The sequence below is a fragment of the Channa argus genome, chromosome 15 (assembly GCF_033026475.1).
Source record: "Channa argus isolate prfri chromosome 15, Channa argus male v1.0, whole genome shotgun sequence".
Classification (NCBI taxonomy): Eukaryota; Metazoa; Chordata; class Actinopteri; order Anabantiformes; family Channidae; genus Channa; species Channa argus.
Window position 1 is genome coordinate 9805235 of NC_090211.1, and position 108184 is coordinate 9913418.

At 38.0% G+C, this 108184-nt stretch overlaps 1 protein-coding gene across 1 annotated transcript; it reads right to left on the reverse strand.

Annotated features, from left to right (window-relative positions):
* Positions 1-13918: 13918 nt before the first annotated feature.
* Positions 13919-77196, reverse strand: elfn1a (extracellular leucine-rich repeat and fibronectin type III domain containing 1a). Its single transcript, XM_067478300.1, has 3 exons — positions 76457-77196; positions 34634-34724; positions 13919-19100 (listed from the first exon to the last, which is right to left on the reverse strand). The coding sequence occupies exon 3, from the start codon at positions 18720-18722 to the stop codon at positions 16350-16352; it is 2373 nt and encodes a 790-aa protein (XP_067334401.1). The 5' UTR covers positions 18723-19100; positions 34634-34724; positions 76457-77196; the 3' UTR covers positions 13919-16349.
* Between the last annotated feature and the right edge of the window lie 30988 nt (positions 77197-108184).

Here is a 108184-nt window from a genome sequence, read left to right on the forward strand (position 1 = left end):
TCACACCACGCTTCCATCACTATGGTGCATTTAAATGAGACAGGGATAAGAGCACTTCATCAAAGCTATATGCCATTATCCAAAATTAATCAACTCCCCTCAAGTCATTTAGAATCAAGTATTCATCACGGCTATGGTATGAAAGTGTAATGAAATTTATTAGATCTGAAATGGGTGTGACCCTATAAGAATAATATCACAGACATTGAGTTTTTGTTCATCTCAGGGGATGGAAATGACTTTCCATATACCACAGATATTTTCAATTCTATTCACTGTTGTGCTAGAGGCTTGGGGCGACTGTGGCGCAGGAGGTAGAGTGGTCATCCACCAATCCCACAGTTGTTGGTTCTATCCCCGGCTCCTCCGGTCACATGTCAAAGTGGCCTTGAGCAAAACACTAAACTGGTGAGTGTTGGCCAGCTGCATAGCAGCTCCTCCATTGGTGTGCTCATGAGTGCGAGTGGTTGAATAAGAAACAGCTTTGAGTACCAATAGGTGGAAAAGTGCTATACAGGTGCAGACCATTTATTCTGAGACATATTTATCTAATGTCTCTTAGTTTACACATGTTGCATTTGAACTTCTGAGAAAAGGTAGATTTCTCAGAAGTTGGCTGCTTTGTGCAAATATAACATCAATACAGGTTTGCCAAGGCAGTGTATACACTCGTATTGTGTTTAAATGGATCTGTCATTTTGCATTTAACCTTCTAAAGATGAACAAACAGTCGATGAGAGAGAGTGACAGTGTATTTTCTCTCTTAAAAGACAGTTGGACACATTGCAGGAGCATTTGCATTGTTACCGCATTTTGAACCTCCGTCCGGCTACACTCTTTTTTATCGAGTATTGCCAGGAGCCAAAATATGAAACTGTTATGTTGAGAGAGGTGACAGGGGGGACAAAGCTCCTTAGTCACTGACATGCCGACCTGAACAATTAATTAAAGGCAAATTAGTTTTCCATGGCTCTGTTTGGGGGACAGTTGACATTAATAAGGAGGATTTAGCTGATAGCTGCACGTCATATTAGCGCAAGTCTCAACTGTCAGTGTTGTTGTTAATTAGTGCTACCAGTGCATTGGCCAAGGCCGTGCTAGGTTATTTCAGTTGTCACAGTGTTTTTGGATTTTATTGCACATCAGAGTAAAAACTGGAATAATGATTAAGCTATTCCCCATGTTAATTAGTCCAAGTAATTACTGTGAACAGTTAAGACAGTGTTCAATTTGACTATGTTGAAGACAAATCAAAGTGTGGAGTCTATCTTTGTGCTGGTTTCCTTGCTGTTTAGAGACCTGGAAGATGAAGAATTTATCTTTGTTAGCTCTGGTACAGATTGACAATCTCTGAAAGTCTTTGCAGGCTTTTGCCCACTTTGTACCTGAGGTAGGGCCAAAATCCCTGTCATCCTGAGTTCAGTGGGTTTATGCGTACTTGTGGTAGGGTTTGTTATTCATTCTTGTGATATTTTTAATTTGGGTTTTACACTGAGATACACTATATTGCCAAAAGTTTTTGCTCACCCATCCAAATAAATGAATTCAGGTGCACAAAGCAAGGTCCATAAAGACGTGGATGAGTTTGGTGTGGAAGAACTTGACTGGCCCGCACAAAGTCCTGACCTCAACCCGATAGAAAACCTTTGGGATTAATTAGAGCGAAGACTGCGAGCACTGTGTATTATGTATTTCATAAACACACTCCTAAACCTTGTGGAAAGCCTTCCCAGAAAACTTGAAGCTGCTATAGCTGCAAAGGGTGGGCCCACGTCATACTAAACCCTATGGATTAAGAATGGGATGTCACTAAAGTTCATATGGGTCTAAAGGCAGATGAGCAAATACTTTTGGCAATATAGTGAATATTTAGACTACATTCACAATAAAAAGGATGTTATTCTTTAATTTTGACTTTCTGTATGGTTTCTTGTAGTTATAAATTATTGCTGATTAAGATGATGAAGATTAAAATTGCACAGCACTGATGGAAATACAGAGGTATTTAGAATAACACAAATGGTAGAGCAAGTATCTCTCATGATGTTTAAGCATTTAGCAATTTAACTTGTAGGCCTCTTACAGTAATAATTAGGCTACACACTGCTCTTTGCTGATTCAGCTTTTTGTTTATTGATGATGGGTAACAGATTGAGCCAAGTCAGTGTTCCTATGTACTCAATGAAAATTTTTGTATAAAACTGACCAAAAAATCTATATACATCTAACAATTTAATCAAATGTGTTTCTTTAATTCAAAACATTTAGTTGATACTTACTTTGAATGAGAAGTTAGACCTTCACTATACCTGGGTAATTATTTTTTAAAGTGGACTTTTTCACCTTTTCTATTATTTCTCTTGGGCATGAAGTCAAATAAGCCATAGACAGAGGGAAAGACGTCTTAGCAGGAGACACATAATGATCTCCGGGACCTATAGCCTGTTTTTAATACATTTAAAATGACTGTGGCATTCGTGGCATGTGGAGAACAAGTGACATGTTATTTAAAGCGCTGGATTATTTTAGGAAACAGTTTGAAACTTTAACAAACTCACGAAAACAACGGGACCTGCTGAGCTCCTGGTGGTAATGTAAACTCGCAGAAGATCAGACAGTAACTTGCCAATGTGAAAACTACCTACATTAATGTCAGTTAAGACTTTAAATATATTTATTGTACATTATGAACAAGAGTGTAAAACTTTATATTTTGTATTGCCAACATTTTGAACATTACATTTACCACTCCAATGTAAACAGACCTGACTGAACAAGATAAATTAGCAAGTGGAAAATATCTAAGTGCCTGTAGTCAAAGTCAGTCACTGAATATTTTGCAAACCTGAGACTGATGATCTGCAGTCCTGAGTGCAGATGCAGTGTAGGAGTCTGAAAGGGTTTTATTATGTACACAGACCAAATCTGTGCTCAAAATTGCACAGTCAGGGCAGTGGTGGGAGTAGAGTGGTGAGTGGAGGTACAGGTATAATAACGGACCCTCGTATTGTTTGCTTGAATGCTTTAAAATCTGGCTAACTTTTATATCTATTTTAATGTATCAATCGAAGCTGGATTTTAGGAAACTGTAAAATCACATGACATCCATGACCACTCAAAAGTGACAAGCGAGTGCAAAACAAAACGTTAGAGGCGGTGGGATTCATACACAGTCATTAAGAAGATGTGATTAGCCACAAAGCCACCCTAAGATGTTGCATTGTAACACTAGGCATCCGAGAATGTGAAATCGATGTCACGCCATGTTGATTGTTTTGTTTTCTTAAAAATTGGCATGTTGAGAAGATAACCCTGCCTTTCTCTCGGTGAGTTGCTATACAGGTAACCCACTGTAACTATTATAAAAGACGATGCGTCTCAAGATGGCATCCGTGTCCCCCATCAGTTTACACAGTCTGACATAACTTCGTATTCTCTTAAAAGGAGGTAAAACATAAACATGTAAAATTGCAGTAGAAGAAAAGCAATGGAGTTTTTAAAAAACAGACGCCTGTGCTACACATATGTTTTTTCCTTTTGTTAGTAAAATTATGTGTGCAAAGTAGATATTGTGACGAAAGGGCAATCTTAGAGGGAAAGCTTACGAAACGTCAAATCGTACTAAAGTAAAGATAGTATGATATAAATTGATTTTAAAATCCTTTTAGAATGTACTTTTTTAATTTTTTTGTTAAGTGAACATCATGGATCAATAAATAATAGGGGTCATCCTCTGTAGACCATGATGATGCTCAGCAATTAAATGTTAATCTGGCCATTTGTTTTCAGTAGCACCAGTGGAACAAACAATATGAACAGATTGCTCTTCCTTCTGTCCTGCTGCTATGTCCAGCTGTTTCGGAGCACTAGGCAAATCATTCAATCATACACTATGCTGTCTGTGCTACTTCACAGTAATGTAATACTGGCATGCACTCAGTGAATATATCCCAGTACGACTATATAAGTTAACTATTCACTCAGCCTGTTCACAGTACAGTGGCCCAAAGAACAAGGAGGGAAATATTGGAGGGATTATTTAGGAGCACTGTGTTCAATCACTCCAGGATGGACATACACAAAGAGTACATAAAGAACCTGATGAGGAAAAGCTTACTTTTTTCTGCTGATCACTAATTATTTTTAGGTCTGGAACAGTGGCCACACAACCACACATAGTCCAACTGTCTTGATCATATCCTGCATGATACTATAGCACAAAGAACATTGAATAGTTTCAGTGTTTCGACTGTAACTATATGTCAGAACTGCTTAAAGGATGGATTTTTCTTATTAATACAACTTGTTTAATACTTTTCTTACAGCTAACCTTTTCTCTGGGACTAAGTAATAAAAAGTCTGAAGTTTCTGTCACTTTAAGGAGTCTATGTATATCACCAGAACAGCACGCACAGTACCAGCAAGCTGAAAGTGGCAGAATCAAATGCCACATAGCCAGCTGTAATTTTATTAGTTACTGTCTAAAATATCTAATATTTTTATTTTGGACTGGGGGAGAAATAATACATTATAGGCATAGCAATACCAGTACAAATTTTCACTAAAATACACATAACTAAATCAATTGTATCCATTATTCTGAGGGCCCTATTAGAGTAACAGAATTTTGGACATTGAAAAGCACATACATTAGTAATAATACTGATAACTAATAATGTTAAGGATGTCCATTAAGCCATGACTCAGCGGCTGAATGTAAAATCACATCACTCTCAAATGAACCCTGTACCATTATATTTTAATTCTCATGGTGAAGATGTTAACTATCAAATTAACTCAACATCACTGTGGCTAAATCATACGTCGATATTTTAAAAGGCTCCCACTATTCATCCATCCACGATGGATTCTCTCACCCTGCTCAAGGTTCCAGGAGGCCAAAGCCAATCCCAGCATGACTGGGTAAGAGGCATGTGGCCAGTCTATCGCTGGGCTAACACATACCGACAGACAAACACATTTGCACTCACATTCTCACCCACAGGCAATTTCTTTTACCTGACCTGCATGTCTTTGGTCTGTGGGAGGAAGCCAGAGCACGCAGAGGAAACACATGCAGACACATTGAGAGCATACAGTACAAACAGCCAGGCCCACACCAAAACAAATTAAAACCAATTCTCATACTGTGAATCAACATCAGTTATTTATTTTTTACTCTTTTGTCAGATAGAAACCTGGAGGTCCTCTTCTCTACAAAAAAACATTAACAAACTGTTGGGATCTCTGTTAACACTTTTACTAGAAATAAAGAATTTATTCATGGCCACCTACAGGAGCTATTTCTGTAGAATTCAGATTTCTCTGCATGCAGAGGGTGTAAAATGTAGAACAAAGCTTAATTTCAGTCACAATGCATACTAACGCACCATTCCCTGGTCTGATGCATCTCATTCTCTATTCCGCAGGAGTGTTGTTTTTAAGTACGCTGCAGAGGAGGTTCAGTCCAAATTATCACTTGTTTTTTTTTCACACCTTATCCTTCAAGTCTAGTTTCTTTTGCAGTGACAAAGCACATTGTTGAGTCCCAAAATTCAGAAGTATAAAGTATGTATAAAGTGCATGCCATTAACAATTATTCTAGAGGACAATTAAAGTATTTATAAAGTACAAAACCTTCAAATCTAAAAGCCAAAAAGCCATTCACTTCTGACTGCGGCTTTCACATTCGCCCCTCAGTCGGTCAGTGTGAGCTGTGGCCAGGTGTGCCACAGCCCTCCCTGGAATCTCAGGGCTGTGACACATCACAAGGTGCCTGGCTTGTTAATAGCGTAACATCTGTTTGAAGTGATTGTGAACACTTTTCCTCAAAGTTAATTAAACAAGTACAAAAATATGCATATTACCACAAAGTGAAAAAAATTAACATGAGAAGACTATAAAGAGACTTCTATGAGTCTTAGCACATTTTTTTGTTTGTTTTTCATCTGTGCCCCTCTTCTTTGAATCTGTTTGTCTATGTTTTGTGTTTGACTGACTAGAAACCTGGGCCTTAAGCCCAGTATATTGTAAAATGCCTCTAACCACAGTTGGACATGTGGGCATGGAGACGTACAGTAATGAGCCAAAAAAATGTGTTAGTGTGAATTCATACCCCAAATGGTGCATCTTACAATATCTGATACAAGGAATAAGTCTCTTTCATTTTGACTCTGTGCAGATGTTCCATTCATGCTCATCAGCTTCTTCATTTCCTAATGTTGGATTTACTTGTTAAAAAAGAGAGTATCATAAACAGGAAGACTTAGTATGTAGCAGCATGCTGAGTGAGAATCCCTGCTAATGAAATAGAACTTCCTTCCTTTGCTTAGTGATAAGACGTTCAGTTGAATTGGGAAATACAGAATTGTTTTTACCAACAGGATCAAATAACGTATCAAGTATTCAGAGGATTTTGAAATGCTTGTATAACAAGAATTGAAATTTTGAATACTGTAAATTGCAGTCTAAACCATTTAAAATCATGAATCAGTCTAATTGCATTCTCTTCTGTACCACAAAATAATATCTGAATGTCAAAGTCTGCAAATTCAGTGAAAACATGAATGAGAGTGTAACTGTCAGAGATAGGGGTGAATTGTTCCAGGAGAAAATTGTTGTTTTTAGTTCTATATTCCTTGAATTTCTGTGAAAATAAATGGAATTGTAAAAACTTGTTTTACAAAAACACGGGATGCTTTTGAACATATGTTGATAGTGGTTATAGGGGCCATTCATTGACAGTGAGTGAATAAATTCATTTCGTACATGTCTTCTGAAATCATGTCACTATCCAGGCAAACGTGACAGCTTCCAGAGGCTTCATGATTGCTGGACAGATTAGAGGACTGCAGTATGCATCAAAGCCTCATCCAGGAAATAACAAGTACCCCAGCAATCAGAAGTGCGTCCTCCAGGAAAAAAAAACTAAAAGAAAAAAAACTGTGATTGCAGCGTTTTGAGATTAAAAGACATCACACTGTGCACATAGCTGTGGTGAATTCCCATTGGGAGCAAAGCACGTAAAAAGAAATCTCACTTTGTGTGACTTCATTGCTCAAGATCTTGCAGTGACACATACAAAACACAGCACAGCAGCAGGATGCAGAATGAAAATGCATTTGAAACCACTTCTGGGCACACTCTGCCCTCAGAGAAGCTGTTTAGTCTCTCAATGAAATTTGAAAAGTGCCGTTCTAGGGTTGCATCAAAGTCTAAGCAAAAATACAAAGCTTGTGTAAATCCCAATAAAAATTACCTTTACCCGTTCCAGGACTGTGGTTGCTTCTGTATCAGGTGCCTGGATGCTAAAAAGTGGCCTTGTTTTCAACCAAATATGCACACGTTGCCAAAATGCAATGTTTGTATTCTTGTATTTTCAAATGTGTTAAATGCATTTCCTTTCTAAGAAAACAAAAGCTAATCATATTCTAAAGTACTATAATTGCAGTTTTTTAGCTAGCAGCCTTTTTCTTCCCTCCCTCCTCTGGCACTTTGCAGCAGCTTTTTGGGGTATTAATTCCAATCGTGGGTCGAAATGTTCATTCTGTGCACTAAAGAACCTACGCACAAATCAAATGCTGCATAGTACAAATACTAAAAAAACTATACAGTATGTTTTTAATATATCAAGGGAGAGGAGAGTTGCTACAGGGAGGTTTATACAAGGGACCCCCACACAAACGTTATTATGGACGACTAAGAGTTTTGCTCAGATTGGGTGGATCTACGGTATGTTTGAATTTTACAAATTGTAAAGTCATCAAATAAGGAAGTAAGTAAAAGTAGTAAGTAAATGTTTTTTAATGTTTTTTTAGATTTCAGTGATGCAGACACACTTTACAGTAAAATAATATTGGAAATAATAATAATAATTTCAAAAGTTAAAGTCTGTATCCTTGATAAAACACACCTTTTTTTTTCAAAATCAGTCTTATTATGAAATACTTATTGGCCTGTGTCCCATCCAGAGTCAGTCAGTTGGTAACCACTGGTGTTTCATCTTTAAACCAAATACTGCCATATTTCTTTCATTCAAAGACAATTTAATGTTATGGTGAAATAAAAGTCTTTAGCTCCAGTGACCCATAATGGCCCAATATCTCTTTCCTTCAAAGACAATTTAAAGCCATGGTGAAAAATAAGTCTTTAGATTCAGTGACCCGTACGGTAATAAATTGCTTGTTTCCATGACTCACAAGCTAAGTCCTTTTGTGGTGGACAGGGTTGACTGGGTGCCCCAAAACACATTTGATTCAAGAAATGAATATTTGCCCCAAAGTAAAAGATGAGTCATAAGAGACATTTTCCATATTTTACAGGCAAAGAAAAGATTTTGACATAGGTATTTTGGATTCTTATTTGGCATTTAACTACATATAATTGAATAATAAAAGAGTAAAATATAGAGACACAATATATTATTTAGGAAATTATAGGAAATATAAGCTATTGCCTATACTATATGTTTTCACCTTTTATTATTTTTTTTTACATTGAGTCATGGTTAAGTGGGCTTTTTTAGAAACGCCAAAATATTTAGTCTATTTAGTTAATTATTGTATCAATATTCAATAGGGAGCCTTTTATGAAAATTAAAACATCTCCATCATCATTTTCGTACGTATTCACCCCCCATTAAAGTAACTCGTTGGTGCAGTGAGTTAAATGGAGATCACCTGAGATCACCATATGTCCCCCTCATCCAGTTCTGTCATGAGTGTAGAGACAGCTAATGACTGTCCAGTTTAAAGTGAAGACGAGGCAGTGTGGGTGTCACAACCATTTATCAACTTGAATCCATACAGTATCCTATAACAACATCTAATAAAACATGACAGAATGACAGTAAAAATATCCTTTGTGAAAAAGACATATCTCACTTAAGGTCTCATACATAAAAAAAATAATTAAAATAGAACAACGTTCAGTTTATTTAAGTAAATAATAATTATTGTAATTTAAAGCTAATATAATTTAGTTTATTTTGGATATCTCTTTATGAAATGATGTGTAAATTTTTTAATTATTAAGTTGCCATTTTAATTTCAGTGAAAGGAAATGAACAGATCCAGCCTTCTGTAAGTGGGTTCAAGGGAGTCCTCACCTCTCAATTGAGAGGTAAGCAAATTCATAAAGTTACAAGAGTAATATAATTAAAGCCTAAAAGCTTCTTATCTTCCAGAAGAATTGAACCATTGATATATTTTTTTACTTTTTGTGTGCTAAGCCTCTTCTTGTTTCTACCTCACTATGATCAGAGGATTCTTTGTTTGGCTTGGTTGGTGGGTTGGTTGGTTTTTTGAAGGGAAAAAAAAGAGACAAAAAAAAAAAAGATGTCGAAAGATGCAAGAAGAGACGGGCAAGCTCATTATCACCAGAAGCAAAATGTTCTGGAAACAAAAAGCATGTGACCTGTGTGGGCACATATGCTCTATATTTGTGTGAGGGCTCTTTGATTTGTCTCTTTGGTTTCATGCTGTAATGAGCTGTTTGGTGTCTCCAGCTCCAACATGTAGTGTGCTCAGCAATTCTTCTCTTCCCTGCCAGCATATGCTGACTGGTGGTCCATGTGACCTGCCTTTGCTCAGTGTTCATCTGATGGATCATTCACTTCTTCTGGTTGGTGCTCAATGGTGCTCTCAACTCGAGCTGCTGTGCAGGGTATTAATGAACAGGTTCTGGGTCTTTCTAGCTCCTCATAATCATCCATCAGCATAAATCTCCTTTAACAAGAGTGAAGAGTTTCAGCCCATCAATGTGAAGGAGCTCATAGATCACAGGCTTCAGCACCCTTTGCTAGAAAAACATGACAGACTCATTCATAATGGTCTTTCTTGCGGGTAAGTCACGGCAGCAACAGGACCACTTTTATAGGTACATGTGAAAATATTACTGCTGAACAATAGTGAATGAAGTACTGATACCATGATGAAATACTCTATTGAAAGAAAATCTGTATGTTATTATATTGTTATTTCCACATTGCTTTAGTTAAAGCCGTTAAATTAAAACATGGAGAACTGGCATATTAAAGTGTTTGTGCTTCCACCTTATGTTGCCTGCTTTTGACCCTGTGGCTTGTGAGCACATTTTAAAACCATCCAAAGCAGCTTTGTACGAGCTTGATCTGTTAATTATCCCAGAGATTTGAGCTTTGATCTTTGGGCAGATCTCATTGTAGAGCCCACTGTAGATCTTCTGTTCCTCAAAGTTGATCACCCACATCCAATTAGACACTGAATTTGACAAGAGCCGAGGAACTTTTGGGCTTTCCTCTCCTCAAATACTTAAAACTCGGAGCCTTAGTCATGCTCTGCTGACAGCTGGTTAATGCACTCTGTGCCATGTCCAGGGATAGTGGGTCTCCATCACTGAACTTTGCAGAGAGGATGACAGGGAGGGTGTCTTTCTGCAAAAAGCAATCTTTCTTACAGTGAATAGGGTTTGTTAAAAAATGACTTGAAATGAAAGTAATATTTGTGGCTTGTGTTCCACCACAACTACAGATATAATCTTTTGTCTTTTCACAATGTCGCTTATGCGGCAAAGAAAACCACAAACAACATAAACAAATGCGTCTGGGGATTAGATTGACCTTTTTTCTCATTATTGTCTAGGTGTTATGCTGTGTCCCCTAAAATATTTATTTGTTCAGGATAAACATAAACCCTTGGGCAAAGCCCTGCTGCTGTGATCAGTGTACTGCGCCCTGTTTTCTCAACCGTGACATGGTGGAGTCTACAGCTTGGAGTTTAGTCTGTGTTGTGTCTGAAATCACTCACCGTTTCTCCCATTATTCCCTACATAATAAACACTTGGTGGATTATTAAATAGTAAGCAGGCAAATTGCCTTTCAGCAGTTGAGATTTTGAGTCTTAGTGACATATAGAAATCCTCAAATTATGTTTTATCAATTAAAATTCTTCATTAGTGCTGGCTGTAATCAGTAGAGTTGAAAATTCATAAAATCTGGTGATTCATGTTTTTAACACACTGAGTTGTTGAATTTGAACAGCGAAAACTGTTCCAGGCACTAAAATTATAATAAATTTGTTGGAAAGGTTATATTAAGTTCATATAAGCCTTTACTGTAGGTGCAGACAGTTTTCAAATTGACAGATATACCCGTGGACCCTGTTCAAAAACAGACCATATAGGTTTTTAGCCATGCTAGCAGCTTGGTTCCAAAGGTGTCAGGGTTGCAGGATTCTATACTGTGTGCTGCAGAGGGTGGTGCAAAACACAGCATGTGCTACATTATTGCAGCCTTTGCTGGTTAGAGGGAACCCTGACGCAACAATTCCTCCTGCACCAGTACACACCCTGTGCAATGTTTACACACAGAAACGCTAAAGTTCTGACAAAAAAACTGTGTGCTGCATTAGACTCATCCACAGCTTTTTTTGAATGCTGCAGCCAGCGTGCACCCCCAACCCCCCCCCCCCCCTTGCTGAGGAGCTTGTACGCGGTCTTTAGCTGGTCACAGCACTGCAAAATGAAATGTCTACTATTAAATGGATTTCCCGAAAATTTGTGCAGCAAACACTTTTGACTAGGTTGTAAAATACCTAAACGGAATTTCTTTTACAGACTGTACATATCTGACGTCATGTCAAGCCCAAACTTTGTCCAGGTATTGGATTGGGTGTGTAAGTAAATACTTCCAAAACGAATCACAGTCAGCCTCAGCTGGCCTTTGGATTTATTGTTAATTAGTAAATGTTAGCAATATTGAATGATAAGCTAAGATGCAATTAGGGATGCTGCCGTTAGCATTTAGCTTAAACTCCTCAACTTGTATTGCGTAATTAAATCAAAGAATGTGACTGGATATAGTCACTGTCTCATATGTATTTGCTACTCCCAGTGTAATTAACACCATTGCTCATTTTTACATTATATTAAACAATATTAAACAATATGTGGAGTTTACATGTCTAGATTTTTTTAAAGACAAAACAAGATAAATTGTAACTGTATTAGCTAATAGAGACATGGTTGAGAAATGAAAATCAATTACCATCATTGTATGCATCATTTGAAAAATAACAGTCAACAATGAAAATTTGTCAGTCAATAAGAAAAAATTGTGCTCTGTTGGACCAGCACTGCATCTGCCTTACAAAGACTAAGTGAGGAGTTACAGGTTGAGTCTCTGTGTAATTTGTGCTTTAATGCTAGCGTCTGTTGTTCAGTGATGTGAGTAACAACAGCAAATCAAAGCCGACACTATCCACAGTCTCTCCCCTTCATTTCCCTCCAGGCAAGCAACATAAGCAAGTTGCAACAGAAAGGCAACCAAAGCCTCATTGTAAACAAGCTATCAATGACTCAGGTGTTTCAGGCAAAGCACGTGTATATGGTTATTCCTCTGTTGCAGAAGTTCATTGCATATTTATGAAAGTACTAATGGGCAGTAAAAAAACAAATAATATGCGCATAAAGTTTGCTTTTATGACCTACTATATAATACCTTGGCTTCACGTGCAGTTGCCGCAGCCTCTTGTGCAACAAATATATTAGTGCTTTTGTGTTATCACTTGTCTTCATTGTATAAATAAATAAATGCTACAGCTACAGATGCAAAGATAGAGATCTTTTGGAGATTGGTAAAGTGAGTAAGACTGACTACCAAAGTGCAAAATAAAGCACCAAACTCCAAACTCAGAATCTTAAATATGATGATTTTGACTCTATGGATGGACCTAAACTTTTGACATTTACATTATGTTAAAGTGGCAACTGTACAATCAAGAAAATGGCAGCGATCCTTCAGTCATGCTATGGTCTACTGAAGCTACTTTGGGTAGAGAAAAATGCATTTCTACTCATTTTACCCCGTATGATGGGTCACAAAAACTCAAGAAAAGACACCACTGATGTTGGATTCTGAAAGGATGATACAGTATTAAGACCTTACATTTGGAGTAACAGAGTAAGATTTTGGCTGAACATTAAAAGCTGAAAAACATACAGTTTAGTACTGGAAATACAGTATCACCACTAAAGTGTACCATATTGTCTGTTTGACCAGTTATCTGCAAGATGAGAAAAATACATAACTACATAGGTTTAGAAAATACAAGGTAGTTCTGCAAGCATAAGATCTTCATCTATGGCTCAGCGCTGACTGTCACTGTTTTAATTACATTAAAATGTGAATATACATTATATGCACACAGGAACATGTCTGTGACAATTAATATTAAAATTAGACAGGTGAGTGCAAAAACCATTAAAGAAGTGGATGTGATTTTTGGGAAGGCCTATGTCATGCAAGCTTACCTGATTTTTTATTAAAACTCTAAAACTAGTAGTAAAATTAATGAAAGAGGTAAGAATTGGAAGTTTAAAAAAGTTTTTTAGACACATTGTCATGTTTTACATAGACTGTCTACTAACAAGAAGCACTTAAGCACTAACAAGAACATTTTCCATTGTTATTATGCAGCTTATTATGAATATGTTTAAAAGTTTAAGGGTATCAATATTTCTGCTGGCTTTTTCCTTTTAGAAAATTAACCATAAATATTGGCAAAATTGTTTCCCCAAATATTGATTTCAGACTTGCTCAACTGCTCAGGTTATGATACACTGGAGACTGGCTGAGAGAGAAGGTCTAAAGTGATTCTGACATAAAATTCATAATAAAGATCCACCGTTTATACTATATGTGCACCCTTAACTTTATTTCACAGTACTTTTTCCGAAAGCAGTTAACATAGTATTAAGAAATAAAATTAAAAAAACACATTTTGTGCTCTTGTTTGTTTTGATGAACTTGAACAACAATGGTTGATCTTTCTAAAGGTTTTCTCAACACTTTAAACTCTTATTAGACACAGAAGTGCTACAATATGCAGTATAAAAACATGTTGCTAATTAGCTAAAGGAACTAGAAACCTGACAGCTCTCAGAAGATACTGAAATGGTTTTATAAAAATAACAATAAATGGAGACTTGTCAACAGTGCCAACACTGAAATATAAGAAAAGGAAATTTACACTTGTACACATATTCCAAAATCTTAAGGCGGTTGAAATTTTAAGTTAGACAACCAAGTTGACATGTTATAAGGTGCCTATATAACTCATTCACATTAGGCTCATGACTGCTTCATTACACATTAATGAATAACTACATTATGACACATGAAATGAACGCAGCATTATCACAGAGAAAAATACAGATGGGATAATTAATGTACATGCCCAAGAGTTGATGAAAATAAATTTCACAAGATAATTCCCTCAGGCCAGGTTTACTATTTCATATTAAAGTACATACATGGTAGTATATATCATGTCCGCTCTGCTTTCATGTGTTTTTGTAATCAGTCAATATTGAAGTGTTTAATATTCAGTGACATTGTTGTGCAAAATATGAACAGTCAAAGAAGTGACCTGACACATAGTATCATTCCAAAATGCAACAAGAATTAAAGTAGGAAATAATGATAGGTTGAGTGTTAACTGAGGATATTTGTGCTGCGCATCATTGTATGTCACTGGAGATAATGCATGTTTTGTTTTAAAGTATGCAATTTGCAAAAGGATCGTAGCTTTACCCAATTTAACAGTGAACTGATTGGGTTTGTTTCAGTGTAAAAAATGAGGATCAGAGTAAATGTATTACCATGTACCTGTGTTCCTCCATATTTGCTAAATGTGCAGAAACAACCTCAATGAAACAGAAAATTAAAAAGGAATAATTAAAATGTGTTCTTTGTGAGAAAAGTGAAATTGTTGTTTGTATCTGCAGACCTAGACATTGGTAATAAATAACAAATGAGTAAAAAAGTTGAGGGCATTTATTGCCCATTCATAAATATGCAAAGAATCATCATGAGCCTGTTTGGAATAAGTTACATAAACCACAAAGAGTTAACAAAAGCATTAGGTGTTAATTTTACTCAAAAAACATTGTGATATATAAATTCACAGCCAGTAAGTCAGAGGATTCAGTTTCACATTCTCAAATTTTACTCTAGCATGTTGATATTTGTCTGGTACGTAGATTTCATAATATACAAAAAGAACAACCTAGCAATTAAAAATCAATTGAAACCTCTCAGCAAGCAGCAAGGCCCAATTATGAACTACTTTCCTTTTTGATATATGCAATATATTACACTGGAAGAAATATCGAAGCAAAGGGAAAAAAAAACACATTTGCTAATAGCATTAAATAAATATTTTGTTGAAAATATACATAAAAGCTGCCATAGAGAGATCAGAATATGTATCTGTTACATTCATCAATCGGGCAAATCCTGCAGGGAAGAACAGCTATCATTGTACCCAAAACAGGTAACTAAGTACTGCTACCTTCCCTTAGAAGTGTTAGTGATTAATATTAGGCTTTCAAACCATGTGCTGTGTGTGGATATTGTTTCTTGGTGCGTTCACTTTTGAAGAGTAACTGATACAATAACATAAGAAAACAATTCAATGTGGACCTACTGCAGTATGTTTCACATCTCCTAGACAGGAATATTGTAAACAATTCAGCGTTTTCTACTTTGGTACTAAAGATAAAAATTAGGTTTCATGAAACTGATGGCTGAGCTCTATTACAGCATGAAAAATACTGCATCCATCCTGCACGAACTCTAGCAGAGTCTAGTCAGTGTATACGGTGTTTAATGATAAAGGGGCATTTAAAACTGAATCCATCTGTTTCTTATAAATGCATGTAAAAGCTTAGAAAACGAAGAGTAAAAAACAAACAGGCGATTATGGTTAACAAGACAAATGCTCTGACAGGTTTAAAGTGGGACGTGCCATTCTTTAGCAACAAGACGATCTAAACAAACAGCACTCCATTTGATAAACCTGATTCATTCACTAATACTTTTCCATTTACACAGCAAACATTGCAAAATATAGAAACCCACATCTGTACATAGTTTTGTTGAAGTAAATAGAAGCAGGGAGAGAAGAAAAGAAGTTATGTTTAAATGTAAGGTTCAACTAGTTCTTCAAAAAATATTGAGGTTTCAGTCAACATATCTTCATATAGTAGTTTCATATTACACAACAGCAAATCCACTTTCACAGGACTTGGCCATGCGATACCCAAAAACCTAAAATCCATTGTAACATATATATCATCAATTTGTAATATGTTTTCTCTTTAATAGATTAAAGTTTTCCTGATGATTGCTTTACATAATATGAGAAATTAGAAGAATCTTTACCCCATTTTCCTCACAGTCAAATAAGAATGTAATACACGCAAGTGAGTTATAGTGATTATAGTATGGAAGTTTCCATTTATTTATTGTCAGATGAGGTTCTTGTGTCATTTCTGCAATGTGTTGTCCATTTTAAAAACACCTAAAGAGGTTATGATTTATTTTGGGCTGATACACCTTTCCAGTAGTCTAAAATATCATGCAGGTCCTCATCCTTTGCAAACTGGACTTTCTTACGCAGTGCGTGGCCCGCAGCCATGTACTCCTCATCTTTGTGCCGTTTCCGGTGGAGTTTAAACCGCTCCCAGATGCTGTGGGATGGTTTACAGTAGTATTCAGGACTGGAGGTGTAGCTTAGATTGTGATACTGAGAGGACAACTGGGAATATGCTAAGTCTCTGGAGCGGGAGTGAGTAAGAGGTTCCAACATGGAGGACTTGTGGCTGTCTGGTCCCTCAAGCTCCTCTATCTGAGGATTGGGATAAGAATGCCGGTGGTCACTGTACTGGCGGATCTTCTCTGCCTCAGCCCTCAGGATGGCAGAAGCAGGTGTTACAGTGAGAATGGTCTCTCCTGTTGGGGAGGTTTTTTCTAAGTACTTGGATTCAGAACGATAAGGCCTGGGGCTTCGCATGGGCCCGCCTGTGGCAGTGCTGGGCCTCTTTGGCGAGACATCAGAGGTCCGGTGCCTCTGCAGAGAATGATGATAGCTGTCCTTGTAAACAGGAGAGAGAAGACCAGATTTGCTCTGCGGGTGTTCTGATATTAGCATCAGCTGGGGCTCTGCTGTGGACACTGCTCCAGATTTCACCCCTTGGAAAGAGGTGGATTCTGACTTTAGAGCATCTATACAGTTATTAATTATCTGATTGACTTTATCTACCTCTTTAGCAATAGTGGAAATCTCTGCCACTGACCCCTGGCTGTTCCCAGCCATTCCCATGTCACACTCCCTGCGTTCGTGGTGGTCCACACTTCGCACCTCCATGTAATTCCCCTTCATCATTTTAGGTGTGCCACTTATCTCTTGAAATTTATACTGCTCCATTTCACCAGCAGACGGTAAGTATGGCATACGCGCCATGCTCTCCCCAGCCAACAACTGCTTCTGTGACATTCGAGACATCGTCCCCCCTTCCAATTCTTGTCCATATTTGAGTTCCATTATATTTTTCTTCAGACTGCCAGATTTTTTGTGCTTTTCATCTTGCTGCCGCTTTCTTCGCAAGCAATAGTAAACCACTCCCAGAAAAATGACCATACTAAAGAGGCAGCCTAAAATAGTCATTATGTAGTGAGTAGCAGTTGCATTGTTTACAACTCTGTTTTTTCCACTCCGTGGGCCAGTAGGAATCGTCAGACAGGTGTGGTTGTGTCTAAGAGAGTTGCGTATTGAAGCGACACAGTATGTGTAGTTAGTGTGGGGTTTAAGGTTTCGCAGCTCAATATCTTCCTTAATATCTTTCAGGTTTTGAATATCAGTAAAAAAGCTGTTGTTGTACAAAACCAGGATGTACATCTTCTTGTAGGGATTTGGAATCTGAACTGTGATGATGGCACCTGTATTCGATACGTGCTTCAGTTTCATCATTGGGTTTACCTCCACATCACTGTCCGTTGTACTGAATGTAATGTTGTCGGGTTCGGTGCCCGAGGGACAGTCTTCCAGTCCACAAAGTATTGAGTCGGGTAGGGGTGTCATGGAGTCAGTGGGCACAGGAATAAATGGTGTCACATAGTCATCAGTACACACAGTGGTCAGCATGTGAAGTGCGTTTCGATATGTTGGATTGTTTGGATTCTGGCTCAGTAAACTGTAACCAGAGACCCCAGGTGGCGAGTCACAGACCATTCGCTCATTTGTTCTATTTGGGAAACTTGAGAGCCATCTGACAAAACCAAGTAATTCACATGAGCAGTTGAAAGGGTTGGTGTACAGCTCGCAGGTGGTCAGTTTATTCAAACTGGTAAACGTGTTCCCGTCTAACTGCTGGATTCGGTTCATGGAGAGGTCAATGTTCTCTATGTTTGGGCATTCCCAAAAGGCATTGTGTGTCACAGTCTCAATCAGGTTTGCCTGGAGGTAGAGATACTGCAGCTTTCCTAAACCCCTGAGGATCCCCTCTGTCAAGTTCCGCAACTTGTTGAAGCCCATTTGAAGGACTTGCAAGTTGAACTGTGCCGAAAAGGCCCCATCCTCTATATAAGAGATTTCATTCTTCGTCAGGTTCAGGTAGGTCAAGTTGGCAAAGCGACTGAGGGCAGAATAATGGATACTTTTGATTTTGTTTTCATTCAGACGAAGGTCCACAATAGTGCTGTTGATGTGCTGTGGGATGGCCTCATAAGGTGGTTGGTTTTGGCTACAAATTGCAAGCCATACAAAGCCCTTTTCACCTTCAATTAACCAGCAGTCTCCACTAACTTTGCCAATATGAGTCAAATATGCAATGGCGACAGACCAATACAAGGCTCTCATCACTAGATCCAAGCTGCAGGCCATTGGTGCTTCTCTGACAGTCATGTACAGGGCCAAAAATGATCGGAGGAGGGTGCTACCACTGTGGTTTCAATACAGCTGAGTCGACCCTGTTGTTAAATCAACTGGATGTCCAACCGTTCTCAGGCCCAAAAACAACCCTTTTATTTGTCTCCTCTTCATTGATGGATGGTATTCCCGCCTGTACCAATCTGAGAAATGTTGAGTGTCTTCTTCTATACACAGTTTCTTTCATCCAGGTTTGCCTGCAGTGAACTTGTGGCGATGCTTAAATGAGATTTCACCACCTCAGGTTGGCTTGTGCTTTTCCTCTTTGACGTTACCATTATTAAATTGTTTCATCTTATTGTTTCTGCCACTGTCTTCCTTGTTGTTTCTCTCTCATATGCAATGAGGAATAACCTGCAACATAAAGACAATGATACAAAATTGGCATTAATTACATTTTATCAGGGTAAAAAATTAACTTCTAATACATATTCAAACGTTGCCCTCAAAGCCCAGGATTCATGTTTATTGCAAGCTCTCCTTGTTCTTGCCCCGACAATTATTTGGTACACAGTTTAAGAGGTGTTTGCAGTCCCTGTGGCAGACTGCTATTAAGGGAAACTGTTGGCCAATTACCACTTGACAGGTTGGGAGACACAGGATCCCTGTTTTCACACCATTACCTTAATATTGTCAGATGCAGCTGAGAAAGGCCAATGTTAAGAAGCTGTATTAAATCAATTATATACCATGTAAAATGGCACTTAAGATCAGTGTATTTAGGGGATTCCTTTGAAAACATTCATGCATAAATAAAAATCTTTTTTGAGCTCTGGAATTAGAAGAGAAGAGAGGGGAATTTGTTGAAATGTTACAGGCTCTATTATGGGATTATTCTAAATTAAGTTAAATATTTTGCAGATTGCAAAAGAACACAGCACTTGACATCCTAGCAGACACTTCGCTGTTTGAGCAGTTTCATACAATGGGATAATAGCAGTTAATGAACCCTCTGATTACAGTAACAAGGTTAGTTTTTGGCCTGAGCTGAGACTCCTTTTATTTTTAAATTTGCGACAATTGCAGATTGATGGTAAATGGTATAAAATGTGGCATAGCTAAAGTAGAGAAGAATCATAAAGTGATCTAACAGTCAGCTGCACAGCAGTATTATAGGATGATGAAGGTAACATTGGCAGCTATAAGCTAGACCATATTACCACTGCGTGTATAGAATTTCGCAGGGGTGTGTTCACCTGCATTCAACTTTTTAATTTGTAAAACCATAAATGTGCAATTTCATATTGTTGCACCAAAGTGTAGACATTATAGTTCTTTCAGTAGTTGGGTTCAGACCACAGGCTTACACACACCAAGATGGTTTGACTTGTGTGGGCATCTCGGAGGTGAGAAGGGGCCTTCGTGCGTTAGCGGACATGTCTCAAAACAACAGGGATAATTACATCCTCAGAAGAGTATAAATGTGACAGCTTATGGCACAGAGAATATATTTCAACTAGAAACCCCACCTGCAATTGTGAACCTTAAGACCATTCCTGTTGTCATTTGACCTTTAGTTTACCACATTACAGTCACTCTAGTATTGTGGTTTTCCTGATCATACATCAAAGCTGGTGATGCAGTTGTCACTGCATTGAAAAATAAAATTCATTTAAGTCCATTTTATTTAATCTGTGGGTACAGACAGGGGGTCGAGACTATTACCTTGCTTGAAGGCAAAGCCAGGAGTGTGATGAGGAGGAGTGTGATATTGTACATGTAAATTCTCTGGACTCAACAACCCTGTTTCCCAGAAATGACAGTATAGTAAACAAATTAGTCATTTGTGTTTAGAGTTAAAGCTAGTGCATGCAAGAATTTTTACACCATTTTAAAATAAAATTATGCACCATAACTTTACTTAATATGGAGAGATGCTGTCAAAGCTAACATTGACACAGACTCACTGAACAGCACCGGCAGTGGTGCAGAGCTATTTACTGCAGCTCATCTGTTTTAATCTAATCAGAGAAGAGCAACAATTTCCACTCAGTTAGTAAGTTTACCTGAAGGACTGTGCAACGTGTGACGGTGTACAAATAAGAACAAAGCAAAACTGTATCAGAGCAGGGAGCGGGAGGACAGGACAGAGCAGAGAGGACTGATTTCAGTGTTTAAGATAACCCTGGCTCAAAGCTGCACACTTTAACTTTAACTGAGGAACGTTCTTTGGTTAAAGTTTGGTTATACTGTTCTTTAGATGATTGTGGTAAATGCTGATAAACCAAACATATGTTCACACTCAATGGCAATGAATCCTATGGCCAGTAGCAGCTGCCACTCATTGTCAGGAGAAACCTGAAATAGTCATTCAGTACACTACGCTGAGTGAGACAGAGACAAAAGGACTCCAGTGATACAACAGGGAAAAGATGAAGAAAGCTTAACTTTGTACAAACATGCTGTGATGGAGTATAGTGACAGCTGGCGAGAGCCTTTTGGGAGCATCCTTATATCAGCAGAAACAGAAGCAGGGAGTGAGTTCACGATCTGAATCAAACAAATTAAAAACAAAACACAGACTAATGCATCAGAAAATACCTTTGCAGTGTTCTAGAGCATAGGATGTAACATGTACTGTATGTGCTCAACACAACCCCCCGGCCCCCCACCCCCAAACTACAGCTTCGCTGCTCAATTTATTGCTGCTAGTGTGAGTGCACTGTGAGGTGTGAGGCAGACTGGCCATAAACAGCATTAATCATGATTTGAGTACTGTTGTAGGCAAACATATAAAACACACAGTCAATGAACATTTTGCAATCTGGATTGTGTAATGATTCACTATTCACTATTATGTTGGTTAAAAAACAGTATAGGGTCTTGATCTTGAGCTTGGGTCTTGAGCGCAAAATTAAACATTTCTAAATGACAAAAATCTGTAGTACTGTACATAAGACCTGACTTCATGAACAGCATATTGACTGTAGAGGTGATCTTACTCGAATCTGACGTTCCAGCAAATACAATACAAATACAATACAAATACCGGAGATCGTTAGACAAACATTGAACATTTCTTGTACTTGCTTCTCAACTTAGCCCATGACAGATCAATTGTAGATACAACTTTTAAGTACACTAATCTCACATGCACGTTCAATAGCAGTTTAATCAAACAAGTTTTTCAAAGTATGTCTGAACTTACAGAACTCGCAGAACTCGGTAAGAAACCGTGTGCCTCTACACACAGAACCTTTTTCTTCTACCTTGTTGCAGTCCACACCACCTTGTAGTCAATTCCTCACCAAAAGTTACTGTGTTACGTCTGCTCCCTTCAGTAGCAGTGAGCTGAACTGCATCTCTCTTTAACAAACCCTTAGCGTTGCATTGTTTCCTGACCACTGTTCAACTCATTTAAAAGGTAAACTACAAAGGCAACCATCAAACGCAAACTATCAAAGCTATATGATGTCACTAATGACATAATCAGGACCCAGTCACATCACAAACTCACATTACATGAAACAATAACATTGCACACTTTACATAAAACAAATTACTAAACTGTGGACCCCTTGGTTGGCTCATACATTGACCATATGCTGTTCATGAAGTAGTTATTATAAGTCAGCAATATTGACTTATAATAACTAATAAAAGAATGATTCTTCAGCATGTTGTTAAAAAAGAGTTGTGATTTATGTCCAACAGTAACCTTGGTATTATAATCTCAGGCTTTGTAGAAGATTAGCGATTTGACTTGGGTCGGAAAATGCATGTAAATCGACCGTACAGCAGATAAATGTGTCTATTTGTGTTTTAAATGTATTATTTGTCACAATTTACCTTGCCCATCCTAAATGATATTTTGTTTGGTGCCAATCAACATTAACATTTTATCGGCAGCAGGAGTCTAACAAAGGCAAACATGCATCTACAGCATGTTCTGGAAGATTTGCTTGTAAGCACTGACCTGAGTTAAATTTTTAAAACACAAATAAGGGCAATTTACCTTGTTTCATACAACACTATTATCTGCAATGGGGCTAAGATGAGCAAATAAAGGTAGTGCTTCCCTATCCAAGTCCAAATAAAGACCAGAAATAAATGATGGGATGGAGGACACTGCTACAGAATGCCAAAGGCTGCCATTACAGAAGCACCTTTATGATGACAAAAGAGCAGCAGCAGAGGAGCATTGAGAAAAAGAATGCTCTTAAAGCCCCTGGGAGGAAAGAGGTTCCAAATCAAATGTTCCATGAAATGAATATGAAAAATACAGCTCTGCAGAATATCTGCCAAACCAAAGGATCTCTTAAAGAAAAACTGTGTCTTGTTATTATTCCTTAGTCCCTGACCTTTATCACGAACACCGCATGGCATAGACGGAGCTTCCTCTGACCCAACCTCCACTCGCTTACAGAGCAGAACACGGTGCAAGATCCTTTAGCGGCTAAATGGCAGTTTAAGACCTCAGAAGTCTCCTCTCGTTTAGAATGCATTGGCTGTGTTTTGTTTGTCCACAGTGACTCACTCTAGTGAGCCTCTAAGTGATTCACTGCCTCACCACTGAAACACATGCATAAATTACAGGCAGGCTAGTTGCCTTTGTTAGGGTAAACACAAAAACACAAGTGTGCTCACAGTGACAGGTGATACTGTAGTTTTGCATGACAAAACACAGATTTGCATTCAAACACTGCATCCTAACTTAAGTGTTGCACTTGTGTCTTGGTGAATCCACAACATGTGCACAAACTATGTTTTGGGGGGATAAAGAAAGCAACTACATGAGAGTCAATATTTTGTGCTTCAGTTTCACTTAAATAATATCATAATTTGTATAAAGATCTTCAAATGAGCCTAAGGGAGACTGATGTGTATGCTGCCTTATTAGAGCTTAGGTCTATTTGCCACCACAGACCCACTTTCCATAATGGCAGCAATCTGTATGGTCCAGTGCTAGTCCAGAGTGCAGCAGGCCAGAACACCCAAGGCATCAGAGCCGAGTATATTCCCCTATCAGACACAGCCAGCCATTCCACAGTCTCTTTTCCATTTAGGCTTTATGCGCTGGGTAATGAAGGCTTTTCGTTTCTCTTCTGAGGATAACCTATTGAAACCCTAGTCTTGAAGAATGATTCAAACACAACCTAGTAAATTTCTGTTCCAGTTGCTCAGGGTTTCTTCATACTCTACTTCTTCTCAGTACATCATTGACTTATTTTTTCATTTTTAATTTTTTTTTTTTATGAAGAAGGCCCACAAAACATCACATAGCAGCTGTAAATGTGAAGAACTAGAGGTCTAACATTCATGGAGTGATACATTTTCCTTGGCAGCATGTAACTCAGCTAAATATAAGCCTGGAATTTGTTTTTTTTTCTGAATCATCCAGTAAAAGAAAAATCACATGAGAGGTCAAGAGATTTGAAGTAGCTGTTGCGATTGTGACAGTTAGGTAGTACTTTAAGGGAAATCTTTCTGCTGCAGTCGCTCTTTGTGCCTGGTTGGAAGTCTTCAGACGTGAAGCACGAGAGTTAGCCTCTCTCTCACTCAGAGCCTCAGGAGTTCTCCTCTGTCACAAGAGCCAGTGCTTCAAGGCAAGCTTTGACACAAGCTCCAGAAAGACACATCTCCCTTCCCATAAACAGTCATATAGTACTGTATGTGCACCTCAGCACGCTCTCTGGCTATCTCTGCCTCTCAGTACTCTTCTGTTTGTCTGTGTCTGCGCAAACAATTTTGCTGTGCATACTAAATTAATGTTTCTGTTTTATCTTCAAGTGTCTACCAAAGTGCATATCAAAGGATCTGTTTTTACCGTCGGAGGCCCTAATCTTTCTTGTTTTGCCCGATGCTTGCTATCTTGTTCCTTGTGATGGTGAAGATGGCTCAGTCCCTGAAGACTCCTCTCATCCATAAAAATGACTGCCCTTTATTTGATGTAATTGAAAATGCATGCGCCTCTTGCTGCGAAGAATGAAAAAAAGTAAAGATGGGAAACCAAAAGTGGAGAATCAATTAAGTTGAAATGTACTAGTTCTCTTGGGAAAGGCAAACATTGTGCTCATTGAGGTACTGAATTGTTTTGGAGAGAGAGGGAGAACATTATATCAGAGGATATTAAACTCATACATTAATTACTCAGGGAATATAGCCTGGAAAAGAATTGATGGCCCTGTCTACACGGAACGGTGTTCGCTAAAGGTTCAGGACTCTTTATGACCTCCGTGACATAGTCGTTGGACTTTGTATGCCTTTTTAGTAGACATGAGCTCAGCAAATGATTTTTTTTTTAGTTAGTACAACCTAACTTCTCTTACAAGTCGGAAGTATTGTACTCCACCTCAATGTACTAAATTCATTTGTTTTCCACACAAAGCCTTTTATACCCACATGACAATTGGAGTTGCTTCCTCTTATAAATTGGAGCCAGAAGTAGTTTTCAGCACAGTATTTGTCTCAATATGACCTCATGAGGCTGAAATAAAGTGATAAATGTAGTGATAAGGTGCTGCATTTAGACTTAAATAATATAGCTGAAGAGCAATAAATCATATATGAGGCAAAGCTCCATTTGAGAATACCAATTTCCCCAGAAATGAGTGATTTAACAAGGCTGTCTTGACTCTTCACAATAAAATGAGAACTTTAAGTTCCTTACCTGCATAAAAATATGCAATATCTGGCACTTTGAATAATTGAACAAAATATAATAATTGAAATAAAATTCAAACTGAATACAAATAATCCATTGTTTGTGTTGCTTTTGCATTTTAATTTAATGTGTTAGGTTTATTATTTTTTGCAGATATTAAGAAAGGACAAATAATCTTAATGCTGCCAATTAGTGCTGGTCCCAGCTAATTAGCTGCAAATTAGAATCAGAATAATAAGTATTGCTGAAGTGTTGGCTGATCTCGATTAATGCTGATGATACTTTAGTGCTAAATGTCAAATAACTGATCCCCTTTGGATAATTAAGGCCTTGGGTGCAAAGGTTGGGCTGATGCAGATATGCACAGGCATCATGAATTTGAAAATGCCTCTTCGTCTATTCGAAAGTTACACTCAGCCCGCTTACTACTTGGTATTCCACACAGGTGTCATACTTTGTAAAACTTTAAATGACTTACTGCCCTGCCATCTCTTGTAAATTCTCAATATCTCACTCTATTGTTCTTCAGTGTATCAAGAGTCCTTCAGCAGGCTCGTGACCTAGTACGATTCAAGCTTAGACGAGTGCAAAAAATCTCATTACAAACTAAAAGCTCTACTTTGGGTGACACCTCTTATAAAGATGATAAGCCACGGAGAATGGCACAGAATTACACTGCACTGAAGGAAATACTGTTGATGCATCAGTGCAGGAGAATTAAATCAGCCCTGTACAATAGTCAGAAAATACAACATTATCAGGGTATCCTACTCAACTGTAGACCCTCCACAGGTCTTTCATAGCATTAGTTCTGTGATCTTTGTGCTATACACATTAAAATGCTATTCTATAACAACATCATAACAGTTCAGCTCTACACACTGCATACTGAAGAGGAAAAAAGGCAACTGAGCTATAGAGAGCATTTATCAAAGGGACAGGAGCAGAGTAGAGTTTAATTTAATTCTGTACTTTTGAGAGTAAGATACAACTTGGAATAACACCTGAAGGTTTAAATGCAATTTTCCAGGCCATCAACTGACCATCAACTCGGTACGTTATTTCAGACCTCCAAGCCAAAATGCCTGCCAGCAGCATCTCTAGCTGCTGACTCATGACATGTCGAACTAAAGTGGTAGCTACTGTGCAGCCCCGAGTGTGACCGAATCTTATGAAAACTCGCCGTTCAGGTGGATTTAGCAGAGCTGCATGGTGTCATCTCCTTTATGTCTCCTTTCATCTCCTTTAAGTGTTTTATTAAGATCTTAAGTTTAGAAAATGATACATTTTTAATATTCTGTCAAAACTTAAGATAACACAGATATCTTTATCTTTGTCAATTGCCTCGCCATGCCTAGCAAAGGCTCCTCCACCAATTAACCTTTGGAGGGTGACTGGAGCTAATTCAATTATACTGGTCTACAGGACAACACTTCTGACTGACAGCTCAACCAGTCTCAGTGTCCTGATTGATAAGCTGTGAGCAAGGGCAGCCATTCCCCGTGCTGAATGTTTATATTAGTCTGACCTAATGGATTGACACATTGAGGAAGAGGAAGAGGACATTATCACTTTGAGATTAGCTCCACAAAGAGAGCTGCAAGACGAGTTTAACTGGAATAATTTACATCTTGATGAGTGAGTTTGGTTTGGAAACAAATCTGACAAATAGAATTTTACACACACAGACACACACACATGCATGCATGCACAAAAACGAACACACACACGCGCGCATACACATACACACACTACATGTTATGTAACAATAGGCAGAAATGTAGCAGAGAGCCACCATGCCTCCTAATTATGCTTCCACTAATTTCCAACAACAAATACAATTTGAAGAAAATATAATTAGTTTTCTAGATTAGTTTTCCTATAATGCAATGACTTTATATCAATAATGTATGTATTTCACATATCTCAAATATGTTGATTACATGCTCATTCTTCTGTACATTTTGAAATCTATGACACAGTGAGTACTGACAGAACACTTTACACTGGACTCATATGAGCTCCAACACGGGTGCAAACAATCGAGATGTTCACAAGATCCTGGGTATTTAAACTAAACTAACTTTAAACTTTGTTTTCATAAAAAAGTAGAATTTAAAGGTGTGCATCATCATTTACAGAAACAAATGTTGTATTTTGTTATCACATGCACATTTTGTGTTCATATATTTTCTATACAGCCTCAATGGTACAGTGCTAGTTAAGACAAATAATGGCCTATAGCTGTGGTTATTTTATTGTATGGGACCTCACATTAGCTACTTTGGTCTTTCCCAAACCAGAACCAGAGCACATTTGTTGCTTAAGCCTAACTACCTGCTGCTGTTAATAAAATGAGTGCTTCATTCATCATATAAAAAAGGTTGCCTTTTAAGATAATTCAGCCAGCAATTATGTTGCCACCACAACATAATTAGGAAAGCTGTTTAGTACTATATAAATGTTACTAAGAAACAGGGTTGCATTGAGGTTGCAGAGCTCAGCATAGTTGCCCACAGAGTGAGAACCATGTTTATATGAACTGCTAAGGTGAGCAAGTGGATGTGAACATACTGATTCTATTTGGTTGAAGGTTTAGCAAACACATCACTATAAATGTTTAAAGCGAATACGTTCAAGAGTATAATAATAAAGGATGAAACATGAGTCAATGCTCAATTTCACCCTTATGTCACAATTATGTAATCCCGATTTAAGTGACTTCAGCTGCATGCCTGGTGCATAATACAAATATTAGTGTTAAACATTGCTTCATGAGGCTGGACTGAGGAGATGAACAGCAGTTATCTGCAGCAAAAGCAATTTCCAGCAGAACAATCAGCTGTGGCATTAACAGCAATTGAATAACCTGTAGGTGAAAACACGGGTGGTGGCTGATGTGTCATTAGCTTCAATGCATGACACCCACTTTCCAGCTAATGACAGTTAGTAACACTAAGAGTTAAAACCAACAACATGCTTGACTGAAAGCATTACTGAAGGCGGTTATGACACAATCTGCCTCTGGTCAAGGATACGTTTAAGGTCCCTCTACCACTACTTAGGATCAAGACACCTAGACCACAGTCTTTTGTGTATTGATTGCTGATTGGTTTTTGAGGTGCTTTTACGTTATTGTTTACTGTTTTTTTGCTGTCAATTATTTTGTATTTTGCCTCTTTGTGGTTGTGTTTGACACTTGGTTGTAGTTGTGTCTTTTTGTCTCATTGTGTGCTAATTTTGTAACTCTTTGTAGTAAGTTTGCATTTTTCTGTGTTTTCTTTTATTGAAGCGGTCACAGAGGAGACAAGAAGTCACAGGGTGTGTCATGTTTGGAGGACTGCTTAAGATCACTGTAAGCACTTTGTTGTTATAAGGCCCAAAGTAGTATAGTAGATAGTGGTTCCTGGGGTCACAAGATCTACAAGAAGGTGAGATCAAAGGATTGTATTGCTTCACAATTGGCATGAACAGATAACCTAAAAAGGGACAAGAATGATGACTGTCAACTGAGTGCACCTGGTTTCTTTATTCATGTTTTGTGAGGGTGGTTCCTTTCTTGGGTTTGAGTATAAATAGAAGGGGTTTGAGAGACACAAGTCATGCCGACATGTTTTAAACATGGGTTTGTATGATTGTGTTTGCATGATTATAATCCTTTCATGATGCTTTAATTTGGAGGGAATGATGACTTTATGTTCCTAGCTGAACCTTCAGTATGAGTTCCTTTCATTTACCACACTTAAAGGGGTATAACAGTGAGACAAGGTGACAGGAAATAAAATCAATCTGTGCCAGCAAGGACATTAGCAAAGCCTGACTTTGTTGGTGCTGTGATTTAATCCTTCTATGCTAAGAATAAAGGCGAAATATAGGAGTGGGAAAAGAAAATTATTGTTTCTGACAGGGCAAATTTTCTCAGGCTAAACGAGGAGCAACAGATGCAGCAGAAAGCGTGTGCTTAACTATCAAAGGAAAAGTTTTGTGTTTTTGATTATTTGCACCATAGAAGCTGCACACTTCTAAAAGATCTCAACACCAGATGCCACAAGTACACCAGTGGGAAGACTATAATGCCAGTCAGGTTGGAGGACATAATAAATAAAGAATTTAAATGCAAATTGACATTAGTGAAGCTAAGTGGACATAAAATACTCTGATAGCATTGTGTTAAAATTTGCATTTTTATTGCTGTTGTCCTTTTGCATTTACTCCTGCAAACACACATGGGAGAGTGTTTGCTTTGCTGATTTAAAAAAAGGAAACATTTCTTTCCACAAAAGACAAATGGTAGATTTCAACAATATACAATGAGAAACAACCCATGTAGTGACTGAGCAGCTCTCACGTATGCTGCTATAGTTGTCAACCCCATAACAAGATCAGTCACATTTGTTTTATACCTCTTCTGTCTGACAGGTATTTTAAATGAAAATCATATACATTTTAATGAAAGAGGCTTTTAAGAGCAGGCTGTATCACACACATGGATAATACACATCTTTCATGTAGAAACTGCCTGTCTGTCACAAGCACTAGGCATCTACTGTAGATTGCCTTTTGCACACTTCATGTAAAATACTTGTACAAGCGTGTCGAGTCAATTTTATGTCCTCTGTGTCATAAGGAGAAGGAGTAAAGGCAAAAGGTTTTATGGAAAGATACACTGATCAGCCACAACATTAACCCGACACAACATTATGATAGCCATAACATTTATTTAGATGTCACCAGGAATTTAACCCTGCAATACTTTTTAAAAAGTGCAAGTCGTTAAATGTCCATTTCATCTAGAAACTCTGTGTGGAATTCATCCATCTTTATACATGAAACACACAGATGCAAGACTGCAGGTATGAGGGTAGTCAACAATTACAACTATTGATTGAATCATTTCATTCCATCTCACTTGCTGAATGCTAAGCTGAATGCTTTAAAAAATGAAACATAACTACTGTACAGTAAACTCAGACACACTTAAATCTTAGTAGGCCACACAAGGAGACAAATAAATTAAACTTAGCCAGTTAAGGCTCACTTACTTATAGCACCAATACACTGTTTTCTAGTAGAATAATTACAGCATCAGCTAGGTTGTCAAATTACACTGGATGATTCTTTGTCAGGATTGTGCCACTGTGACACATTACCTCCCAAGCTGCTCATTCAGACACTGATACTAATCTATAATCCATTTAAAATGCAATTGTCAACTTCAGAGCTTTACTCCTACAGAATATGGCAATAAAACACACGAATCCATCAGGAAATGGTAGCCATTTTCTGTTAAATAGAAAAATCAATTTTCCATTATAACAACGGTGTTGCCATCACTTGTTAGAGGGTGAAATAACATTGCAACAGAGGATGTGTCCCAGAGACATCAAACGTTTAGAAAGTGATACGCCTGTTCTCTCCTAAATCTGGTTATTCATACCATAGATAAATTATTAAGAAAACTTTGATTCAAGAATAAACAAGTCATAGAAAGCACATATACAAATAATATTTTTTAAGAAAAGTTGGGTGTGTGAAATAAAACAAATGCAATAATTTGCTAATCACTTGAAACCTATTTTAAATAGTACATGTATAACATGTCGTATAACATTTTGAAACTGAGAAACAAAGAGTGTATATGCTCATTCTGAACTTGATGTCAGCAACAAAAGAAATTGAACAAAGCACAAGTTTTGACAAGAGGACGCATCAATCCAGATGGCAAGAGATCCTTCTTTAAAGGTGATTGGCCTCGCTTTTAAATCCTACTCTAAAGCCAATGAAGCAACACGTCAATTATCTTCTCCTTTCACAGTCCAAATCATGCCGGAGTGTCAAAACAACATGTGGAATAAATATGCAGTTAATAATTGAGTTTTTGCAAAACTGACAAAGTGTTTTTGAGAGACTGGGGTTTGACTGCATGAATAAGAGGGAAGAATTGAGGTGTCATGAGTTGAGTAAGTCCCCTGTCATGCAGAGTAAGTTGAAGCATTGTTTTATCAACGATGTGGAAAAAATCATTAGTGAGTGTGTAATAAATGCTGACAGCTGTCTGTCAATCTGTGTAATCCTGTTTCAACTTTCATGCATTTTCTCCATGATTGACTTTTTCATTGCCAACTCACAGCCTGGTTACCTGTGCAAATCTTTATCAACAAAATATAGAATTTGATTAGAATTGTGCAGAATCCATTATAAAAACAAGTCCTGTGTTTATTTGCTTTAATATCTGGAGTGTAGGTTTGACTAATTATACAAATGTGTAGTTTAGACTCCCTCCCCAAAAAGTATGTGATATTTATTGATTTGGTCCTTCTGGTTTCTCATAAATAATATACAATTTGTAATTTTATTATCACTATAATATTTTTTGGCTCTTTAGCAACAAACAAAAAAAGCCAGAATGAAGCAGAAATACAATACGGGGAAATTATTATGCATTTACAAATATTATTTATAACTGCCGGTGTCAACAAAATACAGAAACATTTAATTAGATTTTATCCATATTTTTTAGTGTTTACGTTTTTTTATTTTACAAATAACACTGAAGTTGTCATACACTGACACTGAAGTATCATTTACAGGATGTTTTGTGAAGGTGTGTGTTGGTCAAACTTGGATCCTCTCAGAATAGCCTTCTGCTGCCATTTTTCTGATAGAGATGCCTTTCATAAGAAAATTAATGGACTGAGCATCAAATCTGACCATTTAAAATTTCTGTACATTAGGACTGATGACAGCCAGAGCAAGAAAAGTGGATGAGTTGTGTTCTAGGAAGTGCCTCAATTTAAAACCGCCAAAGAACCACCAGGGAGGCAGTTTTCTAGTTGAATTGTATTTTCTTTTACTCTGATTTAGCACTTATGCTCAGATAATGTAATTGCGTGAATCAAAGAGTGGAAACCAGCCATTCAGTCTTTTAAATATAGATTGTGTTGTCATGAAGAGGATGGTATGTTGCATAAATTTTGCCCAAAAAACATTTACAGTAGTGATAAAAAAAATAATAATCTGTTTTACATAAACACCATCGTGCAAACACACAAACCACTGCCTTTGTGTTTTTATCCCGATGTCATTACACAATCTGCTTTCGCCAAAGTGATATTGATGAACTGAGCAAGTGATGAGGAAGTGTTAAAATCCTTTGAAGAGGACAAAGCCCGATTATTGTCAGCTATTCAGATGTTTTGTAATGGCTACATGTGTCCAATTTAGGGATCCCTAAGGATCTGTGTCTCTCACAGGCTAATCCATGAGGCTCCTTACCGTAATCCATTCAAATATCTCTTCTCTAGTACCATCAATTAGGAATCCAGATTGACAGAGAATCTGGCACCATGCAGCTCGATACAACTAAAGTTTAAAACTGTCACAACATGGTTGGGAGAATGATCATTAGATATTCTTTGTAAAACCTTATATTAATTTTAGTGAAAAACAATGTCAAAGAAATAAAAATTACAAACCTACATTTGCTTCAGCCGTAACACAAAATCCTTTGACTTGAGAAACACGGTAATTTTAACTAAAAATGTTCATAAAATGTTCTTAAAAATAGCCAGTACTTTTTTAATAACACTTTTTCTTGTAGTGCACCTCATACCGATCAGTGAAGTAAAAGCATGTATCTCTGCAGGGAACCTAAGAAGTACAGGTCAGTTTAAAGGTTGTTCCTTTGGAGAATTAAAAAAAACTTTTTGGTCCCTCTCCAGTTTTGACCCACAATCTTCACCCTGATAGCATAGCTCTACATCTTCAGTGTTAATGACACTGGTTAAAAGCTAGGTGCACTATTCTTTAATAGCCTGCCAAACTTGTTTTAGGATTGCAAAAAATGCCATGTATCTAACTGCTTTATTGCTCTGCTTAAGCAGCAGAAATATTTCTGGACAGTTCAACACAAGAAAAATCCTTTTGGCGACACCTCAAAGGCAGCACGGATTAAATCAAAGCCATTCAATTGATCCAGCATTAAAACACATATTTGATGTGTCTGATCAGGATTCAACGTTTGAAGTCTGAACCTGACTTTCCTTATATTGTTGACAAGAAGGCTGCACACAAAAAATAGCTGTTTCTTCTAGATTCAATAAAAGAGGCTGCCCCCACCTGGAACAAAACACTGATACTATAAGTATTTAAACTTAAAAGCAAAGATGTAAAACACAATCCACCTTCCAAAAATACTTCAAAGATTATAACAAAGAGGCTTTCTAGAGTCATTGATGACACTGGGACAGAGGAGTCAGTTTCCATTTAAGTTAGTTTGATTACAAGTGGATTTAGATGATGATATACAAGCCAGTGAATACAATTACTGCAAAGTGAAACATTTTAAGCAAGCCTTTATTCTCATAATAGCTTGTTTTCTGCTCATGATATGACTATCATTATATCATTTTTCTGTTGGGCACTGGCAAGTATTGCATTCACTTTTAAAGTGCAAATTTTACCTGCTATGAAAAGGACACAGAGCTGTAGGGCTGAATGATTTTTTTTATTTAAAAGTAACTATACACACACATAGACTGTGCTCCCTTATACCGAGCTGTGCAGTTGTTACAGCAATGTTACTACTATTTGCAACTTTTCCATACTGGTATTTTATTGAGGAAAGCGTTAACCTCCAGGAAACTATACCTTAAGGAAGTCATCGGGCAGCCCCCATCTGTTCTACTTTACATAACAGATTAGCAGAGTATCTAATTGCTCAGTTCAGTAGAAAGCTTGGGCATTGATGATTCAGCCTGAAAGGACACATTTTTTTGTAAAGGGTCTCTTAATTAGCATTAATTGTGCTTTGTGCACATACACTTTCTGTCACTGAACACCCATCAGCCAAAGTAATGTTCCTAGCAATTCCAGTAAAATTGAAGGTACTTGTGTGTTGCCTAGTCACCGATAAAAAGACCAAAAAGGCCAGTAGATTTTATTATAATGTTTCAGATAATATCCTAAAATAGAAGAAGTGCTAGTTTTAGACTTTATGTTGCCTGGACTAAATCCCATAACTACTACATTTTAGTTTCCGCTGACAGGTGAGTGTGAAAGAGGGAACCTAAACCTAAATCCAGACTGGATATCCAGTCTGTCAACTTTCAGGATGACATGCCCTTTAAATGACTTGTCTTTGGCACTGTACTTGTCCATGTGTATTGACCAGTGGATTAGCGATGGATTCTCTGTGATCCTCTTAGGGGGCGTCTGCTCATGCAGAGCTGCAGTTGACTCAACCTATTGTACAAACTCGATTGCGCCAAATACCTGCACTTACCTCCGTAATCTAGGGTGAAATCCTCAGTGTGAGAGAGCATCCCTGGCGTCCTCCAACAGTACAGATGTTCACTGACTTGTCTTTTTAAAATCTGAAGGGGGAAATAGAAGAGATACATGTAAGAATATTTGTTTTTTGAGCTACTTATAGAACAGCACAATGGACTTAGTTGTCAGTATGTGAAGTACTTAACCTTTCTATGTAACATACAAGTTTTTAAGTCAACACATTAAATCTAACAAGAAGGCCAGTTTTACTGGAGCATGCAGTATAAAATTGCTTGTTCAGAGGATAACCTTCGTTTGGCAGTGCAGTCTCCAAAATGAATTCAGAAGCATGGATGTCTCTCTCTCTCTCTTTCTCTTTCTCTCTCTTTTTCTTTTTCAAAAATTGGAACCACCTCATTAACCTTATCTAACAAGCACATGCTAATGAAATCCTGTGTTTCAGTTTCCGGTCTTGCCAAAGTTAGTTTTACTAATTAATCAAACATCAGCACCCCCCCTCCCCCCAACTATCATCCTAATGACTCGCCATAAAGCGAATGAGGATGTGCTGCAGACACCACTCCGGGGGAAGGCTGCATGGGCACATCTTCATGCATTTTTATTGGAAGTTAAAGTAAGACAAAGAAAAGCTTTGCACTAAAGAGAGATTGATGTTTTGTATTCACTACAATATTCACTACAATAAGTGAAATGCAAAGGAAACATGATTTCTTCATCTTTTTTCCATGCTTCATCCTTGCTTTTATGATTCTCTATGAATTTTTCCATTACATAAATATTAATGTCTGTATAAAAAAGGCTCCACATTTCTGCACAATCAGTATTAACATGACTCCTTTTGCACCACTGAAACAGTTCTGTGTTCTTTTCCCCTTGTGATTCAGAGTGTTTGACATGCTGCATCAGATGAAAAGCACAGGCAGAATTTAATCTCCAACAATCAGGAATGGGAATCTGCAAAATGGCTAGATTTCCAGTAAATGAGAAGACAATAGATAATGTGATTCAATTAGTCGCTAAAGCTGCTATTTGCATTCCAGTCAAAGGGTGATAGTTTAAGTGGCCCAAGGCAGCTGTCTTTCAGCAAAGGCCTGTGAAAACACAAAAACCAACCGGAACCAAGAGAGAGGGGGACTCTGGGAGTCTTCAGCAGTATTCTTTTAATTACTCATCATAATGACTCCATTTAGCTGTTCAATGACCCATTTTACGGCATTGAACAGGCATGGAAAGCTCTCTGTCCTTGGCAGGGTCAGTCCTGCAGCTGCCCCTGCCACCATGTATCAACCAAGAGGGTTTTTTTTTTTCCTCCAATGGGCTTTGAAAGACAGGTTGCTCAAGAAGTTTCCCTCAAGACACATCAACACATGTCCAACCTGAAATCACTACCACAAATAAGGTATTGAATGAATCACTCCAGAAGGGAATTCAGAAGAGCTCATTATAGAGGAAAACAGTTGTTCCCGGTGGATGCTTTTGTGCACCATAAAGATTTGCCACTTTGGCAAACATCAGTAAGATGGCAAATAAAAGCTTCTAGTCAGGCTGATAAATTAATTCCGCAATCTTAACGGATTAACAAAGATAACAATATAAGATAACAATAATATACGATCTTTCCATTTTTATTGAATTGTGATGAAGCATTTACATTATATAAGACTGCGGATTTGCCTCTCATATTCAGAAATATGTCATTATTGTGTAATACTGTGTAACTCAAAATGTAGAACAGTAAATAACAAAAATATCTTGAATAAACTAACATTAAATAATGAAAAAGTCTGACAAACACGTATCATTGCTTTTTTCTTCAGTTTTTTATGAGCTCAATTAGCTCCCGTATCTTGTACCTGTAGGATCATTTGCCAGTTGTGTGTGACATAGGAAAATGTATTGTCCCCAAGAGAGGACAACAACAAAACTAGATTTACTGTGCCACAGAGGTCAAGTTCACTCACTTGCTTGCTTGTTTATCCTGTAACATTATTGATCCTGGATGCACTGGCTGCTTTTACATTCAGTGTTTATAGTGTAGATGAATATGGGGAAGTGTCCTTTGGTGACCATCTGGCCTGAGCTTTATGATCAAAGCCAGTAATACCTTAGTAATCTCACAAGTAGATGGAGGTAGCCTGTGAGCAGTATTAAGCATAGTTTTGATAAACAGTGATATTTGTAATACCATAATTGGTAATACCAGGTAATACAAAATTGTAACTCCTTATTTGATATTTTGAGCAGTGTCCATCCATCATGCTCCCTCTTTTACTGTGTATCAGAGACAAGACTGAGCTTTTGAGTTGCTTTTCATGAGACGTGACATGTTGTTGCCCTGGAGGAAGGGGGGCAGGGGGTGGAGTGTAGGTGGAGAAGAGAACAAGACCCCATAAGGTGTTAAGGAGCTGAAATTTCTGGCACATCTCAAGGATGCTGATCCACAGCATTAAAGTGCTGAAGCACTGGCATCAATCTGACTGATTCTGCTCCGCTGCTGACATGGAGAGGAGCAAGACAATCATAGCTTTACAAGTGAATGACAAAGGTTTGCATGCTCTCTGGTTGAAATTGCAAAACGTTTATAAAAGTCTATTTGCACCATCGTAATATTTAATGCACTTTCAGCCCCAACCAGCCACCAAGGGCCACCTTGGTGCCAGTCCAGAGCCCAGGAGGGGCATCCGGCGTAAAAACTCATGCCAAAACAAGGTGCGAAACACGTTCGGTGGGACAAGCGGCAGGCCTTTGATCTTTTCAGCTAGCATAAATGTATTTTCATCATCAGATGTAACAAAAATAGTCAAATAATGTTTGAAGTAAGTTATAGTAAGATAATAAAAATGATATCTATATAATTATATATATTATATTTGCATGCCATTTGGTAAACATTCCAGGTTAATTACTTTAAATATGTAAAGTCAGGTGTCTAATGTTAAAATAAAAGGCTGTCGACACTTATTGCTTGGTGGGTGGCACCGTGTGTTAAATTGGACTTTTTAATTTTACCGCTCTGTAGATTTTCAGGGGCAAACACAAGAAGTGTGCTAAAAGCAACAAAAATATTGTGATTGGGAAAAAAGATTTAGAAGACTTTAAATGACGAGGGTTATAGAAATGTGTGAAGAGTATAATACGGAAAAGGAAGAAGCATGTACACACAAGACTTATCCAAGAAGTGGAAGACCAAGAAAGGAAAGAAAAGGAAATTTAAGGAAAAGGAAAGTAGAAATGACAGATGGCAGAAACTGTAGTTATCCATGATAACATGTCTGACTTGGGGGACCAAATTTAATTTTTTGTTCCACTGCATCATTAACTCAATTAGTTTATCCTCTGTAGATTAACATGCTGTAGTTATCAAAGTTCATAAGAACATTGATAATACAAGTCTTTCTTCATAAATTCCCTGATGAACAGAGTTATTTTGAAGAACGTGGATTAAATACCATATAGTTAAGCCATCTGAAAATGAAAGACATATTTTTTTTCCTAACTGTAAGGCTGATGCAGTGTTTATATAAATACATTTATTCAGCTTCCCATTCTTTCTCTTGTAAGAGTTGTCTCAAGTGTTGCACTCCTGCATGAACCCAGTGGGCCTCAGGTCATTACCAACGACCATCAGCAACTGAGAAAGTGTCCTTAAAAATGCATTGACCTTGGCACCTTAGCACATGGGCTCTGTTGCTGCAGCTTCCTGGAGCATCCAGCTAGAAAATGAATTCAAAGTAATTTGTGTTTTTAATGTAAAAACTTGGCCTAGACTGCATTTGTTGGGGTAAAAATTAATCTTAATAATTAATCTTGTAGCTTGTGTTGTCAAACATATATTCAAGTAGATTTCTTATATCTGTTTTTCATGATTATAAAATCAAGTCAGGTTTATATTATGCATTATGTATATTATATATGTGTTAACCTTCATCCATCAAGACCTGTCAATCTAGGGGTGCCATTACTTATAAGCGTGGCAGCTGGGGTGGAGGAAGGTGTAGAAAAGCAAAGCAAATCTATGTAGCATGTTGCACAATGACAAGCAACAGACTGCTCTTTGTGAGCACTAGCAGATTGGCTAAAAGTATCGCTGGTATTTGAAAGGTCGACTCTGAAAGTCAAAAAAGCGTGCGTCATAAATGCTGCAGTTTAGTAGGTCAGTTTAGTTAAGCTTGGTACCTGAACTTGCTTTGGTATCATACGGTAATTTGATTGCAAACAAAACTAAGTAAAAGAAATGACATCCTGGGGTTTTATTGGGGTGTGACAGAAATGCCAATGAATAAATAAAACTGTGCTTTGGAGGTGAAGTTGTTGGGTTTACATATTGTCTGGTAATATTCAAGATGTAAAGTTACATCTGGGTGACTCAGCCTCTTTCAGCCCTGAAGGGATGGTAAGTACAAAACAGCACAGCTTGTTTCTCCTATGGAGAATAAGACAGTATGTGCTGCCTGTTGAACCCAGAAACAATAAGCCTTAAGGAAAGCCACACACATGCACTGCACAACACACACACACACACACACACGAGCATCCTTCCATTTACACACTTGCCAATGTGCATGCATGCACACAGTAAACTTTGAAATTGCCTTTCTAAAAATAGACATGCAGTAATACTTACTGTACTCTCAACCATAGCAAAGGCTGTCTACAGTAAATAACACATTTGGAGGCCGAATGGGTTTCCTGATAGCTTCATGAAAGCTAGATACTGGTGTGCTATTCCTTCACTCATTCAGTATTAAGGCAGCATGCTATGCTTTCCAGATAATATTATAACAAAATAATATTGTATTAGTGCAAGAAAAAATAAAACACAACTTATCGTAGATTTTACCATTAAAGTACAAAATGCAAAAACTTCAAAGACTTCAGTTTTTTATAAAAATTAAATATACTATATACATATAAAATTTTGGGGGAAACTTAATTTTTACTAAGTATGCCTCATTGTATATTACATTTACGTGGTGTTAAATCCACGAGTGTTCAGATTTTTTAAGATATGAAGTTTTCTAATTTTCTAATGTCAACTTGCTCATCAACTTTTCAAGGTCATGCGACAAGCAACCACTATATTCTTTTGATATTAAAATGATGTCACAACTGCTTCTTTGTCCTTGTAGAACAATACTTTAATACTTTTTTTCCGGTAATGTGTGTTGTTCATAATATACAGTAATTATTGTCAGTGTGTTATTGTACAGTATAATCTATGAAGGACTTACTTAAAATAATGCACCTCTTGTGTTGTTTTAACAACGGCTGTGCTTTACCTTTGCTATATTAAAAGAAATTCTTGACACTTCATTTCACTGGTGAATTCGTAACCTTTTGTTTGAGCCTTTTCTGGGCTCCATGAACAGATTGGACCCTGGGGTCCGAAATCAGGAAAGCTATTGAGTGGCACAAACACTGGATTCATTTTGTTTTGCCTGAAGAATAATTTGTTTTAATGTCTGATCTTTACTTCTTGGTTTCTTCTTTGCTTCCAGGCTGGCTTTGAACAGCGATGAATAGTAACTGAATGGCAGTCAAGAGTGGCCTTGCACACATGCATGCGAAAAAGAAATGCAGTAAGTGTACTGCCATGCCTGTTTTTGCTCTCTAGGATTATTCATCAAGGACATCTTGTAGAGCACCAGAATGACTTTTATTCTCGGTCAATGTCAGATCTCCTGAGTGACACGGGCAGTAATTTGTCATTATCTGGAAGAAGCGGGGTAGAATGATAAGGATGACAAGTATAACAGGAGCTCCACGTGGTTTTACTCCACTGCCTTTATTGCTTTTAGCAGATTCTCTTCAGGGCAGTGCCAATGAAAGAGGGCATTGTGTGCTGGTATCTAGAATTGCTTGAGTAGAATGTGAAGGAACATGCATATGACCAGAACAGAGTAATGTGCAGATACTCTTTTCAGGAAAAGAAAGGTTTCATGCTACATTGTGCCCTTTCAGTATGGAGTCGCATAAACTCATTTAAAGCGCATACTCTGCACTTTTCAGTACTAGATATTAGTTTTTATAAATATTTTATATTAGATCAATATGTTGAACTGCTGCTATCGAGACACACTATGGATTGCTGGTCCAAAACAAACAAACTAATAAACAAAAAAAAACAATTAACAAATATTTGTTCTTTGGGTCTCCTTCTCTTAGTGGGGTGACCACATATTGCACTGTAACCTGCATGTCAGAACGTTTAGACCACTCAGAAGTTGCTTTGCATAAGATACTTTTTTCATATTCCCACAGGAGAACACTGAAGGCATCTAGAAAGGCATAGGGTGTATTGACACTCCTGTGCAGAACTTTCCTCTTAGTTCCAAGTTGTCCATCATGAAAAACCTGCAGAATAATCTCTAGCATCGCTGCAAGGACTCAATTAAAAGCTACAGCTGAGCAAAATCTCACCAACTCATACAGCATTAATTTAAAATGAGTCCTGTCATCAGTACCATCATTAGCCCTGAATTCAAACTGTGATTCTGAGGCTCACAAAGAAACTCCATGAAGCATCCCACGGTTCGCACCGGGCACTTTACAGTCCATCTAATTAATATCATCTCTTTAAAATCTTTTTAAAAATGGTATTCTCCTCTTTAAAATGGTTTATTTCAGCATTTATTTGGTTTGTACTGTACTCTGTACTTTTAATTGAATTTCTCTTTCTATTCTTTGCTAGTGCCTGTGCATTATAGTCCGAATTATAAAATGTAAATACATATACTCATGTCAGTTTATGAGTGACTTAGTAAGTTCCAGTCAGGTTGGAGTGCTTTAAAGGCAGGCTTGAAAGGACAAAAGGTATAAGCCTCCATAAAAAGAAGCTCGTAGTTTAATTTATGGGATCAGAGGAGACTTAGAGGACTGTTAGATGTGAAAGCCTGGAATTGGTGCATCTCTGGTGAGCACCCTTAAGACCTCCAAGTTGTATGCAGAAGTTGTCAGAATGAGAGAGCACTGTAAAACCCTCATGTTTAAGTTTATTTTATGCCTAAACAAGTCCAGATTGAAACTTCTGTTGTGTAGAATTTAAGTACCCATAACGTGTCAAAATGTGCAGAGAACATACTCTGCATTTATTGGTTGATGATGTATATCTGGGACATGATCTGACATGAAAAATGGTACAAGTAACAGTATCTCGCCCTGTTCCACTCACAATGTGTACTCAGGGAGAGAAAGAGAGTTTCACGTCTGTGGGGCATTATTGTACGTGTGTGTGTGTCAGTGTTAACACAGAAACCTGCTAGGTGGCAGACTCAGAGAGGTACAGCATGCAGAATGTATTGTCACTAAGAGTGCATTGGAGCAGTTAACGCAGGCATGTCCCAGCCAACTGAACATGCAGGAGAGAGACTGTATGCTCTGAGTACATTATTTAGAGCAAGTGAACAGAACTAAAACCTTCTGCACACTTGCTTCTGCCCATTCATAATTTCAACACTGATAAATGATGAGAATCTTTGGTGCTCTTCATTAATCCGCTCATGAATATGGAATCATTCAGACCTCATTGGGTCTTTTTACAGTAATGTGAGTAGCGATGCCTCGAAAAATCATGCCTGACCACAGTGAGGCTCACTTTCCAGGTGAGAGCACTTTATTCTCCTCTGCTACCCTGTGTAGTAGACCCACTAAATAAATCACAGTGCATGGCTAAACCTTTACTCTGCAGCTGCTAAGACACCAATGTCAGTGGCTGTGAGAATAAATTGTCATGACTCAGCAAATTCTAGGTAAAAAGTTTCATATTTGCTTTTTATTTGAAGAATTTCATAAGAGATGTGTTAACATATTTAAATATGTAAAAAGTTACATTCAGTATAGAAAATGACGACAGAGGGACATTGGTGTGATACTGAGTAATGGTTAAAGTAATTCTCTCCTTCAAATGAATTGAATAATGTAAAAGGGAAAATGAACAGACATCATCTATAATACAAGGAGTAGAAAGTAAGTTGAGATACAGGCATACACAGGTATTGTTGTCTGTGAGAGACCTGTTCAAAAACCTGGTGTAGCATTTCATGGTTCAATTTACAGTGTTCTATAAAGGAATAAATTCCTAATATGTGTGTTGTTAAATCATTTTACAGTAACTGTAAATAATGGCCTCACAAGGTTTTCAAAATTTCTGTGTGAAATGAATCAACCGAATGACTTTAACTTTCAAAGCATTACACTGTACTTGTAGGATGAAATCATAAATAAGAACAATCTGTGGACTGCAGCTATTTCCTCCATTTCCACAATCAGCACTTACAGGATGGATAGGGTAACAAGTGTCTGCACTAAAGTCATTATTCATTGTCTTTATATAGATGAGCTTTGCTAAAGTTTCTTCATTAAAGGGTTTGAGTGGAGCTGGTAATGTGTCTGATGAAACTACAGAGTCTGAAGCCAAGTAGGTGGTTCAAGTCTTTGGATTGTGGATTTCTTTTCCACAGAGAACAGCCAATTACAGACCAACAACATATATGGAGTTTTATATTTTGTATATTGTATACTTGTCTTGTCTGCTGGAACATCAGTATTTAAATATATAGATTGTGTTTTTTTACTGGTTTCAGATGTGTGTTATGTGTGGACAGAAATGAATTCACGTAAAGACTCAATTGTCAGATACTTGTATTGGCTTAAATACTAATAAAAAGTCAGCAAAATATACAATAATGCTCTAAATCCTAACGATAATACCGTATGTTTACAGTAATAAAGGAAAAAGTCCTTGATTAAAATACCTACAGCATCTGAGGTTATTAAATTCAGAGCAGCAGCCAACTCATTGCCCAAAAATATTCACTCAGTTATTCAAGCAGAATTTATTTGGCTGCTAAAACTTTATTTCTTCTGAAGCACTTATTATTGCACTTTAAGTTCATATACTTTCTGTTCTTTCTCAGAAGTAGTCTTTAGGTTCTTGTCATACGTTTTCTGTATTAAGTTGATCATTTGGTTACCCCATAAGCAAAGTTTGATGCCTGTGGGATAGCAAGTCTGATTTGAACCTACTGCATAAAGTATGCACTTAGATTTATCCACAGTGAATTAAGTGATCAGACCGATTAATTGCTCAACCACAAATCTGCTTAATACAGTGCATCAGTGCAGTTTATCTGAAATTCAAAACACTCATGATTAATTATATTCATGTATTTGTCTTCTGAGGTAAATATATTCACTTTTATGTTGATGATGCTGTAATTTAATACTTTGCCTTAACTCCTTCAAAACTGCTCATGCACTATTTTAATATGAGTTTAATGAACTATAAGAAATGTAAAATCAGTAGAAACTTGTGCTGATGAAACTAAACATTTAAGTGTTTTCGAAGTCTGGGAATGGGTCACTATGTTTAACTGCAACCTCAGAGGCAACTTCAGCATAAAATTGAATTGAGTACCCCATATGAAAAGAGTTTGACACTGAAAGCATGCCTTCAGCTGTGAATTGTTTTCTTTTTCTCATTTTCTAGGTAAATGCACAATAGTGCGTTATTTATTACAAAAGTGAGGTTTATTCATAACTGCAGTTGCACAAGAATGTTTCAGAGACAGGGCATCTGAATAAGGTCAGCTTAAGTACAACATATTTAATTGTCTGGAAACTTAAATCATAGTAAAGTTTGCTCCACAATTTCGACTTTAACAAACTTACCTAGCTTAATCAAGGACAAACAACTGCAGTCAAATTTGAAAATTGTAGAACACATTCTGAAGTTTGCATTATGCAACTTTCTAGACTGGATGTTATGGTCATTTTTATAAGCTGTACTTCTTGTGTGTGTGTGTGTGTGTGTTTCCCAGGTGACTGCTGGAGTCTTGCAGAACTGTCAGGGCACGAACCAGGTGGCAGCTGAAAAGGCCAAGCTACAGGGAGTCAGCTTTATTAAAAACATTGACAAATATTGATAAAAGATTTGTTGAAATTATATATGCAAATCACTGATTATTTTTCCTTCAATCCAAAGAATACTTAAAATCCTTACATATATGTCAGTCTGTTGTGTATCTTGTCAGTCTGGTATGAAAAAAATGCTATTGGAAGAAAAATCAAGCAGCTTCCACTGAGGTTATCGGTGGTCACCTTTTCTGCAGCTAGGTTCTCTTGGAAATAAAAGGCAACATTATGATGCATGACCTATCTCAGGCCACATAGACAACATAATAAAGCTAAATGGCTCTTTGACAAAATATTTTGAAGTACACTTTAGGCTACAACAGCATAATCCCAGCCTCAGGACATCAAAGAGCATGTTTGCGCAAATATATAAAAACCATCCATTGTAGAAAATCTGTTTAATTAGATTCAAATATCCTACATTGCACATTGCATTGTTATGTGACTTTTTTCTTTAGGGAGAATTGTCATCATTTGCAAAGTCATCAGGTTTCACGAAAAACAAATTATTCATCAAAGCTGCACCTGATAGACACTATGCGAATACACGTTAGCACATTCTCTAATCTTTCATTTCTCAACAGCATGTAGAGAGTTTAACGTTTTGTATGATTGAGAGCAATGAACACAAGCGACGCATTTATATTTTTCCATCATCTCTTTACACTCCACGTACACTGAGGTTAATGTCTCATTAGAAATGCTGTGGCACAGAAGCAGACTTTTCTCCCCATTTGCCTCCTCCTCACTCTCATCTCTTTCTGATCTTGTTTCCCTCAAGAGGATTTACTATCTAATAGGACCTGAGTGCTAGTGAAAATAGATGGAGCAGAAGTGAGATTCACTGTGGCATACCTTGACCTTGGACACCCTACCAAATAATGTTCGAACCTCTAACACATAATCTCAGTCTGCAGTTTAAACAGTAAAGATGAATCTGAGAATGTCATGCGCTAACTTATCAATAAAATGAATTTTCATCTGTCAAACTAATTAAGTGAGCTGCCGATTTGGTTATCTACACAGAAACAACCAGAAGTGGTGGGAAGCTTTCTGTTTACTAGCATTTTGATTTGTTCTGTTCAATATCTACCCTTCGCAACGTTCTAATCGCACATGTCAGGCAGCATCAGTGAGCAGCTTGGACTCTAGGCTGCTTTAACGCAGTGGGATTTGCCAAAATACAGCTGCATCGAGGGATGAGATGCCTGCTGCAGATAACTGCACTAATATCTCAGTGGGAAACATTATGCGATCATTTTCCTGTTTGTTGCGTCTTTAGTTAAACACAGGTTCTTGCATCTCCTTTGATCACACAAACGTCTACACACAGGAGCTTCACAATGCTTCATTTTGTCTTATTCTCCATTTTATGTTTTGTAGTCATGTATGTTTTAATTCCAATCCCTGTTTCAGATGCACAGAACCTGCATTAGCATTTTTACGTTCTATTCTGATGTATGTTTCCTAAATTGCTCACTCTGAACCCTCTTGTTGGATGCATAAAACATACATTGTGTTGGTAAATGTTGCATGAGAGAAATTGTCCAAAACAATTGGACAATCTTTCTAAACATAGTTTAGTCTTTATCAAAGTCTAATCAAATGAGAAAGTTTTTGGGCTATATACACAAAGTAGGAGTTGCATTAAGTTTTTATTTTCTTTATTTTTTTGCCTGCATTGCCATAATTTCAGGTTTTACTTGACCTGAAGTGGCAGATTTCTTTCTCAGTGATGTTTTTTTCCACATTTCTTGCATTTTAAGTCTGCCAACCAGTACCTGGTTTTGTGCTAAATTTTTTGGTACTTTTTCCAACATCTGTTTGTGCTGGCGGCTTTCCTGGGCTTTGCCTTTCTCTCTTTTCCTCCAGAACTTCTCTGAGTGGGATACCGAGGGGAAACATTTTTAGCCATTGCATGCATGTTCCTCATCCTGTTGATTACCTGGTTTGTGGCATCATTTATTTGCTGTATCATGTGTACTACTATTTCACGGTGAATCTCCAGCTCTCATTACTTTACTATGTACAGTAAAGAGCTTCTTTAAATTACAGTCATTTAATTTTACAGTCTTCCGATAGACATTTGTCTTTGATGTTAAAGCTTCTGACAATGTGCTATGGACAAAATAATTTAATTGTTATTAAACACATCTTTACGATAGGAATGACTACTATAAATATGTTTTGAGCACATAATATTTATCCTGGGCTGAAAGGAAATACAGAGGAGGTACAGTTTTGAGCAATATTATTGAATGTGCTCTTTTCCCCTCTACAAATTTCAACAATCCATAAACTCCATAATCCTTCCACAGACTTAAGGATTTTTGTGATACAGTGATTCAGCAACATTTCTTAATTCTTCCTACAAAACAATAAATATTAAATTGTTATGCAGTGAATGAATAACCTACTATAGTCACAGTAACACAAAAGAGAGCCAACCGAAATGTTCAGTGATGCGGTCATACACTATATACCGACACTAACAATACTGTTTTCTCATTTACTTTTTGGCTTGAGATCAAAGGTAGAGGTTTCTGGCCAGCTCACTGCTTCATTGCGGAAATGGAAAACTAAAGTGGTGGGGTTGGTTTTATTTCAAAGATTGCTAACTGAAAGGTAAGCCCAAGAGCCAGAAGTCCCATTGGAGCTAAAATTGTGAAATACTAATTGTCTGAGAACCTCATCAAACACACATGCATGTTATGGTGACATTAGATGGGAATGCATTGATTTTCTATAGGAACCCTACACCCAAGCGTGTTAATAAACATCTTCAACATTTGCAGGTTTTGTAAGGATTAAAGAAGGATGCTGTGATATTTATATGCTCATGTCGCTGTCTGTAAATGATGTGTTTATGTGTTAGGTCTTCACAGGAAAAAAATGAAGCAGTGTATTGAACAATAGCATAGTAAATATTGAGCAGCAGCCACAAATGTCATAAATCATTTCTGTGGTCACAGTCGATCTAAGAACATAAAGCTATCATGGAGTAATAGATAACACTGGAAATATGGAAATGGGAACTATTAAGCTTCTGTATTGCATCTGTGGACCTTACGTCGCCCATGCAGCTCTGAAGGCACACTTCATAATGGCCTGTCAGCACCGCAGCTGCCTCCTCTCTGGCCGAGGTTAACGGTTTTGGAAGCACCTCTAACAACACCACAGTGTAAACTTCTCAGAGCTCCAATGAATAGCGCTGAAGCTCGATATTACTTCACACTTGCATTAGTTAGGTACTGTTTGATAATAAATGAAACATTCTCCTGAACACCCCATTAGTAAACCTTATCTTTCTCAGCCTCCTACAGCCAGCAGCTATCATACAAAAGCCCACAAGCTGTGTCATGCAGAAATGCTTCAATTCTTTCTTCTCTCTCTCTTTCCCCCATTTGTCTGTCTACCCCCTCCTCTTCACTTTTGCTCTCTCATTTATTCATTGACTTGCTTCCAGTGTGAGTGCAACACCTTACTCTAAAAACCCAATACATGCTTTGCTCGTATTTCCCATGTTGGTAAACACCATGGAGGCTTTTTTCTATATTTATTTATGTATGTATTTGTGTGTTCTTTTTGATTTTCTGGACTGTTGCTTTTTGTTGCTACAGGGCTCTCTACTTACGTGACCCATTCATGCTTTCTTGGGGTTTAGTGTCAGTGTCCTTTGATGTCTCCTCTCCCCCCTGAAGTGAGGCTCAATAAAATATTGGGAGGCAGATTCAGACATACTTAACTGTTCCAACCACTTCAGTCGAGGAGGTCTATTGAAAAGAATCTCTTACCTCCCAGCTAAGAAGTTACCCTCATCTTTTTTTCCATAAACAGCCCATTTTTGTAATAACTACATTGTTAACAACACTCAAACCCAGGCTTTCCTTTTATAACCATCCCGTTTGTTTCTAAGAATAATTTGTATTTGTACGCACTTTTCACACTGTCGTTCACACTGTTGTATCACCTGAAACTCAGACTACTTCTCCTGATGCAGTAGTAAGATCCTCGTGCTGAATTGTGTGCAACAGGATGTGTGAGCAGTTCTTACAGCAAAATACTCAACAAAGCTCAAGTCTTTAACAGATAAACACGTTGTTAACAAATTTGGTGTCAATGCTTTTTATTTTTTGTTTATGTTTTTTCACTTGCACAGATCTGAATAAGCCAACCACAGATCTGATTGGAGATGGTGCTGCACAAATCTCAGATCTGCTTGGACTAGATTTATGTCATGTTTTAAAATAGATAAATGCTTTTCAGGTGGAAGTTGAGCAGTCAATTGGCTACAGTGGCTATAAATGTTTGGACCCCTGGATCCTCTGCTAAAGTGTAGAACTGTAGTTGGGAGTAGTCCTCTTCTTTCAAATGAGTGCATGTAAAAGTGTGATTTAAAAGGTATTTGTCTTTGCTCCTGGGAAATCCAAATGTCTTTGCCTGCACTGCATTATTTATGAAACCTGAAAGTCAAGGCAGAGATTGTGTTCACCTAAGTGTGATTTGCTGCACATTGGTCTTGCCTCTTTGCCATATGTCATTCTACCTGGCTGCACACCAGCCACCTAAAAGCCTGTGTGCTCACATCATCCTCCTGCTGCAGAAAAATATTTGCCAACCACCATGTGTGAAGTCAAAAACCACGGGTTATGTTACTACAGACTGTAACTTAAACTACAGACTCAATATCTAGGGCATGTGACATAGTATATAGAGGATACACATTACCATGTCGTAAAGAGTCACAGGTGTGCCACTTTCCTGTTTACCCAAACACATTTACTGTTCTCTTACAGTACAGTAGAGCAATGTGAAATATTCTTGTGTGATATCTAAGCTGCTGGTGCTTTCTACAATTGTTTAAACATTTATACCTGTAATAATACTCTTGAGAAAAATATGGAAATGTTTACCAAGCAAAGGTTATTGTAATTGTAATCTCTGGAAATTTCTTTAGGTATCAACCAACCAGAGGTATCAACATATTAACAAGCAGAATCTTGTTTTTATGTAATATTTTACTGCTTATTCAAACAGTTCAGCATAACCTATTCCCACTGTGTTCAGTGTATAGTACAGAAAGATAGTGGCATTAAAGGAGCAGTACAGTTGTTTGCCCTCTTGCTACAGTCCAAACCATCGTCCTAAAGAAAACCTTTCTGTGCAAATAAACTGTTTCTGTTACCTTACCCAATTGCGCCACAGCCATCAAAAGCTATATTTGGTCAAACTGGATCTATTGGCTAAAACATACACACATTTATTGATACAGTATGTTCAATATGAACTTGCAACTTGATATTTATGTTAATTCTTAACATATATCCTCTTTATGTTTATAATTAATGTAATCTAGTAGCAAATGATTTCCCTACAAAAACATATGTGTAATTGCAGCTTAGTTTCATAGATGTTAGGAGAAAGGTTTGCTTTCTGAGATCAAAAACATGATTGAATAATAGACTCACAGAGGACCAAGCCAACATCCATAATAATGCAGGGACAAATTAACTTTTCCAAAACCTCTAACAAAATTAGTTTGTCTAAACCTTATAAAATAGGACTTTAAATACTGAAATAGTTATGTGGATGGAGTTATTTTTGACAATCAGTGACTCATCTGCTGAGCATGTTCAGCTACAGCAGGTGTTGGCAGGTGCACTAGGTGACATTTAAAAGAATTAGATCTGATGCACTGACAAATATATAAAATTATTAAAACAAACTACATCAGTTGTTGGTATTTTGTGGAAACCAAGATTAATAACTATTTTCTTATGCTGCCCTGTGTATTGCTGCCTTTGTGTTTCCCATGTGCTGTACTGCACAGTGGAAGTCGCAATCTGCACTTGTGTCAGGTCACCAATCACCTTCTTAACAAAGGTGTGATGTGTTGGATTGGACTGGTATGACTTGCTGTTTATTATCAGGCTCGATACAGACCATGCTTCAGTATAGACAGGGAGAAGTGGACCATCCCTGCTGACCTGTTATACAAGGGTTAAACAATAAGAGTTGCACTGGTCCAACTTCAGAGATAATTACATGCTGTGTCAGTGTCAGGGCAGAAGGTGCAGTAATTGCACTTTACTGTGCAAGCGTTAGAAAAATGGTGTTGGTGCTCATGGGAAACAGCTGCCATAGGACTGCATTGGATCATCCTGACTACCCCAACATATGCAAATTTTACTAAGGAGAGATGCAGAGAAGTGTGTCAAAGGGCCCAATTTAGGGCTCTGACTGGGACTGTAGATGTAGAGTTGGATAGTAATGCATGTCACCATGGCAACATTTAATCAGTCTGTTTAATCTATACTTAATGGATGCTTTATAACACTGAACCCATGCTGTCAAAGTTAGCAGGATGCCAGCAGGATCCACAAATGACTCCATTCTCTAATGATGGTCCATTTGGTGTTTCTCATTCTACAATGTCCCATTCATGCAATCAGTAAATAAACATGAAATTTACCACCAAAGCTAATCCCAAGTGCTAAATATCCACTTGAACACAGAGTATCGTTGACGTATGAGTGTTAAAAATGACGTGTTGTTAGAAGAATACAAAATATCAACACAGTGGTTGATTGTCAGCAGAGGTGTGGAAATCATCACTTTCACACGTGCCTCGTCAAAGCAGACAATTATTTTGTAAACTGTTATGATGCTATATGATCCACTGAGTCTGGAAAATAACACCTGTTAATATAATATAACACCAAATGCCATGGCATGAAAGTGAAAAGAATCAGTTACTAGCAACTGAGCAGTGTTTGTTTTTCAGAATGTATTGAATGACTGCACTGTTGCTAATGCAGACACACTCAATTCAGTACAGTGTGTGACAAATACCACAAATTGACATCCGATCAATATGTTTTCTGAAATTGCATTTTGTAGTTTTAATACATTTATTTTATCTAAAATCAATTAGCATTGAGATCAACTCTTGTCAGTGCTGTGCAAGTTAATATTCAATGTTATCACACCCTAGAAAACTCAATTTCTTTGAGATACTTGTTGTGTTGGCGATTCCTGATGTATTACGACCATTCAGCTTTTTGAGTTCCCAAAACGCAACATGATCTTTACAACTCTACATTTACAGACACAGACTGTAACATGTTTGAGAGGCAGAATGTACGAGATCTGGTGGTTCAAAGTATACTAATGGTATACAGATGCATCAAGTGAACAAATAACCCTACATTGCTAAAGCTGCTGCATATGAATGATGATCACATTTACCTTCTTTATCTGCAAAATGACCTGTTTGGTTCACTCAAAAAATAGCACATTCAGTCGTTGTATACCTACATTTCAAAACCGGATATTGCCACAAATCAGTTGTCAGTTACTTCTGACAATTACTGTCATAACCTAATGCACATAGGCAAAGCAAAATCTGGCAACACCCCCCAGTGCCCAGAACAGTGCTGTAAAAACCCATGTATGCTGGTGCCTAACTCACACACAGCCTCGCTTAAAAGAGCAGCAGCTGACTGCACAAATTGTCAGTACACTTGTTTCTCTTTGCTAGTCTTCTTTACAAACTAGTGAAAGACAGAAAATCCCCCAAACCAAACAGGCAGCATAGTCAGAGGAATAGTGTACAACAAACAGTGCTTCAAAAATGGAAAGATTTTCACACCAGGCAGACGCAGACTACAGCATGTTTGAGGAAGAAAAGAGCCGACTGTCAGTTTGATGAGTTGAACAGCTGATCTGTAGGAAGATGTGTGTCTTCTCCAAGAGAACTGAGCAACACTTTACTTCTGTCTATCTTTCCTTTTATATGAACCCGTTATACTGCCAAGATGTAAGGCATGATGGTTGGTGTGAGTCACTTGACTTTTTTTTCTTGTCCCCTGACAGATGTCCATCACTGTAATATATTTAAGGAGCTCGGTTGAGATAGGACATGCAGAGATGTCCTGTGCTTAGAATTGTGATTGACTCATGTCTCAGTGCTGAAGGAAGGTAACGGCACATCTGTTAGAAAATTAAAACAAATATTATAAAAGTGTGCCAGTTTTCTCCCTATTCCCTCCAGTCCATCTTCCTTGTCTATGTGCTGTTGTGAACTCAAATAATAAATCATGTTATATCTGTTCGCAGGTCATGTTTAAATCCTGAAAAGAATTCCAGCATAAAAGAAAACGGTCTAAACTACTTTTGAGCTTCTGCCTTCCCTCTGAGGCAGTATGGCTTCTGACAGTAATGTACAGTAAAGCTCAGGTGTACTTTTACATAGTCAAGATTAATTAGATTTGCTTGCTTGTAAGATCTCAAGGATGCGTGGAGGCAAGAATCAGTGAAATTGGCTCGAAACAGACTGTAATATACAGTTAGTACATTCAGTTTATACTGCTCTCTGTGCCGTCAACACGGGTGGAACATGGGGGGTTATTTGACTCGTAAAAAAAATTGTAAAACTGCTCCTTTTTGAGAAAATGTTCTGACATTTTGTACAAAGTTGAGGCTGAGCAATTATTTGACCATAACCCATAATCAAGAGGATATTATAAGCAAGAAAAATGCAGGTCTCCCAAACTCTGCAGCATAGTAATCAACCCAAATCAACCCTTTACGCTGGCTAAATTGTGTGTCCTTTTTACACAAATTTTTACATTTAAGAATTTCCATGTACAAATTTAAAATATGCATAAAACATAACATAGTTTAACTATAAACATAATCTACAGGAGAGCTACAAACCCCCTAGACCTGCACATAACACTGTAACAGGTTTCTGTATTTCTTTACTGTAGAACCTGTCTACAGCATTTTGCTGTAGATCTGCAATGCATCATTGTCAAAATCTGTTGGTGAGTGAATTATACACTAAATATAATTTTACTGTGAATGACAATGAACTTATTTTGAGCAGGATATTTATTTCAGCAGTAGAAAAAATTTGTCCACTGCACAAATTCGCTTGAAGAGCTACTGACAACACTTTCTTCAGCCATTTTCTTCCAAAAGGTACCTAAATTAATATCTTGGTGCTGTGATTTTATCTAGCTCTGTTTTTTCTTGTAAAGGCAATTCACAATAAAACATAATCATTTATTAGATGTGATTAGATATAATATTTGTGTCGAATAGTGGTGTTGAAGGAAACTTCCAGGTAGATGCTGAGGCCCAGATTTTCCTGCCTAGCACTTCAAAGCTCTTCATTCTCGCTAAGATCCCAACTCTAAACACATACTGGCTTTTCTCGTTACCTCACCCAGCTCTGTTTAAAAAGCTTATTTCTCATGCTGTAAATTGCAAGTTTTCAGTAACCGTTCATATGCTCAGCACTTTGCTATAACAGGACAGGAGTGGTGCTCTGTACATGCACATGTGGAGACATACCTGCCTTAGAGCATTTAAATCCGGGATAAGTAATTTGTGTAGCCAAGTCCTAGTAAAAATCCAAGTGTGCTTCTTCAGACCAAAACTCCTTTTAAATTAATGCATTAATGCATTAGCATCAACCAATAGAAGTGAATAGGAATCATTCATTTGTTTTTTCATTTGTTGTCCTTCCCTGTCATGAGAATAACAGCTTAACTAGAAGTATACTCCAAAATGAAACACTGGCCCAGAAACCAGAAAATATGATTTTAAGAGGTAATTCATGAAAATAGTTTGTGAGAGGCAAGATGAACAACAACAGTTGCTTAGTTTTCAGGATAAATGCTCTTTTTGTCCCCCGGCTTCAGAAATGGTGGAATTATGTTCTGGTGGAGCACAGTGAGTGTATCACCCTGTAGGTTGAATATGTAACCAGACCACTGGATGCATGTTAATACAGGGGCAGGAAATAGTTCTGCCTTTTTGAAACTGGAACAAATAGATACACTACATAGATGGGTTGTTTGGAAATTTTCAAATTTTCAGGCCAAAAATTGTGTTTTGGGTGTGTTATTTATTTTGTTGCAGTAGAGTACACTACATGGGAAGCTCTCATTCTCAGGCCAGGGAGGGATTTTATAGACCAAACATGATGGGTGTATTACAGATGTATACAACAGATGTTGTATACAATTGATGTTGTATGCCTAGACGTTTTAACAGTATCAGTTGATTTCTTTTGTCCTTTACTGTGGGGATGCAGACTTTCAGGTTTAAAAGCAGGACCCTCTCCAGGAACATTTAAGTTAGTCATTCATTCAGTCAACATTTTATAAAATTCAAAATGTTTGGTTACTATTTTATTATTGTGCTTTGCAGTTCGATTTTAAGCTGACTATTTTAACTCCGTGCTTGGATTTTACAGTAAAAATATTTAAAATATTTTGTATCTTCAAGTTTATTACTATGTGATGTTCCTTTGTGTCTTTTCAAATTAAATCAATGTTTTAGGATAAATGTGACTGTCAACAAGCAAATATATGACAATGTAATACTTGCACATGTATTTATGATTAACAACTCCTTCTTCTTTTTTTTTGGCTTTGTCTCTATGAGTACAGTCATGCTCAGGGTTTTTGTAACGAATAAGAAGAATTTGTATGTTCAGGAAAATAGCGTTGTTTACAAAATGAAAAATACTAAACAAAATGTATGTATTACCTATGTATTTTAAATGTAAAACGTTGGAAATTTAATGCAGTGATAAAATAAATGTGTTATTTTATCACGGTGTCTTCATTTTACAGTGTAAAATCATTTTAAAGTTGTTAGTTTACGGCAGTCCAAAAAAGTGTAGTGCCTGTCCAAACTCAGTAGAAATTGGGGAGGGTCGTGTCAGGAAGGGCATCGGGCGTAAAAACTGTGCCAAATCAACATGCACACAATGATCCGCTGTGGCGACCGTGAACTCACGGGATTGGCCGAAAAAACAAAACAATAAAAAAATTTCAATAAAAGTCCTAAATTGCTGATATAAAATAAAGCATCCTGTTACTATGATGTATTGTCAGTATTACTTTAATAAGTATAATTACATTTACAGTAAGTTTACTGTGCAGTGTTCTACAGCAACTTACTTGCTGCCAGCAAGTTACTGTACATTTCGCGGTTGGTTCACAGCTTGGTACCGTGAAACAGTGTGAGGATGTGAAAGTGGAAGACCCTGACAAGAATGGGTTTTTCTTAAAATGCTCAGCCATGTAACAAGCTATAAAACATCCCTCCCATCAGTGGTGGTCAGTGCAGAGCTGTCTGGTGGGAATCTGTAAACAAACCAAGGAAAAGCTGCTGCAGGCTGCTGTAGAGAGGACACTAAGGTCTAAAATGCGTTAGACCACACAAGGTCAGCGTATACAGCTACAGAGCACCTTCAGCAACCATTGCGTTTTTGCTATAGTAGTTCCTTGTTTTTTTATGTGGGTCCCTTTTCCTGTTTGGGTGAAACGTTTGCTTGTGAAGAAACCTCAAACTGTGCAGGATCATGAAGACTCAGTACAGAGATTGAGCTCTGCTTTGTTGTGGATTTTCTCTCCAATCCTCTATAGAAGGCTGTAAGGCAGAGCGAGGGCGATTTACCACATAATTATTTTAAATAACATTATACAAATTCATTTGTGCTACTCAGAGTCAAATAAATAAATAAACAGGCTTTACTCTGTCTATTCACATTGGGAAATGTGCTTATTTGCTCTGTGGCTGCTCGTTAGATTTGATTATTGATACCAATTTCATATCTGTAATAAATTTGAAAGTACAGCCTGCTTAGCACAGCTGAGCATGAGACTACAAACAGGGAAAAACAGAAGCCTCTGTTCAAAGGCAACAAAATACACCTATCAACACCTCTAAACCTCTAAAGCACTTAGCGTATTAAGGTTTATTAGTTGAATCCCGTTAAAAAGTTTGCTATTTTACTGGGGGCTCAGACTATTACCTGTTTCTGTACAGTTGCTAGACAACTAGCTGAGAATCTTATCGGTCCAATTCGACTTTTTGGATATTTTGACCATAGGACAGAGCAAGGCTAGTGCTTTCCAAAGTCTTTAAAACCCTTTAAAAAAATAAGAAATAATTAAAACTGAACAATCACATCAAAGATCCTTAAACCAGACACTGTTATGACTTTTCACTGCTAGTAATGTAAATGGTCAATTTTTGCCAGTGGTCTGTGGAAATTGTAAACAATTAATTCACTATAAGGTATTAACTTGCAGTCCCCATGCTGTTCGCTTTGACGTCTCACTGTTTCATATTGCTGTGAGACTAAACTGTAAAATCATCTCCTTTGGCTCACACTCCGGCTCTTAGAATGAGCTTGGACACATTGGATCAGTGATGGCACTAAGGAAATGGTGTCATGCTCATGGTGGGATATGCCCAAGGCGGTGTTGACTTATAGCTGATAACAATAGCGGCTGAGTCCTCGACTCCTTTTTTCTCTTCCAGTATCACTCGATCCTAGCTCAAAATCTGGGAGCATCCTCTGATCATGACAATAATGGATTAGAGGGGATGAGAGCAGGCAAACATGAAAACAATCAAATGTTTTGACTTTGACCTAAATGCATGCTTGCAGAAAGGGGGAGATACATAAAGCCCAGTGTGGTGGTATGTGTATAATGTGACACAAAGTGAGTGAAAACTGAGTAGCTTTATGTCCATATGCTTGCTTGTGTGTGGCAGAAATCAATTTACGGAAGATAATTGTTCATTTCCAAGGGGAGAGGAGGAAGCAATGAAAGATAGAGTCTACACCACTGTACACAAATGGCACTAATGGGGACAATAATCACCTCTAAATGAATCCAATTATGGGGCTGTTATTCTCACACCTTAAAGGTCTTCATATCTTTATACCCACACAGTTCTTCAGCCAGCGATACAGTAGCTGATGACAAGTTGTTGACTGTGTTACACCTCGCTAATAAACTCATATCTGTCCCTGCAGTTTGACAGCTAAATAGAAATGGATGACAGCTGCCCAGGGAAGCTCAACCACAGGGGGTTGTGGGTATAATGAACCTGTTGGGATTACCTGGGGGAATAGGAACTTTTAGTACTGTAACAAAATGGCTTCAAGAGGACACAATTACTCTGCAATGTTGAAAAAGGGAGGCAATGTGGATCTGAGTGCGTAAGTCACCGCTACCTTTACTTTAAGAATGGGCTACTGCAGCCAACCCTAACTCAAAATATGATTCAGCCCAACATCAAATAATGCTCACACTCAAAATCACAGGAATGTTAGAACACCACAAACATAACAGAAGAAACCTAAAAATAACATTTTCCCAGTATCTACTTAACCCAAGATATTATAAAGTCTGCACAGCATTTAGAGTGTAATCAGCCCCCTGCTGATTATATTCCAGACCCCCATCCACAAGACTGTCATCACCTTAACATTTGTCTTGAAGCTGTGCAAATTATATAAGGCGTTTGTTTAAAGACCGGCTTCTCTCCCCTGATCAAACCTTTTGCGGCAGTTTAGGGTACACGACAAAGTCACAGGGGATTAGAAAGTCCAATCAGAATCTATAAAGATGAAAAACTCCCTCTCACAGCCAGAGAACCAATACTTAGCTGTGGTGTCATATTGATGCAGAGCTGAGAGCCCCTCCATTGATAACGAATAGGAAATGGACTAAGATGACTCATAAATAGTTTGTCTGGACTACAGCTCAAGGAGCTTTACATTATTCGGGTAGTAAGAAATAGGAAATTGATGTGTGTGCTAAGAATAAAATATTATCTGCATCACCACAGTCACATTTTCCATCTTTTAATCAATTTCTTTATCTACCCTGATGGAACCGTACAGTATGTACTAGTAAATCAGAACATTCTCTCTTTCCTGCTAATGCTAATAGTGGAAACTATTAGCAGGCCAGAGACCTCTAAAAACGCCTAATGTTTTAAAGGTGCACTCTGATCTTTGGCAGACTAAAGCCGAGATATCTGCTTTGAATATCTGAAGCTCCATCATGTGCGTTAATTGGAGACATACTCCAAAGCCTGCAGCACTAATTTTCTGTTTCTTTTAGAAGCCAGGATTGAAAGGTGTTTTGCTTTGGTGCTGATACAGAGGTTGAGATGCTTTCATCAGTGTTATAGAGTGAATATTTTAGTTTAATTTCACCTGTGCCAATATCCTGCCAGTAGTCTTACTCAACATGTGTGGTTAAAAATATTTATTTGTTACTGGTCATCCAGAGAGAATAAGAAAATATCGGTGGCGGTGGTCAGCTTAAATCCACATTCAATGGACTTCAGTAGTGACAAGTAGAAACCTCCCAAAGCACTCCAGCAGTAATATTTATTTCTGAGACTGTGTTCGTAAAAATGACAGCAACTAAAGTGGAAATTGTCAAATATGGAATGAGTTTTAACAATGTGACAATTGTTATAGATCAAGAGAAATGTCATCTTTACTGATCCACAAATATCTAATGTGTTTTCCACCGTTTTTAGTCTCTCTTGTGAAAGCTTTGCTGATGTTTAATTTAAATGCCGGTAAAAGTGGCCACTATGACCCACCGTCCTCCACCAGGTGCTTTTAGTGTTGTAGCTGATTTATGCATGTTTGTTTTCACTAGACTGCATTTTGTCCTTAATAATAAACCAACTTTTTTACTTCAGACAAGTATAATTTGTGTGTGTGTGTGTGTGGTGTGATTTATGTAAATTAACTTAATGTGTATTGTTAAAGAGCTACAGAATCCGCAGAGAGACAAGTGTGGTCAGATGGATGGATCAAGAGATGTCAGACTAAACATTTGACAGATGCCTTTATCCAAAGCAACTTACAAAAAGGAACAGAAAGGACAGGATACTTTGACATGTGGACCAGGGGAGCTAGGGACTGAGCCACTGTCCCTACAGTTGGTGAATGAGCTGCCACCTCAACCCTTGTGTCATTGTAGTGTAGGTCAGACACCAAAGTTAGAAGCTTACATGCCCAATTCCACAAGACATGTCCTTGTAATTAGTTCAAACCACTACAAATAACCACGGGGAGGAAAATTTTAACCATGCCTACATTTGTTCCATATCCTTATCTTAAAACAAACCGTGACCTATTTTATTTTTTAAGAGCAGAACTTTGGATTAGCATTTTTCTTTTTGTAAAGCAAGAATAAAACGTTGAAACTACAGTAGCTGCCTTTAACTGCCACAATAGAAGTGAACAGAGGACAGAGGAATTTGGAAAATCAGGGTTAGATTTGAACACACAAATATTTTTGCATACAGATAGAAATCTCTTATATTTTAAGCCGTGACGAAAAGTATTGTACACCCTAACTATCAGGAAATGGGCTATTTAAATTCATATATTTCCAATTTCACAAACTAAATGAGCAGAATGTTTTATTTCTGCTTGGCTAAAAGCAAAAATAGGACATTCTCTTTGGAATTTGCTGTCAACGAGGTGTGGCGAGAAAGATGATGTTGAATAAAAGCAGACAGATAGCTAAGCAAGAGGGGTTAAGGAATAGAGGAGAAAATCAAGGACTGAAAACAAAGGTGAGGGCAGAGAAGAGAGATTGGCCGATGGGGAGAAATGAGCAGATGAGGACAGTGAGTGCTGCCAGCTTGGTGTGAGTGCATGTGTGGTTATCTGGAGGATAAAACTGTAGACACATCTCACATCACACTCAACAGGTGGGTCAACAAGGGGCATCTCAAACAGACAGGCAGGAGCTTATCTTAATTCTGAAGGAGAGAAAATCCAAGATCCCATCCACACCGACTCTCTGTAATCGATGCTGACAGGTAATTCAGAGGAGTGCATGGGAGAGCTTACAGCTTGCAGGAGTTGCAGGGTATTTGTGTGGCCTGGGTTGCTACACTCCATGCAGACAAAGTGCTTCTGATATATGTCCAGATAACTTTTCAACACAAGGTAAATATCTGTTAGTGAATTTACTAAGGGAAGTGCCAGTGTTTTAGAAATATAAGAATCATTGATATTATTGATATATATTGATATTATTCTTAGCTTTAATGCTTTGAGGAACATAAACTGGATAATGTCACAATAAATGATTTCATCATTGAGCTATATATTTTTAGGCTATACAGTATTTTTCTTAACATGTTGGCAAAGTGGCAGCAATCAGGTAAACCCCTAACCATTTCCCATTTGCACTGCAACTTTGGCATTACAATACCTACTGAAAATGTTCTAAATCACATGTTGTAAAGTCATAAATATAGAAAAAAAATTCTAGTTAAAGTTACTTCCAAAGGACATCAGAGAGTGAACACACAACATGTTTGTGTGTTCAGAGCAACATATAGGCAGTCAACTTTACATTTGAACAGGTTGAAGTAAGAAGTTTTGTTATCAAACAGATTTTGCATGGCATGTTTTTTTTTTAAAAAACTGATAAATTGTTAACTGCATTGTCCTCTTATAATATTTGATGAATTTTTGTAAAGTCAATTAAAAAAAACTTGTTTTGTATATTCCATCAATACCACCCACGGTACTTAAATGCATCATCACAGTTTCTACTGACAAGCCTCTGAGCACAAAGTACCTTCAGTACAGTATCTAACACCTCTGTCTCTGTTTCCTCTGGAAGTCTCTCGCTCTGTGCTTTTCAACTGTCTGAGTCAATAAAAACAATATAGGAAGGTGAGTGGTCCTCCCACTTGCCCATTTAAAACTAATGCTGGTGTTTGGGGGTGAAATCAGACACTGCAAGGTACAGAGGCCAAACCCAGAGGATAACAGAATGGAGGAGAGCGTATGTAGGCTAGCAGGTGAAGTGTTATGACTCATGGCTGTGTATCCAGAGCACATTAAAAAGAGAAGCCTAGATGGAAGTCTAGCTCGTCCCTCAAAGCTGCCACTGGCATCTCTCCAGCTTTGTGAGAGAACTTGTTATGTAATTCCACAGGAGCCTGTTTTCTCATACTTGACTATTACTAAATAGTCAGCTTGGTCGTTGACAAAAATCCATACACCGAACGAGAGAAATAAATATATGTAGACAAGCTGGTTTTTGTGAATGTGAACTTGCTGAGTGAGATGCAAATTCAGATAAATCTTCTGTTTCTCTTTGGCAAACAGCTGCAGTCATGTGCACACAGTGAAAGTAGCAGATGCAAAATTTTAAGCTCCAACTTGACACAGAGTAATTACTGGATGCAGTGTGATTACCGGTTACATTGGGGGCCAGCAATGCTTGGTGCACACGCAGCCCAAAAATGTAAAAACATGACTAAGATGCTCACAGACATTTCTAAACTATAGTATAAATCCTACTATTTGTTTATATTAAAATTGCCTCTACTTGACAGTTCACAGTAAGGAGGAAAGAACAGGTCATGACACATGACACAGGCCCTGAGCTAGACTTGGACTAAGAACATTGTGGTTACATGCTATATCTCCTAAAACACTGAGTCACCAGGAAGCCCCATGTGGCCAGGGCTTTGCCTGGTCTATGATGCATATAAATGCAAATGAATCATGGCAGAGAAGCTCAGGCAACAGTAGAGGCAGACATTAGTCTTTGTATGCATAAATACACAGAAAAGTAATTTTGCAATCCAGGATGCTTAATTTAAAGTTGAGATTGTGAAAATAATTATGAAACAAGAGACAATACCATAGCAGACATAGCAATGACAATTAAAAAACACATTAGAGATGTTGCCAGTAAATAAAAGGGTTAATCATATTACAATGATTAACTAAGTAAACTTTAGTTACTTAGTTTGATCAAAATATATTTAATACATTAACCTTTTTAATAGAAGTACTCTTATTTAATAAGCATAAAAAAATCTTCAGTATTTTTCTCGCAGCTCAGAAGGTTCATTTGTAGGAGTCAGTTTCTGCATTTTTGCAGTGAACTTCTCAATAAAGGTCACTATACATCTTTTGCTTGTTTACACTTTATAGGTTCTCCTATTCGTGAAGACCATTCTTAATGAGGCTCTAGGCAGCTGCTGTTTAGGAGTAAGGGCAGGTTGTCCACTAATCAAAGGGTTGTGAGTTTGATCACAGCCTCCTTCAGCCCATGCATTAAAGTGTCCTTGGGCAAGACACTGAACGCTAAGTTGCTTCAACTGTGTGTTCCTCAGTTGTAAGTCACTTTGAAGAAAAGTGTAAAAATGACAGATTGCATGCCAAATGACTAAGTGTGATGTTCAATACACTGCTGGACAAAACTGCCAGCTTACTCTGGGGTGGTGGGAATGTTTCTGGGAAGAGACAAAAACTTCTGATGAAAGCTGGGACAAGAGGTCAAAGTGACTTCGCAGTGAGTGAATTTCCGCAGAAAACTCAGCTTTTAATCACTGGCATCTAAAGTTCAAATGTGTCTCTCTTATGGGAGGTCCCTTCAAACTTTTGAGCTCCTGACTCTGTTCAAATCCTGGTGGCGATCCAAGCTGCAGGGACGACAGCCAAAATTGCCTGCAGCACCCAATTCCAATCTATTGGCATTTCCATGCTGATGTATTCAGTCCCAAAAACGTTGTCAGCCACCAGTGAATGGCAGACTTTAGGCTATATTTCATTGAACTGAAGAATCCAGTGCACTTTCCATGATAGAAGATGCACAGGGCATCACTTTGAAAAGTGTTCACATAAATCATTTACGTATCACGGCACCTTTTTCTCATTTCTATCAAGCAAGTTTTAAACACAGATTCATAATTAATGCAGAAAATGTATGTATACAATTTCTATAACATAAGCATGCACACACTGCATAAAGGTCTCATAATAGTATTACTTATAATGAATTGTGTACTTTGTATTGCCAGTTTTGAAAGTACTGGGCTTGTACTTGGGTGGTTTTCTAAATTTTCATAGGCAGTGCTCAATATCTCCAGCTACATGACCTGCAGTGTATATCTTTCCAATCAAATCAGATGAACCAAACGGGAATGCTGAATATTCTCAAACGGCAAGAATAATGAAACATGAAAGACCTAAAATGTATAATTAAGAGTACAGTGACAATGGCATGTAGCACTTGGCATAAGCATTTAGCTGTGGAAATCAGATTGGACAGAGAGGTTACACTTAGTGAAGTCTGAACCTCTAACAACAAAGCACAGAGCCCAATATTCACAACTATGTGCACTTTTCTTCATGGACATTTGTACTTCCTCTGATGTGGATTCATACGCTGGTCAAAATGGATTATACTTTTTAATCAGGCTCATATCTTAGAAGACTATCAAGGAAAATTAATTGAAATTTCAACTTCTTTTTATGCTGTGATTATTGTAATTAAAATGAACCTAATTTTAAGTTACATTATGTATCAATGGGATGTCTCTCAAAAATGTCCATGAAGTTTCCATGAATATGAAGATTATTATTTACTAAAATCAATGATTTTAGTAAATAAAAATCTAAATATTACTAAAATGCATAATTTATGTCTTATGTGTAAAGTAGAATTCATATTTAATGAATTGAAAGCTTTGCACAAATAAGTCTAGTTGCAACTGACATTTTCACATTGACAGTACTGTACACAGCACCGATTATAGTAATAAATCTGTAGAAAAAAAAATCGGTCTTCACTATTTATGGAAAAACAAAACACGTGTGTCACAGTGTCCCTGACATTACTGTGACTTAACAGATGTACATCTAAGAAAACTTCCCCGGAGGAGGGACTGGAGGCATAACAAAGAGAAACTGACAGAAGGACTGAGCCTGTGGCAGATAGGGCTGTAGTCTCATAGGCCCACCCGCAGGCCTAATAGACACTCTGGCCCTTGAGGGAGGCCCTGTCCTCAAATAAATCATACAGTATATACTGTAGTAATATTCAGTGCTCAGGCGTATTCCCGTAGATCATCCAGCACTCCATGAAGCGCTCGGAGGGTGTTGAACAGCCTGAGTGGTGTTCTTCTATTTAAATGTTGCAGGGAGTTAAATTTGCAACTCTCACTTTCAGACTGTACGACATCATGCTGTAAAACGATTAGTTGAAGCCCAGCAGCCTACAAAGCAGAGAACTTGATATCACCTTTAAACACTTCTAATTTTCCCTGGAGGCAAACTGCTCTCTACTGCAATGTACTGGATGTCTCCTTTTAGAAATTCCTTCTCTTTCTCAAACTATCTGATTGTAGTATGTTCCCATAATGAAGCATCCAGTGGAGGAAGGTTACCTGACCTACCTGCTATTTATCACTCTCAGGTCATTTTCGTCCTGCATGAAATCAGTGACAGGAGGTTCAAGCTTTTGAGAAAGAAGCAAACAGCATGCTCTTCCAAGTTTGTTTATGGACTCCAACACATTTGACACTACATTATATTAAATGTACTTCACTGGTGAAAATCCTCATAGGTACAGTGAAAGTGAGCGGAGACCTGGATACAATATATTTCTGTCTGAGGTGAGCACACCACCTTTCATTTGCAGGTGTAACTCCGTAAAGCTCTGGTGTTTATCAATTCTCTGAATAGTGCTTTAATCACTGGAGAGCCATGATTCTTTCTATTTCTTCATGTTCTTGGTGTATTAACTGCAGAGAACAACTTATAAAGGAAGCCATAAGTCTTAAAGTTTCAATGACTTACATGGTGCATACTTGCATACAAAATAGTGAAAAGCTCTTAACCTCTGGATACAGCTGCAGTGATTCTTTCAAACACTGAACAAACAAAAGGCAAGGGAGGCAACAACCTGCAATGAAACATTCCACAATGACATGATATAGAAACTAAACATTATTCCACGGTATGGACGGAACAAACTGTCATTTACACTCTGACATGCATTAGTGAAACCATGCAGGAAGTACAGTCACACAAACACACACACACAAACCACCCAAAACCTCAGCAAAAGCAGCAGAATGTGCTGTGCAGCATGTTTAGCTGATAATTTTCATAATTTTACCCAGTGGCAGCAGATGCAAAAATGCTTTAGTGTTTTTCCCTCTCAGCTTTATGTAGAATTGCCAGAAATTTTGGCAGCAGTGTCTGAATATAAAAAACTTTGGCACCTGTCTACAACTTCAAACTAGAGAATCTAAATTCAGACAGGCTATGGAGACCATCCAGAACTAAATTTTTCTCGTTTTAATAGTGCTCATATTTTACCAGAGAGCTAGACTGTCGGCCATAATGGCAGAAAAGCATGACACGCCTTTTGAATATGCAATAACCCATGTGTGGTTAAATCTCTTGAATATTCAGTGTTGTAGCAGAAGTTTGTCAGGATGACTAGGCTGTTCCTTCATTGTAGATTTGTGCAATGTGTTCCTGACACAAAGTCACTTCTTAGCAACAGACTGGAATAAAAAAAGTAATAATGTTTTTCAAGGCACCTTGATGTTAAAGCACTGGACAAAGAAACTAAAGAGTGAATAGGTGTGAAAGAGGAATTATGTACGGCCATGGGAAAGGACCAGAGTGTGCCCTCACATGCTAAACGTTTTTCTTGTCCCAGTGGATTTCGTTGTTAGGGCTTCAACGGAGGCCATTCAGAAAGCACAATACACTTCCTGTTTCTGCACAGACACAAATCCGCAGAAAGAACCTAATCTTACATTTCTCCAGTTCCTGTTCATTTTATATTGCAAGTATTCATAAAACCATAAAATACTTGAACTATACATTTGATCCATTGTACATAGCTCCACAAAGTATTCCGAGTGTTCTCACTAAAACGTAGGAAAGCATAACTGGCATACAGGCTTTAAACATAATCTCCATATTTATATGAGGAATAACACCTCACAGGCCTGACAATCTGGCGCCTCGCATCCCTTCTCTCTCTGTGCTCTGGTCTCACAGTGGGTGATCACCAGGCTGAGCTGATTCGGCCTGAAAGTCAGCGCTGTCTTAATGAGCAATGTTGGGCGTGAGCGAGGAGACAACAGGTGGAGAGCGAGATTGATGCGGTGCAGCCGGGGATGGACCACTTTTCTCACCAGCTGTCGACCTGGATAATAATCATTATAAAAGTATGTTTGCAAAAATGTTCATGCTACCAAGACATTTTTGCGTGATTTCATCAGCTATTGGGACAAATAAGTTATATTCACATTCAGATGTTATTCATCTGGCTGTTGTTCTGAAACATCCGCTCTCAGCATGGCACCTTTCCAGGTAAATATTGATATGTTTTTGATTAGCTGCTGCAAGCACCAAGGAAACTGCCAAGAGAGGTCTTGCATCCAATCTGAATCATGATCTGTGGTATTTGGTAACAGCACTCTCAGAACTTGGCACAACACAACACTGACTTCATTGCTCAGGGCACACCAAATATAGTGATTTCTTTCCACTTGATGTGGCTCAGTTCAGTTATATCTTTGGAGGTTCAGTTTCCTGCTCTGCTTTGTTACTCTGCAATCAATCTTCTCTGTACAGGACACATCTTATTTTTTATATATTTTTTTCAAAACAATTGAATTGTTTAATTAATCACAAAGATAGAAACAAGTGACTCCGGGGAATTGTCTATGAGTCTTAATTAATTTATCATGTTAGTCGTTTCAGGGTCCCTCATGGAAGTCAATGTGTGAAGCACTTACACTGAGGCTTTTTCAAGACTTGATTAGATGACTGTGTATAAACCAGGCTCTTTGAATAATCTGCATCATATTAAAGGCTCCTGATAGTGTCAATGAACAGTAAGTCAAGTATGCAGCGACGCTCTCCAATATGAGTGTTATGGTACACTGTGGCCTGCTAATGGTGTGAATGCTGGCACATTTTTTATAAGTAGATGCTAGTATGTTTGCTCCAAGTTTGGAAGCAGTTTCTATGGTAACGATGTCCTGTCTTCACTTTCTCACTGACAATCTGTAGATTTAGCTAGTATTGCTGATTATAATGAACTACCTCCATTGAAGCCTCTGAAGGGCGATTACATGGACTGTCTTTGGAACATGTTGGCCTCTTTTATCACAACAAAACACATGTGCTTAGGTAAGCAGAGCTGTCTCGTTGGCCAAAACTTGAAAGCTGCAAACCATCTTGACAGAAGTGCTTAAAGGCTTTTAAGTGGAGCTGTAGGGATGCATTAGAGGTATTCTGGCAGCTTGCACACTGTGTAAGTCAATAGCTATCAAAAGATGTTTTGCTTAATTATTTCCTCAAAAAAACAAAACAAAACAAAAAAACGACCTTTTCTGATCCCCACAGTACGACAAACAAGGTCATCCACAGGTTGCAAAGGCTGGACATATGGCTGATGAAATTATTGATGAGTCAGAAACCCTATTATTTACACCCTGCCCTTCTCAGCTTGTCTTTCAAGCAGCCATGTTCTCCTTCTGTGCAGCTTGACTTTGTGAATCCTCTCTCTGCCATACTGTGAGATACTAGTCTTTCTACAGTAGATGCTCAGCTGAGATGCAGATGACCAGTTAAATACCTTTGCTCAAGCTTCTTTCCCTAGTGATGCTCATCCAGCAATTAGAGAACCCATAAGTATCTTGAAAATACAGAACTGGGGAATTTGATTTTTTCCTTTCCATCACTCACAAGGCTGAGACTGAACTTCAATCGTAAAACAGATGCTGGTATTGTTGTGAGATAAAGGCCTTCTGTTACAACAGCCGCACACTGAGACAAGAAGCTGTTACTGCAGGAAGTGGGAATCATCACTCACAATCCTGTGGCATTTTTATTCATTATGAATGAAGATTTAATCTACATGCCACAATGTATCTGTGATGCAAAAGTGGAAATGCCATTCTGTGAAAATACTCAATTACACCAAGTAAATCAATTACAATTACTTCAGTGTTCAGGCAGTATTTTAAATAGGTACAATATTTATTTCAGATTCTGCCACTAAAATATAACAGAATATTGTCTATTTTAACTTTTCAGGCTTTTGAAAACACGGCAGTACTACCCCAATACTGGAAAGACATTTTGCTTTCCTGATTATGCCAGTTCTTCTACAAGCAGCACACAAGCTAACTAACACCCCCGACACAATATAATTGCTTCACCAAACCAACAATGGCTTCAGATTTAAATCTGTCTTACCTACTTCAAGTTCCAGCAGTAATAAAATCATCCACTTAATGGTAGCAATTAGTAAGGAAAAATATCAAGTCACAAAGGCCCATACTGTACATTTGTATTATCTAAACGTCTCTTATGTTGACCAAGGTAACTTGTTTGGGTCAACTTATTGTTTGTGGGAATTGTCCATCATTCACCAGACGGACACTTGTATAGCTTTTGTCTTAATTGGAAACTATCAGCCAGTTCAAGTCATCCGTCGAACATCAGTATGACAAAGGAGGTGATCTGGCTTGTTTGTGTCAGAACATCTGTATGAAGTGACGTTCTTATCAGAGACACATAATAACTACAAAGTGAGGCAAAAACAAAATGAGAGAAAACTACACATAGATACATCAATTATTATTTTAAGTTTTTTGTAATCTCTAAGGACTAGGGCTTTGAATCAGAACAGTTTCTATCATTTATTTTAGAAAATTTGCCCCCATTCTCTGAAGCATATTCCTCCACACCAAAAGTGTCTCCATCCCTGCTCCAGATGTTGACTTAGCCCATTAGTAATGCAAAAGAAAAGTCCAGCAATTTTAAACTGTAAAGTAATAAAATGGGACTAATTTCTCGGCTCAGTTTTACAGACTAAGAGCAGACGAAATGGTCTAGTCAAACAATTTTATTAACTACAGTTTTTGAATACAACATAATGGCTTTGATGGATTGCGATTGCCCAGAAATCCTTTTAACAATAACACAAGGGGCCTTATCTGGTGTTTGATTAGGTTTGAAGCCAAAGACACTGAAATAGGACACGCACCTTGAAGCAGTGTAAATGTTTCCAAGCACAAAAAAGCAGGAACAAACCCTCTTGTCTCAGTTTTTGCTCTTGTGCTGTGGGTGAGGGTGAACATTGTGAGTTCCTCAAATGGAGAAGTCAGTTACCTAACTGTATTAGTTAGAATAGGGTTGTTTTGCTTACGTTAGATGACTCAGAGGTTGTGAAAATCAATATTAAATATTATTGTGATGCATGCAAGGATAAAAAGCAAAGCAAAGAAAAGTAACACGATTTACCAGTATTTGGAGATGTTTGATGTTTTTGCTGCAGAGGTGGAAGAATAGCTGATGGCCCTGTATGTGTCCATCAAAGAATGTAGGATAGAAATACTAAGGGTCAAAGCATCTAAAGACCCACACTGTTACATTCTGGCAAGAGAAAAGAAAAGCCTCAGTGCTTCTTACTGTATGTGCAGGAGATCTTTGCAGAAGTCTCTGAGCTGCTTAATTTCTTCAATGCATCATTAGTATACAACTGTAGCTGTATACAAGCACAGATTTACGGAGTTACTTAGCATTCACAGAGAGGACGGCCATGCTGTATTGATTATGATAATTGACTTTTGGCACCTATTGACCTGAAAGAATTTCCTCGCCGTTTGATGAAAAGCATGTGTAGCATGTGGGAGCGGCTTTATTCACGGAGCATCTGTCATCTTCAAAGGTTGTTGGTTTAAATTTCATAATTGGTGGGGAACCGCAAATTGCCTAGTCATGCTGTATTGCCAATCAGGAATTTAATCAGCTGCATCTTCTAACACTATTTGTGACTGCACCGAAGTCTATGTAATTACCAAAACAAAAGATTTGTGTCGCAGTGAAAAACAAAATATCAAATCTACTGTATAAAGAAAAGGATTTAATCTGATAGACTGACAGCTCACAATCCTAAATATATGTTCCTTATTTGGCGAACTTTGAGTGTCTTGGACTCTGCAGACCTACTCCTTGGGTTTTATATTTCCCCAAGGAACCAATTAATGTGATTGGTGTCCTGTCTTTTCAGAAAGAGAGAAAGAGAGAGGGAGAGAGAAAGAGAGTGTGTGTTTGTGTGTACTTTTCAAGCCCTTTTCTTAAAATGTTAATAAAATGACAGTAAATTAAGTCCTATGCCATCATACGTATGATTCTCTTGTTACTAAACTCTGATCTGTATCACAGTATAAAAACAGCATCTCCACTTAAGATAATCAACTACATCCAACTGATTAAATACATTATTGTTGCACATACTCTGTTCACCCTTTGCTTAGGCTGTTAGATTTTAATCATGGGAAACAAACCAACCAACAAACAAGAAAAACATTTTATGTTTCAGTTTGGTTCGATTGAGCGGGTGGGATGAGTGTCATTCAAGCTTATGTGTCCATCAGAAAATGGCAAAAAGACTGCTGAGAAACACAGACCCTTCATTAAACTTGCAGGTGTAGCTTGGTTGCCCAGAGAACAAGCACACAACACTGGATTATGATTAATCTTTTCCCTCATCAAGATGTGCTGTCTTTTTATTTTCTATAGCATCCACCTATGATCGATAAGGAGTTGGAACAGCTTGAAATATTTCCCATATGCAGCTATTTATTCATCATCTTCAGGTAAAAAAATGTAAATCCTTAAGCACAGTCACCATTACCCACTTTATTTTCATAGTTTTCTGGCTTGAATTGTATAAGAAAACCAATAATAAACAAAATAACAGCTGTATCTGCCACCCACCAACAAGTATTTTAATGATACTATGGCCTTTTCAACTGCTATTGCTTTATGATTAACACCTTACGCTGCGACTTTGCATAGAATGCTTAAGTTTAACAGAGCAGTAATTGTGTTTAAAATAAACTTACATGCAAGAAGTTTACTGCAGAAACATCTTATTTATAATAATTTATATAACAGACTTTTCATTAGTCATAAGACCGGAAGAGTATCTGCATTCAGGTATAAATACTTATATCCAAACATTGTTTGGATATGCAAAACATTTTGAATGCATTTGAACAATTTTTTGCAATAATTTCCATTTTCTCGTTCATGCCAGCCTCCTCTGATAATGACAACCTCCAGAAACTTTTCATGTATGATGAAAAATGATGGTGGACAACTATTTAATGCATATACTTACAGGTAAAAATTACGTGTATAAATTTGAATACATGTTTTTTGTGAAATAAACTGATACAGACAACCAGAAAACCTTGTGTGATACTGTTAGAGCATATTTGGCCACTAAGAAACCAAATATCTACTGTATGATTCATTTAATCAATTAATTAACCAAAATATTTAACATAGCAGTTGCTTTTTAAAGAAAATTACCTTAGCAATTAGCTATTAGACATGATCCATGCTATGACCCTTACCCCTTACCCATCCCCTTCTTTTTTTCTTAGCTTTGCTATACTCTGACCCTGTCCATCACATCGTTGCAACCACCAGGTGGATTTAATATTGTGGTGGACAGGGGTCAGATTGGGAAAAAAACTATGAGTGCTGGTGTCAGAACACACAGTTTATTGCTGTTTGCTGTGTTTGGGGCTGCATGCTGTAGCAACAGACCTGTCAGAGTGTCCAAGCCGACCCATTTTCAGGACAATATTAAAACCACCAGGTGCTTGTTGTGGCTGATTGGTGTACATACAGTAGTGCTAACTCACTTATAAAACATTATGTGGCATGACGAACTAATATGATATTCAGTTTCTTAAGATAGTCTCTATGAGAAGACGAGTTTTTCTTGTGCCATTGCTTTGTGTGCGTGTGTGTTCATGTACTGTACAGTGTATTGGTTTGTGGAGTGTACAGTACACATATGAAATGTGTTGCATAATGGCAGCAGAGAGCCATACAACAGCCAAGTGCATAGAGGACATTAGTGTGCTGTGTATGTACAAACTTTGTTGCACAAGCTTTAATGTTAAAAGTTGCTCTGCCTGCCCCTTGCACTTCATCTGAAGAGGCAACACATACACCATAAGGCACAACACATTAGGATATGCCCATCACCATGTGCATAAAAAGCATGTATTTAGCGAAGGCGATCAGAAACGTCCTCTGACACAAAAGAATCCTTCTGAAGTGAGCTTTGACAGCACTGTTAGGTACTGCCAGCTTTAATGGGCCCTTATGTACAGGATATTCATCAAGCAGAGCAGGTGCCTGCAGATATACTGCCATGGTGTTTTGCATCCCAGTATCTAATTGCTTTTCTGAGAAGATGGCAAGGAAGAGACAGAGCAACGTTCAATATGCCTCGCTCTGCCATTTCGTGATTCTTGTTTACTAAGGGGTTTCGTCTATCATAAGGCAGCCAGCAGGTGGCTGGGGAAACTACACGGAAACGTTTCTGGCACTCTTGGCTGGATTAATTTTTGTACACTTCTAAATTAATCATGTCTGATTCACACCCTTGAGTAAATCCCTACATCTTCAGGTTGATCCCCACAATCTGTCAGTGGTACAATAACTCATTCTTCTTGTGTATCTCAGTTTTTTGAGGGAATACATAAACCAAAATCGCCATAAGTGGCAGACATTTGATTTTCTACTGAACTGTAATCAGCACTTAAGAGAAAAAGAAATGAAAGTACCAAGCGATAATGGTCACACCTGTCATGGTTTTTTCCTTGAAATGTGCCTGAAATTCGAATGGCCGTCGCTGCCACTTTCAATAAACCCCCCTGAGTAAATTCAAATACATTCTTTCCTGAGATGAGATCAGGCCACATCTCTGTGAATGCAATGTGCAGTTAATGACTCATGAGCTGCTGATTCAAGGTGATGTGTGCTAATGCTTTTTTGCATGCCTTCTAGGAGATATCATCTTAACAAAGGAGCATCTTTGTTTTGCAGGGGCTAAATAAAATGCACCAAGGGCAGCTGCATTTAAGGGGCAGCATTTTTTGTATTTTCAGCCTTATCTGCTGGTTACAGCCTTTATTAGATATTGGAAATCCTCAACCAATTACCTTCATTTCCTGAATGTTAAGTTACTGTCAATAGCATTTCCTTTTCATGTCTGCAACTGTGACTCTGTCATTGATAGTCATGTCCTTCACAATCTTCACCAGTCTGCACTGTAAAAACTGAAATAAAAATGCTGAGAATCAGGATTCAAATCTGACCTTCTGAGGATGTGAATCATTCAATACTCTACTGTGTTGTATATATTCAAAGCTAAGAAAAGCTGTGGCTCTGTGTAGCAGCTCTATCATAACATTTTGTGAGTCCAAGTAACTTCCACCTTGGGTTTCTTGTGAGTGCTTCACAATAAAAAACCACCATGTGCTTTGCCAGTTGAATGCATTTAATGTAAAACTGTGACAATGACTTAATTAAACTCTCACCTACTGTTTACTGTTCACTATTCTGTAGAACAATGAACAGCAAACGGAATCTCATCAATGAGATAACACTAAGAACAGTAATGCGGGATTTACTTCATGCATCATTTCCTGTGAGAGGTGTAGAGAAGTAGTTACAGAAAGTAAATACAGTACATCTAATCGTATTAATGAGAGGCCAAACCTTAAATACCATCAAAAGACTTTGATTTCATGAAAATTTTATGTATCATTGGTGCCATGTCCTGCAGGTTAAGTGTGTATAACTAAACTTCTGTATGAGCTGTTGTCCTCAGTCCAGACATTCAGCACCGACTGTGGAAGAAATTACATTTTTCTCTCCCCTCAATTGTTTCCCCCCTGTGACTAATTTCATGACCTTACCATTCTTCACTGCTGAGGAAAAAGAGCTCATTCTTCCTTTCATAAAATAGCTGAGTGTCACATGGGACACATGTGCAACAGCTCCCGCAGAATGACACTACTCACAACAAAGGAAGTTACCGTTTGAATTTTACGGCTGTGCAGAGCCGTGGAGCTGAAATATGTAATGCTGTTATGCCATATGTTCCACAGCTCCTTCTACAAACCCTGACTGGTCTCTTTGATTACACATTGTTAACCATACAACCAGAACATCGCTGCTCAAACATGCCCTCAGTCAAGCCTCTGTAACTTTTCTACAACATGACATGATTTGTTTTGTTTTTTTTACTCTTGTTATCCATGTCCAGTAAATTACTACTGTTTTTACCACTAAAAAAAATTAAATAAAATAAAATACAACAGGAAGAAAGGGGAGAAAAGGCACTGATAGCTAAGGAAAGTCCCCAAATGGTGATGTCAGATTGAATTTTAGGTTTTTGTGAACTTTTGCACAATTATCTTCATAGAATTACATACATGTGTATATTTACCAAATGACTATGCAATCTTTGAGACAAATTGGTTTATGTTTGACCAACTTGGTAGGAAAAACTCTTGGATACTTCAATTTATATCTTCCATGATACAGAAATATGGAAAACTATAATGTGTGCCACCATTTCCATTCGGAAAAGTTGATCACATTTCCAAAACCCCTGTCCCCCGGGGATATCTGTCTCTCTCAAACGGCAATTTATCGAACAGGGCAGCCTCGTCTTTTCCACTCCTCACCATCATGAGAAGCTGTAATTCTGTCTCGGTATCCTCAGCACGATCTCTCTTGCTCTCTCTCTCTCTCTCTCTCTCTCTCTCTCTCTCTCTCTCTCTCCTCCACAAAGAACCAAGCTAAGGCAACTTGCATACAAAATAGCTGACTCAATCATCCAGCTGCATAATCAAGATAAGGGAGACGGGGACAGGAAAAGGGAGATGCGAAGGCTAATGCGAGAGACAGCTTTAGCAACAGCAGCGAAACGAAGTATTTTTCAAACAGTTATAAGTCCAGACATTAAAAGTTGGAAGATACCGATTCACAGTAAAGGCTAAGCTGGGGCTGATCCTCTGTTTGAAAAGACTGTAATGAGGGAAACTACTGATAATTAATATTGTTGACATATTGTTTAAGCTTTATAGACAGCAACACATTATTTAACCAGAGCAGGAATGATACAGCACTCCTGCACCTACGTCCATAGTGTAGCTGGGTGGTTACCAGAGAATTGTTCCTATAGCCCTGTCATTTCTTTGGCTGTGACCGCAGGTGTAGGTTATATTAAACCTGTCATTGTTTCAGCATTTTTCAATATGCCTTCCACTACATATCCCCCCACCCACTATCACCACCCCTTCCTCCTCCTCCTCCTCCTCCTCCTTCTCCTCCCCCTTCTCTTCTGGGAGGATTTGGGGAGTCTTCATTTGTCTGAAAGACTTCAGAGCTAGCTAAACATCTTAGGAAATTAGGGTTCTACTAACTTAAGAAAAATCCAAATGAAGCCTCATGCAATTCAAATAAATCTAATCTAGTGTGCACTATATTGTATGCATTTCCCCGACAGATGGCACAGACGCAGCAAAATCCTCAGCTAATCTGAGTGAGACAGCACAGGACTACTGTGCTGTTACGCAAAACACGGTGTAATGACAGCATACTGTAATACCTTCGGTCCATGCAAGCCACCAACCATTTAGTATTTGTGTTTTAAATAGTGTCAATCACACATTTGATGATGCTGGGTTTTATATGTTTTAGTGTCTTTTGAGCTTAAAGTGTAACATTTTAAAAATTAGTATTAGTAAGTGATAGTCAACCTTTACATTAGCACAATCTCAATGTTTGTGTGTGAAAGTAGAAAAGTGAAGTTGAGCCTGTACTGGTGAAGTGAAGCGGCCAGGGAGCTGTCCGCGGTGCTGAAGCGACATCTGAAGCAGGCGGTGGCACTGGAGGTTTACAGTTGCAAAGTACTCTCTATACTTTCCCTCGAGCTGGATCAGGTGGAGTGTTTGCACCACTGTTTAGATGCATGGATATTCAGATGTATAAAGAAGAGAAAGAAACCTAACAAACATTTGCAGGGTATAAGAGTCGCAGTCAAGGAGGGATACAAGTGTCCCCTCGTGTCCCGTTTATAGATATCAGCTTGTAACGAGCTCACGGACAGAAAATGCATTTAGATGCTGCATGGGGGTGTTAAAAGTTCAGCATTGAATTTTCTAAGGTTTTCGTGCACTTGCTGTTATATATTTACTACATAGATTTCACACAACGATTCCAAAACTAACGCCACTTCTCTTCTAAGCCTCAACCCCAAAGATTCAGCGTTGCCCCGTGTGCGAATGCGAAACATTCGAGACATAAAGTGCAGCGTGATGTGTTCAAACTCTGCGACATGAAAGTATAAAATCCAGCAACACTGTGCCAGCTTACCTGCGTGATGATCGCGGAGCAAGAGCTTCTTCCCGACACAAAGCTGGCAGCTTATATGCCACCACCAACACAAGAGGTTCTCACAGAGACGGGAGATGTTTCTGTTAGATAGTAGAAAACAAAAAAAAAAAAAAACAACAAAAAAAAAAGAATGAATCCCAGTTTTCTGTTTGCGGTTGGAAGATGCACAAAACAGCAGCTGAACGCGTCAAGGGAGAGTCTCAAAGATCCATTTAGTAGTGAGTTATTTAATTCAGGGCTGAGCTCCTCTCACCGCTCGCCTTTATGTGTGCTGATCAGACCCGGAGCCCTGCTTGGGTTTTTCTATTATACTGAGAGCTGACACCGGCGTTTACCACGATCAAACTAGGCGGGTAGGTAGATAGATATTACTCTATTAGGTGGGAAACTGCGAGAGGAGCGCATGTTGATCCTCCGGTCTAGCCGAGGCAAAGTTTAAATCTCATAATAAGATTGTTTGTCACCGCGGGGCTATAAATGGTGGCTGGTTCAACGCGGATCCCGGTAGGGTTATGGCAGCTCCTGTGACTGAAACGAAAACGCATGATAGGCAGTGTCTTGTAAAAGAAAAAAACAAAAAAAAAACAAAAACTGAATAGGTAAAAGTTAATGAAGACAGTTGGGGTGACAAGTGTCGGCTACGTCACGGGGCTTTGGGGCTCGAACAGCCTATCTATGAGCAAACTTTTCCTCCTTCTTTCCCCCCATCTCTGAGTGAGGTCTGCACCAACGCACTGGAAATGGTTTTGAATTGCTCAATTTCACAGTGTGGTTGGGGGTATGTTTAATTTGATATTGCATGAAAGAAGAACATTTTTGCATTTAAAAAGGCCCATTTGTCCGACCACCAGGGGGCCCCTTAATAACCAAAACGCCATTTAAGACTATTAGGTGCTATGTCACAAATTAAAAATGGGTCTACATAAAGCGTTGCTGTATCCGAGTGGAAAAGTAATTTTTTTTAATAATATATTTCCCGTGACAACACCAGGACAATATTCACTTTGGCCTATACCAATGTGCATCACCTAAGTTTAGTTTACAGCATTTGACATCAGAGTAACCATCAATATTAATGAAAATATATACGATTAAATAGTTCCATTAGACAAGCCCTGTTTCCTGTGCTATTAGTACATAATTTGACAACCAACAGAAAAGTTTAGACGCATATGCACCTGTACACATGCACACATAGGAGATGATATCAACATGTTTACATACAGTTTTGTATGTATTTGTGGATGCACAATGCTTTCTTTACAATCCATTTGGTTCACACAAAAACCAAATTTGCATTATGCAGTACACAATGAACAGATGTGATGGTATTGCAAGGTTGACTGAATCTTTAGTTCAATAGAATCGGTGCAAAAGGAGCTGAAATCATAGAAATCATTGGATTTCCCTGCTAGATAGACTTGTCACAAAACCTCATTTGTACCTTAAGGGTTAAATCCAGATTGTCTCTGTGTAAATGCGGTCCCAGATTTAATTTATAGAGAGTGCAGCCTGATGTCCTCTGTAATGACGTAGTCTGGGGGATGACCCGAGCAAGTTGGAAAGTGGCAGCCAGGCTGCAGATGCTCTTCTCTGAGAGGGAGCAAGTGGCTGTGTGAGGACTTGGCACAGATGCTGCAATGCCTTGTCTCATTGCAGCAGTCACGTTGGAACTGTAAAATGTGGACATAGACAGCCTGGCCGAGGAAGTCACAGCACTGCAGCTGCAGCACTGAGAAAGACAAACTCGCTGTATCATGCTCCCTAATATGTTCATAACCCGGGGGCAAGTCTGATACGTGACCCTGTATAGACACACCACCCTGAATTCACAAAATAAAGGTTTACACAAATCAGCGTCTACAGTTGAAAAAAGAAAGGAGAACACGTCACAGCCAAAGGTCTTATACTTTTTTAAATAGATAAAACATATGAATTCAAATACCATTATTTATTGTTAATTTCATGACACACTAAATGACCCTTAAGATACACTGGTGGCAGCTGATAGGTGCAGGCTTTTCTCTGAAATCTATTCCTCGCTGTTGTTGGATTGTTTTTTTGTTTGGTCGTACTGTAACCTGGGCATGATGGACCTTTATAACAAACCTTCCCAGCTACATTTATCCTGAGCATACAATCACTTTAGTGATAGTGATTGTTCCGTTATTTGCTTTGTGTGTGCAAAGCCACAGTATCTTGTCAACTTTCTACTGGATTTATTGCTGTGGTGGGTTTTGAGAAATCTAGTTTCGCTTTTGGTACAAAGGGAAACTGCATGTGACAAATGGGCTTTGCATAACGTATGAACTGGTTAGTTTGTTTATTTCAGCTTGAAGCTGTGCATGACGTTCAACCTGATTATCATTTACAAACTAACTGGCACAACAATGAATTTGTCATTTAATGACACACAAAACTACATTTCATGATTTTGTCCAGCAGATGGTAAAATCAATATTGGATTCCTCACACATATCAATTATTTATATCTCTTATGGTCAACCTAGATTTTAATTTGTCTAAACCTCTGTTATGTGTGAAAAGAAATATAACTTATCTAAGACCAACAACACTGGTTCTAGAAAGAGCATGCACATACCAATTAACTGAAATGTAGGTTTTCAAACTTTAGTTTTATCAAGAGTCAGAAAATGTAAAAATACAGCAATATTGCTTTTGGAATCAGTTTGACTTGTTTTGCATTGGAAAGAGCTGGTAATGCTTCGTGTAAACCTTCAGAAACTGCTGCAAATAAAAAGATTATGTCACTAAATGAAGTCCAGTCAGTCCGGGTGGAGAAGAAAAGGAGGCAGATAGGTGGAATGTATTATTCAAATCCTTCATTTACTGGCTAAGCCAATTTGATGCTGAGGCAAGTACCAGGGCAGGCAATAATTCAGGGGAGGAGACGGTGACTGTCGGTTGATATAATGGAATATCTGCTGTCAGTGAAGTGCAGGAGATCCATCTTGCTGGTGAAGCAGTGGAACGGACATCTACAGCTACTTCACCAATGATAATGTTAGGTGGGGGTGAATAGGAGGCTGCATACAGAGGTGCTTGTTGCCATTTATCTGCAACACACACACATGCACAGCAAACACACGGAGCTGCTGCAGCAGTATGATGCAATTGTATGTGACATACTGTAAATGTCTCTCTGTTATTGTTCCCATCTACTCTGTTGTCACAGCGTTCACAGCTACAAACAAAACGTAAATTAAATCGGGCTCTGTAAGTATGTAAATCTCATGATACAATAAATATACTGTTATACATTATGACTGTAATCATTGGATTAATCTTACTAAAGCATTATTGTCTAAACAACATGTATTTGTTGGATTGAAGCAGGGATTATTTTAAAAATGTAATATAGTAAGGCTATAACGAATGGGTATTTTCATTATGGACTAAATTCTTGATTGTTTTTTTTTTAATCAAAATTGTCAATATTATCAATAATTCTGGTATATATTGATAATAATATATTATCAATATTGTTTATTTTGTGAAGGGCTCATATATAGTGAGACATATCCATCACATTCACCCAGAGCTTAAAGTAAAACCTTCAGATTCCTTATTTTGTTTAAACAATAGTCTAAACCTAAGACTATTTTTATTTTATATTTTAGCAATGGGCATACTGTAGGTTCCTAATCATTTAAGGTCACTCTTCCCCGACCCGAACATACTGTCCGAGTGTCTGTGTCTGTATGCATGATGTAAATTTCATCTCCACCCTAGTCCACTAGGGTCCAGACAGTGTGCAGTGTGCAGCCTAAAGACAGCACGGACTGCCCACAGCCCCAGTGCACTGACTGCACACATGCCAGAAAAAGTAAACCACCCATTTGTTTCATGGATATGTAAGGCTTGTTTTAACATCCCTGACACAAGAGCAGTCCATATACTTCCTTATTTCTTTCACCCTGTCACATTTTTCTTTTCTATGTTTAAAGTTAATTGTTAGCTAACTAAAAAGTACAATATATCCCCGTGAATCAGTACAATTGTCATCATCACACGAATAATAATGCATCAAAAAGAGAGAAATGCCTCCTAAAACAGGCCAGAAAGTGCATGTCTTTGAACTTAGGCATCCATGAGTGGATGTAGTAGCTAATTGAATTGTAGAAAAGTCCACCAAAAAAGGAAGTGGTGCTTGATGGGTGATGTATTTATTACTGTAACCATGATGCTGACGATCTGGTACACTATAATGCTCCATGAGACAACGACAATGGCCTGAACTGACTGTGAGATGGAAGAGTGCTTTTCTATGGTACATTCATAACTGCCATTGATTGGCATGGCAACATTTGTAACCAGTGGGGTGATAAAATACTGCACTAAATGAGGAATAGCTCAGAAATGTACCATAGTAATGGTACTTACTTACTTACTGTACCAACAATTAAAGTAAGCAAAGTGAGGTACAATTCAGCAGAACAATGTGGAAGCTGCTGCATTATGTTGTAGCAACGTCATCTATAATGCTGTTGCGCGGACAACAACAAGCAGAGACAGGAGGAGACATCAGAAAGATAAAGGGAAGAAAAAACATGTATGCAGGCACCAGTTTAACCTGTGCTGTACTAACCAAAGAATGGCATTCAGCAAACTAACTCTGAAGAACAATTTGCATAAACACTAGGTAGAGCACTGAGTGGGACTAGGTTATGACACGGATCCCAAGCCTTGAGCTTTTGTGGGAGGACCATTTGCATTCATTTAAATGTTTAGTCAGCGCAGATAAACTCAGATAATAATTCATCACATACATGTATATCACAAAAGCTTTTAATTGCTTCTGCTTTTTGCCATCATCAGAGTGGATTTGCTTTCATTCACACAGGTTTGGGTCCAACTGGTTGGAGACTTTTTGTATGCTGCTGAAACATCAATCACTCGTCAACTAAGACAGGGAGAGCAATTTGAGATTTTATCGTCTTATCAGTGGCTCTGCAGAAGTAGTGAAATGTCGCTTAAGCCAAGGTATTAGCCTCAGTGAGGTTTATTGTCTATCTTCTTTGCCTACGTCGGTTGTCATCATCCAACAGTCAAGATGTCAGACCTACCTCATAATTTCCCCAAGTGCCAGAAAAAAAAATGAGTGTGTGTGGGTCATACTTGCTCTGTAATTTAGTGAAAATGATGTCCCCTTTTGGCACGCCTCCTCCTCTGCTGTGTGTTTCCTGTGAAGATATTTGACAGCTTGGGTACCACGAGAGACAGACAGCTCACAGTGGAGAGCAGAGCGTGGGCAAACTCAGCCAACACTCAGCGAGGAGGGCCGAGGCCCCACGGTGTCTGCCTCAGCGTGACCGGTGGGATAAACACACCACCTACACTAAAAGCCTTACAAAAGAGACACAGGGCTATTCCAACAGCTGTGACATGCAGCCTGTACCCTGACTCTGGAATGAACAAGGTTTATTTGTGGCTTAGATGGAAGAAAGGCTGAAAATATCTGATGTTCCTACTTTCAGTTTTCCCAGCTGAGCTCCTCTGGTTTAAGTTGCGCAGCCCCCAAACAAGGCAATGGACGCCTGCGTCTGTAAATAGTGTCCGGCTTACATTGATACACTTAACTGAAAGGTGCAGTGAGGTTATTTGGACTGGGGATTCAAGACATATATAATTAAAACTGGCTAAGTGCCCCTGTGCCAGCTTTGGTCATTTACCTTGAGCATACTCCTTCTCATTCCATTAGCCTGAAGGCAAGAGGGGAAATAGGTCTGTACCTATATGTTACACACGCTGGCAAGAATTGCACTACAGTACATGCATGATTCAGAGGCTCATTCAGCCTTTGACGTTTAATTTATCCATTCTCATGAAATCACTGGGGTTTTTCTGGATAGAGTTTGCATCATCTCCCTGTGCTTCTGTGGGTTTCCTCTGGTTACTCCAGTTTCATCCCATAGTCCAACGATGTTATAGTAATTGGTGACTCTAAATTGCCCGTAGGTGAGAATGTGAGTGCTTGTTCGTCTCTGTGTGGCCATGATAGACTGGCTTACCCGATATAATGTAGCCTCGCCTATTGATAGGCTCCAGCCTCCTTGTGACTCTTAACAGGATAAGAGGTATAGATAATAGATCGATGGATGAATGGCTCTATTGATGGATAACTTGATAATGTGTTTGCTTAGAAAGTCCTGTTCCATTAAATTGATGACAATAAGTTACCAAACATGCTGACTGTTTAATTGAGAAGCTGACATCTTCTCAGATTTATCCCAATATCGGGGTTACATATAACTAGATCCGCGCAGAATTTAGTATAAACTTTTGTTATTCTGGGTTTGAATTATTCAAATTTGAGAGTACTCTGAATGCAGAGCAATATCCGACTAGGGCCTTTTATTAACAAGCTTGGCTGCATGCCTGTGAAACCATGAGATCCTCTGACTCAATGCCATCGCTTATACAGTCAGCAATCCTTTCACCTGTCTGCACACATACTGGCAACCGCATCATAACCCCGAGGGGCAAAAATAACTAGTTAATTATTCATCTTGTGGAACTGATGCTGTCTTTCATCATCTGAAATGTCTTGAGAAACATCTCAACTAGACGGTACGAGCATACTATACGGCTCAGAGAGAAAAGTCTCCCAGTTGTGAAGAATGTGCTGCCCATTTTGTTACTGTCTAATTTTACTATGTGAGCTAATATTAAGACAACCAAGCTCATGACAGGTGAAATGTTATGTCAGACCCAGATTTCCGTAAAATTGTGCATTTGTGTACAGAAATAAATCTGCTAACATTGATGCATTAATGTAAAGGCATTCGGGAGAATAATATTGCCAGAACAGCTACAATATAAGGCACAGTTACAACAGATTTAGCCTTTTTTTTTTTTTATGCTGATAAAAGTACTTTAAAATAAAGTGCTTTTAAACGAGAGTAACTATCATGGTGATCTTAGATAGTATTGCTAGTGATGTATTACTGTAATAATATTACTTTATCCTGTTACTGGTTTTGTAAAAAATAATAAATACAATTTCAGTAAAAATATTAAATTTATTTGCACTTGCACTTGTCAGTATTAACAGCACTATTATTATTAATAAGCTGGCTGGAAATATGGCATTTTTTTATTCAGGACAAGCAGTGATAAGGACATTACAGTAACATGTAAAATATGTGCAGGTAGTGATTTCTTTCCACTGCCGTAGTTCTACGAATAATAGTTCTTCCAAAGTCATTTTCAGAGACTTGTTTAGCTCTTACTTCAGAGTGGCAAAAGGAACCATAAGCTACATATGTCTATGTTGATCGGACACTAAATGCCACGCTCATGGCAGTGAATTTATTCCAGTCTCATCGCTGACATCCACTGTGCCAGGAGCCAGGCTACAGGCTGCTGAACGACCTGTTAGTGATCTCTGTTGATTTGTAGACAAACAACCTTATTTCAGTATTTGGTTTACCACAGGTGTGGTTTTACCATTAGCCTGTGTTTTTAGTGCTTTTAAATGTTTTGATTAATTTTAGAAAATGAAAGCAGATGTCAGATTTGAAATTTGATGTTACTGCCAGTTTGTCTGAAAGAAAAGTTGAAAGTAAAAAAGCATTAAATTAGAATAAAGTATGCAGACTCACCACAATTCAATATAGGAAATATATAGATGCATATTGACTGTCGGCCAGATTGTGCCACTTTAGAATTCCCAGTGGTGACCATGTACAGAGACAACATACAAACAAAAGTACAGAAAAAGTACAGATATGGGAGGGATGTTATTATCATTCAATTTTTTTTAAGTGAAAAACATTAACCAAAATGATAAACTATTCTTTTACATCTACATATGGTGTATGATCAGTTTAATTTATTAAATCAGTGCAATACTACAAAAAGATGCATTATAACAATAACATGTGCATGAAGACATTGTCATCCTGCAGTGTGTTTTTTTTTTTCATTCACAGTATCTGACTCATGATATAGGATATAAACAGACTGATAATGGGTCAGAGGCCAGGGAAGGGGACTGAGGCACACATGTCCTGTGTGTCCACACCTCTCTTGCAGCCACTTCAAACTGGGTGGTGGTACTCTTCAGCTGCTGCTTGTCTATCTGACTGCAGGCAGTTAGCAATGAGGCGCCCACCAGTCTGCATCTGTCTGATTGCAGCCAGGGATCTTGGGCCTTCCAGTGCCCTATCCATAAGAGAGCTGAGCCTAGCAGGCAGCCCACACAGATGCTGTGCATACCGACAAAAGGACACCCGCCTACACTGTGTTGTCTAAATGATTCCCCAGCTCACGTAACGGTGAAAAAAGCAGAACAGATTGTGAAGTGTATGATCAGTGGAGGTTGGAAGTGTTTAGAGAAATACTTGCCACAGTTTCTGTAAAACTTTTCATTACTGCATTGACGCTGGGATAAAAGGAGGAGGGTTAAAGGTGGCGATGTGGTCTATGATTTCTGACAGATGGTTCAGGGAAAGGGATTGTTTCGATAAACTTGGGCTAAAAGTGCTTCATTCTTTTGAACACCGTTGCATCCGTGAAGGTGAGAAGAGGGCAAGTGAAGTGCACTCACACACAGCAGGCACATGTTCAGCTATTATTGTAGGTAGTGTTATTGAAGCTGTAAAGCAATAAAAGCATGGCACTCACACATAGGCAGATTTCTCTTCTGCTCAGTTTGTGTACAGTTTCCGTCTCAGTTGAAATTGACAGCAAATTTTCGCTGCACTACAAAATCCCTCATAAGCTCATTAGCGTGACATATTAATTACTGCTCATTAACACAGGAATTTATTCATGAACTCATATTAGAATGTTTATTATTTGTGAAAAATTTGTTCATTTTAAAGGACCAGTTTACAAAACAATAGAGGGATGCTGTGAAAAATATCTCACAACAGCACAGTGCCTAACACAGCTTATTGTTATTTTTCAAACTTCAGTGAAGGACGAGTTAAGTCCACAGGAGCGGTACAGCGGGCTATGATTGAATGTGCAAAGAGTAAAAAGTTGTGAGCGACACCGAAGCAAGCTTAACTGATCTGCATTCAGCCTCATACTATGCGGAGGCATAACTCCTATACTGGCCAAGTCATCCAAAATATTGAAAACATTTGCTGTAACTTCCACATGGGTTGCCAAGTTTTTTACACTAGAGAATTTTTCAGAGAAATGGGTTTTCAATATTCTGTCTGTAGCCCTTTCAAAAAAGTTCATTACTTTAATTTGAAGAAATCAAATGGCGCCAGGTCTGCGCGGCAAAGAAAATTCAATCAGACATTTATTCCACCACACAGTGTTTGCAGTGGATGTTTCTGCACTTAAACCCCAACCATTTCTCCAAGTCATGAGCAAATTTGATACAGCTGCTTATAAACAAAATAGATTTATCCATGAAGTGAGGTCATCCATGAACCTTGTAGAGCACAAACTGCTAATTTTCATCTGGCCACTCAGGCCTTAGTCACCAGACAAAAAGACTAATGAGCTGGCACAGAAGCCTCTGTTTGTTTTTTAGATAGTCCCAGTAACTGACCTGGGACATTAATATCAAGGTCATTTCAGTCAAAACTGAAATCATTTCAGCTGCTGTCATACAATATCCCCAAACAGGAGTCCAGTGCTCAGGGGTTAAAACACTCTTCTTCTATGTGTCATACACTTACACGAACCTTGTTGAATCTATAAATGATAGCTTGTCCATAAAGATTCCTACATCTTATCTGAAGAAACTCAGAATCCTCTCACTCTGCTCATGTATTGACACAGAGGATGGTGTGTATGTGTGTTTGACTGTACAGTAGCTCCACTGTGTTAATTTTGTTGACAGTATCATGAAATATTGATCGCTCCCTGGGTCCCACTTGTTTAACTCTGGATTATTTTATGAGGTATTTACTGTACTGCCTGACAGCCTCTGCCACTAACATTCTGCTGGTGTCTCTGAAAACCTGCGGAGAGGCACTGAACAGTGTTAAAACATGTTAGTAGTTGGACACACACTCCTGTGTGTCAAAGTTTGAAATAAATCCCACAGAAACACTCTCAGGCCTGATTTTGCTCATGAAGTGTAAATATTTCTTTCACTTATCGAACATTATATCATTTGTTCACGGCAGAATAGCACTAGCACCTGACTCCTGCCCTCTGAAACATCTGTGCATCCCCCATAATGCTTACACTGCGGTACATCTGAACTTTTTTTTGATTATGATTGTGATGAGCGGAGATAATCATGCATCACTTTCTGAAAGAGCTGCTCTCAGAGGAAAACACTTTGAATCAAGTGACTACAGCACTGGGAGGTCCCTCAAAGGAGACTGTGCTAGAGCCAAAGGCAAAATAAATCAGAACATCTCTTCTGGCTTCTTGAAAGCTTTAATGTCGAGAAAAGAAAAAGCAGCTACTGTGAGCTTGCAAAAGCAACATTTTTAATAATTACTGTACATTTTTAAAAATTGCTGTTACCCTCTGGTACTATTCATGTGCCAGGAAGAGTTATGAATACTACTATATGCCAGTATTTACAAAGGTGACGAATATGCAAATCAGCAAGTATGAGGGCAGCAGCTGGTATTGCTGCAGTGATCCAATGAATAATCTGCAAAACCTAGTTGCATGTTGCATCACAGAGAAATAGTTCCATTTATTGTCCCAGCACAGTCATGAAAGACTTTTAATTGTTTTAACTTTTAACTATTACTTTTAACTTTTAACTACATGTTTAAAAAGCTGTTTTCTCATAGTACATGCTACAGAAAATGTTCGAGTTTAAGTGAAACAGGAATAATTTTAATGCTGTATGAATTTTGATCTCAAACACAGAAACCAAAGAGCCCCAGAGACAGAAGCAGCACGTAGAAGGCTCCTGTCTCGCTTTCAGCCTGTAGGTCCCGTGTGAGGTTTGCCGCATATGGAGCTTATGTTTGCTGAAAAACACGTCTCCTTCAGCAAACGCGGCATAAAGCTCTCCATGTCCATTTATGTCACCTCACTTTTCTAAAGTAATTCAAAACAAAAATGTAAATATTTGGAAATGGTTTTATACACTTATTTGGGTGGGAAGAAAACGCCAACATCACCTTCACATTTGACAATGTTTATAAGCAGCCTCCCCTATTAGCTTAGCTTAGCACAAATACTGCAAAGATGGTTCAGTCCACAAGTAACAAAATCTGACTCATGGAACTTCAAAAGCCCACATTCTTATATCCCACACAAAAGCACATTTAGAGGTACAGTGACACACTTTTAATTACTGGTAAAAAAAATTATCTATAGATTTTGACGGTGTTGTGCATGTTCTGCATTAACTACACAACTCAGTTTTAGAGACAATTTTTTGTTCCCACCTTGACCTAAATATGATTTAAATTAGGTATATGCTCAGACTCTGAAGATCAAACTGCTTTTTGATGTGGATCATCAGGGGAGACCAGAAATCTGAAATTACTTTATAAATGCCACCAAAGATCCTCTCCCTCTGGATTAGAGGTTTTGTTTTTGTAGGTTCGTTAAAAGTCTACAGTGGCTTCTTCAATCACAGACTTATGTTACCCTGAGATGCTGCGACACAGATAGATATCAATGGAGCGGGACAGACGCAATCACGTTAATCCTTCCTCGTATGTCTGAGGCGCCATTTGATGAAGCCATTAAGATGATTCAGGCGTCTCTGCAGCTCAGAGCAGGTCAGAGCAGAGCAATGACGACCCCGACGACTCCAACCGCTGGAGACGAAGACATATGCTTGTTGCCCACCCAAATCTGACACCTGCGTCAGTTCCAACAGCCTAGAGTGTGTGTATCTCTCTACTGAATTTTTATTCCGGTCAAGGGCAAAAAAACACTTGTTCGCCAACACAGTGAATAACAGACCTGCTAATGGCAGGCATATGGGCAGCAACGTGTGTTTTTTAATTGATAAATAAGATGAGTGGGTTTTATTTGGCTACTCAACATTTAGGTACACTTTCAATTCATTGTTTCCACTGCTAGGATATCATTTCAGTTCATTTCAGTTCATTTCAGAAAAGTGAAAGGGTACACAAATAAGCCCATTTTATTTTGAAATAAATGATGGCTGATGGGTAATGTTAGCCGTTTGTGCTCGTTCCCATTAACGATTGTCGCTGTACCATATTTTACAGCTGCATCACTTGATGCCACTCCAGAGAAACAGATGTGTTGGAATGAATTTATAGAGAAGTCTGATGTGAAAAGATGCTTTCTCATTATTTTTCTGTCAGTTTGCTCAGTGCAAAGTCATCAGCTGTACAGAGAGAGGTTCAAAGCCCAGGAAAAAATGATTTCAAAGTCTTAGCACAGTTAAAAAGCATGTACTGGGCTCCACAATAACACATGCGTATTCATTATTATGCAAATTGCCAGGGTCTCTTTAGGGGCTCCATGATTTCATTTTCAATTATACAGTTTTTGCTGTCACCTTATAAGTTTTCTTTCCCCTTTCATTGTTTTTTGAACATCAAATCCGTAACAGCCTGGGAATTAAATTAAAGTCCAAATGGAAGTTTCAGAGGATGCTTTAAGAGTATTTGGTTATGCTACAGTATGTCACACCAAATGAAGAAATTCTAATTAAGGGATTTATAAAACCTGAGTGTGAATAAGCAAGCTGTCGGTTGCTTCACATTGACTTCTTTCATTTTATTAAATCTTACAAGCATGATTTGAACCTGTTCACTGTGCTAAATGAAAACTTCCTGCACTAATTCTCTCGGTTTGGTTATAGAAATATACAATTACAACTGTATAAAAAAACACTTTTGCCTAAACATTTGCATAAAATTCAAAAGAAAAACACCCAACTAGCAGCACGATCATTATTATTACCCTCACTGTAATTGATTGTCCTATGTCTTCAGTAAGGCAGCAAGCTGCTGTCAAGTGAACAAGCCTGACTGTCACTACCATTGACATTTTCTGTCAATAAGGCCTGATATGAGATAAACACAACTATTTGGTTAGCTGACTATACAAAAAGTGTCAAGATAATTGTTCCAAACAGACTGTTGGCTACGTTTTCTGGCAAATGTGTTTGCGGCACCATTAATATTTATCAGGCGATTCTGTGTCGAACTACAGAGACATGTGGAACGGCTTAACTTTTTTAGCAAAAAATTAAGTTATGACTTTACTGCTGCTAGTAAAATGTATCCACAGAGTTGTGATATTGCAACAAACTCCACTATATCTTCTTATTCATGCATGGAAAAAGGTAAAACTTTCTTCTAGGGTTGGGGTCACCTTCTCCTCAAAATTCACTGAAATGATTTACTAGTCCCCTGGTCTAGCTAAGTACTAAAGCACTGGAAAAACCTAGGTGCCATGCAGATCTACTTCAAGATGAGTTGTGAGTTCTCATTACTGAGGAATGAGAATTCTTGAGGAATTACGAACACTTGTATCACACTGACATGCAAAGACAAGAATAAAGCTGTTGCAGACTTCGGAGTTGTACCTGAAAATGCCACACGAACCTGTTAACCATTTATGTTTCCATGAGGGCAGTAACCCAGCATCATGATAGCGACATCCACAATAAACCTCCAGGGACTGGAGGTTTTAGTACATTTTTTCATTTTCATTTTTTGAGAGCTGAAGGAAGTCGTTACTGAGAGGACTTCTCTTAGCGAGACCTTGCTCTGGTCTCCCAACATGTTGGGAGGAGACACGAATTTCTGGCGGAAAAACTACGAAGGAGAGGAAGGGCGGCGTGAGCTGGAGTGAAGAGAAATAGGAAACGGACAGGAGAGAGCATGAGGAGAGAGACTTATAAACCGAATCTACCATGTGTTACTGTTTGGAACATTCGCTCTATGAACAATTAGATGGAAGAACTTGAGACCCTCGTCAGGCGCCAGAAAGCATACCGGGAGAGCAGCCTCATGTGTTTTACAGAGACGTGGCTGAAAGACTGTAAGACTGTCTGGTGACCAATACCAGCATTGTCGACTTTCCCATGATACAGTGAACAGGGATGCCAAAGCAAGTGGTAACAGTACAATGCTCTTCTTGTTAATAAGAAGTTGTTACTGTTAATAATAACTGCCAGGGTAGAGACCAGGGTCACGCTGACAGCATGAATACCTTTTTCAAAAGATTCGACAGCTCCTCCTCTCCTACAGGCTGGTAGCCCTCACTTCTCACTTTATGAAGACTCTCGAGAGGCTGGTCCTCTCCTAATTAGGACCCAGGGTGAGGATATACATGGATCTTCAACAGTTTGCATATCAGCCTCATATCTGTGTGTATGATGCTCTTGTCTATATGCTGTAGAGGACCTATAACCACCTGGACCCCTCCGATGCGACTGTGAGTATAAGGTTTCTTGACTTCTCAAGTGCCTTCAACCTGATCCAGCCAGAGCTGCTTGGTGAGAAGATGAGGATGATTCAGGTGGAGCCTGCTCTCTTGGACAGTGGATTACTTGATCTGCACCCCAGAATATGTTCACCAAAAGAACTGTGTCTCCAGCAAACTCCTGACCAGCACAGCGGCCTCACAAGGTACTGTCTTGTCCCTTTTTCTCCTCACAAGCTATACAACGGACTTCCAGTACAACTCAGATGCATGCTTTCTTTGGCACGATAGTGGACTACTTTAATCACCTCGAGCTTAACATCTCCAAAATTAAGGAAATGGCGAGTAATTTCTGCAGAAGGAGGCCTACACCGACTTCAGTCACTATTCAATGCATTGAGATGGAGGTTGTCGCCAGCTACAGGTACCTGGGAGCACCGTTGGATGACAAACTAGACTGGTCCACCCACTTGGAGGCAGTGTACCTATGTTGGTTTCTTCTTGTTAAAATAATTCTTCTGAAGATTTAGGCCAGACTCCGACAGTAAACAATAGTCTTTGGCAGCTTTTTTCTAATTGTTTTTAATGAGAGTAAAATGTTTTGCATACAGCTTTTTACATTGCGGAGCTCCTTGCGTTTCTCTGTTCTACTCTGCTGTTTTTTGAACATGTCTGATTTCTTTAAAAAATTAACTTTGTGCAGAAAAGTGACAATTGATATTACCAAACTGTCACAACTGATCCTAAAATACGCCATGAAACAACCAAAGAAAGAAGAAATTATCAAGCTCTTATGTGGACCAAGTACCGATATCAATAAGCTAACACTTTTTTAATGTCTATTCACTCAATTCAAACGTGGGCTTAATTACAAAAGAGATATATTCAGATATAGAACAAGTTGAAGCAATCACAGTAAATCAGCCATCGGCAACTAATTAATGCTACTGATTGGTTATCATTCAATCCCCAAAGCAAAATGCCAGAAGCCTTTTCTATTTAATACCAAGCAACATTTACAATCTGTCCACTGATGTCTGTCTTTCTTTAGATTGAGAAAATAAAATACTTATTAACCTTTTAAATTGCTCAGAGAATGTGTAAGAGTTGGAGGCCCAGAAATCCTTAACAAGTCCCACTCAAGTGGCAGATAAAACTGCGGTACGTCCAGAAAATTACCTGATCAGGTTCCCTCATCTACATACAATCAAACTGTGCACTGAGCCATAAGGAGCATGAAAACAAGATGGAAGACTTTTGAAGGGGTCTATATACTGTTGAACCGCAAAGGCAGGAAATTAATCAATCAGTCCTGAGCGGTCAGTGAGCTGTCTGTTTATGGTAATAGCCTGCCGCGCTCCCTTTTCAGGCTTTTGGCAATATAGGCTCTTCTTGCAGCTTCAGGCTTTAGTGGTGCAGTCGGGGCAAACTGCCTTAACAGAAAGAGACAAAAACCGAAGCTGAGCTCTCAGTGTCTAAAGACGATAATTTTCTCATAAAAGAAAAACAGAGTCATTATTTTGATGAGAAACAGCTGGTGTGCTGCCAATTAGGTGCTGAATTTACATTATTAGTGACATTTGCTGCTGGCAGTGATGTTCTTTTTTCTGTGCCTAAGCTCAGAAAGAAAATTGGCTCTCGACATACAGGCTTCCTTGTCTACGTTGTTCCAGAGAAAGATACTACTTGGGAAAAAGTTTAGAATTGCAAAACATTCAAGTCGTGAATAAAATCTGGTTAATAAACATGACAGATGGAGTGAAAAATATAGGATTTGATTGGGCTCTTAAGAAGCTCACGTCTGCATTATATCCAGTTTTTAAAATCAATAAATCATGAGTGTTTTGTTGCACAGATGGTATTTTCGTTCAATTCAAAACAGATCATATATATTTCTTATTCAAATAACACCAGAAAGTGTCATTGGATTCATGTTGTGGCATCAGTGGTCTGCACTAAAATCTTGAAAGTTAGTTTGCTAATAATAACATGGTAGTCAGTGACAGTCTCAAAGGCTAAATGAAAAATGAGACCTTCTGACCTTTTCACAACAAGGATCTTCATATTGCTGATTTAAAATTCAGAGGACATTTTCACTCTTTGGGGAAGGTCATGAAGGTGAGAGGGGTTCTGAACAGGAAGACATTTGAAATGATAATTTTATCTGCCAAAATATATTGTTGTCATTTAAATTCATCATCATAATAAATTTTGCTCAATTAATATTCAGTGTGTGTTACAAAGCGATAAGCACATTTTTGAGCATGTTTCATGTGTCAAAATAAGCCTTTCATTGCACATTTCTTATCAGATCTTCTGTTCATATAAACAAACACTCCTCAATTCCTTGGAAAGTCTGTGAACTTTTGGAAACTGATCGAAAACAGCATCTAGTTTATTTCAATTCTGCATTTGCAAACACAGTAAATTATTTGTGATATGAAGAGAACTTCATGTACATGTTATTCTGCAGTTTTTAATGTGCTTCATTCATTGTCACAATAGAAGCTGCTTTATCTTTGTCGCTGTGCCATTGAATATGTCATTAGCAGCCCATAGTTGTGGTTTGGCAGGTCACCTACTACCTACTGGCCATTTATTTCGAGTTATTGTTGGTGTGGATGGGTGGGTAGCTAAGCACAGAATTTTCGATGAGTAAAACCAGATCACATCCTCTTTGATACCTTTGGCTATTTTCATGGTGATGTGTACCTGGGTTGACCAGTGTCACTAGTTTGAAATGCCTATCTAAGGCTCAGCCCTCTATTCTAGAAGAATATGAAGCCTTTAGTTTGTTTTCCACTAATTTGCAACAGCAAATATGTTTATTACAAAATATAACTGACAGACAAGACTCCACCAGCCAGTATGTCTTAAGTTCACTGATTAAAATGTTGCACCAATGTGTTCAGTCCAAACTAAAAGTGCAAATATAGCATGTGTTTTTATGGGGTTTTCTATGCCAGACTATTTCTTAGCCAGGTTTGTCATCATTGTGACACTGCCAGGGAACCAGTGGATGAAGCGCATCTCCAAAATTGTGAAATTATGCTTTACATGGTCAGGATTTTTTACACTCGATATTCAAAACCAATTCATTGTATTTAATGTGTTCTCAGCATTTTAAAGTTAAATGAACATTGCAACATTAAAACTGAAAGCATCATCATTTTTACTGTGTCATAAAACTAATTGTGGAAAAACTTATTCCTGCTGAATATTACAAATACATTTCTGGATATGATGGTCCTTCTAGAGTAGGAAACAGTGAGCACATTTTAAAATGTGTGCTTCTGAATTCCATCTCCGTTAGCTGGCTGTTAATCACGTTACATGTGTCTCTCGCCTCAGCAGATGTGGAAACTTTATTTAAATTAGATCGCCTCATAGCTCCCAGTCTCTCTAAAGTACACAAATGCCCAGATATTTGTCTGTCTAAACTGTAATTAGTGACACTAATGGTGGCACTTTGTGCTACTGTGGAGGAAAACCACCACCAGTGTTGCAAATGGTAAACAGCAGTAAAACCAAAAAACAGAAGAAAAGGAAGAACACTCACATCTCATCTATTGTGAACAGTTTTTTAGAACTGATGTAGTGGAATCCCTCCGTTAATAAATATCATTATTTCTCTCTGATTTCAAGTTCATGTTGAATTATAGCCTAGACAGTACTAAAGGTCTATCTGCTTGGATGTGATGCTAATTCGGTGATGATATTCTTTTAAAGATAACTTCCCTCTTGGCTGTCCCTAATAATGTTTCCTCTAATAAACAGTAAGAAAATTACCACTACAGCCTGAACCCTGTACACCGTTCTCTTTGAAGTATTAATTTCAAACTTTTGAGTGTTCATGTGTACTCTGACCCTGTGAATATCCACACTTCCAACACTGATACTGGCTCCCGGTTCAATATAGATAAAAGTACAAGCTTGTCCTGGTCATCTTTAAATTCCTCTGTGGTCAAAGACTTCCCTGACTCACATGACCTCATCCAAACTTCACTGCTTCCCCAAACTTCCCCATTCTCTGCCCTACCTAATAAACTCTACTCCCATTTACTGCCAAGGATTTTACGGTATACCAACCTTCCAGGTAATATCTTCCTCACTTAATTTAAAGCCCTTCTTTTAAACCTTGGGTCGGCACGATCTAATCCCACGATCGGTTCAATGGTAAACATCTTTAAATGTGGTACATTATCAAAAAAACAACAACAAAGTTTCCATCTTTGCTCGTAATGTGAGAGTTGTTTGTGTTTTCTCTTTTTTCTTTCTTTTTTCTTTTTCGGTTATGAAGAGAAAGGTTGTATCTAGGTGCTCCTTAAGTTTAGCAATAACAAGGTTTGCTGTTTTATTGGAAGGATAATTGTTTAATGACTCAATACTGACATACTCAGAAGAAAAAGCTGCAATATTTTGGTTAAAACAAAGCGCACATGTATGATTTGAAAGTGATCCCAAGCCAAAGGCCTAACAAAGTTTTAGCTTTCTAAACACGAATACATATTGAGTTAAGAGTTTTCTAAAAATCACTATAACTAAAGACAAATGTCAAAAGGGCCACAGTAAATATTTTACTAACTGCCACATGTACATGTATTGCAGTCTCTCTACTTATCTCTTACAGGTTTCCGTTCACTTTTTACTATTCGAGAAAAGTAAGTGTAATCAAAAGATGAATACTGTTTGGTAAGTGAAGCAGTGCTGAATAAAACTGTCACACAGAAGTCAAAATTAAGAGCTCCTCTGAGTTCCTGCACTCAGTCAGAGAGACGTTACGTTTTTTCTTTGCATCTGAGGAAAAACAAAAGATACAAATTTTGTAAGGCATTTTATAATGGAGAGAATTTAATTTTGACCTGAAAATAATATATCCTTATTCTCAACAACATGCTGCTTTAAGATTAGAGGCTGCCTCCAGCCTTTCCAAGAAAGACTTTAATTAAAAAACACTTATGTACAGTTTTTTCCACTGATAATTATATTCAGTGGCAGTCAAATGAACTAAGCTGCTTTAGTAAACCACACTAGACCACATTAGAAACATTTAATTATTACTACATGTACGAACACAGAAGAGCCCTCCTGAAACACGGTTAAAATAAAAACAGAAAGGAAATCAAATCCTTGTATCTTTGGTTACATTACATAATATTCAGTAATGTTTCTTGTCTGTTTAAATTTTGATATTTTCAGTCTCAAATTATGTCAGGATCCTTTGAAAAGTAATAATAGTATAGTCATGCATGTAGTCCGTGGCTGACCGTATTTCAGTCTTTGCTCTACATTTCTGCATTACTTATGTTGTTCTTTACTTTAATTATAAAAAGAATTTCAAAAATGTAATTGTGTTGCTGAGGCTGCAAAAGCAATGTCATCCACTCGGGCCTAAATTTCAGAGATCCGAGCAGGTCAGGCCAGGCTTTCCCAATGAAGAACAAAGACAATACTAATGCAGGCAAATACAGCACTCCCACGTATTACTTATCGTTTTTATCTGAATCCAAAAAAAAACCAAAAAAAACAAAATCAGTGTACATGTAACAATGAGCCTGCCGAGAGACAGAGAGAGGGCTGGCTCAGAGTTTTGTCAAATCTAACAGTGTCACCTTTGTAGCAGTTATATAATGTAGAACAGTGAACAGAGGTCAGGTACAATGACTGCGGTTTTGAAAAGAGTGAGGGCCACCTTTTCCTGATGTCTGGGTTTCTTTAGAGCTCCAACCTGGCTTTTTGTGTGTGTTGGTCTTTGAAAGGAAATTATAGGTTTTTAGATGAAGGTTGCAAGTGAGCAGGCAGAGGAGTAAAGCTCCAGCCTATCTCAGGGCCAACACAGAGAGAGACACACAGACAGACAAACACTCACAATCACATTCACACTTATGGGCAACTTAGAGGCACAAATTAACCAAACATGCATGTCTTAGGACTGTGAAATAAAATCAGAGTACCCATGGTCACAGCCATCAGGACCTTCCAGATTAGAGGGAGTAGCACTTATCACTCCACCACTGTGCTGCCTCATCTTCCAAATTTGTCCTGCATTTATTGTTGCCATTGGGTGAGAGCATAGTGTTGGCAAGATCATTGATTTCTCACAGTGTGAAACCATTGGCAGAATGCACGTGTCTCAAGACAAATTAGAGCCAGACTGATTTACAAATACACTGTTCCATACTTCCATACTACAAGATTTTATAAAACTCACATGTTAACTTTAAGATAGACCTTCTGCAGAAAAGCAGAAAAACTTAAAAGCTGTGGTTAATTATTAATATCATAATTAAATCCTCGATCATTATTGCACTTCAAAGAATGCTCGGTTTAATAAGCATTGCACTCACTAACATTGTTGGACTTGATGAAACCTGGTGCTTATTATTATTTAACTCATCCACAAACCAAGATTTTATGGTTTAATACAAGTAGTGGCTAAATTAGCATTTAGGCTTAAGCAGAGATGATGAGCAGAAAGCATAGGTGTGTTCAAGTTTATTTTGTTCAAGAGTATTTTGACTTAGCTGTTTAAAATAAGTGCTTTTTGAAATAACGATAACCATTTAGATATAACCTGTGAATTTCAATGAATACATTTGTCTATATCTTCTAAGAATGTATATGTAGTGATTTGCTAATTGCTGTTCTTACTTGGCCTCTGATTAAGGTACTTGATTTCATAGGATTTTGCTTCATTAAAGAAGAAAATAAGGAGCTCCGTGTGCAGCCTTCTTCCTTTTTGAGTCACACAGATGCTGTCAGGCAATGAGATGATTTTTAGGGTACAGCCTGCCAACCTTTCTCTGAGCTCTGAGAATGATCCACAAGGCCCAGAGAAAGGCAGAAGTCCTCTGGAAGGACCCAGTGGTAACTTTAAGTTAGCCAACAGCTGTAACCTAACTTAAAAAAAAAAACTTAAAAAAACAGTTAATGAATTGAATAGGACATTTTTATGATGTTGGACCAGTAATTATATGTTCATCTTAACTTTAGCAAAAATGAAATCTTCAGAGTGCCAACAATTTCATGTTCAGTAGACTTAAGAATTCTGTGAATGCAAAAGAAATATACATTATCAGGATTCCTCAAAATATCTCATGCAGCTGTGTGTAATACTTGATGTTTAGCCAGTCACATCAGTCACAGTCTGATTAAGTCTGGTCCATACACAGTCTATGGCCCAATTTGAAAGAAAACAGGTGAACTTGTAATATGGAGTTATTTAAAACAGTGTGAGCATGAGAGTGGGGTAAAATTCTATAGTCCTATAGTATTCTATCTTTTGCCAGTGAGTATTAGTAGATGCTCCTTTCTTCCTTCCTTTCTGCTCTTTTTCGCAACTGTGAACACTTTTCTGATAGGACTTTGCTTTGATGTTTTCTCCTTGACTTAAGTCACTTCGGATAAAAGCGTCTGCTAAATCACTAAATGCAAATGTAAATGTAAATGGTCTTCAGCACATTGTGTTAATCCAGTCACGGCAATCTTAAATAGTATTTTTTTTTTAAACTTTAAAACAACCATTGTCCTTAAAAGTGAATTTGATGAGTTCAAATATCTAAAATAGGGCCGATACAATTTTGCATCTTTGTAAATATTTTATTTCATTTAGTTTTACACAAAATCAAATCAATAGCTTTCGGCTTGTCCCTTTTCAGCGGTCGCCAGAACTGGGTGCCCTTCCTGCCGCAACCCTCCCACTTTTTTATCTGGGTTGAGATTCAAACCAGCAGCCTTCTGCAGCCCAACCCAACGCTCTACCACTGAGCCACCAGGCCCCTATTTCAGTCAGTTTTACACATATAAATGTAAATATAAATATTTCTGAATATAAATCGTTTTGTCCCAAAAGCACACACAGCCACCCACAACACCTCCAAGTCTCTAATCTGTAAAGTCATTAAGATCTGTAGTTTTGCATTTAAAAAGTGCTAATGACCGTGAGACATTTAATTGCCTAACATGGATGTCTTATTTAAGGATTTCTGCCAAAGTGAAAGTCACTCCAAGCTTTCAGTAAACAAGATAAACAAAATATTGATACTAAAATTACAAATGACATGAAGGCAGTGGTGGTGAGCAGCAGATGCAGAGTAGCATAAATGTGACAGTAGGAGACCAAATGAACAACACATTATTATCATGTGGTTGTGAATTTCTGTGCATCAGCCCACACACTGTGCACTTCATTGTTCATAAACAAAAACAATATGTAACTACATACAATGGTCCACCTTAGATGAATCTTTACACTCTGACAGTCATTTAGCTGCCCTGATTTAGCTCAAGAGGGTTCAATTAGCATATGCATGTGGCAAATTAACTGGGGCCATGTGGGTGGTATGCATTTTGATGCAATGTTTCTTTAGGCTTTCATTGATGGAACTTGTAGCCTGACGTGCCTCCAGTAATTCTCTTAAATTGTTCTTTTGGAATTGAGCCCAAGACTGCAACCCAGTAATGCCTGAACTACATTAAAACTGGGCTTTAACCCTTTGGCTCTGTTTCAGGTTATGCAATAGCTAATCATTGTGAGTGCTTAAGAGATTATTAAGTCACTCTTATACTTAAAATACCATGACGCAGCCACATTGACGTGCATGGCTGGTTTACCAGCAATTCCTGCTTTTTTAATGGTTCTTAATCTTGTGACCTCTTACACAAAATCGGTTTATCACTTGCACACAATGTTAGAGCATCTATTGTACATACAACAGCTAGTTATGCTTCCATATATTTCTATTACATCTTTGTTATTAAGCTAATCATACAGGAGGTGAAATAATAAAGCCGTGTTTTAATAATGAAATGTACAAAGATAAGTCAGACAATTTAACAAGGTTTTGCATAAATTGTCACAGTGACAGTATGGTAATTTAATCTGACAAAAGGTATGAGTGAAGTAATTACTCTGGATCTAGTGGCAGAAGTTTAAAGGCAGGTTAAAATCATTTTAATTTAGACTATGTCAAGATACCATCAAACTTTTAGGAACAGTAGTCGTGTGCAGATAGAGATAGTCTGAAGAATGTCCAATCACTTTTGTAGGCAGCAGCTAATCAATTAAAGTTAGAGCAAAAATATATTTATGAAATATATTGAAGTTGTTCCCATATGCTTTTCATTTGTTTCATCACACAGCAAACCATCATTTTCACTTGGCACAAGCCATACTGTGGAGTCCAGTATTCTCAGGTATTACTCGCAAACACACACAGTTTCAAGGCAGAGAGGGCAAACAATTTGTGAACTGTGTTGGATGATATTTTCCTCAGAACATTGTTTGGATGGGACCTTTTTTGTACATGTGGTGTAAATGCCTGTCTGAATAAAACAAGTTGAACTGTTTCTATGGTGCACCCATGCTGTGTGTATGTGTGTGTGTTGGTCGTACCCTATGAGTTCTGCTCTCTTTTGGACAGTGTGATCACATTTTTACTTTAACGTTAAAGCTACTTTGTGAAATTTGTTTTGAAAATATTTGCCACATAACTTATCTTAATCTGAAAATATACTGACACAGACTGACAGAATGGGGATTTTCACTTCTGAAGGTCTTGTAGTGAGACTCACCCTTGTGAACAATCACATGGGAACTGTGATCCTGCAGTATGAATGAGACGTCATTGGTTTTGACACAGAAAACTTCATATGATTAAAAAATTCTACTTGACTTAAATGTAACTAAGCAATCAGCAAATATTTGCCTTTTCAAGGTCAATTTATGTTTCCCACCTTCAAATGGATAGATAAAAAGTGAAGTAGGGTTTTATTTAATGTTTCTGTCACAAGCATTATTCTCCTAAATAAAACTTTGTTGAAACAATACTTCATGTTATGTTATATTTGTTGCTGTATCTTAGTGTCCATAGAAGAGAAACATTGATTAGACTCATACTGTTCGGATTTCTCCTGAGACATTATATTTGATACCAAATACTGTGCAGAGAAATGTGACTTAAGCTTGGAGGTCGGATGGATGACAACCGCACAGACTTTTGCCCACGCAAGTCTAATATCTTGAAACATAACAGTACTTTCAAGTCCAACACCATAGCAACACTTCTGCTTCTGCTTACCTGTTCTACCCACACATGACTCAGTCCCTCTAATCCACAACAGTTATCCTTCCTGTGATGTTAAACACTCCATGATGCTGTAACATCGTCAAAGAGGGGAAAAATGAAATGGATAAAAATAACAAAGCAAGAGTTACATATAGTGAATGTTCGACTTAATGTTTTACTTAAATCACATTAGCTATCTCTGTGGCATGCTGGCACTGTTGTTCTCCTGTGAAAGTAAATGAAGCAAATGATCCAGAAATAGATGAGAACAGACCAAATGGGTTTTTCTGATAAAAAAAAATTACTATTAAAGGTTTATGTTAAGTATTTTTGAACCTAAACACAACTGTGTACTTCACAAACCATTAGACAATAGAAGGAAAGGAATTTCCATCGTACCTCACGGCTCACTAATGACAAAAAAGCGGCTCACTAAACTGTTTATTTATGCACAACTTGAGGCTTATAATCCACCCAATGCAAACAGATTTTATCAGAGGGGAGATAGCAAAGGTTAATATTCATTCGCTGAAAAATAAACGAATGAAATAAGAGCGATAATAATTACAAGAAGCACGCTTGTTGATCTCCCTTGAGGCTATGCTAACTCCTGCGGTCGGAGACATGGATTATTCATAACCGTGGTTCCATCATTAGAAATTTCTAATTAATTGTTGAAGAGCTACAGGGCCTGAACTCAGCTGGAGCAAAGTTAACATTTTTCTACAGCTTCCTTGGGATTGAGTGTTGTAACACGAGTTACAGAAATTGGTGGCATTTGCCTTCGGTTGTTCTAAAGCCATTTTGTTGGAGGTATTCAGAAATTATATTTAATAGATAATATTCCCAGGAAAAAACACTTGCTTTATTGCATTGGGAGATGTAAAACCTCCTGCCAAACAGAGCATTAAAAGTGACTTTTAGACAAAAGAATTTAGATACAATGCCATTTATTATTATTTTGTGCTATAAAATCCTTTACATGGGGAGCAAAGGGGCATTTCTGCGTTGAGTTTGCATGTTCTGCTTGTGCTGTCTTGGTGCTTTAATTTGGTTAACTGGAACATGTAAATTGCCCCTCAGTATCAGTGTGAGTGAGAATGGTTGTCTTTCTCTGATATAAGCTGTATGAGAAGTATATTTTTAGCATTAAAGGTAAAGTGTGGTAAACATGGGTCTAAAGTCACTAAACACAAGTAACATCTGTTCAGTTCATGCAAAAGTTGTTGTCAAGATTATAAAAGGACAACGTTATATGCTCCTCTGCAACAGGACACAAACCCAGGTCTCTATTCTCTCGTTCTATACTCCACACCTTTATTTTCCATCACAAAGCAATGCCTAAAAACACAACCCCTACACTGGCACAGCATGTTGGCTCTGCACATAAATGATATACAGCAATTATTTGTCCCATTTGTTTGTTTTGCTACTGAGAAAAAAAAACAACATGACTTTAACAAAGCTTAGATAGCTGGGTTTTGTTTCGATACATCGTTACAACAGCATGTCAAAATGTGCGCTTTGTTGTTGGTCTTTCAAGTTTTTGGTTTCTCACAGCAAATACTGTAAGATCGCAGATCAAACAAAAAGTCACATGCAATATATTCTTTTGTTCCATACACTGACTGGGTGTTCACTTAGAGGCTCGTTGCAAGTTCAGCTTGAATATGTCAGTTGTAGTTTACTGCATTAGTTAGTGGTTAGTCTGCTAAAAGTGCATATAAACTTACTATATAAGACCTTTCCCCATCGACCATCCATACATGTAGCAAAAATACCGTTTGTCAGTATAAACCTGTCAGTATACATTTTTGGTGCTTTCATGTTATATACCTTGGTCAAACAACCAATAAAAAATACTGAAAGCAAAGCTGTACAGTGGAATACAGCTTGTTGATTCATCCATCACTAGAGGAAAAACTTATACTGAAGTTAGGCAATTGAAACTAAAGCTGAGATTAGTCAATGAGCTCAATAATTGTCAGAAAACATCCCCTGTGGTTACCCTGAACTCACGGGATAAGCGGAAAGGACAAAAAAAATATAAAAAATGTATGTAGGACTGCTGGTCAGACAAAATTTTCCTGTTGTTAATAAAAGCGTTTGTCCGGCACTTGTCTAATGGAGACCTCTTTTTGACTTCATCCTGAGATTATGTCCAATAACTATCCAATATTGGCTTAGCTTACACTAGCACATAAAACATGCATGTCACGAATGTTTTGTGGATCAAATACTATTAGTACACTGTCTCAGTAATACTACATTATATAAGTCCTATTCGTGTGTCTTAATCCATCAATTCTTATTGCGTGGAAATCCATTTGACAACATAAATGATCTGATTTTATTTTGGACCTAGTGGGATTGAGGGCTATTGTTATTTTGGAAAATAGTGAGCAGCCATTGTTGCCTCAAGTGGAATCTTAACCCATTCACTTTAAGTTTATGTCACATACTGTGATAGTCTTCATTTGAATAATTTAATGACAAAAATGCCTTTCAGTGGAAAGTAAATTAGAATGTGAGAAGGGTACTACCAAGGGGCAGATAAGAACAGCTGAAGCCAAACACAATGTTCCTGTTCAGTGAGCACATTAAACTGGCAAATTTTTGCTCTCCGTGTCTGACGAGCCCTGGACAGTAGGTGCATTTGAAGAAACGAAACCTTTAACTTTGGAATCTTTGCTGGGAGTCTTTTCAAAACAGACTGTAAACCAAAGCAAACATCACAGACACCCACAGACCCTAACCAAGTCCCTAACCTCATCAGCCACTACTGACTCAATCTTTACGCCTCTGAACACACGCATACAACTCTCTTACACACACACAAACACACACAACTTCCCATTGATGCTTTGGTGCCTTTGTGAAGGATGACAGGCAGACCTCTACCATTCTAAATGGTTCCTGCCATGTTGTTAATTAAGTATTGGGCTTGATTTGCTGAGCAACACAACATCACAGTATCCTCAAAGATAACTTTATTGTACTGTAGCATATTCAAGTTCATGAATGCAAATGTCTTGTGGATTTCCTGTGGGGACACGTAATTATTTTTGAGCATTACATAAAAAGCAGAAGTGATATTGGATTATTGTTGACCTTGCAGCAGGATTTGGAAGATTTGAAAGTCCAGAGGGCAAGTATAATAAGCTGAATTTTCCTTTTTTTAAGTGGAAAATCTTAATACCCTGTGAAAAAAAAATTTGTATTACAACTGTTCCCATCTCTGTCAACCAGATGAAATACAATGAATTTCGGGGTTTAAATACTGCAGTGAATTGGTTCAAAAATCACATGCTGTACACAAAAAAAAACCTTGTTCTAATGTTGTTTCTGACACGTACAGACTAGACAGCAGCAGGATTAAAATTTACAGAAATAATAACATAATAAATAAATTACCTACACACTTTGTTCAGTCTCATCTGTTGAACAATGAGAAACTCCCCAGGAAGAATTTCAAGACTGTCAAGTCTCTGGAAGACCAAATAGACTTTTTTAAACGTGTGTATGTTCAACATGCTATCAGCCAAACAGCGATGTGGTGTTCAATGAACTTGAGATGTAGTCTCCATTCACCGGCCAGATCTAATGTATAACTATGAGTCACAAAGCTGGGGAGTAAATGAGGTCAGATATTCATCTCTGCTATTCATGTGAATCATTTATAATGTTTTACATTTTAAAACCCCTAACCTCAAACTGCTCATCTGGAAAATAAAACCGCCTTAAGAGTAAATCTGGACCTCACCCATATTCATAAATGTCACTTTAAAACTGTAGTTATCAATATAATCAGACCTTGATGTTAGATAAAACGTAATCAAAAATTAAACAAGTGCCATAAATAATTTAATGAGCTCACTTTGTTCCCCATTCCCCACAGGAATTAAAACAAAGACGTTGTTGATAAGTGGAAAATGCCTGCACCAGATGACTGTAACAGTCAAAGGTCTTGTCCCAAGTCCCCAGTGTGGAGGACTGGGTAACAGATTGTTGTGAGAAAGACCAGTATTGGGACAGAGAGCCAATTTACTGCTGTTTTCCATTTCTCTCTGTGACCTTTTCTCAGGTGTGTGCCTCCTACTAAATAATGCCAAGGCAGAATCACAGACCTTCCACCATTCCCAAATGCCATCCAGTCATCCAACACAGGGACACAGATTGATGAATGAATTTAGGGTGGTCCGCCTACAAAGACATTGCCATGTCGCTGTAAAATATTGTGCCCATTATGTCTCATGAAAAACAATATCCAAATGGTCTCATGTATTCATCAAACAACAAACTGAATACCAAATGTGCAATGGTGGGCAAAATGTAAAAGGCTGGTATTTCAAAGTGAGGATCTTCATTTTAAATTAGCATGGATGTCTTCTTTTTCTTTTTTTTCCAGTCACGTTTTGACATCATGCTCAATGGCTGTGAACAGTCATCACACGGGTGATAAATCATGCAAAGTGACACACAACAGCAGCACTGAAACACCGAGCACAAGCACAAAAATCAGAAAGAAGCTTACAGAAAAAGGTCTGTGCCAAAATGTAGAATGCTTGTTGATACTGTTTGTAGATTACAGATTTAATTTCCCTTGCTCAGCCCAAAATGTGCTCACAATGTTTTCCACTTTTAAGAATATTAGATGAGGACCCACAGCCACTCAAATGCCACGAACCTGCCTACACGGATCTCTTTTGAGCCCACATCTGTTATTAAAAGGCACGTTTGTCTCCAGACAAAACCTCACTTTCTTTCCTATTGTACACAAGGACAGGCAACAGACTGCTCCGTCTGACAAGCTTCCTCCCAGGCAGCAATACTCATAGACTGCTGAAAAACTGAGTGCTGTGCAGAGGCTCAGCTGAGCAGGAAAATTAAAAGCACCCATTCTCACAGAAGCCATTAGTGTTGTGTTTTATTCACTGATTGTTTTGAAGTCTAACTAGATCTGGCTGAACTTTCTTCCTCCACTAAACCAAATGTACAGTGAACTCAGAAATAGGATCAGTCCGTCACATGAAGAATTCAGATGTGAATATCCTCTTAATAGTAATGCATGCGTGAGAACTCTCAAGCTCTCTAAAATATGCACATCGTGTATGTTTTGATCCAACATGAAATACTCTGCATGAGAGTTCTTACAAACTGGGCTGTCTTGTATCGTCTACTTCATTAACCTGCATAAATCAGTTTTTTTGTTTGTTTGTTTGCTTGCTTGTTTGCAGGGTGTTAAATGAATTAATCACAGTGAATTATACTTTCTAGTGCTAGATGGTAGTAGAGAGTTTCATTCTGCTCTACATTTTGAAGCTCCTCATTTCCTACAGTACCTCTTTGGGGATTTTGAAAATGTCTCAGCATGTTCAAACACAGACCAAGTCATTAAATATGTAGCCACCTTCCTCCTGCTTTGTAGTGAGCATAAATACATAAGAAAATAAATCAAAGCGCACACTGTTTTGATTGTTCAGATTCTCAAAGAATACTTACATTTGAGTCTGTGCTATAAAACACAAGCCAGTTAAGATACTGTAAGAACCAGAAGCAAGCCAATAACAAACAAACTAAAAAAATTTATTTCTTCAAATGCACTGAAGGGGACTTTGTAAGCAGAATGAAAGTAACACTATGCTTAATAAGTTGATGATAAGTTATATTTCAGTCCTTGCTCCTGACATTCCTTCATTCATGGTTCAAACCTGATGAAAAACGTATAGCACTTTCTGAATTGTGCAAATCACCTCCATCAAAAGTGCGAAAATCACACTGACTTTGAGCATCCTGTCCCTACAATGTGTGGTCATGACAACATTGCTAAAGAGTCGCTATAGGTAACCACATTCAGAGCAAACTAATTCCACCAGGAAAGAATAACATCACATTTACTTTAGTACTGCCATTGAGATGTTTGTACTTTGTCATATTTATATTTTATGTTTTTTGTTGTTCCACAGTTTTTAAGAGCGTCGTATTCTACTTTGTACTCCATTACCATTATCTTACTGTAACTGCTGCTTACGTTTCAAATTACAATTTTACAGAAACATATCATTGTACACCAGACAGCAAAGTATATTATGATGTGTTAGTAGAACAAACAACAGTTGTTACAGTTGGCTTTCACATGATTAGTCTCTTTTAGTTAAGTAAAAGATTTGCGTGCTTCTTTTGGTAATAATCACTGCATTTCTCTTAGATCTAATAGCATTTTTCAAGTTATGGCTTTTAAAAAAATGCATATAGTCATGTTCATCTCCATCCAGTATAAATCTGGCTTTTGTGATGGTCAAGGTTAAGCAAAGCACCAAACACAGAACCAGTATAATAAAAAAATCCTTTTGTAGTTACTCTTTAAATTCTGTACTTTAGTCTACTGCCAGTGGAAGACTGTAATGTTTGGGAAATTAGGGACAACAAAATGCCTACAGTATAAACACTTACAGAAGGAACTGCAACTTAAACATAGTAAACATTAAATATTTATTAGGTTTTAGCATCAAAAAAAGCAGAGGACAGTTTTTTAAACTATTATGCACGTGTCTGCATGCAGCCACAATCATAAAGTCGCAGCAAGTGCAATAGACTCTCTGAAACTTTCAGACTTTACTGTATTTACCTGACCACACACTCCCCCCTGAATCAGAGCAATCCCAGTCTTTTCCCCTGAGGACTGTATGAAATCATTCTGGGAAATGAAGAAAATACGTCACTTTGGTTAGATGAGGGATTTTAAGTGGGTGCACAAAGAAAGTCACTTTATAAGGACATGAGTCTGGAATCTGCCAACCACAGCTGACGTACAGTATCTAACAGTGTAATGTATTGTGATTTCTTTTAATATGTCCAATTCATAAATCATTTCCATTAGACATAATTATAAAACATTATTACGGTTCATCTTAAAGTGATTGTCTTTTAACAATAATTGTAATCACAAAGGGTGGAAATGAACTATAATGGCCTCACAACAACATTTGTGGAAATGTTTCTGCTTTAGACTGATGGTCCTTCCCTTTGCACGTTGAGGTGAGTTTGCGACAGTGTTCACATTTTTACATTTAAAGTTTGTTTTTCATACTGCAGAGATGATGTTTGAGGTGTACTCCGTTGTGTGCATACTTACTGTTTTTCCGTGAGGCTTTGAGTGTCCTACTATCAATGGAGTTTAAAGGTGTGTGGTAAATTCTCCATGGGACGTCTCAGCGACAGGGTAGAAAACTAATGGATGCCATTTGAGTCCAGATCCTGAGGCGTCAAGGAAAAAATAACTCTTCTCCATTACCATCTGGAAAAATACATGGCATGT

Excerpts from the sequence above, each read along its gene's own strand:
- elfn1a (XM_067478300.1), bottom strand. The coding sequence starts at position 18,722 with ATGACTGTCAGAGAAGCACCAATGGCCTGCAGCTTGGATCTAGTGATG.